The 144,179-nt window shown below is 41.4% G+C and overlaps 1 protein-coding gene across 1 annotated transcript; it reads left to right on the plus strand.

Moving 5' to 3' along the window:
• The first annotated feature begins 57,054 nt into the window (after nucleotides 1-57,054).
• On the plus strand, nucleotides 57,055-120,854 carry LOC139218726 (ephrin-A5b-like). The gene is made up of 5 exons (XM_070850396.1): nucleotides 57,055-57,769; nucleotides 110,630-110,922; nucleotides 117,826-117,891; nucleotides 118,027-118,107; nucleotides 118,952-120,854. The coding sequence occupies exons 1-5, from the start codon at nucleotides 57,645-57,647 to the stop codon at nucleotides 119,074-119,076; spliced, it is 690 nt and encodes a 229-aa protein (XP_070706497.1). The 5' UTR covers nucleotides 57,055-57,644; the 3' UTR covers nucleotides 119,077-120,854.
• Nucleotides 120,855-144,179: the final 23,325 nt, after the last annotated feature.

A 144,179-nucleotide genomic window follows, 5' to 3' on the forward strand; every position in this document is an offset into this window, starting at 1 on the left:
ACTGCTAAAGAGAACATCTGCATCGCGTTCCTGCTGCAATTCAGCTGATAGGGTTGATTGTGCCCACTCTTGTTGAAGCTTCAAATCTCGGCAGAAGAGCCTCAGAACCAGCTTGGTACTCTTCTCCGCTAAACGTATGTGCCAGGTCTATTTTGACGGAAGCTGCGACCATATCAAGCAGCACAGAGCATGAACTTATCCAGGGCCATGTTGATCGCACAGAAAAGGTTAAAAAAGTGCCCTCCCAGTTCTAGCACCCTGTGAGCTAGCTCGGTGCTCAATGCCACTGATGTGAGAGCGCCTGCATAAGTGAGTGAATCAGTGGCAAAACCTTGTAAACCACTTTCAATAATTGCGCTATAGAAAATGTAGCAATTTACCAGGGTATTAATATCCAGCAAAACACTTCCCAAACAGTACAGTATGTGAGCGAACCGGAAATAAATAAGTGCACCAACTTATCATTCAGTGCTTGTGCACTGAGGGGTATAATGCGAAACAGACGGTTAAATGTCTTGGAAGAAGAAAGTGATGTGAAAATGTATCTATAGTTACGTTGTTAGAAGCAGCGGGATGCTCACAATGATCATTAAAGCTTCACCAGCAAAGTACGTTTTGCCCTTTTAGAGAAACACTCGTCTTCCTCACTGTAGACTCTTTTCTGTTCTGACACTTTGACTTGTCACAGCAGGAACAGCACAGGTGTGAACAACAGTAAGAACGGCTCCATTCTATTAAGTGTTCCACTAAGCCAAGCCAATAAGTGAGCACACCCAACACCAGAGCTCTGGAACTGCCTAACCTAAATAGAATGCAGCCATCATTAATGTTATTCGCTCTGCTTTTACTGCTGTGTCAAGTTAAAAGATCTGCTGTGAAAAACTTCTATTGTAGCATAGTTAACTCACCACTGTCTCTTCCACCAGGTGCCAATTATTGTGCGACTAGCCACTTGGCTAATTCCATAGATGTGTTATGTCTCCATGACAAAATGCCATCAGTTTCATCAACAGTGTCACATATTCCATATCTTAAAAGGACTGTAGAATATGATGCAGTCACCACTGTACTTTTTTTCCCCAAGACCTCGCGGCCCGTTGATGCTCCAAAACAAGTCAGTCAGATCCCAGAAAACAATAACAATCTCCTCCACATATACAATATTTGTCTGCAACTGGTTTGCAGTGTTTTGGTATTATTACAAAGCTTCCAGGTGAATTTTGCTCACTTTTAGTCTTGTATACATATTTAAATTACTCTATTACACCACTGTTGACATGATCAGCACGATTTGCTAAATGTAAACTACAATGTTTGAGACAAACTCGCATCCTCGCACACTTTATTTCCAGCTCAAGGCATCAATTCTAACTCGATTAAGTCTTTTTCTTAGCTCACTCATTCCACCTCTGTGTTTCTCTCATGTAGAAGCAACAGCAGATATTCAGAGGGGTTATCTCAGTCCAACAGATGACTTTCATTAGCAGCCCAAATCTCTGCCAAAATTCCCCACACACTATGATCATCACCAGATTTTCAAACAAACAGATTTCTGTCCCTGTCAGATACAACATGTCAGTGCCGTCATAGATGGGAGGAGAGAACACATGGACAGAGTCCTGTCAGAGGAAAACAACCTCCCAGTGAATAACAATTTAAAAACCTATTACACCCAGTCCAGAATGGAAAGATTCTTTTTATTCCCACAAAGTCCAACAGAGTAAATTGAATGTATGTTAATTACATGTCTAAGTGTCTTTTGAGACAAAAAAAATCTCACACTGATAAATTTTATATTTGAAGGTCTCTCAAGAGAGTGCATCCTATCTATGTACATACCAGCCTACAGCACAAGAGCCACAGACTAGACTGCAGTACATATTACCATTATAGCTAATCTCCTCATCTACAGCTATGAAAGCATGTGCGATGTTGCCTGCTGGGTTGCTGAACAAGCACGCAAATAAACATTCAGCATATGTCAGATAAGACGAGCTCACTGGTGTCATCCTTTTTTACATAAATCCCACATATCAGGAAGCTTTTCCATGGAACTGTGACAGTTTCCTAATCCACAACAAAATTCTATGGTTACTTTTTTTAAAGGTGCTATACAAATAAAGTTATTATAAATAACTGTTTACATGCTAACACATTAAACAAGTTGGATGCGAACATGGTGAACCTGCTGCTCATCAGCATGTTAACATTATCACTGTGAGGATGACGTTAACAGACGCTGTCATTTTTACATTTATTTATAAAAAACAAACAAACTGGACAACTTTTGACTCCTCTCACAATTCAGATGTATTTATGACAAATGTTTGAATTTAGGCACACATAATTCTCTAAAATCAAACACTAGCAGAGAGGTTTATGTTTTCAGTTTTATTCCAGAATATATTAGTGTTAGCTTCTTCTGTTTTTTTTTTTTTAAAGGTGATTTAGCAGAATATTTATTTCACCCTTAACATCATGTTTTTGTTTTTATCGTTTCTTGCCTTGTGCTAGCCATACTTATTACAGGTAGTGGATCTGATCTGGTGCCGTTGAATAATTCAATTACACAAATAAGGGTGCAAGGCTTCCACAATCATGAGGCAGATACAGGTCAAAACTCAGAGGAAGGAAAGTACCCAAAACAAAGCAGAAAGTCCAATGAACGGGCCAAAAGGTCAAAGCAGGCAGGTTCAGGTTTTAGATTCCAGATAAACAGAGTGACAGAGACTAGAAAGCAGGATCATGATACAGATGGTAACATTGCACAGAGTAAATGGTAAAGGGCCAGTTAAGTACTGCTGAGGGAAACTGGAAGTGGGCGGAGTTGGCCACGTAACTGAAGGGCTGATGAGACGTGGGAACACGCTTGTAGATAGGTGAGTCATCAGGTGCAGGGGAAAAGAGGGAAAGTCCCACGGCATCTGGTGGACAGCTAGAAGAGGGAAAGTACATGGCCTGGAGGAAGGGACCGAGAGAGAGACAACAGAGGGGGACTGAAGAGCAGAGTGTGACACCCCTTAAAGTGTTGAACTGTGAACATTTTTCAAATCTGGTAAAATAATAAATAAAAACATACTCCAGAGGCTTAAAGGCTAAAACAGTATTAGTATATTATCATAATACTAATGTTTCTGATAAATGCTTATGTCCTTTTTAGTAATAAAATGTTATTATTACCAGCAGAGCTGGATGTAACAAATGGCATTTAGACTTTACAGTAACCTATAAAAATGTTCTGCAGAGCCAACAAAAACCCCATCAAATTTTCCTGAAACAGTGTCATGGCCAGACTCTGAGGCATGAACCCAAATACTTGACTCAAGTTCAAAAAGTATTTAATGAAATGCTCTCGTTAGGAGAGTACAACAGAAAATCCCTGTCACGAGGAGGAAACATGAATAACAAAAAAAAAGCACTCTTAAAAATGAAAAGCTTAACTAAAACACAAAAAAAAAAAAAAGAAGAAGAAGTAAATACAGCTTAGCCCTCACTCCGAAAAAAGGGCTTGAATTGAGTAAATGCTGGCTCTCTGACACAGAGGACAAGCCAAACTGGCACAGTACAGCGGGGGATGTGAATTATATACACACACACATGAGGTAAGTGTAGACAGGTGGAAACAATCAGGGCGGGGCAGACAATCACACAGGCGGGAGAACACACTAAGGCAGGAAGTGAAGCTAACGTATGAGAGGGACACAAGCTACAAAATAAAACAGGAAGTCGGGAGAGAACTTGGACACGACACGTGACACACAGGACGGAAGAAAACACATGGCCAGGGAGAAATTCACCCTCAAGTTGAACAAAAAGTAAAGTTATTTCATGCGGTGGCAACTCTGTTTGGGCAGAAATGTTCAGTGAGTGTTTGAGAAGTGTTTCAGTACTCTTCCCACCTCTGTTAGTAAGTTTGAATGACACTTTTTGACTGCAAAAAAGGAACAACTTTTGTAATTTCAGTTGAACTAAATCTTTTATCAGTCACTTGGCCTCGTTCTCCTGTGGTCTATCTTTTCCCACCTCCTGATGCTCCTCAGGGGTCCCCTGAAGTCTTTGATGGAAATACAAAGACACAGACCTGGTAGCTCACCTCGTCTACTGTCTGTCTTTGAGGACAGTCAGCCTCCGAGAAAAAATATAGTAGTAAAAAATCAATTTCCTATTGACTCCCTCCCGTCCACTGCACCTATTGATGCAGTGGACGGATACAAGAAGGAGATGTGCTATAATTCAAAGAGAGAGAGACTCCGAGGCTCAGATTTGATCCCATTAAAAACAAAAAACAAACTCATATGAATACATACAATACAAATGTGGGATTATTTTTAGATTTGAAGACGAATCATCAATAACGGCGGCCATCATTCATCCATCACCTTCTAAACTATCCTTTAAATAGGGCAGAATTTTGTGCTCCACCGTGCTCAAGTCATCATTATGCTTCATATTATGTGTTCCATGATTGAGCTGTCCTTCAGCTGTGATGTCTGATGGGCTTTTCTATACATTTCAATCACTCCTTCTGCCACCACTAAACCATAGACAGTAATTTTCCAAATAATAAGCACAATGTTGGAAGAAAACTAACATTTCAAATACTACACGAATTGTCAGAATTCAACTTGATCATCACAGTTTTCCCCCTCTGAACTCCGAACCACATCTCATGGTCTTCTCCAGTTGTCATGGAGAGAGCTCGGTTATGGAAGTTCCATACTTAAAGTGATGACAAAAAAGAAAATGTGCATCCATTGAGGAAGACTGTGAGATGTGTTTAGAAGAAGAAAAAAAAAACAAGACAGCAAATTAACTTTAATACAGCTGTCTGTCATGTGGCCAAGAAGAGCTGTAAGAGGATGGTGACAAAAAGAGAAATTATATGAAAATATCTTTCTATGGTCCCAAACTTCTTCTAAAATGTTATGTAATGTTAGTAAAGCTCTTATTAATCTGAAAGTTTGATAAATCATCAATAGGCTGAATCTTATTATGGTAAGAAATTTGCTAATGTTAGGATGACTCTGCAAACCCTCTGACATTTGCAATGTTAAACTGCTGTGAATCCTTTTGGCTGTAAATCAATTCAGTGAGTGTCTGTTGTTACAGTAGTGTGAGTGCAATCAAGTTTAGCATGGGTGGGCCCAAAAGGAAGAAAGGAAATAGAGCTTTAATCCTGACATTGTTTGAAACGCCATGATCAAGTCAGTGATTTAAATCAATCCGTTAGGCTTAACATCCACGATAAAGCTGTATCGATTCAAACTGCACCTGAATGAGGCCAAAGCTGCGAGAAATCGCAGGTGAAGTATTGATGCAGGTTTTGCTGAATCACAGATGTTTTATTTTAGCAGTAAATACGATTATTTGCAATCTTTCTTACCCCTGTGGACATTTACGTCATATTTCCCTTCACCACCACAGAAAATGAACTCCTTGTGGTACACAGTCCTCCTTTTGTTTTTATCAAGAATATCAATTAAGGGAGAGAGAACACATAAATATACTCAACAGTTGAAGAAGTGTTGACTTCATTTATGAATACTTTGTCAAACTGTGGTAAACTGTTTTAACATACCAATCACAAAAATGTGTCAGCACTGAAACTGATGACCAAAGCAATGAATGTATGAACATTTCTTCAAAGTATTATCAATAATCAGTTTCCTGTTTGAAGTTTTAAGTTGACTGATTTTCATTTTTATTGTCAACAGGAGTGAGTTATAATAGTGAAATATAACAGCAGAATTTCAATGTGTATATTTGCATTTTGCATATAAATAAATACATCTATTCTGTAAAGGTTTCATCATGTGCACGCTTTAACTGCACACACACACCGTTGTGTTTGACACAGATGGGGATTTACTGGTACTCGTTGGTTAAGATGCATCGAATTGTTGATTCCAGGTTGAGAAGCATATCGAATCAGTGTCAGGAAAAGAGAGATACGCCTCCCAGCAGTACTGCCTGGCCTCCTCAGGACCGTGGTAAGCATCCACCTGTATATCACGACCTTAATCTGTACCCCCTCCTCCCCCTTCACTTCCACAGATGTGTGTGTAATTGCTCTGGCTGCAGAAACAACTGACGAGCAAAACCTGAATGTTATCAGGTTGACCTTTCTGAGGGGGACATTATTCATGTGTACAATATGGAATAGAGGAAGGCAAGTTAACCTAACAACTGCACACTGAGAAGAAAGAAAATGAATCTCTGAGGGTTCTGTTCCCAATGAAAAGTACAAAAGGTTATAGGATACAGAGCAATGCAAATGCAGCAAGAAGCGTCCCTAATACCAATCCAAAGTAATGGGCAAACTTAACAATGATCTAATGGTGTTGCTGGAGGAAAAATTATGGAATCAGTAAAGTTATTACAATTCATCCTCTGGGGACATGACTCTGTGTGCCAAATTTAATGGAAATCCAATCAATAGTTGAGATATTTTACTCAAAATTACAAATGTGAACCTCATGGTGGTGCTATAGGAAAAATCAGGGGACCCCCAAAATCAGTAGGATTCATTCCTTGAGAGCTATGAATGAATGAACAAACTGTAAACTTATGAAGTTTGGGATGAGCTGGTTGGACTGCTTAGTCACAGCAGCCATGATTTTCCCCTGATTAAAGGCATTGTTCAAAATTATGAACATCAAGTTCACAATTATAATGTACAAGCAAAAAAAATAACTAGATGTGTTTTTGTTCTTTTTAGTCTCTTTTCAAAAAGCAAAAATCTTTTTTTCCATCTGCAAATCCAGAAATCCATCCATCTGTCCGTAATGAGACGCAACCATTTACTCATAATTAATTTTTTGAAGAAAGCGAGGAAAGAGAGGAAAAGTATCTTGTGCAAATTAATGTCCTCAAGAACCACCGCAGGATTATAATTTCTTTTTCCAAACAGCCTCTCAAGATGCAGCAAGCATCGCACTCAACAAAGAGTCCTCTTGAAACCTAATTTTGTCGTGCATTGTGGCGTCTGTAGAGGGGACGGACTCGCTCCTGGATTACCTGACAGATAATGACCCGTACCCGACCGTAATTAGATTGACATTTTGTGCTAATAGCCCAGACCTCTGCAACCGCTTGTTGTAGTAAATTCTAATATTCAGGGTGAGATCATTTAGTGTGGAGCCGGCCTACAGGTGGTGTTATATTAATCTGCCCTGAGAAGATTATGCACCGATGTTGTTTTAATGTGTCGCTGACCGCACAAATAGCTCATTTTTCATGTTGTGCTCAAGTGAATTAAGGTCGCTGGGCATGAGAGGGGCTTGTAACAGGCATCAACAATAGTCTGTGGAGTATGTATGAGGCCAGCAGACAATGATCCTCATCATCATCTCCTTTTCTCTAATGAATTTGGAGGTTGTTTTTTAGCATCTCTGTCTTTGCTTGACACTCCCTCTCACTTTTTCTCCATTTCACACCCCGGCATCTTCCTGTCTCTTCTCTCCACCGGATACAAACTGTCCTCTCCAGATTTTGTTTAATCACGGTGCTATGAGGACACTAATAAAGAAAATCAAAAAAGAGGTCCGTGCTTGAGTTGGTGCTAGTTCTCTTAACCAGCAGCTGTGCCTTTTACTTAAAAATACCCTGTGTGACTATTGCACATCCGATGTGAAATCTATTTTTGTATAAAAAAAATATGCAATTCATGAGGAGCATATGTGCAAGTAATTGTTTTTGAAATACTATTCATTTCCCTCACAGTTGGAAATGCAATAGAAAAGGACAAAATCTTCATATGTATGCAGTCCAGTGTTCACACATATAATTTTCAAGTTAGCTTCAAGAAAAACAACTGAAAGTCAGGGCACGAGCTGTGAAAAAAATGATTACATGGAGAGAGGTTTGCACAGCAGCGAGCATGTGAAGTTTGCAACAGGGGAAGTAGCAGCAACTGAATTCAATGAAGATCACTGATCAGATGGAGTTTCCATTTCTCCAAAGACATTTTTAGTGCTGTTTTCATTTTGGCTTGATTACATTTTTTCAGCATGAATAAATAAAGGACAGTCCCAAATAATAGCTGAGGAGGGGTGGAAATACCTATTCTCTAACAGCTCATGTAATAAATTCAGCATAATGCTTACAATCGAAGGACTAATTCATCCTGTAATTTCCTTACAGTTATAATAGCAGCTGTCTGAGGCTGTACTTTGGCATGGTGACGCTTTGAGCTAATGTCAGCTGGGCTGGAGACAATCCCAGCTGACATTGGGCGAGAGGCGCGGTGCAACCTGGACTGGTCGTCAGTCAATCACAGGGCCGACACATAGAGACAGACAACCACTCATGCTCACACTCACACCTACGGGCAATTTAGAGCAAACAGTTATCCTTACATGCATATCTTTGGACTGAGTACCCGGAGAAAACCCACACAAGCATGGGAGAACATGCTAAGTCCACACAGAAAGGTCCAAGGTTCAAACTGCAAATCAGCCGGCTAGTAGTTTTGAATTTGGAACCTGTAAGGCAACAGTGCTAACCACCGCACCACCGCGTTGCCCTCGATAAATATGAAAAAACCAAAAATGTCAACCTCACAAAACCTTTGGAATTCATAACCATAAATGTCTGGACAAAAATCCCATGGAAATCAATCAGCAGTTAGGACCAAAGTAGAGCAGCAACAATCATAACGCAGACACCTTAAAGTAAATGCTTCTTACAAATATTTCAAAATATAAACCTGAGCGCTCATGCCCTTTGCTTCTGGGCTGCTTTTAATATGAAACATTTGTGAAAGAAGTGTTAACTTTCATTCACAGTAACTGATCGGCAATCTTACTGAAATACTGAAAAAACATGTGTGTTAGGGAGGACACACTGAGAGCAGCAACACGGGGAACATGCCGTGTTGTTTTTGTTGTGTTGATGGGAATAAGCGTTGTACAAATGTACATTACTCAGAATTTATCAAAAGGAGGACTTTTTGAGTTATTGCAGCAATAATGGCATCAACAGAAGCAGATCAGAAAACATGTTTACCAAAATGTGCAACAACATACTAATAAAAGGGGGAATCAGTAATAATTGGTAGTTAATTCTTTGTCTATCTTGTTCTTTATGAGTTTCCTGAAAATCCATTTCGATAACTTAAGAATGCTTCCTCACTGAGTTGCATTTGTTTTGTTTCCTGGTTGGGGAATGTGCATCACTCCTGTTGATGTAGCTAAATGCACCACTGACTAACTCCGTAGAGATTTGGACAGGATGATCACATCTTTACTGCGTGTTGTAAAAACGTACATCTGGATTTTATGTGCTATTCAACTGCAATCAGATCAACCAGTCAAGGTTTTTTCTTATCATTTAAGTAAAGTAATGCACCTAATTCCAAGCCACTCTCATGCAGAGCAAAGTGATTTTCAATTTGATGAGAGAAACTGAATTTATGACGTGAAGATTATAAGACTTGTTAAGAAGGATTGCTGCTCTGGAAGAGTGGTGGAATGTGAAAAAGGTTCAGGAACTGGAAATGAGGGGAAAAGAGAAGAGGTGTGAACCTCTGGTGTCAGCGGGGGAAGTGTTTTATTCATATAGTCTCATGCTGCTTGTCCAAGTGTGGAATAATGGGTCCTACCCACAGTACATGTATTCAGAGGAGAGCCATAACTTCCACATGGCAGGACACAATGAATGAGCCAGGGAGACAGTGTGATATAGGTGGAGGGACAGTGGGGGGAAAAAAGACAAGGGCCAGGCAAGTAGGTATACAGGGGCCCATTAGTTTAAGTGTTATCTTTCAGAAACATTATAACATATGTAATTTGAAAAAACACCTAGAAATAATATAAAACAAAATATGAAATAATTAATACAAAATTTGCTATGTAAAAATCCAGCAGTTTATAATGGGTTTAAAATTGAATACTGATTTAAACAAATATTCTAATCCCAATTGATCAAATGAATATTCAAAACTAAAAATGTTAACCTCATGGTGGTGCTGGAGGAAACATCAATGGACCTCTCAAGTCAGCTGTTTTCCTTTTCTGGGGGAACATGAAAGTCTGAACCAAATTTCATGGCAATTCAGCCAATAATTGCTGAGATGTTTCAATCTGGGCCAAAGGGGCGGACCAACCAGCAGCCCAGTGTTGCCAATCACAGAGCCATGTCACTAATGTGCCCAAAAATTAATGATGATGAGTATTAGGCATTTTTTAAAATACTGTAGATTTGATGGATGGATCAAGTAAAAATGAAAAAAGAGCAGTCATAAGCAGGTACACCATGAACAAACTAGAATAGTACATATCTGTATAGGGCATGCTTCACATTTTCGTGCTGGAAACAATTTATTGAGAATGAGATTTTCTATAAAAGCAGCCCACATACACTCTAATATCAAACTTACCTGATGATAATTAATGCAGCTATTTTACATTGAGCTGGGGATTCATATAATGCAGTAAAAGTCAGAATAATACAATCAAACTGCTGCCTAATCCTTTCTTCCTGTAGGACTGAACGCTGTTGTGCTGAGAGACGAGGAGGACGAGAACAGGAGAGAGAATTGTTCACGCTGAGAGTGACCAGGCAGTTTCTCTCCATCCCTGGTTATGCATCAATAGTGTACTTCACAACCATAATGCACTGCAAGTCTGCAAACACACACCTCTCCGGGTGATGATGCTATACTTCTTCACTGAGTCACGCACAGGACATCCTGATTGTACCTTCTGGACAACGCCAAAGGCCTTACACACACACACAACACACGCACACACACCACGTTGCTTCTCTGATTTCGAACTTGCCATCAGACACCCTGTCACCCTTTCTGCTGTGTCCTGCTGAGGCCTCTGTCAGCCGTGACTGACAGGATGACAGGGGGACGCTGTTATGAGTCATGCCTGGGCTGGTGGCCTCACAGCTGGGTACCTCCAGCATCACACCTGGGTACCCCGGCTGCTAGCCACGTCAGTCAGTGACAAGAGAGACGGAGAGATGAGCATCACTCACATGGAGAGACTGAGATTCAAAAGAGATTATTCAAGACGGAAGAAGGACGTTGAATATGGAAGTGTGACAGATGGACTTAAGCAGCTTGTAAGGTGAAACCTGTGCAATAAGGAGCGATCTGCTATGCGATGCACGTTGAGTAACAAATCAAAGACAGTAAAAGGACACAAGTAAAAAGCTTGTCTGAGGAGGGAATTTGGTCAGAAGCTGCACAGCTTTTTGGTGAAGATTGTAGGATTAAAGAAGTGTTCAGTAAATCTAGTCGCTAAGCCTTTTAGATTGGTAAAAAAACAGACAGCTCTACTAGAAACAGCTTTCAAACAAAGTGACCAGTAAAGGGTGTATGGTCTGACTTCTTTCAACCGTCACAGTCACACAAATGGACTATATTTTCAGAGCAACGAGGCTCATTTGTGGGAAAAAGTCTTTCTGAAGACCTGAAGCTTTTAGAGCTTTTCTGGGAGCTCAGGAACAGAAACAAATAAACAGCTAAAACCTACAGCCTCGCATCAAGCTGCCACCTACACTCCTACTGCTGCCCACTGACTGGTGGTTTACACCCTCAGCCTCACCTCACTGGAACCTACCTTGTGCTCAGCGGGCCAGATAGACAAATACACAGCATTCAAATAACAAAAATGCACAAACTAACACCCATAAATTCACAGCTGTTTCATTTACCTGAGAAAAGTTTTAACACTGCCTTCACAGCCCTGTTCTTTGGTCCACATTGCCAAGGCGACCTGATGATGCACACCTGTTTTCACTTTCTCTCATTGTGCAATGACCAACAGCAAAAACACACCACAGTAGAGCTGAGCCATAAAACAGATCAGAGCCTATTCGACGGGAAATTGTGAGTAACAACATAATGACAAAGCTGTTGTCTAGTCCCATGAAAACATTATGCATGTGATCCCTAATCATCCTAATTTGTCTAATCTTCACAGTTCTAAAGATACTGTGAAAACACTCTGAGTTTCAGTTTTAGTTGCACACTCGTGAGCCCAGGTAAGGACATGTTGGAAGTGCACTGCTGGTTCAAACAAATCACGGCAGGGTGGGAACAAAATTTGGCCATGGCCCTCTGGAATTTGCCAGATTTGCCAGTCCAAGCCCGGACCGTAGTAGGTGCCTGTTTATCTAACAGCTCACTGTGGCTATTTAGCATGTGAAGCTGCAAGACTTCTTTTCAAACCAAGCCAGAGTCTTTTTGGTTGTTGAGTTTATTAGTCCATTTTGCCCAACTTTGCTTAAGTTTCACAGGTTGTCAGATGCAGTAAAAAGACCAAAACAAATCTGTTGCTGTGTGTATTTGGTGAAAAATGCTGCACAAAATAAAAGCAGCCTGCGAGACGAGCAGAGCAATCAAAGCTAATTGCCAGCTGACCATCCCAGTCCTTCTGTATGTACACATAACGATATATCACCGTCAGCCAAGGCTCGAAGCTGTGAGCTCATTAATTTTCGATGAGCACAGACATGTTGGCAAATGTGAAACACGGTCACCTTGTTTACTTGTTTAGAAGAAGAAAAGTTGGCTCTAGTGTAAGTTTTAGGTGACTTCACCCATCAGCAGCTAATCACAGAGCAGCTGAATGTACAGTGAGAGACAAGACCTGACCCCCTGACAGACACCCGGCCAAGCACCCAAGCCTCAGATGCTGCTAATCTAATCACCTCGTCCACATGGCAGCTCACCTCTCCTCACCTCTCACACAAGCGCACTCGCACACACAGACACACACACCTACTCTAGAGCTTGTTGTGCCCCAGCTGGGAGTGGAGCCACCCAGACACCCAGACACAGCTCACTGGAGCAGGGACCAAACCAGCACCTGCTCCCTGGCTGGGAGAACCACACACACACACACACACACACACACACACACACACACACACACACACACACACACACACATTTTTAAATGCTTTGTTATAAAGGCCTTGTTATAAAGTGAATTTCCAGTCCTACCTTAAGAGCTGACCTTCACTGGTTTATTTATCCCCTTCTCTCCTTACCCTTCATCCCTTCATCCTTTATTCCTCCATTTTGTCCCTTTCCACTATAACTTCTATCTCATTTCCTGTCTGTTTTCCTTTAGTCGTCCTCATGCTCTTCTATTAAATTTTTACTGTTGAAATACGAGCACACTATTATGTTACTGCTCTTATTCCAGGGAAATTTAATATAGTCATATGCCCCCACTGTTGAAGGGGCATATTTAATCAGCCTTGTACACATGGGAATAGTGTTTTTGAAACTTGCAGTGACTGTAGCCACTGTGGGTACTCATAGTAATTACACCACACATGGTCTGGATGTTTTTGCCAGCATGTGTTTCTTTCATAGAGTATTTCATTTTTGCTCAATTTCTCCCTTTTAAGTGGATTTGTCATGAGTTGCATGAATCATCTCAAGATTTCTTCCTTTCCCCTCCAAATGGGGTTGTTAAAGATCCATCAGACATTTTCCTGTGTCATATAAGCAGGGCTTAAATTTCTGAGACACCATGGCTGCTTTCAGATATAGAGCAGTTTTAAATTTATACAATACTCAATTCAATGTATTGTACACATGTCCTCCTGGGTGACTTTTAAGGCTCATAAATATGTCTTGCTTTAACTTCTGTAAGATAAGATAATAATAAGAAAAAGCACAGGTGTAAGTAATAACACTAATGATGGCTCTGCTTTATCCAAGTGTCCCAATTAGTCATGATAAAGTGGCACTGAGTCAGTCAGTATGCGCAATAACAGGACCCTGAAACTGAAGCAGCTAAAAGAAATAATTAATTAATTAAAATTAATTTTAGTATATACAACTGTGCTTTTCCTGTTTTGACATGGCATAACATCTGCTAAGAAAAAGGCCAATTGTAGTCTTGCCTCGATAGGCCTGCCTAGATAGTTGGATTTGGACTACAGCTGTGGTCAAAACTCCAGTGTTAGATATATATATATATATATATATATATATCTATATAAAAAAAATCAAGGTCCGCTTACTTGTTTCGCCTGACTTTCAATCTCATTTCACAGTCGTCAATGGAACTGGCTCCAGCCCATAGATGTACAGCACTTATCCTGTGACTGATGCAGACTGTGAAATGAAGACCATGAGATGCAGTTGAAAGCTCTGACAAAGCTAGTCAAATGGACCCAGACTGCAGATCAGTTTTTCATACATGTTGTTCCTAAGGTCAAGAATGAACTTTCATGGCCAAGTCTTGTCCAGACAGTTTAAAATATTTTGAGAATGATTTGCTTTTAAGTTATGATCCTTAAGTAAAAATACAAATTAAAATACATTGTCCAAGCTTTAATCAATGTCCCTCAGGTGTCTCCTCTATCTATATAGCATCATTTTCAGTCAAAAATCCCTCTTTTGTCTTCCTGTAAAACATTACAATATTTGACTCGAGGCAGCTGATTAATCTCACTCATTACATTACACCACTCTTGATCGTTTGTGGGTCTCAGAAGCTAACAGAGGAATATTGTGGTTCAGGGGCGTGTTTGGATATGCATTGATAAAGATTTTTACATTTTCAAAGAGCGTCATGAGGTCTAATTTATTCATTTCTCCTTCACCATCCTCCAAATCCCTTTACAGGTCCAGTGAAGGTGGTGTGGATGGAGGCCAACAGTCCTCTACAGCCCTGAATCTCATGTCAGCTCCATGTTGCTTCGCATTTGCTAAGCCATAACCACTTTGGAGTGATCCAGTCAAATCCATCATGCATTTCAATAATACATGTTTCAGAGTTTCATTCAAAATACATGTAGTGATTATTAGGGGCAGCAAACACACGTTGAGCAGATACTCTGGGAGAAATGCCACAAAAGTACAACTGCTGGAACTGTTTACAGTGCAGCCAAACAAACCGTGGGTTAGGGAATTTATCATGTCACATTGTTTTAGTTAAAAACTAAAACACTAAAAAAAGACAGTCAGCACTGTTGTTAGACATGTTAACACTGAACTCATAATGGAACGCTGTCCTCTGCATTATGTTCAGTGTGTACGTGGATCCCTTCCTGTGAAGATCTTGTGGATCAATATGCAATTTATGGCGAAAGGCAAACTCTTCCAGTAACAATGACAACTGCCATACAACTATATAAAAAGGTAATTACAAAATACAAATACAGCTGCTGAAAGCATGCCTGCTATGTGTAGTATCAAAAATCATTTTCTTGCGCATATTTTGGAAAAATGTCATCCATCTATGCAATTAAGATGACAAGCACATGATCATTTGCATTCTGAACTCATATCTTATTAGATTGATGCTTTGTATTTCAGTCATTGTGCAGCTGTGGCACCTGAGCCCCCAAATCCTTTTCATTATTAACTAGAGAGAAGACCACTTCCACTAAAGGAAAAGAAAAATAAAGAATATAGGACCGATGCGTCAAGTATTGCTGTGTTGGACGATGTAACTCAAACCAATAAATATTTTTAAATTTTTATTTTTAATGGCTTTTTTGACGTAAGTGAGAGTGGTGGTCCACAGTGGTTATAAATAACCTGCTTAGTAGCCTAAGATGCCATAGTTGTAACTGGGGGATTTGAAATGGAGATTGAGCTGGAACCATGGTGGTACCACATCTGCTGCCTCCTCTCTTTTTGTTTTTTAGCTCATTGTCGGGCTGAAGATTTTCTGGCCACGATGACAGTCACAGTCAGTGGCCTGAGGAAAAGGCTGAAGAGGTCCTGCTGAGCACATTTATGGCACACAGCCTCTCTGAGCATCATGCACTGACACACTACTGCAGACCAATGTATAAATCACTAAAATACACAAGAAACATCAGCACAGCCCATTAAATGTTATTACAGTGTAATTGGAATGTCATTAAAAAGCACTGTAATTCGACAATGGAAACAATATCAACAAGCATCCATAAATCGATTTGTCAATGTTTCAGCAACCCATAGACTAAAATGACACCACACTGCACAACAGCAGATTCTTCTTTACGGTTTTAAAAGAACAACTAAAAGTCAATTAAGCACACCTGACAAGTAATTTGACCCTAAAGAAGGAACGAGGTAAACGCTTCTCCCACAGCCAGCTGGCCTCATAACAGGACCAGAGATCACTGATCATTCTCACACAGAGGCAGGCCTGGCAGTTTAATTAGAAACCTCCTGTAAATCACAGCAGCGTCTGTATGAGGATCTCACTGTAACAGTAGACTATCCTGCTGGTCATATTCTAATAATAGAAGTAATACAATAAATCTGAGTGTCCAGTATAGATAGGACCACTATCCAGATCCAACATGCCAAGGCCTAATTGTAAATGGAGAACAAGTTCTACATCTTTCACTAAAGCATGAAAAGAAGTGAATATTACAATTTTAAAATTGTGAAGTGCTGCTGCTCTTGCCATGTTCATGTCGTATGGGAGATGACATAATTAATGTACCAGCTTCTGACTTGTAAATACTTTCAAAATCCAAGTAATAATTACTCTGACTTTTCATGAAGCTCTGGTGTATCCAACTTGCCTCTTAGTTCTATGGAGGTCCCATATTGAACAAACAACATGGGTCCGCTGTTCAAGGTAATATTAATCCATATTTATTGGATATATGTTCTAGTGTCAATGCACAGTATTTTCTGACCCTTACACAACCACCTCTGTAATTACACAGCTGTCTTGAATCTGTCCCGCTTTCCTCTTCTTCACTTCATGTATGTTTTGCACAAAAGAAACACAAAGGTTGGCTGCACTGTGTCTGTATTAATAAGCCTCCACTTTCAAAGAGTGGACAGAGCAGCCATTTTAATGCATGGATCTGCAAAAATTACATTTACATTGCTAATTATTTTCCAGGTTTCTTTTGACAACATAGGTTTTGAATGCAAAACCATTCAGCAGCTGTCTATTTTTTAGATTTTCAGACTAAAGATATCCATTGGAGATTCTGACTACTAGTAGCGTGATGGAGCAATGCATCTTTATGTAGGAGAACAAAAGAAAATTGTACATTTAATGTTTCCGTATCTTTCTTTGCAAAGCAGAATGTCAGTTCTGCCTGAACAGGTAATTCTGTGTTTAGCATTGTAAAAAAAAGTAAAACACACGAACACAAAGTAAGATGTAGTTCCATAATGGAAATAAGTGGCGCTGCTGCTTTTAGTTAAATGTTTACAAAATGGAGGCGAATACAAATTTCAGTTGACTTTAAATTCATCACTTGGCTATAAACATGGATGCAGAGGTGTCATGTGCCCCCTTACATTTTCGAAATTTGATGGTTTTAGAAATAATGTCTGACACTTATTAGCTGCTGTAAACACTGCAAGCAAGCAGTCGAACAGAGAAAAGCCCACTACAAAACCTGTTCAATCTGTATTCCTTTGCCCTCATTTTAATTGAGTCGAGTGTAATTCATACAGAGTAAAGAACCTCTGCCTCCCAGAGTGCCATTATTATAATTTATAAAAAATTAAATGACTATCTTCATAAGAAGGTAGAAGTGTTGTTGAATTTTGAAACCGTGCCCCTTCTATGGAATTGAATACATGGTGCTCCTGACTGCGTTTTGCTAACATGTCAGTTATAAGACACAATTATGATAAAATGTGAGGGAAGTGCACCTATGACTTGTTTTTTGTCTCTTTAAACAACCTAAATATACCATGTCTATTCAATAAAGCAGAAATGCAATCGACTGCTAGAAGCCGTTGGAACCAGACAGACCATTATGTTGTATGTCATGCCTGTATGTTGCACAGGGACTCATATAGGTTCAATAGAGTTAATTCAGAATATGGCTTTTAATGAGGCATTACTGCCAGTTAGATGCACTGCAAAAGAACCAGTCATTATAGAACAATAGAGCTAATGGAACCTCGCGGGGCTGCTATTGATCAGCGACCTGCCACTCTTTTAGACTAATGTGATCAATAATTCAGCCATAGCCTGAAAAAAAATCATAATCGTGCCAGTGGCAAGGCAGATACTTCTCTGACTCCTTTTGTGAGAAATATGAGATGTACACTTTCCTACAAAACATTTCCATTTGTGAAACTGCAGTGAAAGCTACATGCCAGGTAGACGCTATTAATACTACGTATTCATGGCGGAAAGAGCACTTTTCTATGAAAGGCAGGCTCCTCGTCTCAGGGAGGAAGCAGCAAGCCGCTCCTGCATGGTAAAATGATTTTGATAATGGGATAGAGGGAATGCAACTGAACTTTGGAGAGGGTGTGGAGAAGGTAAAAGGGGAACATGAATAGAGACTGGAGGGGAGGACAAAGAGCCATGGTGTGAATCAGTCAGACAAAAAAATAAAGCTGTTAAAAGTGATTTCATTTTGGTGAGGGGGAAGGGGAGAGATGAACAAGAACTGGAGAAACTTGAACCTTTTTGGGTTGTAAGCAAGGTTTGATCATTATGTACAGGAGACATGGAGCAGAATACACTTGACATTGAAATATCCAGTACATTGAGGTTTTTTTTTTAGAATAAAGAGAGATTGAGGGCAAGCATCCCTTAATGCACAGGACCCTGGATAGCTATGTTTTACCCTTGATAACTTGATGTTTACCCTCACAACACAATTGTGACACAATTTTGCACATCAACAATACCGGTCCTCTCTTTCGCTCTCTAAATTCATAGGCATTCAAAACTGTAATCCTGCCACCTCCGCTTTCTTCCCAGGTGTCCTCCAGGGATCCATGCTTGGTCTGCTTTTGTTTATATTCTACAGGTGTTCCCTTGCTGATATCAACTTCAATGTTGATAACTTCCACCTGCTCTGTATCTCTTGGCAATTACATGCTTTGGCCTTAAGTCCAGTTGGTTTTAATTCAATTATGTTTCTTGTAGTTTTAAATATGATGGATTGCTTTGAGTAACTGTTTAGGTAGCATAACTCACCTGCCAAAATAAAAAACTAAAAGGATGCATTGAGATAAAATCCTCATTCGTGCCATTGGGCTATTGCTATTGGTCGCCAGCCTGTCACAGGGCCAACATACAGAGACAGACAACCATTTACACTCACATCTATGAGCAAATTAGAGTCACCAATTAACCTGCATGTCTTTGGACTGTAGGAGGAAGCCGGAGAATCCAGAGAGAACCCACACAAGCGCAGGGAGAACATACAAACTCCACACGGAAAGGGTTAAGGTTCAAACCACAAACCTGCCTGATCATCATGTTGAAAGCTATAATTCACAGAATCTTGCAAAAGAAAATACAGGACACAACTAAATGTTAATGAGAATATGTGAAAACCAAAAAAATGTTAAAACTAGTTTTTATGTCTGGGGTTGGACTAATGGCCTTGTTCTTACTTACAAACCCTGGCACGTAACATGTTATCTTAACATTTCACATTTTAATGTAACCTGTGACCTTTTTTTTCCTGCATATTTACAAAGAAAAGGAACATCAGGAAGAATAGGTGAAAACATGAGTCTATAACTTTTACCTGATAGTGTTTCTGCCTAAATTAACTAATTAACTCAAGTCATTAACTCACTCTCTTCATGTTACAATTCATATTTAACTGTCATGGAGCTGTTATGATGTTTTATACCTAATAATCATGTGGCTGACGGTGCTTTAGGAAAACGTGGCTCTCATTGTGCACCTTCACATTTACTGAGAGGGTGAGTAAGAGATGTATTAGATCACATGTCTGTACTTGTTCTTTTACCCCTGGCTATGAGGAGATTAGATTAGGATCATATCCTATCACGGATAAAAATAATAGTCACATTCATCCTGCCCTGTTTTTCCTTTAACTGTGACATGACTGAGAGATAATGCAAAGTCAGTCATCATCGATCAGGCTGCCTGTCTATCTCTTGGTCTATTTGTCTGCATATATCTTGTTTTTCTGTCACATTTTGGTGACAGTTTTCCCACTTCACCATCACAAATGATCAAACAATGTAGGTGTTGCTCTGCATTTCTCTCTGCTAGTTCCATTTGATTGGATTTATCTGAAAATCTCACGACTACCTCACAGATTTATCTTAGTTGTGGTTCTCGTGAAGCAAAGATGGCAAGACATAGAGGGGGAGATACATTCCACATTAGCAGTAATGCAATAAAATGGTCTATTTGTCCTTTTATTTGTCCAGCTGGTCCATGAGAGCCACTGCCAGCCACGCCAACCAGTGACACAGATTCTCCTCACCTAGTCATTATCTGGACAGATATGCATTAGGCGAGGACTCTTCTGTCTTCCTCCAGTTCCCTTTTTTCCTCTCTCTTTCTAGCTCTCTCCTTCTTTTTCTTTACTATGTTCTCCTCTCCTCCTCCCTTTTTTTTCTTTTGTCACCCAGACAAGTCATTGTATTTTTCCTTCATTCTAGATAGATGTATAGATAGATAGATGCACAAATAGACAATTTTTATATGAACTTACAGAGTGAATAATTTAACATGACATGTGAAATTAATATGTGCACATGTGGTCTCTAGTGATTTGAAATATAATACTCCAGTGTGAAAATATCAATTTCCAATTAGCCTTTTATGTGACAAAAATGTTATGGGAATTTCTGACATGTGAAACATAACATGATGAATTTACAGATGTGGTTTTAGGACATTTCATACATAAAAATCGTAACCAGGCACGGACAGGGAGAAATGGGATCATTATCAGTCGCCCAGCTGGTTGTTTGTTTGCAAGGACCAGTGATAGGGTTGCTAAACAAAATAATTTTATAAGTGGATAATTTAGACAGTCATGGCAGGTTGCAGTGAGCCCTGCAACCTGTGTGCCTGACCTGGGTGGCAATATTTTGTTGGTCTCACAAAACTTAATATGTTGTAGAGTTTACTGTTATTAACTTTTTAATACTGCCTCATTATGTATCAAAATGTACTGTATATACACTGTTTGTGAATTTACTTTGTCTTACAATTGGCACATCTATGTGCTGTTTTTAGCTCAGAGAAATAGTCCATGAAGTTAACAGCAACACGTCCTAGCCATAATTATACAGTAAATCTCCAGTATAACAGACTGTGAACTTGTGAACTAAAGTGGGCTGGTTCGAGGTTTGAAACTCCCTGGCTGAAAATGAATCCCACTCTGGCCCTGACCATATCTGCAGGTTTGAGGCTCCAGATTTGGACAAGCTACATGTAACACGGGTGTATCATTAACCATGTATATTTAATATGGTGAATGATGTTAATGTTATGAGAAACTCCTGTGCTTGTCTTACTATGCCAAGTCATTTTTTTTGCTGTGGTAATGGGCCAGTGCTTGTGCACATAATCACAATTATGTACTCTGGCATAGATTATTGTACTTTACACAGCCTTTGATTTTATATTATTGTTTTATCGTAAAGTCTTGGCTACTTAAATGTGCCTACCTTTGATGCTTGTGATGTTTCCTTCTCAGACATAGAGTGTATAGTTCTAACACCTCCTATACAATACTGTACGTTTATATGATATTATATTTTATTAATATTTTGTGTTTAAAAGGTTTCAATGTAACATTTCAGCTTCCTGTCCTTGTATCTATCAGTTCATCTCCTTTCTCGCCTCCTTTCTTTCTCTCTACCTCTTGCTCTCCTTTTTGCTTTCACTGACAAAATTACACAGATAAAAGTACTCAAGAGGGTGCTCATTCACACACAGATGAACAGGCAGGCAAATTAGCAACATATTCGATACCTCATGTTCCTACTTCAGTGTAAACAATAACAGAAAAGCCTCTCAGTGTCTCAGTGCAGGTTTGATCAAGGCTGCTCTTGGCATTATCAGCCCCATGGGTGCTGTTACTTTTCTCTGCTCCATATACCTCCTCTTCAAACTGCATGCTCCTGAAAGAATTAGCAACCTGCAATAACAAAGTGCCAGGCTAAAAGCTACGGTCTGCTACACAGCGTCAGTCACAGACCACAGCTCAGCTGCTTATAAACCTTCTAATAAACATCTGGGCTTTCTATAAAAGGGAGGAGGGCTGAGCATGTGCAGCGTACCTGATACCAGATACTCCCTGTGACACTGGGCCTTAAGGACAAAACAGCTTTGGGCTTTTTTCATTGGCTGAGACGGGCATAAGTGCCCTGGTTTTAATGCAGCTGAGGGTTTATGAGGGAATCATTCATTGCGCCTTTGTCCCTGCTCCTGAGCAAAATAGTCTATGTGCGAGCAAAACTGAAAACATATAAAGCCTCCACCCTTTATCAATCACACTGCGTAACACAATATTTGTATGCTTCTGGGGATTCTCCGATAGGCTGGCCTCACACTGAACTGGGGGTCTGGCTGTCTCTGCAAAAAAGCGCGACTTTCTCAAGGGTCTGCCAGAGCTGACTGGCTTGAGTGTTTTCCCTCGTGTTAAGTGTGGGATTAAAAAAACCATGACTGACATATTAGCTGGTGACAGGATCCATGTCGGGGCGTTGGGTTTATGCTTCCAAGGCCGCTGATCTCTGCACCCAGCTGAAACTGGGTTTATAGGACCCAGGGACCTGCAAAGTTCCAACATGACACGCTAATGGCTTTATGTGTTTAAACGGTGTGCACTGTACCATTTCATTGCACAAGCACTGTCTGCGAGATCTGACAAGTTGATTCCTCAGAGGAGAGATAAGAGCCAATTTGTTAGCCCAGTAGGATTAACTACACCCCAGCTCTGGATTTTGGCCTTTGCTTTGGAAGTGACGGACAGAATCCAGCTGTCAGTTCCAGCCTGGGAGACTGATGACGTGGTGCAGTCGGGTGAGGATGCGTCACAGATTGACTGATGATTCATTAATCAAGCTTTACTCTACCATGATTTTATTCTGCTGTTGCTCTGTGTAGCTGTGACACCCCAGAATTCACAGGTTTGATTCCACCAACAACCAGTGTTTCTGTGCTCTAAAAGCTGAATCCCAAGCCTCCTTTGGGAATGTTGCTCCTGGCTGCCTTTTCAGTCCAGACTGTCTGTTGAAATGTGATTATGTACACTATGTAAGGCTCACAAGGGGGATTTACACAGAAACACATTAGTTATGCACTATGTCATATGACAACCGAAATGCTAGAAAATCCCCCAAATAAATGAATAGATAGAATTATTTCCAAGCAAAACCCTTTTTCTTTTTAACCTGACATATACTTAGATATTATGTAGAACAGTGACACAGTTTAGGTAAAGTAAGCTGTCTGTAAATCTACAACAATGTCATGATGGAAAACTGTTGTCATTCATTATCCTTGGAACTTAAAGTAAATGTGATTCTAATTAGACTAAATCAAGAACAGAACATCTTTATTTTCATTTCCCTCGCATAGGAAAGTTCTAAATTTCTCTCTCCTCATTTATCTATGTTGCGGCTCAATTTCATTGTTGGCATTACTGATCCCTTATTCTTTGCCAATCTGCTCAACTATTTACCTTTTCTTCCTGTCAAAGGATGTTTGTGGTTTTTTTTAACAGTGGGCAAAGTCTAGTATTGCCCTTCTGCACCCCTGATTTATGTGGTCCGAGGGGTTTGGTGAATAAATATTAAAACACAGCCGCTCCATTGGCTGCCAGCAATAACAGGCTGACTGGTTTCCTGTGCAGGGTTAGATTGCCTTCCTCGCATGGGATTCTGGGACGTAACAATTCAGGGGAGGGGCACCTGAAGGAGAATGCGGGCCAATGGAGATGGAGGGCCAAAGAGAATAACCATCTGAAGGTCGTTTCACATGTGAATTTAACAGTATTCGCCCGAAAAAAAAAAGACCAAATACAGCTCATTCATACTGAGCATCAACAAGGACATGACCATAGGGTCAAGAACACAGTGGCAGAAGTGGTGAATTGAGACTTGGCTGACTGAATGTGCGGGAAGGTGTCCTGGTAGTTTGAGAGAGCGTCCCATCGCTCCAAAATCACAGTGTAGACTTTGTCTTTGTCAGTGTCATTGAGCAAGATGCCAAAACCGACAGGTTCCTGTGGCTTTGCAGAATAACCAACCATGTGAGCTGACCCCTCTGGAGAATACCACAGTAGATGTATTGAAGGGATGGATACATGGGGATGCAACATTTCTCACTTGTCACATTTTTGTCTCCCATGGTGAAGTCTGATGTTTTTTTGACCTAACTTCTAATCACCTCACTTCCTTTTTTGCTCCCATCATAATCACGTGAACCTAAACAGTATTTTTTGGGCACTTGCGTACCAATGAAAAGCAATTGGGTTGGACTTTTCATATATATATATAATACCTACAGTGAATACCTACAGATGGGCTGTTATCCAAGCCTATACACATCCATCAGATTTTTTTATCCTTTACCTCTAAACTGAATGCAGAGACGAGAAAAGGCAGTCAGGAGTTTGTTTGGCTCTGGATCTCTGGGACAAAAGTAATATTCCATCACCAACATCTCTCTCAGCACACATTGTGTGTTTTAATAGGCAGCCCCTCTAAAAATGAACAGAGTCCCTCATGATAAAACAGAGACCAAAAGTGATGGATCAAATTCTCTTTGTTTTCCCTCAGGGAACATGATATTATGATGATTAGAATCGCTGCAGCCACCAATAACTGCCTAAGAGTTTGTATTGGCAGAGACCTGAAACCAAATAGGGCTTCACAGAATGTAATAATGACACACAATGTAGAAGGACAACAGGATCTCATGGTGCAAAAGGGCAGTGCGGTTTATATTTATGAACCAGAGACTGTAGATATTAGTCTAAATATATACATTTGTACAGTATCTATGTATCTATATGTTTGTGTTGGTTGGTGAGCTGTGCATTTGCAGCTGTGGAGGAAATTGTGGTGAGTGCCTGATAGTGAGCTACTTCCACAGAACAAGGCAGGTAGAATGAAGACACTGTATTTAAATGTGAATTCTCTTATTTTTTGGCCACTAAGGACCAAAAGAACTCCACAATAATCTGATAGACCTTTACCTTATGACATTGTCATGGCTAACATGTTATAAAACAATAGTCTATTAAGAAAGATTTTGAGCAGCGTTAGCATTCATTCATTGTTCCTGGCCACCTGACAATGTAAGTCCTATATCATGAGCAGGGCTGCCAGATGTTTGGTTGTACTTGTTGACTTGTGTGACGTACAACTAATGCGGTCTAATAAAACAGTCCTGCATTAAATCCTGCCTTCATGAAGGTCATAACGTTCAGTTTTTGTTGTTTTAGTGAGGTACTGATTCAACGGTACTCAGTTTTGAGGCTGTAGAATGTGGTGCTGTTGAACTATATTGAACTGCGTGGATATAAATGGGGTGGACAAAATAATAGAGACATCTATCAAAATATATTCATCAGCTAAGTCACTCACTCCCTGTCTTGTTACTTACAATAAACCTTTATAAAGGTACGTTTCAGTCTCTAGACATTCATCAGGTAAGTCCCTTCCACACACCTGTCTACAAAAAAACTGATTTTGCATAAACCTTTTAGTCAACTTCTGTTCACCTAAAAACAGTAAAATATCACAATACATAAAAATAAAGAAAGCAAGGAAGAAAGAAAAATCTGAATTTGTTGAATTTGTCAAGTTGTTCACACCCCCAATTTCCAAGAAACAAGATGAGGTAATGACCTGTGTCATTGCTACCATTGCTGAATTAGCTAGTGAATGAGTTAGCTAAAGCTAAGGTGAAAAGCAAAAAAAGTTTGGCCACTAAGAGACAGACAAACACAAGAAACAGCTAATGAATTCAGAGCCACCAAACAGCTGTCATCCACTTTGAGTCTTGATTGTCTCCATCTGTTGAATGTGTATTCCATCAACTCCTAAAAATATCTAGCTCTTCAGCTGATTGATGCTCCATTTTGGTCACCAGCTAGTCTCTGGGTTTGTCTGTCTGCCATTTGGTGCTGGACAGGTAGCGTACAGTGGGTGCATGCTGAAAATAGCTGCCTGAGATTAATGAGAACATTGAGACTAAATCATACAGTAAGTTTCCCTTAAAACAAAAATATGAGCTAGAAGAGGCTAAAAAGCTCACCAGAGCTGTGTAACAATTCACCTTCACACAGCCTTTTGATCCACTGTAAGAATAAAAATACTGTTTAGCAGAGCTTTAAATAAATGATAAGCAAATGAAAACCTACAGTCCTGAAGCTGAAATGTGAGGTTGCACTGGTATGTACCAAGGGTGGGTGCACTGTAGGGATTATGAGGTGTAAACACATTCCCACCCTGGTTTAAATGCAAGCTAGCCTGAGGATACTCCCAGGCACGAGGCATGAGAGCAACATTGAAACAGACTTAACAAAGACTGCTCCAAATCCCCATGCACCTGCACACAGGGGCCTGTGGAGAAACAGCAGGACTATCAGAAAGAAAAATATGCTGACAGCCATGAGGTGGAGGTCATTCATTACACATGTGCAGACACACTCGGGCCTACACAGAAGGTACATGTATGCATAAAGTATCACTGCAGCCAGAGGGGATTATGATGTACCTGTACCTCTCTGCTCATTATCTTACGTACATCATGTGGATTTATTAACACACGTGAAATAACTCACCAAGTTACAGAGTAATGATGCTGCTTTGTAAAGGCATATGAGCAAACATACAACAGTGCACGCATGGAATAAACAACCACATGCAGGTATACACACATTTTCTATTATCATCCATCTCTATTGTGCTTTGTTATGTTATACTCATTTGCCAGATGTTTAACAGTTATATTCTTGTCTATGTTGCACCTTGCAACCTTCTAAACTTTAGTTTATGCTGCACCAACACCTGCGGCACTCAGTACACAGTATATGGCTTTTCTTCATCAAACAGACAGTGATGAAGCTATAAGAACAAGAGGTGGTTTTGGAAGGCCAATGAAGTGGTTTTGCACAGGTTCCATTAAGTAAAAATAGATGAAAATCTCAATCCCAAATGTCTTTATTTTACTTGACGCATGCATGTTAATTCAGTTTTGCAGTTGTACAGATTTTACTCATCGTTTTCAAAGATTTCAGTCCAGTTTGTATGCATGTATTCCAGTGCAACAGTGCAGTTTTGGATCTCTATAATAACCTTGATACATGACACACAGAACTGTCCAAATGAGCAGATGCTCTGTTTGATTTACAGTAGATTGATCAATAATGTTTAATTAGTTGAGTGTGCCTGTTCATGTGCCTGCATGTCTGTGTGTCTGCACGCAGGTCGTAAATATGTGTCAGACTTGGTCTGTCGACTTTCCAAAGCCTCTGCGGTGTTAAAATATAATTCAATTTGTGGTAGAAGAAAATAAAATGATCTAATGTCATTGCCATTCTTCCATTTAATGGTTTGACCAAAAGCTATGTTAATACCCTGTAAAGAAGAACATATTTGCAGTGGTGTTTTACGCCCACAGTTAGTCACAAATCCTTTGTTCTACTTCTGAAAGAATTCCTGAGCTCATGTGCTTTTCTTTGCTTGGGTATTTCACTGTAGCACGGCTGTAATCAGTTATATGATGTTACTACTTCATTTAAAGACCACAGTCACATTATTTTGCATAATGGTTGGAAATACTTACAAAGAGGGGAGAAAAAAAAAGTTTTTATTGTGTTACCAGTAGACACAGGGTAATTTAAATCATTACAACACAAGGGAGGGTAAATGAAAGCTCTCATTGGTCTCAGATGGAAATAATTTTTTTTCCATCATTAATGTTTTGGACTTTTTCCCAATGTGCGTTTATCATTTAGTAGTAGTAGTTAAGTCAGAGTTTACATGTCATTTCAACCATCAAACATAAAGCTGAAGGACATGTGATTTGTCTCAGGGTACCAAACTACCCATCAAATGATCTAAAGTGTATGGGTGCATCAGCAGCAACCTGACTCTGATAGAAGAAGACTAAATAAAGAGACTGAGCCATAAAACTATCTGTTGTTGCAGTCTTGCCAGAAAGGGTTCTCAGGGTGCTACAGAAAGTTCATGATTTCATTAAATCTATAACATAACATGAACATTTTAGTATAAGCCCCATACATATTTATGATTTTATTGTTTTTGCATTACTTGGCCTCGTAGGAGCATGCAAATGTTAAACAAAACAGATCAAACTGTCCAGATATCTTGCATGTTGGATAAATACACAGGCAGATTCGTTGGCCTGTTTTCGAGGCAATAAACTGTTCCTGGGTTAAACACAAAGGAAAAGTACGTAGATGGTTTTCGAAACATGAATCATTAATTTGATCCAAAAGATTAACATCAGCTATGGCCATGGCAGCTCTCATTCTTAATTCTAAACAGTGCATGATAAAAAAAGCTGCAGTCTTCACCCTTCCCTGTCTATTTGTTATCTGTTACAAGCTAATTATTTCTATCAGCCTGATATCACCACCTCCATATATTTAACTGCTATTGCCATCTCATTAATTACAAATCATTGGATCCTATTATCTTTCTCATCCCTAAAACAGTTTGAAACGAAAACAATTCCTACAAAAAATATCAATCTAATGCATACACATTAAATATAACAAACATTGTTTGTCACAATATTTAATGATTTTACTACATGCATTTGCAAAAATCATTAGTGATGTGATTCGCCTGCTGTGTTGAGGTGTTAGCAGGCGCTGGCTAATATTAGCAGTGAGTATGCAAAACCATGCTCTCTATCAGTCTTTTAACAGTGTGTTGTCTCTCCCCACACCTCCAGCTGAGATGCACATCCACTGTCAGGAGCAATTCCCAGTCTGATGAAGTCTCAGCGTGTTTATGTGTGTGTGTGTGTGTGTGTGTGTGTAAGCATTTGTTTATCATTAGGCCTTGGAAGACAACTCAATATGTTTGCTTTGGTTGACATCTTTGCTGATGGGCCTTGAGATGATCACGTGATGTTGTTTAAGTAGTTGTGTGCATTTGAAGTGAGACACCATCTACCCACACCCACCCCACCCCACCCCACCCACTCAGTCTCCTTTTCAGTATTTGTTTCCTGTTTTATTAGCAAAACAGAGCTTAATTTAAACCGGAACTGGTGGGTTCTGTTCCACAAGTAAGAAAACCTCATTCTAAATCAAAATAACATTTGTAATAACGTAAATATAATGAAATAAAATAATGTGGCCTTACAAAATACCTTTGGTCAATAGTATGTTCTATGATCCAGTCCATAGGTTTAGAAAGGGACACCACATATTATCTTTTCATTACAAAAAAGGTTCCAGATATGGATAAATACAACCAAAATGGTCTGCCCTTCCTCTGTTATCCCCCCCCCCCAGATAGTCACCCCATCCTCATTGCCAACATTATCCACATCCCCAGAACAAGTTTCAAATCCATTTGATCCAAATTGAGGGCAGAGTCTGCAACATTGTAGAAACTAGCAGGATTGGATAGATTTGGGTAGAAGTCATTTGAAAGTAATAAAATTTATATTATCATATATTTATTGTTTTTTACCTGTTTCAGTTTGTTTTTACTGCCATTGCGTATCTTTACTGCCATCTGTTTTACTATCATATGAGTTTGTTTTACTGTGCAGCAAGCCAAATTTCCCAAGTGGGACAACTTAGCTTTTACAAGCTGATCATATGTTTTGTGTTTAAAATCCTAATTGCAAAGTAACTACCAACTGTAGCTGTAAAATAAAAGTAGTGTGGTTAGGTTTTGTTGTGTTCCTGTCTAACTCGCTCTGTTAAAGGGTCAGTCAAGTTTGACTCAACTTGACTTTCATCATTCTCCTCTTCTCTCTCTCTCCCGGCTGAATTTAATCTGCCATTTATTTGATCAAATCACAGCAGAAAGATTAATAAATTCCAGGGAAAGATTTATTTTACAAAACCTTGCGCCCTGCTGCTTGCTTGTTTTCAGTAACTCAATCTTCATATTTACATTCCTTGTACTATTTGAATGTGAAAGGCTCTGTTTGGCCTGATCTCCACTTTTGCAGATTCTGCTGTTACACCCACGAGCCTTGTGATGACATTATGTGGAAAAATCCCAACTAGCTTTCCAAATAACCGTATCATCCAGTGGTTAATCTCTCCGGATGTTCTTCAAAGTCCACGACACACAAACAAGACCTCAGACCTTATACTGTACTCGACTCATTAGTTTTGGTGAAGAAATGTTCACCTCAGGAGTTTCATCCATTCTTGTCAGTTATGGTGGGTTAGGGTCAGCACTTTGTTAGCCAACTGGTGTATTTTTGTTTTCTCTATGCCAAATATATGATCTCTCTTTGGGAAAAAAGAAAGTCAAATAAAAGTTTTGTTGTAACTGTATTGACTCAAGTATGACAAAATATGTGCTTTTAAGAACTGTTTAATCTCTCAAAACAAAACTACAAGAAAAACACTTACACTTGTGTCACTTACTGAATTGACAAAGGAGAGGCATGGATGCGTGTGTGTGTGTGTGTGTGTGTGTGTGTGTGTATGTATGTGTGTGTGTGTGTGTGTGTGTGTGTGTGTGTGTGTGTGCGCGCGCTTGTGAACATGCATTACAATAGTCAGTAAGCACAGGGGGGGTGTTTGCCTTCCTCTAGGGACAAAGTTGATTTGTACTTCATGGCTAACCCTCTTCACTTTTCCAGTCTTGACATAATAACACCTATGCAAAACTTTTATGGACTGGAAACCAAAGTACTGAACGAGGTGAAATTTTGACCTGTTGCCAAGGAAACACCAAAGTTATTGAAAGCCACTCTGAGGGGTACATGAATGTCTGAATGAATCAAGACGCTACGTTCTGAATAAAAAATGTCATCAGCTGGTGGCACTAGATAAAAAATTAGGGGCTCTCCAAAGTCCTTAGGATTCATCCTCAGTGGAGCATGAATTTCTGTCCAACCAGAAAGCAACCATGCCATCCCTGCAGCTTGAACAGCAAGTGTAGCTTAAGTATAATTTCTCCAAGGGGGTGGGTGTTAAAGGGTTAATAAAGGGAATAAATGAATTAGTTGGGGGGAAAAAAAGCAGTGCCTCATCTTCTCTAAAATGCCCAGCTGAGGAGTGGGGTCACGTCCCTTTCTTTGAAAGCTCTTTGGCTCTAAACAGAGCTGAGTGTTAGGGTTGGGTAAACTCTCAGGGAGAAAAGACCCTTTTGAAATTGGGACAAGCCACAGCTTCGGGTTCAATCACCGGGGTATAAAATATAGCCAGTGTCCTCTCACGGAGCTAACGAGAGACAGGCCACGACCTCCAACCCTAGTGTGCTAGAGGTCACCACGCTCATGTGAAATTAAGAGCTATTAACAGGGAGGTCACTGCTAATGAGCACCCCTGTCTTGGTGTCCAAGGAAAACTTGGCCTGAGGAATGTGGACTCCTCATTTGCTCTGGGAGAAGTTAGCACCACAGGCTCTTGTGATGCGGGATAAGGTGACATTACATTACATTAGGAATTTAACCGGCACTGTGGGATTAGCAGTGAATGTAGTAGAAGATTTAGCTCAATACAAACAGCAGTAATGCGTGTGAGGAGTAATACCATCATGTTAAGACAAAAATGACACCAAATGTGCATTTGCTATGTTTGAGATTAAGTATAATTTCTTTCGCTTTACGTCTGTAGGTGTCAAAACATTTGGGGAAATCTTAACAAGATTTCTATGAAATCAGGTGTGGTTATTCATGTTTCCCAGAAGATGACCCTTTAACCTTTCCTGTATTGATATCCTTGGGTCAAAATATGTCTTCTACCAACATTTTGCCCTATGACAAGTGAGCTCAAAAACTAATTTTGGTAATTTGGTAGTGAGAGTCATATCTTCCAGAGGTTGACAAATGATCTTGGTGACCACAGGGCCACTCAGTTCATATCATATTTAGGTCAAGTAGGCTTCTGTTCTATCACCACTGGTCTTGGGTCTGCTTATCAATATGTCTAATTCCTGAGTAGATCCAAACTGAGTCTCACTCACAAGGTGCGTTGTAATCATCACAGGAGATAAAATGCTTGACTGCAACTGAAAAGTGCAGGAAAAATTATGTACTGCTGCTCTGTTCATTGATTATTGGACTAATATGCTGCCACCAGTGTTGGTGTTCTCTCTCTCTTTTAGGGTTTGTTTGGGTCCACTGCTTTTTGGATCTGGTCTGGTCTAGCTTTTACTTTATTTCATGCATGTCTAATTTGGGTGGGTTTTCCACATGTCAGTGGTCTTTCCTGTGCACAAGACATCTTAAAAGCTAAGGTAAAATGGTGGCATAGAGGTTTAAGATGGTGCTCATGGACTGCAATGACACTAGATCAATTGTGGCCCATCTCTTTCCTCCAGTTTTCCATCATCTCCATCTCTAAGCATAAAATGCCCCCTAAAAAATACAAAAAAAAAGAAAAACATATCAAAACCTGTATAAAAACATGCATAAACTTTACTTCTGTGTCATCCTTGATCCAAAAATGTAAACTTAATGCTCAAGAAATTTAATAGTCCAACAGGAAAATTGCCATGAAATTTCTGACTCAAACACTATTTTGATTTAGAAAAGTCCCATAGCTTTTTCTGCGGTGCCACCCTATACAAATAGTAAAATCACCATGTTGATTATTCCCTACAAAAATGTTTGTATTGTGAGGCGTAATGCAGGAAGTTGATTCCATGGTTTAAAGTTTTTTTCCAATCAGGATCACACAGCTGGTGCCAAAGTGAACTCTATTCATACATGTGTCTGAGTTCCATGTGTGTGAATCTTCTTTTTTCGGGGGGTTTTGTTCCGTGTGTGTATTTGTGGATGGGAGTGTATGCATGGCTAAATGCATCCACATGTGCTGTACCGGACCTCTTGTGGTTATGATTAAATTTTCTCAATTATCTGACTGTGGCTACTGTCTGTGCTGATATGAACTAACTGGATTCTACTTATCTCATCGCGATTATTCGATTACAGTTCTGTGACCTCACACATTCTGTGCTGCTGAAATTCAGGCAACAGGAGGCGCTGCTGGTCATGTGGGGCTCTATAGGAGGAGGAAAACGATGTCATCTCTCCATAAGCCTGTAGATCTCTGTTCTTATTCGAGAACTCACACAGCGAATAGGGAGATAAAGGATAGAAAACTGAGAACAATACAATACTGGGATTAAAAATCCCGACGTCAATTGTATACTATGCATAACAAGTGTCATATGTGGAGGATTTTATTAAGCATCTAACAGAGCTGTGAAGCATCAGTGTGTTGGACGGTCACCTTGTGACATCCGTATGTCCCTGATTTTCCCTGACACAGAAATATACTTGCTATGAATGTCACTGTTGTAGCAATAAATAAGATTCTCCCAGTCACTGCAAACAATAATACTGGTGACAGAAACTCAGAGGACAACAACAATACCATGGCTTCTGAGACAGAGGAACTGAATATGAAAACTTGACAAGCTCAGCTTTGTGTTGATATGTAAACAACTGCAATGAGCCAAAAAGATGACAACAACACCGTTCGCCCTCAGGCAAAACAAACCACCACATGACAATTACTACAGAAGGTCAAGCAGGATCTGGCTCTTGTGCCCGAAGCCTGACCCGGTTGGCCATTGCAAGACAAAAACAAAAAAAAAAAAGAAAATTCCTTTCACCTGTTGGTGAAAATAAATAGATGAAGATTGACATAATACTGTCACTCTTCAAAACTAACTTATCATACACAATCCTACACAGACTGCTCTAATAATGAGCTAAAAAAGCTTTTTAAAAAATACCTGCACCCTAACAACAGGTAAAAAAAATAGAGGACAATGAGGATGTGTAGGACATATACTGTAGGGATTATGGAAAATCCTGCAAACTGGCGTGAAACCTTATATGACCTTTTGTACGTATCAGTGTTAGCAGTGAGGATTCATTTCAAAGTCACAAACTTTATAGGCTTCACCAAGAGTAACTGATCCAACTGTCCAACCGTTTTTGATGCCGAACCTGCTGTATGGTCCAAAACGCCCGGTTGTACATCAGGATCAAGGTACAATATCTGACACGGCCGGCTCAGGCCAGACTTTCTGAGGTCAACGAAGCCTTAAGCCATATGCAGTAAGAGGAACTGTAATTTACTGAACACCAGCATGTATTTATCCAGAAAACCACTACATTGTTTGCACAAAAGCTTTTTGTAATATTCAAATACAAAGAACAAGTAAAGGTAAAAAAAATTTGTTAAAGTAGGTGGCAAATGGTTACAGTCAGAGCGCAGCTGTGCTTTGAGCTGTATGCTAACATGCACACAATTACAATGCTAACTTGCTGAGATTTATATGTGTATAATCTTTACTGTGCTCACCATGTTAGTTTGGCATGTTAGCAGTCAAGCAAGTCAGAAGATCGCCAAATTTATTAGAATTCATCCTTAAGGGACCATGAATGCCTGCACCTAACACCATGTGGCACAGCACCTGATATTCAAATGTGTGGGTCACATGAATGCAATCTACTGTGGCACCATTTCAAAATAAATACAGTAAAATGATCCATGGCACAAAATGAATATCTTAATCCCTCCATAATCCCTGAGGGAAACCACTGATGGGTGAAACATGATTACCAACATCTTCATTATTCTGTTGTGTAAAAGGTAAAGCGTGTTTACTGACGACAGCAGGGACTCAGTCTGAAAGCAAAACCGCCTCCCCTTCAGCCAGGAGATAAGTGAATGTTTGCATTCTCCAGTTTTCAGATAATTAAGTTGATCAGTGTGTGTGGTTGTCTCATCTAAACTTCCACAGACGGACCAGCAGAGACATCGAGAGGTCTGTCACTTGTCAGGCTGAAGTCCTTCACATACAGTAACATGTGCACACAACAGCACACATTCATGTGCACTCATATATGACATATAAACACAGAACAAGCTCACAGAACCAGTGGAACATACTCAGGTAGGGACATTTTCTCCCTGAGAAGACCCATTAGTATATTATGCTGTAAATTGCTCTTTTTCTATTCTATTTTCTTCATTATAATTAATCTTATTATTCTAGCAGGGACATTTGGTTCTGTGGAACATTTTTTTGAGTAGCTATTTTTATGATTACGTTTGACATCTCAAAGCACTGTGTTAAGATTAAAGATAATATTGTCATTGTTTTACCAAACCATCATCTTTCCCTAATTATCTTTCCCTTTTTGTAGCCTGAACCTAGTCACAAAGGATGCGGATTCCAGTCTGGTGTCAAAGTCTTGGGCTTTGTAAGCTTGCCATGCACCCTTGGGCACTTCTTAGCACTGGGTTTGCAGAGTGGAAAAAAAAACACTGCCAATGAACATAATCAACACAGCAATTATGTTCCCTGAAAAACATATTTGGCCAAACCCATTTAGAATGTCAGATGACCTCCCATCCAACTCGTAATGCAATTTCTAAAAGCAAACAGCGATCAATTAGTTGTGCTTAGCTGAACTGAACTTTGACATGACAGTGGATTTTATTTTTCTCTTTATCTCTGTCAAGATGCAGATGTGCACACGCGGTTTTTGGTCCTCAGCTACTTAGAGAGAGGATCATGATGTTCACTTTCTCTGCGTGTATGTGTTTTTCTGTTTGCATGCACGTTTGATTTTTCCCGGATTTCCAGGTTACCGACACATAAAGCAGTCCATCTCCGCTCTCAGGCCGACTCTAACCAGTGTATCATCAGTATATCTGCTGCTGTTGTGTCTGACAGTTGCCACATAATGGATAGCCAGCCCCGCAGAGTAAACAGTTCGGGGCGTGAGCTGTGTGCAGGGGAGGTCAGACACGCTGATTTATGGCCTCTGTGATAAATCACCTCCTCTTTCAGAGAGGAGGTCACCGTCAGATCCTCCTGACTGAGGAACATCTGTGGATTCAGCTGTGGCCTCCATGACCTGCAGGCATGGCTGGCGATGCAGCCTCAGACCCAATCGAATACGCCTCCTACTCCTTGTCACTCGTCTCATCCTTCTTTTCTTCCCTCCTTCGCCTCCTCCAAGTTCAGCCCTTTCCTTTTGCCATTTATCTCTTGCTCTTCACTCTCGTGTTCCTTGCTCTCCTCTTACTCTAACATATCTTTTTCCTGCTTTTATTTCTCCTCCACTTTCTGTCTCAAATTTCACAAAACCTCTTTCTTTTTTAATCTTTTGCTCTGTCTCATCTTACACCACTTAATCTTCCTCCTTCTTGTCCTTTTTCTATACCCATTTCCCTCCTACTCCCTCCCTCTCAGCCTCTTCTACCCCCCCCCCACTTGCTGCTCCCTCTCCTTTCATTTCTCATCCTCTCTCACCAGTCTGAACTGCTCTCCTCTATCTCCGGCTTCCCTTCTCCCTCCCTCCCTTTCTCCTACAAGATAACATGCATTAATGCTCACTCCATCATCATTTAAGTGTCTGTTGCAAACACCTACTTAAAAACAGACAGGGGGAGAACATGCAGAGGGGATATTTACTAATCTGTTATGACACTGCAATTTTTCTGTAGATGTAAATGAGCCCAGACGCAGATTTGCATAAAGCACCCTTAAGTAAGTCCTGCTGCCAGGAAGTTTTGACACTTGTTGCATATGAAATTATAAATCCTGCAGATTGATATTGTCTCAATAAAGAGAGTGAATGACTCGGTAAAACTTTTAAACTTTGAGAGGGTCCTTTCTGTAATCCATTCTGTTATATAATACAACAACAGTCAACATCTTAATTACTGGCTGCTTCAATCATCACTGGAACTGCTGTGAACTGTTAAAAGTCAGGAAAAAACAAGCAGGAGACCACTGCAACGCATAAAAAGAAGAAGAACACCAGGTTGCTGCATTGCTGAAATTTTATCTTGTTATCTTTATCTCGGGTGGTGAGCTTCGGTGGAGTAACTTTATAATTAAATTTTTTTCATTTACGTCTCTGTCTGTCTCTCTCACAGTGGTTTGGCCTGCTGCAGCAGTCAGTCTACGGTGATAAATCAGCCCCTGAGGGTATTTGTATAAATTTCCATTTCTTCCCCCCATATTTTGCACCTTTGAACAGGAAAGCCTTAAAATACCCATTGCAAAACATGCAATTTTCAATGGTGCCACATGTTCTTCAGTAAATATGGACAAACTATTTTTGACTGTTTAGCACCCTAAAAAGGGATAAAAATCCTCAGTAAATATCGCTCACAGTGTCTCATTGTCCATGGTAAGAACATTTGTTTTTATACACGAGGAACAATATCTAAACAGTCACTTCTTGTGGTGGGACTTCGATTCCAGAGAAAAGACAACTGAAACAGCCCTCGTGGTGAGACTTCGATTCCAGAGAAAAGACAACTGAAACAGCCCTCGTGGTGAGCTGAGACATTTTCTGGATCTGTCATGGACCAATCAGATAAGGGAATTGGCATGTACCCATTATGCATTTGGCTCTCCTGCATTCATGCAGAGCTACTTGTCACTTAAGTCAACTCCCAAAAGACTGACAATAAAATGGAAAGATCAAGAACACTTATGGGCAGTTAGATTATTTTGCCAAAACGTGGACCTTGAATTGAGACAGTACCAATGTTTCACAAGTCACGTACAGACAAGGATGTAGGTTGAGAATCCCCTGTATATCAAGCCGAGTCAGCAACAGTGCTGCCCATGTTTCATTTCTGTAATCTTACTATGATACCATGATGAAGTGGTATGATGACTCTGTATCAGAGTTAGTTTTCTTTTGTTATGCACTGTTTTGTGGATACTAATTGAGATCCAAACCAAGAATAAGGGAAAAAAGCAGTTTTTTAAAGCATGGTCTGTTCAGTCCCAGCCAGTCGGCCACAAACAGTCTGAAGCTAGCATTCTGCGATCAATGTCCCTCATCAGTATGGAGCAGGTAATCTCTGCCTCTGTCTCATTCTCCACTTTCCTCATTATCTCACATTCCAGCAAACACATACAGACACGGTGATGGGAAGGATTCACTTGGGAGATACATGTTTGTGTTCATGCTGTGTGTTGGTATGTGCATGTGATGTTGTGATATGGAGAGATGGGCCAAAATCACCCACTGCTGTGTGTTTGTTTCTGTGTGTGACACAGGAGCCTTGTCATTCGATTACAGGTCACACTAATCTAATCATCCAGCTGTGAGCTCAGTGTGCAGGCATTTATGAAAGGGACTGTAGAGCTGGGGAACACAGACCTCAGTCTGTCACCATGTTACCTTTTGCACAATGACAAACTGTGTCTGGGCCGACTCTGATATCCCGCGGCAGTTTCCCAGACTGATTACTGTGGGAGTGAGTGGCCTTTACTTCAATTTAGATGCCTCACCAGCTCCAGTTAGACATGTAATTGTAAATAAGGGGTCATGTCTGGCTTCCCGAACACATGCAGGTCCGACTGAAACCTGAGGGACGTCCAGGTGTGATGGAGGACAGAGGCTACACAGAGATAAAGCTGTTATCAGTATGACTTACAGAACTGGACAGGCCATGCGACTCAGCTCTCCTCCCTGAAATTATATTGACAGGAAATGCGGCTCCCTCAGATGAACTCTGAGGCGTTTCATCTGGTTTATCATTCTCAGGCCCGCTTTGGAGGGTTGGCAGCTGATACAGATTTTCTCAGGCTCAATCAGCTGAGCGGCTTGAGGTAAAAGAGATCAATACTTTTCATTTTTAACACAGAGGCAGTATCGACCGTCTGAAACAGCCTCTTCAGCGGGCTAGGAGAGGCTTTCTATGCCATGATAAGAGGCGTATTATTTTAATCATCATCATCTTTCATCCGCTCCCCTCTTATCTGTCGCCCTGACACAGGAAGATGGTTGAGAAGAAGGTGGCAATATAAAAAACTTTAGAGTGCTGCACAGTCACAGAGGCAAAAACAGATTGGTTGACTCATCTCTCAACCAGTGACTTCTTATTTTTTAAACTCCTATATTAAAGGACAGTTCTGGTGTTTTTAAACCTGGACCCTATTTGTACACATTGTGGTGCTTAACTGGTTAATAAATTCAAAAGTTTTGGAATTGGCCCTGTGGATTGTCTCAGCTGATAGAAGTGAAACTGGCTGCAATGTAATCGTTAGGGGAAACTGTGCCCTTCAAAGTACTTCCTCTAAAAATGCTTGTTTTTTCCGCTGACAGGCTCAGATTGTTATCCTAAGCGTCTGAAAACATTACGTTAAGAATCCCGACAGAGATAGAACGTTTTGTTAAAAATATAGATTCCTTTTGTTTAACAAGAAGCAGCCGTTATGTCGCTCTCCTCAAAGGCAAAAACAGTCATTTCACCCCACCGATCATGGGACGCTGAGTGACTCCGGTGTTTAAAAGGGTCCACACTAACCCTATAAAACACCAAAGTCACACAATAACAAACAACAGCAGTCGACCAGCAACTCCCGTGTTGTGTGGTGAAATCATTGTTTCTGTCAATGGAGTCTAGTGGCTTTGAAGAGTGCTAGTGCCTTGCATGGTAGCTCATGTGTGTGTGTGCAAGTGTGTGTGCGGATGGGTCAATGTGATGCACATTGTTAAGTTCTTTATAAGCGACTGTTGTCCAGTCCATATTACCACTGACATCTACTATAACAATTACACATGGTGTTTTGATCACTTTAGTTCCTTAGAATTCTTATTTTATTTTAGTGCTGTGTGATTGGATGCTGCAGCTGATCAGACAGCTCTGTAACCATATCACAACTGTTTTATACTGACATGGACAGAAAAATGTTAAGACCAAGTCAAGTGTAATACACCTGGGTTAGACTTTATGTTTTCTAATGTAGTTGAAAATAATGGATTTTACTTGAAAGCAATAATGCACAACTAGGTTTCCTGCCTTCGTATTTAAGGCCCCTGCAGGAGCCCACCCTGCCAAAGTGAGTTGGTGCTGATGATGAGGGCAAGTGAAGAATAAATGCAGCGTCAGTACCATCAGCTGTAATAACAGAGAGATGTGCAAGCACTCAGAGGAGCCACAAGGCAATGTAACAGCCATATTATCATAAGAAAACAATAAATGTATGTATTCATGACCACATCCACATACGTACACACACTATGATGAAGCCATAATGTAAGAGAATAAATCATGTGATCATGTTCCATCACCCAGCCCGATGGAGATCAGAACATTTGAGTTCCATCACAGTTTGTCACGAAGCAAAGAAACAATATATTGTAATTTCATTCATTGACCAAATTGGCAGATGAAATACAAACCATATTCGTAAAGTGGCAATAAGACGCAGAGGCAATACAAAGCTAATGGCTCTGCTAGGCAGGGTTTATTGTTTCACTGCAGTAATAGACTCTCAAGGACACACTATTGTTTAGAACTGGCCTTAATGTTTGCAGTAAATTGCAAAATTATTCAGGGAGATGAAATACTACAATATCCCGCCAGGGTTTTTATTTATTTTTTTGCATTTTTCTTCCATTTAAAGTTTTCTTGGTCTTAAAAGTACTGGATAAAAACCACAAGTCCATTAAACCACTTGTCCTTCTATGTGAGATTATTTTTCAACTTTACCTCCTGAAAAGTTGCTGAACTCCTCATACTTGCCATTCAATACCGTCCATGTGATAAAAAAAAAACTACTTATGCTACTTACGCCTTTGCTTATGAGAGACAACACTTACTATTTGCATTTTTCTTGTCCGTAAAATGCCAACATTGGTTGTTAAATATAATGTCGATGCTATTATGTCTGTGTCTCCAAGGGTGACAGCTCTTAAACATGAAGTTTTATTGCGAAACATTGAAAGTGAACTACTAGTGAACTGGTTTATTACGTTCTCTGGCTCCTGCTTCTCAAATGTGCAGATTTGCTGCTTGCATGTCTGTTTTATATCATCGTTTAAATGCAGCTGTAAGAAGACGTCATTTTGGGTTCAGTAAAAGACTTGATATTGAAAATTGCAATAAATAGATATCGCACTGCAGCACATGGCTGAATGTCGCTATGAAAAGTGATGCTATACAATAAAACTGTTATTATTCAAATTAATGATGAAATAAGTCATAATAATGAGTTGAGATTTTTTTGGTAATTTCACAAATTGTTGGTTCATTTGTGCAATTTATACAATTTATTTCTACTGTTTTTTGATATGTATTTCAAAATGTCTTTTCATTTATTATTGAGCACTTTGGAGTCTATATATAGTTGGCTAGTTACGGTAATGACAGACTTCTGGTAAGTCAGGCCTGACATTGTTTTGATATTAGACTGACTGTGGTGCAGTTGATGGTGCTGCACTTTTGCTGCTTGGGCGCTTTTTGAAATTGTAATTTTGATATAAAGACAAACAGCCGTTCAGCCCTACTGCAGCTTCTATACTGTAAAAATAGCTATAATGGAGACACAGGTGAGTCCTCTCGCATTATTGACTGACAAAGGAGCTTTCACGCTGGAGGCACAAACATTTTAAAATGCAGCTGCTTGTTTTCACACAACCAGGCTTCCTTTGGAGGTGTCACAGATTGAGTTCTGTTCTCTGTAAACCTGCTCAGTTCAGGCCATTATGAGAATCTTTTGTTTTTTCATGACAAGCTTACAATAACCAGGCACCTCAGCGCTGTGAAACACTGATTACCTTGAGCTATCACTGTCAGCTTCCATTCAACCTTTCTATGAATCACTTACGCCGCATCCCTTGTGTGACACAAACCAGGGACTGAAAGGAATTTACTCATTTTGTATATTCCTGCTGTCAGGTGAATGTCAATGTCAAAGTGTCAGTTTCATTTTTAGATAGACGACTCGCTTTCTTCGGGTCAAAGGTGGTTAAAATTGCTTTAACTTTTGACTGTAGTCATCTGATTCAAACATGGAGGATAAAGTTTCAAACCTCTCCTCCTCCTCCTCCTCCTCCTCCTCCTCCTTCTCCTCGAGAGATGTGACCCCTGCTTCCACTCCAAGCAGCCCCTAGCAGATTTACTCAATAATCCTTGCTGACAATTCACCAGCAAGGGCTTTCGGGATTGTAAAGAAGATTAACTAAACAAATACATCACCTTTAGAGGCTAAATCTGTCTTCAAGGAGAGCGGTGAGGGATGAGCCTCTGTGCAGGAAAACAAAGACAATGAATGAGACCAAGATGTCCATTTGTGACAGCAGGGTGATCTGATAGGTACTGAGGCATCCTGTGTCTTGGAAATCACACATTTCATCTTTACAGCAATCAATGTGTCACTCACTGTTGAAGTGTCCTTGAGCAAAAGCTGAAAAACAAGTGTGATTTGTTGCCAGGAGCCGTCAATCCCCTGATATCTATGACCTTTTTTGAGTAATACATTACAATAAAGTCTTTATTTTGCTTTGCAATGTGCTCTAAAACCAACATAGAATAAATGAAAGAAATGCTGGTAGAAAATCCAGGCAATTACTCCAAAATTAATATTTTAAATGGACTTTGATGTGTAAAAGTGGTGAATTTTATAAAGATATATTTACATGTCCAGTAGTTGAAATATAACCAGTGATGCATGTTGTACATTTCAGTGGACATGTGATTAATCATAATTTCCTCCCAATATAAAATCAGTACAGAAAATGTAGCAATTGCATGACTCCTTAGATGTTACTTGATGTCACCATATTTTTCTTACCTGCATGGTTTCTTTTTATAGAAGGTTTGAACAGAAAATTGAGCAACTTGGTGTTTCTGGCTGTCTGTCGACCATCTTGGTTTCACTCTTCACTGGGTAGCAGAGTATGAAATGATGCAGTAGCATCCACTGTAGTGGCTGATGTGCAACTATGCCATCAAACCTCATGCATATACAAGAAAACAGCTTTTGAATAGCTGCACACTGTAGTGACCTCTATGCATGAAAAGGTTAAAGAGATTCATAAATCGGAAGAACCAGAGCTAAACACAAAAACAACAGTTAGCTGGTCTTGCTTCCCTTCTATTGTCCCTGTTTTCTATCCTTATTTCTTTTCACAGGCACACCTCTTTGTATCATTTCTTTTCACAGGCGGTTGCTTTTTTGTTGTTGTTTTTTTTTTCCAGCAGAGTTGACTGTAAAGAAAATGTTCCTGCGGGATGTTAACAATTTGCTTTGTGATTTCCCTCTCCTTAATCTTTTCTCTGCCTTACTCAGATAAATATGTTTCATTTTTGCCGTGGAAACTGTGACAAGAATCTCTGCTGTCTATCCCATTGAGCAGCCTTAAATAGTCCCTCACCGGTGCACAGTGAGCTGGAATCATCTGATTTTTCCTTAGTGAGGCAATTTAGCTCGTGAAAGATTTAGAGGTATATTTTTTGGGGCTCTTTTGAGGGCCCTTCACTGGTAGTGGCACTGGGTGACTGCCAGTGTAGCAGCGGTAAATTTTGTGAGTGCGTCTACTGCCTGCTGATGGCAAGCTTCAGAAAACTATGTTCTGCTTGGCAGCTGCACCGATGAGCAGGTGATTACAGACATTTAAAGACTACAAGAATAAAAGTCTGATAATACTTGGATTTGATTTCATTCATTTATGGGGGTAATTAAAAATGAGTGCTATTAGGGTTCTAATTGCGGCACTTAGTGTACTACATTGTATAATAGAAAATTACCAGAGGAGCCGACATGCATAATTTGTTCTGAAGCTTCTAGTTGTACAAGAACAATATTGAGATTTTATATTTCAAAGCCTTCCTCAAAACAAGTCCACGATTAAGGCATGTTTTGCATAGTCTCTCATAGAGATGGGCACTCGAGTTGGCGACTCATACTTGAGAGGCACTCAAGACCTATCTAACAGTTTTTCCCTCCCTGTCTCCAGTTCACCCTGCGGGTACACACTCACTGTATTTGGATTGAGACTCCATATTTATCTGCAGGTTCAACAAGAAAAACATTAAAGTGATCTGTGGCATCGCAGAGGGACACAGCTTGACAGCTTTACAGCTTGAATAATCCAAGGCAGAAAGCCGTGACAGAGCCAACAATAAAAAGACCTGATCGTTTCTTGCAACCTTCTCCTGTCTTTGGTTGAGAATCCCAGCTTCACAGCTTTCATGTCAGCTGTGAATGTGAGATCCTGCCTGGTCAGAGGGAGCACAGTGATTAGGAGCATCAGTAAAGTTGAGTTTACAGAAGGCAGCTACTATCTGTGTCACAGAAGACATTTGGACTGACAGGAGCATGTGTGGATGTTTAGGGGTGACAGCTCATTTCATGAAGATAGAAGAAAAGCTCCAAGATTACAGTCTGCTCTTTTAAACTGTGACAAGCTCACAGGGTCTCACAGTGGAGAGGGAATAAGTGACACGTTTGAACACGGCTGCGATACCTATGAAACAGAGCATGAAAAGCCCACTGGCTAAGGTGACTACATTTTACAGCCTGCTTCACTCCACCATTGGGTAGCTTTTAAGGCAAAATATGGCATGGCACCCAATGATGTCAAGCAGGGAGTGAAGGAGGAACTACTGAGTGGGTATATGTACTTCACCACTCATCACTACTTAATGTCTCTGAAAAACAAAAAAAAACATTGGGCGTATTTTTACAGGCGACTGTTCTAAGGTATAATGCTCCTGTTTGTGTTTTAGTCATAGTAAGAATGTCATGATAATTTAATTCATTTTGAATCTAACTATATGTGTGTGATCTATAATCAAGTCTGCAAGCTATCTATTTAACTGTAATTTAATCCGCTTTCAGATCTTCAAAAGCAAGACATCATAGTAAGAGTGCTGCCCAGAAATAAATGCATTAACATCAAAGCATTTTTGTTTTAGTTTTTAGTCATTTGAAGAAATCTTCTCATGTCAGGTGGTCATGAGAGGTCATTATTATTATCATGCCTCCTCATTGTGCAAGACTGAGCATGAGATTGTTCAGATTGAAAGCTCTTAAAATACAACACTGAATAAAAGTACACAACTACCAAAAGATCTCTATGAACTTATATCCAAACCTTTGTAATGCGTCTCTAAATCGTACCTTTAACTGCATTACTTTTAATTATTGTTCCTCATTCTTACACAGGAAATCAGGCCAACGAGCTAATGTGTCTACATGCTGTGCAAGATTAGCACATTTTAGATGTATTTTCAACTGTTGGCTTTAATAGAGAGAAAGTACTCACAAAGTGCTCATTAGGTCGTTTTCTCAAATTTGTGTTTGGCTTCAAGCCTTCACCTTTTACATAAGGAGGTGTTTCAGTTCATCCTAATAAGCCTTTGAGTTTAGATTGGACCTTTTGAAAAACATATATATGCCTGTATCAGATTATTCTTTGTTTGTAGATGAATGCAGTGTCTTTCTCTTCTAAACTAAGACCAAAACAGTTTATGTGTTTATTTTCCTTCTTTTGCACATTTTGTTTTTTTACATGATGATAAACCTGCATACAGACAGTTTAACTTAACTTAATGGGCTTGTATTTTGCAACTCATGAAAAGCTCTCCAATAAACTGTGCTAACTAATTTTTCAGGTAGCGACTATGCATGCCATAAAAGCCTTTATTATTTCATCTCATGTTGTTGTGTGGTTAATGTCTTTCTGAGAAATCTAAGACGACAACAGAAATTCCTCGACTCACGACAAGATTAAATCCGTGGCTAACATGCAGATATTTCGCAGCTCTCGTTCCACTGAGTCCTGGCTGTGCCGCTCTGCTGGGCTGGCACAGGCGCCTGTGATCCATCATTACCAGCCACAGCCAATGCAGAGCTACCTCAGCCCCACACTTCTCCACAGGCTGTCTGCTAATTAGGAGAAGCAGAGAGTTGTGAAGTAGCTGCAGTGTAATAACATCTACAAGTTAATGCAAAGCGTGCCCAACATAGAGCAATGATATTTTAAATTTAGCTCGGTGAGGGGATGTTTAAATATGCCGTTATATCAAAAGTTTTGTCCTAAAATGAGATAACTTCCAAAGGAAATGCCACAAAATTAAAATGAAATGTAAAAAGTTGAGTCCAGGAGATAACTTAAGCTGAAAGCTGAAGACACAATGATACATAATGCTCATTTCTAGTGGCCCAAGCACCAGTAGGTATAAGACAGCACCTCATATGTAAAACTGCACAGATCAACACTATGAGGCCGTGATTTTGGATGATGTCTGGGTACAGGCTTCATCTCAACAAACTCCCTGCCAGACAGCCATTTATTTTCTTCACTGAGCTGAGAAATGCCAGTAAATGTTGATAACTGCTTTCAGGTGATCTTTGGAGTGACATCTGTATCGCCCACATGCTGGTGTTACCACGTCTCACCAATCGCTAAAATGCCACTGGTGCTACGCCTGGCAGCTGCTTCCTGTTGGCTGTTTGACAGCTTCATGATGATTTGGTTGTGCACAGGATGCTGTTCAGGAAGTTTTGGTCCTCTGCCAAATTTTGAAAGCCACAGATATACAAATGAGGAAGAATAGGGCTGACAACTCATATTTGGTGCTGCTTGGATTTTATTAAATCATGTTTCAATACACATAACAGCCTTTGTCAGGTCTAAATGTTGTAATTCAGTAAATCCTTGGGGGAAAATACAAGCTGCAAGCATTTCTATTCTTCCTTTATTTAGCACTCAGAGGTAGCTCAATGATGTATTTATATATGATACTGCCAGCCGCTGTGTCGGGCAGTCAGGTTTTCCCACACCAAACTGGAAAAACATTTCTGCAGGGAGCTGGCTTTGTGCTGGTGGACATAATCATGTTGAAATGGTTGAACAAAGCTGAGGGCTCCAGCCCAAATTACGCTTTTATGTTGTGAATGTTTGCCAGGAAAAACGAAATATAGAAGTCAAGGTTTCAAGGTTTCTGTGCTCAGTGAGTTGCTTTGTAAAATACTTTAAAGCAGCAACAATGTGTTTCAAACTGGTTATGAAGTCTCAAGTCTCAGTCTCTGTGAGTTTAAAATTTAAAAAAGTTGAGGATGTGCAATAGGCCAGAGGTGGGATGGTTCATTGATCGTGTATCAAACTGTCAAAACCCTGAAAAACATTTTGGGAAGATTACAGTTGTGTGCTCCTAACTTGGAACAGAAGTAAGGCAGAAGGGAGTACTAAGTGGCGTGCCACGGTCAGCCCAGGTAGTCATTTCTGGATATTGAAGGTGTGCATGACGCAAGAAGACTGATAAGATTCTGAGAAGCAGAGAAAGTTGGTGTGTTTGAGTTTTGAAAGAGAAAGAGTGTATCTGGAGTATGTGTGCTACAGGGTGAGGCCATATGATAGAGCTCCTCTCAGATGCTTCTTCTGTCAGGAATATGGACATATGGCTGCAGTATGTAGAGGAGTCAGGAGATGTGGGAGATGTGGGAAGAAAAACTGCAAAGATAAGGAGTGCGTAGAAGAGAAAGAGCAAGCAATGTGCCTGCACTGTAAGGGAAATCATCATGCAGGGTTTGCACAGTGGCCAAAAAAGAATTGAGGAAGTGAAAGTGAATAAGATCAAAGCAGAGAACTGTCATATGCTGAAGCTGTTAAGAGAATGGAAAGAACTAAGGAAGTTGGTGGCTTTGCAAAAGGAAGAGGACTGGAGCTGATCAGCATATCCGCATGGTCCTTTTTTTTTTGGTATTTACTGCCAAGGCCATAATTTGTGCAGTTGAAATACAGGGGAAGTCACAAAAGATTATGTTGGCGCAGGATGCTGCAAGAAGAGTCCTAAATGTGGACATGACTGGAGAGGAGCCAGTGAATGATTTGCACCAAGTCAGACACCCGAGGTTGAGATACAGAATGGACAATATCATGAATGGGATCACTCTGGGTGCTGTCACAAAATGTGGGCTGTTATTTGGATGTGGTTAAATGAAGGTGGCAAACTAATGAGGTGAATATTACCATGTGTGGTTGGGGCCATCAGTGTATAACCCAGTGTGTAACATGCAAAAAATGAGCTCTAAATCATTGTTTCATAATCTGCACATTCTATATTATTCTTTTATGTCTTAGTACGAGTTAGAGCTAAACCAGTTAGTTGATTGACCAATCTGTCACTGGTAGCAACTGAACTGATTGAAGAGTCATTTAAAGGTCCCATATTCTGCTCATTTTAAAGTTCATACTTATATTTAGAGGTCCAACTAGAACATGTTCAAAAAACACATTACGTTTCTCTCTTTCTCTGCTGAGGGGCTGGAGGGGGTCACAGATCCCCTTATGACATCACAAGGGGAGCCAAATCAGTCAACGGTGTGTTTTCACAAGCATTTACTGAAGGATAGAGTGGGAGAAAAAGAGGGAGGATGGTCTTTCCTCATAGTTTGGTGGTCTGTGGGCACACTGGGGACACATAAAAAGTGCATTTAGCATAATATGGGACCTCTAAGTAAGTTTTAAATTCCAGGTTCCAGGTTATAGCCTGTCATGCCTTAAAGAATATTTCATTTTCTTAGTCTGTCATGATAGCAGACTATTTAATCTTTAGGTTTTAGACAGTTGGTCAAACAAAACAAGCTGTTTTAATGTGTCACTTTAGACTAGAACTTGTTATGGGTGTCACAATTTTCTGAAATTTTGTAGAATACTATTAATGTGTGTGCGCGCTTTACCCTAAAATCCCTCTTCAAATTATTAATTGTTTCCAATATACATTTTGGGAGCTCTTCCTCAGGCTGACTGCAGCACAAGTCATTTATTTTCAAAACCTGTAGTAAAGGCCACCAGCTTTATTGAAAAGAGTCTGTTTCATTTTCACACAGATCTTCCCAAAGGGGGATCAGATATCTTTCGGAAGCAGAGCCAGACATTGTATTCCCTCCTGCCCCTGCCCCCGCCCCGCTCCCTTCCATGACCTCGTCAGGTCGAGATCTTAACCCACCAACCATCAGCCAATGATCAGTGATCCCTCTGCAGTGACACATGAGCTGAAGAATCCATTCGATTATTTGCTTCAGATCAATTTCACTGTGCTCTGATTTTGTTTTACTACTCTGATTCACAGCTCCCTGGTCTCCTGTTATGATTAAGTGCCCACTTCAGCCTGAACTGTCTCAGATCAACGGCTAATGAATAAAAGCTGGCTGAGCTAATTTACAGACATTTTCATTTGTTGGACTAAAAAGTGTAAGGGTTTGTGGACATTTAATCTCTTTGATAGAGATTAACTCAAACTACCTCAAAACATAATTTCTTACCAAGCAGATTTCTGCTTTTCTTTACAGGCCCCACGTATTGTACAGGATGTTTTTCTGTTTTTCAAGAGGGGGCTAAAACCTGGGCACTGGCTGCAAAATACGACTCAATATATGTAAATTTCTCCTGCAATTTTCCATTCTGTCTTTAGTCCCCTTGCAAATCTAATTTTGACTCCTACGGTTTTAGAAATAACATAATTTCAGACTGACAAAATTGTGTTATGAGAATGGGAGTGAGTGGATTGATTGAAAGGGCAATAAGGGCCGATCAATGAGCAGATGAGCAGTGGACCTTCAGCTCCACAGCGTTATGACTCCCTGAGGCAGGTTTGGCTTCGATTTGGATGACACCCTCTCATTTTGTCTTTGGGATGGTTACCCACAGCTGTGACTCTTCCTAGCTCTCAGTTTAGGCTGTGATCTGATCCTGGGTCGGCAACTGGCGGCCTTCACATAATTGTATGAATCAATGCTGTGCACAGATTCTGTGAATAGCATAACTGGGCTAAGGGATGAAAAAGGGACACCTATTCCACCTCGCACAGGTTTGGGATTTTTATTTATCAGGGTCACACAAATAAGGCATTTAAGATAAATACAGAGGCACATGGGCTCTAAAAAAGGCCATTTGGCATGACTACAGTGACACTGACAAGGGGCTCCGGTCAACCGGGGCTGACCAGAGAGCACTCAGGTTTACCAAAGAGACATTTGAGGGAAATGTTGGTCAACCAAAGGGGTACTTTAGCCGACTAAAAGGGACACTGGGGCTGGCCAGAGGAACACTTACATTGATCAGAAGGCATCCAGGCAAACGAGAAGGGTGTTTTGGTCGACCGGAAGAAGTACAGAGGGGCACTAAATTCAACCAGAGGAGCATTTCGGGCCATGGTAGTTGATTGGAGGGGCATTTGGCACTTTAGTTCACCATATGAGGTTTTTGGTGGACATGTTGGTCTGGCCAGCATGTCACTTGGGTTGACCAGAAGATCACAGCTCCACCACAAGGGCACCTTCCAACCAGATGGGCAACTGGACTGACCAGTGGGCACTTGTTGGCTAACCAGAGAGGCATTTGGTGGCAGTTTAATTAATCATAGACTCGCTATAGTTGACCATAGGGGTCACTTGATCACACAGGAAGAAAACTTAGGCCTAACAGAGGGGTACTTGGGGGCAAGTTGGTTCATCAGTGTTGCATTTTATTTAACTGAAAGAGCATTTGGGACAAGCAGGTCACTTTTGGTGTGAGAACAGAGGGAAAATACAGCATGTGCCATTATGACAAAGACACATGTCAGGTATGTAAAGGCTACAAAAATGGGGCACTTCATCCCACCATCACCCTCTGTGCACGCCACTAGAATAATTGTACAAATCTGATGAGCACCTCCCCCCACCAACATAGCTGGCATTCCAGTGTCAGCAGCCCTCAGTTTGAGTGACTTTAAGCAGGGCAGGCTCCACGGGTCACAGACATTACTTACCTACATGCAAGGAAACATCACTATGAAAACATAGATGGAGAGATGTTTTTTCTCCATAAAAACGTGAGGCGTTTATGTGTGTGTGTGTGTGTGTGTGTGTGTGTGTCTCTGTGTGTGTCTTTGTGTGGGCTTACACACACACTCTCAGGCTTTTGTGTGCAAGTGTGAGTTTGTGTATTTGTGTTTGAAGAGGTCATGTATACAAAAAGAGTTCAACCAGGTGCCACACACAGACCTACAAGTGCAGATCCAACAGGAATAACTCAGACCTCCCACGTCTTTCTGGGTCTAAGTCAGCCTGTCATCGTGCATCTTCCTCACACCCCTCCTCTCTCAACTCCTATTTCACCTTAATTTGTATATTTTTCACTATGGCCAAATCTTTTATTAGAGGTTATTCCACATCTAACCTCAACACATACGCCATGTGCTGCAGGCAAGGCCAGCTGGGAAGGTTCATGCTGAAGTTTTCGACAGAGCGATGAAGAGGGAGAGACAGAGGAATAAACCGCTCCCTTGGGGGAGAGATAAACATTTACTTTTCCATGAGGAGATGGCGATAGCATTACAAGCGGTATGAAAACGAAAGAAAGAGAAAAGAGGTGAAAGTAAAAGGAAGTCAAATGGACAGTGAGAGCAGAAGAGGTAGATAGATACAGATTGAGGGCTCAAATACTTCCCCTCCTATCTCAGAATGTATTCCACTAACAATGGCTGACCTGTATACTTTTTCTTCTAAACACCTTTTGAAAACTAGCAGAGAAGGGCTTGAAGAATGTTAACTGACCATAACCACAACCAGGCATTAATCTGCAATGCAGACAAGTTACCAGAGTACACTGTGGGTTTTGAATGGAGGATGGAGAGGCACAGCAATATTTTATTTGTTTTAAATGGAAAAGTGATATAGCAATCCAGCTCGATCTCCCAGAAATTGCATTTGTTGGTAAATGATTGCAATGTTGCATCTGATATATAACAGAAACTTTGGCCAGTAGAACTATATGGTAATGTAGCATGACACTTTGTATGGGGTAAGTTGTGAAAAACTGTTACTTTTTTATAGCCTATATACAAGCAGCAACATAGCCAATGAGTCAATGAGCTGTCACTAATGTTACATTTATAAATGTATTAATAGATCAATATTTAGTGGCTGCTCATTATTGTTGTATACTGAATGTGATTTCATAATGGAAGGAAGTAATCAACACATCGCTTTACTCACTAAGTACTTCCAACTGCAAGACCCATAAAAACAAGTGGTGATATCAGCCACTAGTAGTTTATGGATACAGTTCAGTGGAAAAAAACAAAGCCAGTAAACATTATCCAGACAGGAATTCTGTTCTCTGGATGGTGGGTGTTTTAAGCACAGCGCTTTGGCAGATACTGGGGATAGTGTCCCATATCCCGCACGTGGTGAGGTTTAGGCAACTAAAACAGACTAAGATGGAGGTAATACTAAAAAGGTAGACTAAAAGGTAGACTAAAAACTAGGAAGTAGAGACATTTTCGTCAAAGACAAATTTAGTGCCAGTTTTGTCATGCATTTTCAATTTTTAGGTCTTCTAAGCATTCTAAAGTTACAAGTTTTGCCATCTTTGTTGTGTACAGTTACCATGGTTACGCTAGTTGTCTATGGTGAGGTTAGTGGAAAGTGCACCGTTTACTTTTTTGCATATTAATTAAAAGGCTTGTGTTGGAGACGGGGTTAAATATGCTGTTAAAATGTGACTGAAGGTAACAGTGTGCTTCATTGGAACATCTGGTCTTCATGTGGTCATGTGACTAAGACGCCAGTATACTTCATCTGGAACCCCTTCCCTCCACAACTTTTCGGCCATATTTGACTCTTTCTGTCACATTTCTCACACAACCACTTCTGACACTTTTGTTTCTAGGAAGCAGTCTAATACCATGAATGCCCTCCAGAAGGGATTTTCTGAAAGAGTGCTCTCTCCCTCACCATTTATGATTATTGCATCTTTTGTTGCAATAATCAGATATTACCTTTTCCTTCAGATGTGGTTGGACAGCACAAGCTGGTATGAACTAGTTTGTTTCAGGCACACCCCCACCTTTAGTCCTCCACATATGTCTTCTTTCAGTTAGATCAGTATTTGGTATTCTGTGGGGCCAAATTTGATAAAACATATGTCAAGTTAATCCAATGGACTATGACTAGAGGAGTATGTTGTTAATACTCAGCTTCAGCACACTTACTCTAAATGTACTGAATAGCTATGTTTTGGGAAGGTTAATTCACATAAAGTGAGGTGTCCTCATACAGTTCATATACAGCACATGTGTCCAAAACATGATAACCCTAACCCTAACCCTAAGTCCAAGGGACCATTACAAAAAAAGAACGTTTTAAGGCCCGTCCATGTCCCTACTCCTGTAGCACACCTAATACAAATACTAAACTTACTTAGAGTTCAATTTTGTTTTGTTTTTTTGCCACATGGCTCTAATCATCCTCTGTACTCTTACCTATACTGTAAATACCTTTAAATCACCTGCCACTGGTTCATATAGGTCATGTAGATCTATGGTGAAATATTGAATCTTGATCAAAATATAAACAAGTGGTTACAGCAGATATTTAACTTGTATTAACACGTATAAACAATGTATTTACTTCTCAGTACAAGACAGAAATATTGAAATGGATTTTTCTTCGCAGACCTGAACGCTGTTTACGAGGTGCTAATGGAAGAGGACCGAGAGGTTGTAATGCCTCTGTCAGAACATAAACACTCAGTGGCACTTTGATGGCGCTGGTTTATTACAGATTGCATTCATAAACAACAGAAGAAAGGAAGATTCTGAACAAACTGCAGCCTCATCACAGCAGCGACTCTGCTCACCATGAAGCACATCAGTGATTCAGTGTCCTGTGGTAAACAGTGTGTTATATATATATATATATATATATATATATATATATATATATATATATATATATATATATACATAAACAGAGATCTCGTTCCTCCATGTATGTGACGGTTGACTCATAAGGCCATGAGAAACATTAGGATGCACCGCTGTGTGTTGTGCTGGCAGCCCCACTGACCCTAATTTATAATGACTCCATTGTCTTGGGGAACACAGACGTATATCAGGCATAAATGAAGTAGGACAGGCACTTTGGCTGGGGAGATGAGGTGATTATAGCTCATGGATTAGTCTGGGTGAGGTGGATGATCAGTCTGATGTGCACACACACACACACACAAATGTGTAAAAGGAGTGTGCACTCAAGCTCACAAGCACACACGCCAGGCATTAACACAGGTTCTTGCATACGGGTTCATGCATTTACAGGACACACACTTGTGCATGCACCCACAGCCGCAGTGACCTCACCACGACACCCAAACACACACAGCGTGAGGTGGGTTTACTGTAAACAAAGCCCACAGGAAAATGATCATGATGCTGTCAAGTTTGGGTTCAACTTGCTCACCAGTGAAGTGAGGTTTCGTGGTGGGCAGCAGGCGTCTGTCACTGTGGCTTACATGGTTTGTAGGTGGGCTCAGGTGAGGACAGATGGTCCCGGGGCAGTTGCAGGAATAGAGAGGTGTTTCATAGAGCCAAATTACAAGTGAAACCAGGGTAATTTCAGTAAATCAGGCTTTGTTGCAGGTTTAAATAAGTCTGACCTTGGAAAATGATCCCTCCAGACTAGTTCGGTCCAGGTCAGGTTAGTTTTCAGGCTTATCTTCACCTCACGATTACCTAGTGTTTCAATAAATCTGTCAGACTGAGGCATAGTATTTTCCCCAAATTTTTTCCTTGATGGTTCCTCTTCACTGCTGTATTGTGAATGTGAGTGCCTGTGCAGTACTCCAGTTAAATATGTGATTTGAAATACCCTGAAATTAAATATCAAAGGTGGTATAAAACCCAGGGCTGTAGGCTCATAGTAAGAAAAGGGGGCACAGCCAATTTGAAGTTATTTAATCCTTCATTTGAGGCTGTTATGCCACCATATGAGCAGCGCAATCCAACTGATGGAGAACATTCTGATTATCTAATTTTCTTTTTATAAAATAAAACACTTGAATGGGGTCTTATTACATACATCCAAGATGTTTAATGTCATTTTGCATCTACATTCATTTTCAATACATTTCTGGCAGTTGTTTTACAAAGAAGCTCACATCGCTCATGCAAGATTTGGACCCCCAATGCCATGCTGTTTCTAATTGTGTCTTTGTCAGCGGCATGTGGGTCTACAAAATGTTCTTTGTGGCTGCAAACATCACAGTTTTATCTTTACCTTTGCCTGTGAATTGATATGATTTGTGCTTTATGTGTTTCAGAGTTATGAAATGAACCAGACTTGACTCAGTCTGATCCTATCAGCTCTGACTTATCAGAGAGTTCAGTCCTGGGTCAGTTTCTATCACAATTTAAAATTCTGAGCCTCCTATATGAAACACCCCTCAGATTTTATTGCAAACAAACATTTTGTAACTCCAAGGTTTTGTGTATCAATTCAGCCCTATGAAGCTTGATAGATACATAAGTTCTATCTCTTTTTCATATCAATTAAGAATGGAGCTCTGATAACCCACTGCACACAGCCTTCCCGGCACCAAACTACAGACAGTCAGCAGGTAAAGGGCCTGAACATGCAGCAGAAGCACTTACACTAACGCGCACATTTTATCTAAAAAGGTCCCTGTTGGATACATATTGAAGTTATCTTGCTCTGAGGCATCAGTGTGAACCACTTTCCCACCGTGCCATTCAGTCACATGCAATAGAGTATTTCATATGATTTATAGTGTAGAGTATCTGGAGCGATATCTAGCCAAAGCCCTCTCTGTAACCCTTTCATCGTGCAGGTGATCGTCTCAGAGCTTGTGTCCTGGTAAAATAGAAAACCTCATCATTTATTTCCATCACGTGTTGCTTCTATAGAATCTGGTTCATTTTGCGTTCAGAAAAAAAGTGTACACACCGAGGCATCAGGGGATAAACGTGTGGAGAGGAGCTCTGAACTGGGTGAGATGGAGTTTAATAGGCCTGTTTAAGAACAGAAGCCACAGTTTGCAGAGCAGCGGCGACTGTTCAATGTCTCTGTAAAGTTTACAATCCTCCTGTTGAGCCCTGTGGCCCTCAGACGAGCTTCCTCAGTGGTACTGTTGTTATGAAGAGGATTAGTTCAGCTACCAGGCTGAAGTCTGTCTGTATCTGTGCTGACTCACTAATGGAGAGTCTCCAAACTCCACCTGGAGATGTTTATATAGTCTAAATACTTTTACTAATTCCATCTGAACACAGGGGCAGTTAAAATGCCCTCGTCTTTAATGAGCAGTGTATTGAATTCCTGTGAAGGAGAAACGGACCATTGTGGTTTTTCCCCTGACCACCACTACGTGGCGCACTGAGTCTTGAACCCAACCGGCTGCATGGCACACTGTAGATGAACAGCAAGAAACCAGGGGAAGGCTAAGTCTTAAAATGTATGTGAGACAAACGTGTGGCCAATAAAAAATGAAGCAAACAAGAAGAAATAAAAGCAGCATTTGCTTTGGTGCTGACAATAAAATATGTGGATATATTTTGTTGTCGTGAAAACCCTCCCAGCTGAGATATTATGATACTTTTATTGGTTTCAAGGCCATTTGTCTTAAGACAGAACAGTGGGAGAGCGCTGCAACTGCTGACAGGATTATTAATGTCAGTAGATTCTGAGTTAATTTGCGCTGAAAACAGCACACACGAATAGAAGCTACTTCACAGCATTTTGTCTGAACAAATGTTAGACAGAGTGAGATCATGACTAAGTGAAAATAAGGCTCGGTCCGTGAAAGGGGCTTGTTGTGCAGCAGCTTTATGAAATGATCTGGGGTCTGTCTGCCGGCCTGGGAAGCACAAATACCCCCCAGGAGGAGGAACGTTGTTTTTGTAAGCGAGACGCCCGTCATTCAAAATCCAAGCCAATGAGACCGTGAGCAACCGTGAAACTGTACACTGCAAGAAATATCTGCAATAACAAACACTTCTGCGGCGGCTGCACTTAGGATCCAATATGAGAAGTTGATTCTGACAGTTGTGAACAAATATGTCAGTTTCTACACAGATTGGTGAGATTCTGCTGCCTGGATTGTGGAGTGGATCGATCTGCTCCCGGGGGTGGGGAGCAGGGGTGCAGCAGCCTGTGAGGACTGTGAAGCATCTCAAAGTGGGAGCAAAGCAGTGATGATTAATGAGTTTGCAAAACTGCATTTAACTCGAGAACGCCAGGATTCAACAGCCGCGGACACCTCACATGCATAGACGAGCATTTTTTGCAGCGTGGCTCGGTTGGCACAGTGGGAGGGAGGAAGAGAGAGAGAGAGAGAGGGGGGGGGGGGGGAGGGAGAGAGGGGGGGAGGCATTGGGGGTGTGGGGATTGGAGGAGGGGGGGTTGGTCTGGGAGAGCATGGCCGCAGGAGCCGAAGCGCTGCTGACTTGGTTTGGTTCCTCCACATTGGTAACACCGCTCCTGGTGCCGCTCGTCAGGGGACATTTAACCCGGAGATTGTGTGCGTTTGCGCGCGGCGCACAGGTTTGATTTACTGCGTGCTTCGCTGTTAGGCAGAAGCGTCCGTGCAGCTGCGGCTTCAGCCGGAGTCGAGGCTGCTGGTTTGAGTCTTCTTGGCGATTCACAGCGGACTGGAGGAGAGCTCCTTCGCCGGAGAGAGCGACTGCACGAGCGGCTGCGTTTCTGCTCTCTTCATCTGCGCGTCGTGGAACATTTATTCTTTGTGTTTTTTTTATATTTTCCCACTGCGCACTCAGCGTTGCCTCTTCTCTGGGAAATTCAATGCGAGTTGGAGAAACTGTTGGCTGCGCTGCGCGGAGTTGAGCCGGAGAGCCGCGGCTCAGGCACTGTGGATTTTCACCGTCTGCTCGCTACTTTCAGTAGAACTGGTTTCCACTCAAGCGAGTGAAGAGTGATCGTTTGGTGCAAAGTCATTGATCTGACTGTCAACACGCAGACTGAACAAGAAGTTGCTGTTCTACAGGAGGAGAAAGACATTTGAGCTTTAATTAGCTATAAAGGGAGTTGCATCTGTGCGGGAATAAAACGCGTGAAGTGGACTCTCTCGTCACTCTGCTCCCCACAACACTGCATCACCACATCCATCAGAATTTTGAAACCCCAACCTGAGGAGGGACTGTAATCATTTTGGCTTCATCGGAGTTCCACAGCAAATATGCCGCAGGTGGAGATGATCCTCTTCCTCATCCTCATCATTGGGATGTGTGTGTACGGCCAGGACCCGGCTTCCAAGGTGGTGTCCGACCGATACGCCGTCTTCTGGAACCGCACCAACCCCAAGTAAGTATCCCGCTCTCCCGCAGGGACGCTCCGGCGCACAAGGGCTTCCTCCGCCCGCTGGAGGGTCTCTGCTCCTGGCGTCACTCTTCACGCCGCCCGGTGAAGCTGCACTCTAACTTACAGTAGTTTAATCGCTGAGTGGATGGATGTACAGTCAGTGCCCTCTAACCCCCATTTGGTGTCATCACAAATGCTACAGATCAAGTTGATCCGTTCAGAGGAGCAAAACAGAACACCACTGTGTATATTTACAATTTAAAAACGAATCCGTTTTTGCATCAATTTGTAAGAATGATTATCAGCATGTAAGATTTGGTTTGAGTCACTGCCACTATGAAGCCTTCTTCGGCACACATACGGTTGATGAATTGAGCGTTTGTTGGGTTCAGTCTTGACTACAACCTTCATCCGTTATCTTCTTTGACGGATTCTTGTGAAGATTACAGTTTAATAATCCTCCATATCTGAATCATCTTTGTAATCGAATGTGCACACTGAGCGGCATAAATCATACTTGACAGAGGAACAACGAGCATTTTCACACAGGCTGTCCGCTATTAAGCACCATTACGCGCTATTACGCATTAATGTTAAGGGTTTGCTCCGCGTTCAGGTCAAAAATGAAGCACATGAGTGTTAACAGGCGCAGGGAATAATGTACTCAGCTGAGCTGCTGCGTTGAAATAATGCTGAGTCGCGTTCAGTCTGCTGCCATCAATGAGAATTGGCGGAATTGATTTTGCGCCAAATGGAGACTTATCCTATGAGACTTTGGAGAGAATTTTATCAAGTTTGAATTCAAGTGGATTATTACTCATCTGTCACACTGCTTTGCACAGAACGTGCTGATAAAGTTTATTTTGTCGTGTTGGGGGACTAAAAACCAGCATTAAAACTTTAGGTTGCTTCCTGGTTTTAATTATTACAAGTTTGTCCTAAAAAGTTTTTTCATGTGAGCCCAGATCCTTCTCGTTTGGATCCTTAAGTGACATGATCCCTCCTGTGTGTGTCAGGGCACCTCCCTTGGTGACTCAGTGCTTCACTCTTGGCACTTGTACACATAGTGATATAATGAGTGCGTGCCACTTTGTTTCAGTCAGACAGGAATACTTTCCTCTCTGTCTCCTATTAGTGGGCCTCAGTTTCGGCTTGTGTCAAAAAAAAAAAAAGGAGAATTCAAATTAACATTTGTTCAGGAACTGGTTTGTTGGGTTTCTGATGAGTCAAACTGAATGGATGTAAATTATACTAATGCAAATGTTGTGGCTCTGACATCAAAGGCTGATGTTCCTCCTCCGCTAACTGACAGATATCTGAGTCTGATAAGAGCTTTATGTCCCACTCACAAACTGCAGGCTGCTTTTTTCAAATTTCTTGGCCTTCAAACAGTTCCCAAGTCTGGTTTCTTGGTTGCCATGCTCCACCGTCCAAGTGCCTCCCCAGCCCCCCCGCACCACCCCCTCTGCCCCCCCTCCGAGCCCACGCTGGGGCAGACAATAAGGGGGTACACAGGGGTATTTCAGCTGCGGCCAAGGCACAGCGTGGTGCTCGGTCTTGTGAGAGATCCACACATGCTGAGGTCACACACTTGGTAGTAACCAGGCAAGTCGTGGGTTAAGCAGCACTGAGGGGACCGTTGTCAGGGTCAAAACCGGGGCAGTACCGCCGGCCATGGGGCCCGGTGACGGCCCCGGCACGGCCCCCCGCCTGGGCTTTGTCTCTGCAGAATGGAGGCTATATAAATGAGTAACTCTAAATGACTGTCTCCTTTTCTCATTCATGACTTTAATCTAAACCTGACCCGGGCTGTATAATGTTAGAGAGGTCCGTGCTTAAAGCCGGGGGCCCCCTGACCTGCAGCAGAACCTAACAGTATTCCATACAAGCTCACGAGCCCCGAATCCCTGCTGTTTAATGTAACCATACTCAGTATTGGAGCTCTGGGAACCTGCTGTGGTACAGTCCCAACTTCCAGATGAGCTTTCTTACCCCCCTCTTCTGCTTTCTCTGCTGCATATTTGACCAAAGTGGGGAAAAATGGCATCCGGAGCAGCAGTCCATACTCAGCCATTCATGAAATCCCCTACAGGAGCTCTGGAATTGAAATGGGAAGTGAGTCGTGAAAAATGGAAATGCAATGACATTTTCAGGTTTTTCTATTGTTTCAATGGGGCTGAAAGGAGCCTTTTTTGTAATTTAGATAAACGTGCGTCCATGTTTGCTATGCTTTCATCTCAGGAAAACATCTCCCTGTGCTGATGCGTGGTGCTGATTAGGCTGAGGCAAGCAGGAGTCTGAGAGCTGGATTTACAGCCCCGAGGATGGTTTAGCTTCGCCTGGAGTTTGAAAAGGTTCCACAGTGACAGCGAGTAGCTGTGCTCCTATATGCTGCTTAATGAAATTAAATAAAACTCCAGTATCTGGTAGCCTTGTCTGAAAGACCGCTGAGACGCAATTGATGTAATGACTCTTGGACATTTTTTTGATTTCAAATCTCCCCAAAAAGAACCAAACAGGCTTCAGATACTTATATTATTTTGGTATTTATCAGTAAAATGTAATTGGCTGCAGTGAAATCTTTTGCATTTAGTCTGCTCAGAGTCAGTCCATTAGTCAAGGGATGTAATATGGGTTTGCTGTACATATAGGTGCAACACATGTTTGGAAAGTGTCCTTATTTGGATATAATCCTAAAACAATGTGGAAATTTAAAAGTTTGTAAATAGTATGTGGCAAAACACTGGTGTGAAGCCTTTTGGTGTAGTTTCAAATACTGTCATAGAAGAATAATGAAGCGGAGCATTTAGCTTTTCCTGGTATATTGACATGGAATGTCTAGTAGTATCTACAAGTTTAAAAGTTGCATTTTATTCATGTTTGCAGATCAGTAAGGAGCCATTTGTCAGAACAACTTTTGTGTAGCCAGGTAGTGAGAACCCTCCAATGTGCAGTTCCACCTCCTAGCTTGTGAAAAAGGGCTGCGTAACATGAAGACTAAAACCCATTTATTAACAACTTATTGTCATAACTCCAGAGTTGAAGGATTATTGTAGTGGAAGAACCCTCTATTAATGACTCACTAGCTTTAAAACTACACATCTGATGGGTTATTACAAAGTGAACATCGTATTATCAAAAAGTGCAGGAATTTAATAGAAAATTTCGATGTAGCAGAAGACAAATGTAGTTGTAGATAAGGTGTCTAAGATGTTGTGATTAAAGAATAATGAAGAATAATGTGTGTCTGCTGTTATACTGTAGTCCCTTTGGTTTTGACAAGGCACTATTAACAAGATAAAGATCAGAGGTTATGGTGGCGTTAGCTCAGTGTAAATGTCTGATCTATACAGCATTACTAATAGATTTATTAACCATTGTTAAACATTACTTCCAACTCCAAGTATGCCTTATTAGAACAGATTAAAAGAATCCAAACATTTGTTCTTTTTGTGTGATAAATTGTTTTATTACTACGTGTATTTACCATGAATAAAGTAATTAGGTATAGCTTATGAAGATATAAGAATAAGAAAGTGTCACCAAGACAATAACATCCCAATAAAGACGAGAACGCAAAATCTAGAAAATAAAAAGTGTAGCATTTTGTGGGGGGAGAGCTCATGTAAGAAAAATGAGCCACAGATGTTCCTTGTCAGCTTCGCCGTCTGTGTCGGTAACCAAAAGATGGAATAAAGTGTATGACTGGGGTATTTACTGCTGCTCTGACAAGGAGCTATTAGTGAATTCCCTGCTCACCAGCTATTTAGCTGCTTCATTAAAACCCACCCGGGTCCATATGGTCCACACGCGGGCGTTGCCGTGGCCCAAGGTGTTTATTTGTTGCTGATAGGTGGGATCAACGGAGAATCAGGGCCGAGTTCCGTCCCTAATCTCCCAAGCTGTTTGTGTCTCGGACGCCATGGAAACTGATACCCCTCGTCATCAAAGAACCTCATTGGGTGGGACTAACGACCTGACAGCTGGGGAGAGAGGGATTCCAGCATTCAGGGAGAGCACTGTCACCCCAGGGGTTTCCTTTAATCCCTGATAATGCCCATCCAAAGCGTTCCCCAGCAGATGCAACATATTTCTCCATAAGACAATCGAATAATCTTTTCAGTGGCCTGTTTTCATGTTGGGTATATGTGTGGTTTTTGACTTCAAGGACCTCTCTGAGGATCCCAATAGAATTTTCCCTCTCAGAGTCTGGACATACTTGATTTTTTTAGCTTGAGGTAATACCTCAGAAATGGGAGAAAGCTCCTCAACTTGACACTTTCATTTCTTCTCTTAGCAGAATAACCTCCGCTATTTGCTTTTCTTACACTGCTCTCTTTTTAATCTCCACTTAAAGAAACAATACTCCATTTTTCACTTGGTGGCCAGCTGATGTTGTGATAGTTTCCCAGTGGCATTGTGAGTTGCCCCGTTTGCATTGTTCCCAGTGTTTACCCTCGCTTTCCCCTCTCAGCCTTTTCCCGGCTCCCTGCAGCTCGGTTCCGCTTGGATTAAAAACGGACACAAAAAGGCAACCACGTCCAAATATTGACTGGGTCTCAGGACCGCAGCCCTCTCCCAGCGCCGGCACGGAGCGCCTGAAAGGCCGCTATTGTTCCGCTCGTACTCAGCGGCCCATAGCTGGCTTTTAACAGTGCAGAGAGACAGACTGAGAGAAGGAGGAGACGGGAGAGGTGGCTGTGGAGAGCGTGCATGTGTTATCAGAGGTGGGGCTGGGGGATTATAACAGGAGGGACGACATAGGGTGAGAGAAACTTCCGCATAAGAGACCAGACGCTTTGACAGGGGAACAGTGTCCAGGCCATGGAGTCCCGGGTGGGGTCAGAACCAGTGCTTTCACCCTGAGGAAGTTTCAATCTCAAAAGGCAGTAGAGAGAGCTGACTGAATGTGATTTCCTGGAGAGAAGGTTCAGAAACTATCAATGAACTGAGGATGAGAGGCTTCTTATCTGAGGTTTACCTTCCATTTTATTACAAAGTGCAGGAGCATTAAGCCTCCTCACAGCACTTCAGGCTCTCAGCGCATGAAATGAAAGAGCGTCACATCACTTGATAGGAAATCTCCCTTATTCAGATTCTCATGTCATGTCAGTTTCTTCCCCCTTGATACTTTAATCAGTCGTACCTTACAGAATGTACCTACTAATACTGAACCTTCAGGTCAATTAAGCTGTGAGTTTCGTATACTAAGCTTTCTGCAGAGGGTAACAGTTGTCCTGTGGAGACGCCCGTCATTCCTCATGCTCTCTATGACCCTGCCTGCAGAGAGAAGCTGCCCCAGCACCCCCTTTACGCTCTGACTAATAAGTAGAGGCCCTCAGGCTGCTGGGCGTGATTGACAGGAACTAGTGACGAGGGGTTACTAATAAGTGTGACAGGTTTATTGGCAATACTTCTCTCGGGCTGTGGCACAGCAAATGTACTGTGCTTACAATAACTGTGCTGCAAGTTCCAAGTTTTATTGTCAATTTTTGAGCACTTTTTGTTTTCCTAAAAGAAGAAACAATGCAGCACAATTACTTCAACCAGATTTCAATAGACAACAACAATAGTTTCATGTCAGTATCTTGAAGACAGAATAAGATAAATCACTGCACTAGAATCAGGAAAAATCACGCTTGAATTTAGAAAATTTAACTTCCCAGTAATGAAAAAATCTTCTCACGCTGCTTGATAACATAAACCAGTTTCCAGGACAAATCAACTGGTTTGATGTCAAATTTAGTATCATTATCTTCAAAGAAGAAAGAATATGGCAGATCACAGCACTGGGATCGCACACAAATCTAGAACATTCTGCTTAACATGTGTGAAAAAATGATCAGTGACTGCTTCAAACATATTCCAACAGAAGTGAGCTTCCTAAAAGAAGGCAGAATAAGGTCAATTGCTGCACTAGAATCAGGAAAAATCTGACTTGAATCTAAAAAATTCTACTCATTAGAGAAAACAATCTGCCCCCTCAGCACAATAACACGAAAGGATTCGACTACAAAGAAACCTGTTTGAAGGAATTTCCTGAAGTGCATGTCCTCTCGAATAAGTTGAAAAAAAAATGTCATTGCATTGTCATTTCAGCCAGTTTCTGATACAGAGCAACTTGTTTCAAGAGTTTTCTGGAGTTTAGCATGTAACTTAAATTGCAGCATTAGAGTCGATCTAGAAAACCTGATTATTTTAACATGTTTTCAAAACGACAGTAAACCTGTTTACGTTTTTTTTCTTTTCTAGAATTGTTCCTGAGTTATTATCTTGAAATAAGGTGCAATTAAATATGGAAATTTCACAATCTTGAAATTTAACAAGACGTGTTGGCATTTTGGAAAAAGGTTGAAATCATGTGTCTCTACTGGCGGATTGTTGCGAGAGAACATCATGAGAACATGAAACTTATATGACTCACGGTAGACAAAAATAAGTCAGTAGACCTGATAAGATTCATTGTGTCCAGATCAGATACTGTGTGAGTTTGGCATCCTGTGTTTGATATGCGCGGCAGTCAATGGATTAGCGGGGGACTCTTCGAGCCTAATCTCACAGTCTCACTCCACTGCACAGAGGTTCACTTTTCTGCCGTTTTAATCTTGGTGAGGCTTTTTTTGTGTATGCTGTTTGAATGTGAGTGGTGAAATGGCATCCCCTGTGTCTTTGTAGGCACCGGTGAGGGTATTAGCAAAGAGGCTCTAAGGGGCTTAAGAGGTCAGCCCTCCCTTTGTGTGGAGACACAAAACACTTCCTGTGGGACCCTTCACCCCTCTCTGTTCTACCCTCAGAAAGCCAGGCCCTGCCTGACCATTCACATTAATCAGCCTTAGCTCCTAATGACTGCAGTAAAGCTTCTAAAAAGTGTTTCCAAAAAGGTCCTGAAGAGCCACTAAGCTGCTAACAGACTGAGCAAGGCTGCTGCTGTCTGTGGGGCATCGCGCAGTATCAAAGATGGCAGGGTGGGTGCTTGGGCATCCTAGCATCCCTTTATAGTTTCCTCAACACCAAATGAAATGAAATGTGCATTTATCTAGATTGTCCAGATTTGCTGTGCAAGAACACAGTGAAAGTTTTGTCAGAGAATGCTGCAGCTGCAAGAATGTGCCTCTGTCTCACGCCCTCAAGTTTAAAAAAGAAATTTTTATACGTATTCTTGAATCCTAAAGTCCGTATTTTCTTTTTTTTTTTCGTGTAGTAAGATTATTTCAACCTGTTGCCAACACAAATCGACTAATTTCAATCACTTTCTACAACCACATGGCATTTTTCTTGATTGCAGTTGGACTATTGGTCTTTTTCTATGGTGTTCTCGCTAGAAAATTCTTGAAATAATTAGATTTGTGATGGAAACACATTGAAACAATGTTACATCCCCGATATATTTTTGGTATTCTTGATGGTTAGGAGTCACAGTAACACAAAATGACTTGATAATATGGGAATTATTTGCAGGTGCATTCACCTTCCTCCATTCTTCAAAGTAGAGTAAATGCAAAGGATTGAACAGGAATGAGTGAAAGCTGGGAGAGAACAGAATCAGCCACGTTTTCTCTTACATGTTTGGATTATTTAGAGGTGAATAAGTCTCTGATAGTTTGGATGTTGAGTTAAAAGTCTGTGGACGGCTTCACTGACTATTCTGGTTTAAGACAAATGGAGTCAATGAGAAATATGGTGCATCAGTAGATTAAAATCATATATGATCACAGCTGAAATGAAAATTAGCTTTAAACATATGTTTGATAAAAAGCAAATGTGATCATTCTGACAGCAGGGGCCAAGTCTCCAAATAAATGTTTCTGGAACTGTATTTGGGTCAGTGCGGCTTTGGAGGGAGGCCTGAAACAAAAACTATATATCCTGATTTTAAATGGCTGCTGACTTTTAGCTTTTTGTGTATCTTGGAAGAAATTAGATGAAGCTGATGTGTGTCACTTTCCCAGTCAAGGTTTTGTGAATCACAGGGGATTCACAAAACAGGACGCATATGGTAAGAAATAGAGTCGACACAAAGACAAACCAAAATATGTCTGATGGCGCAAACTATGCTTTTGTCGGAGACGCTGCTGCTGTCTGATTGCTTTTGTGTCTTTGGTTCACATGCCACATGTAATCATTTAGGTATGAGGGTTTATCTGATAATGGTTTAGATCTGTGTTGTTCGTACCACAACAGAGAAGAAATTTCTGGTTGTTTAGCCGTTCTCAGACTCCCGTGGTGAAAAATATTGAAAGGACAAATGTTATTTATCTGCGCGTGAAGAACAGCTGTTGTTTGATGAACTTGGTGTGACTTTGCGGGACCTTTCGTGTGGCTCTCTGGTCCGCTGAGACTCAAAGTGTTTCCTCCTGTTGGATTTCAGCATACTTGGAGCTTTGGGACCTATGAAATATTAAAAAAGCTGTTTGTGATCTCACGATAGAGGCCGGACAAACCTTCACACGCAACCAGGAGAAATCCAGGTCAGGACCGCCATGACTTTAATAGAGGGGTCGAGATTATGTCGACTGTTAATTTTTTTTTAACACAAATTCTTTCCTGGCCTGTGTTTCTTTGCTGATGAATGACAGCGATTAAATTGTTTTCGGTATTTCATCCTCGCACAACTTGAGTTGCAGGGTCATTAATTGAAATCTCAGACTGCCAAGATCTGTACACTTTCCATAGACGTGGCTGACTTCTCCTCCTGTTCGCCTTTTCTCTGTGATGTGTGGCGGAGCGGGGAGCACAGGCAGCCATTTTCCAAATTCGACTCCATTTTGTTTCAAGGAATAAAAGTAGGTTACGAATCCTGGGACGTCACTGGAGCATTTTCTAATCTTTTCTGATCCGACACGCAACCACAAAAAAAAAAAAAAATCTCATTCTCATGAAGTCGTTTATGTCTGTAAAAGAAGTTGTTTTGTCTGTTTGATTTTCCTCAAACATGAAAAATCTGCATGTAAAGTTTAAGTATTGCAATACTGATCAGTTTATTTGAAGTCATTTCTAATATCATCTCTTCCTTGATTCTAGGGCAGCGACCCGTTTTATTATTTTCTAGTTTCAAGATACACCCATTCACTTTTAGAAAATCTCGACTTGTTTGAAGAAAATTTGGATTTGTAAAATTCATTAATTGCAGGAGATTATATAATTTTACTGCAGATTAACATCCTTAGGCAAGCAACACTACAAAAAAATCTTGTCCAAAAAAGCTAAATATTCTGTTTTCTACAGAATTTTTGTTGGTATCAAAGAAAAAATTTCCTAGTGGAGTAGACAAGATGACTTCCCTGAAACTATCATAAAAATAAGACAAGATATGAGCTATCAAACTTCAGAGATTCAAGATAAAGGTTCTTGAAGCTGCTGTCTTTTCTTGCCTTCAGATTGGTCCGATCCTTGAAGGAGTGCGACAATGACACAATTTGCTTTTCAGACTTGTTTCAAGGTAATCGGTCTTGATTTTTTTGCACAAGAAAGTTTAATGATTGAATGACGAGGTCTTTTATCTTAGATAAGAAACACTAAGATCGTAGAGGAGGGTTTTATGACTTTGTTTAACCGGCGTGACCTACTAACACAATGATGATTGTGCAAGGTGAGATGTGTTTATTTATGCACAAACCCGTTTGTGTGTGCCGGCAGTGCTCTCCTATATGAGTTGGTACCTTGGTGCTCATATCACCGGTTGCAGCAGCAGCATGGTGGGAACACGCAGGCAGACGCTGCGAGCGCTCGCGCTGATGATCCCCTTTTATGTCTTGGCTCCATCAGGGCCCTGAGTTATTCTAGTGCATAATTGATGGAGGAGTTAGAATAGCAGAAGTAATGCGATGAGAGGGTGCAGCCAAGCGGAGCGAGGGATCGCGTGCGTGGGGCTGCAAACATTGCAGGGGACGAGAGGAGGGCATCTGGCGTAACAGGTCCCAGCGCTGAGTCGACACAGAATATGCCACCGTCCCGCCAATCGCAGCCCTCCTCTTCTCCGCCAATCAGATGTCTCCACTTGAGCAGAGTACTACGTTCCCATGAATCGGACAAGAGACTCTTTGGTTATCAGTGCCTCTCAGAGCTCTTGTCGGCTTCTATTCCTTCATATTTGTGGTATTAAAGCTTGAAGTCGATTCTGATGTATAATTGAGATAATTAAATTTTTACTGGAGATTCCCCTTTGACTGAAAAAGAATGTTTTAAACCACCTCAGGGTATTTTTGACCACATAAGTCTTTCTTTGTCCCTGTAGTGGATCCAGTGGTCGACAGTGACAGGGTGGATATCACACCTAGACGAGCACCTACAAAGACAAACTAATGGCCCAACAAGCCTGTATTGTCCTTTTAACAAAAGGGACAAGGTAATAGATCACCCATCCTGTCCTGCTTCAAAGAGAATCTGAGGGAACAAATAAAAACTAGGAGACACCCCGTAACCTCGCTCAAAGTTTCACTCTGATTTAATGTCATGAAAAATACTGAATCACTGCAGAACATATCCAATTGTAAAATGACTTTATCTGAGAATGACAAGTTATGAGTTCAAAGAAATTAAAAATATATATTTTCAGAAGAAACAAACACGCTCATTAGTGAGTTTTATTGCACCAAATAATCTCATTTTGCTTTAATAGTGAATTTATCACTTTTCAGAAGTAATAATTTGTTAAAACAAAAACTAAAAAAATAAAACAAAAACACACTTTAACCAGTCTTTTACTCTAATACTGAACTAGATTCCTAAAAATATGAAGAAAATCCACCATCGGTGGTAAGATAATGGCACAAATTTTGAAAATTTCGAGGAAAAATAGTCTGAGAATCAAGTCAAGAGAAGTAAAAGAAATTACTTTACAGTCTTTAAATCTTAATTTGTGCTGGAATGTGAAAAATTTTTACTTCATTAGCAGGCCATTTTCACTTTTCTTTCGGAAAATATTGTTTTGAAATTAAGTGAATTGCAAAATATGGAGTATTTCTGCACTGCAAAAAAACAAAAACCTTACAGAAATGCATTTTGTCTCCTGTTACACTGACCATATGACTCCTACGGACAGGGCTTGTTGTGTATCAATTAGTTTTATATTCTGTGTCTTGATAAGGAAAGTGTACATTAGACCCAGCTAATGGGAATTTATTATAATTTCACGGGCAGTGAAAGCGTCATTTTAATTATCCACCAGCACCCGCCAGCGTCATGAAGACAGTGAGTTGTGCAGAGTTCAGTGTGCGGCGGTGCAGACAGTAGCCGGTGTCTGAAGTCGGCTCTGAAACACAGTCCTGTCCAGCAGAGCACTTAGAGGCCACTGGACCGGGACTGTGCCCATTAACATCATAAAATCCTGCTCATAAAGATGTTTTATTTGTTTCCTGAGTACGCCGGCTGCTTAGGTTAAGTCTTTATTGCCCAATGCTCATATTTCGGTCTCTGGACGGAGGTGACTATTAAGTTTTAGTGGAATTTTGTAAGTAGCAAAAAGCCTGGTCACCAAAAGTTCACTAATTATTTTGTTTTTGTTTTAAAAAATTATATATTTCTGTGAGTGGGTGTGATTTTATGGCAGATGTTCCAATGTCACAAGGAGAACAACAATAAGACTTTATTATAATTTATAACTAAATATTTTAAAAATGTAAAGTAAATCCTCCGAAAATAGGCTTTTTTTTAAATCAATATTATCAGATTACGTTTGACTGCATCTACATACATATTCTATTATTATTCATATGTCATTGCCTATTACTTATTTTTATTCATCGAGACATTTTGAAATACAAATCATTCTACATTTTTTTTAAAGTAAATTTTGTTTCAATTAAATTTTTTTTTCAATTTCATAATTTTAAATCACACTTTTCTTTGGAATTTAAATACACCCCATTCAAAACCATAGTTTTTATTTATCATAAAATACAGTTATATACAGTACATATACTGTATGTATGCTTTGTACAGGCATGTGTTTGTTGTCATGAATATGTGGTGTTTCCCAGTGTGTAATATGATGTGTAAGTTACACTTGGTTCAATCTAAAATGAAATAATCTTGAAGATTGTGTTAGATTGTATTCGTTGACATTTTCACATAAAGAATTACATATTTTAGAATAAAAAAATCACAGTAAATTCATTAATTTTGCATCCAATCGTAATTTTGGCCATTCATTTTTTCATTTCTAGTCAAATTGGCATGGCTGTAGCCATAATTTTGACAATAAGTTTGGTATCAAGTCTTATGACTGTTCTTATACCTAAATAACAGAAAAAAAATCTTTTCAAAAGCGAGCTGGTATTTGCACGGCTGAACCTCGCTTAGATGCAGCCATGTGTCGTTGGCACCGGGTTCCACTTCTGTCACTTTACCTCAGTTTCACTTATTTGAGCCTGTTTGATTATAGGCTGCTTTGAGAGGGAAGAATTGATCGAAGCAGAAAAAATGGGCCTTAAGTGTGGACGTTGAAGTCCTGTGACTGGGTCACATGGTCCTTCCAGAAGTAGTGCTGGTGAGGTCTAGACACGCGATACACAGGGGGGTTAGAGAAACACGCCGGCTAAGACGTCACACGCATTTACCATCCACCAAGCCACTCCTGTATGGAGGCAGGCCTGTTCTAAATTTTGCCCAGCAACCCAGCAGTGCAGTGGGAGATGTGGTGCTTTGGTGCAGCACCAATGATTGACACTTCATGACTTTTTCAGAAATCAGAAATCACATTATTTTCTGATTATTTCCAAGTACAGTAAAGAGATGAGAGACAATAAAGTTCGTGCTGAGGTGATTAAAATAGCATTTATGGTCTTTAACATTATTCCAGTGTTGAATTGGGAGTTTAAAAAGCAACTCTGGAGGCCGAAACAACAGCTGAGAGGCCTTTTTATCATTTGATGATATCAAATTTTTGTTATTGGGAGCCCAAAATGTTCAGAAATTAGGTTACAAATCCTTCACAGTACAGTGAAAATGGATAAATATGCAAATTTGTTCCAAGACCAAAAAAAAAAAAAAAGACAGGGGTGTGTCCTCTCAAAAAGTCACCAATCAGGATTAACCCATAACCCCACAGCAGCCAATGAGCCGTGGAGCAGCTGTGCTTTCATTGGGCCGTTGAGCACAGATAACCAAAACTGTGCCAGATACACCAGGGTAGAAATAACCCAGAATTCCAGTTGCCTGAAGGGAGCAAAGCTCTTAATGCAGCATGTTGAATTCATGCTGCAGCAGCCTGCTGCTTTCTGGGGGCTGTAAACTGAAATGCCAACAACTATCTGAATAAATCACTATCTATATGGTCTCTATTCATCATGGCATGGACACACGACACACACACAAAGTCCACCACAGTATAAATGCTTCTTACAGTGCTTCTTGTTTCTTGTCTTTTGTTTGTCTGTCTTTCCTTTCAAGGAAGCTCTAGTCTTTTTAATTCCCATCAATTACCTAAAAAAAGACAATCAAAATCCCAGAGTAAAACATCAACCTTTTAAGTTTGAACTTCTGTAGTTTCTTTACCATAGAAGCTAGTAATATTCAACAACTCAACAACAGCATACAAAATTTAGAATGTCATACTTGCTGATGTTCTTTTAGAATAGAGAAACCCCAATAATAGGTGTTTGTGAGCATCCCATCCCATCAACCATCCCGTGTGTGTAAAAAATATACACCCACAGACGTTTCTTGTCAGGATCGAAATCCCTCAAATTTGGCGTAGCGTCCCAAAAATGTGATATTTGTGGTACTCTCCAAACTTGTTCAAGCAGCACAAAATCAAAAAAGTTGGTCAAAATGTATTTGTTATAATAAAGAAAGAAATGTGGTAGGCCCCCCAGAAATTCTTAGAATTTGGATAATAATTCCATTTGTTAGCAACACACTGTTATAAAACACTAGATGATCCCAAAACGTCGACGAGCACACGTAACATTAGTTAATTTACAAATTTTCTGCCAAAGTAGTACCATAGCACCAAATATGTTATCAATGGCAAACAATTAGCAGGGAAGCCTAGAAGCAGGTCACACTTTTGTACAATCAGGGACGCTCTGGTACCCTGAGCTGCGTCCTGCTTCGGCTCTTCTAACCCTGGTTTCCAGATGTTTTTCATCTGGCTGCTGACTCCTGCTGCTCTGCCATCAGATATGAGAAGGGCGATTAAAGCTTCTCAGACTCCAACTCTTTGTTCTACACACTAAAGAACCTCACTCCTGACCACTCAGCTGACTCTGTCACTCTCTCCCAGGTTTAAGCTGAAGTCAGTTCCTTCATGTGTACAACACACTGAGCATTCATTGTAGGCTGACTTTAGTGTAATCCCACTTTTCTAGGCTTGTTTATGGATTGCGTGTTCGATCACCCTCCAGACAACAGAACTGTCCCAAGTCTTCCCCAGACCTGTTTTGTGAGCGTGGAACCCCCAACTCTTTTTTTTTCATTTTGGTCGCGATCCTGTACGTAAAAAGGTTCAGATGCTGCACAGATGAATTGGTGACTTTAAGTTAGCGGTGTGCTGTGTGGGTGCAGACACACATAAAATCTGCTGTGGAAAATGAGTCTGCAGACTTTGGGGAGACAGTGTGATCGCATGCACACGTACTTTTCTACAAACACACACACACACACACACACACACACACACAGACAGACCATGCATTCCTTTGCACACAGGCAAACGCAGACAGATGCAGATGCAGACTCGGGAGCAGGGTGTCATATGTTTATCTTGTAAGTCAGCTGTTTGATCATAATTTGTGATTAATCAGCCATGAGAGCTTTTGAATTAAGTGCAGCTTTTCATGTCAGAGTAACTGCAGCCTAATCCGCCTGGCCTTTCCCAAAAGCTTTATAGTTTAGCAGCACAGATGACACAGAGCAGGGTAGCTGGTGCTGGTTATAGAGTTTCTTATGGCTGGAAAGTCGCAGGTTTTAGTTGCAGTCTTGAGCACCATAAATTCTTGCCCCGCTATTTAAGGGTGTATCTAGGAGGATATTTCATTTATCTTCTTAGGTGTGTACGGTCAACAATTTGCAGCTGGAAACTGAAACTCTAAAGGAAATTATACTGTAAAGAGGCTAAAGTCCGCGAAACATATTTTAATGCAGGAACCGAAAGTGACAAAAAAAGCACAAGCGCCAAAGATCCACTCATATTCATATTTAGTCACTCCATAAACACGCATAAGCATATTTCCTGTTTCTAGCTTTGATTTTTACTTTAAAGCCCTCATTAAGAGCAGGTGGATGTGTCACAATAGCTAACAAATACCAGGTGTGCCAGCTGATTGGTCAACATCGGCAATTATGACGATGATGTCACAGGACTGAACTGTTTGGATCTTGTTGCTATAACCTTGATGCTGCTGTTTTCCTCCATATAAACAGCATTAGTCTGCCATGAAGCAAACACGTCGCTAACAAGAGCTTGTCAGTTTACAGATGCTATGACGGCTTTAATCGCTACAGTCCAGATTGTCAACATTTTCTTCCCTTTTTTTCAGTTGATAAATACTTGCAGTTGGGTAATCATCGTCACTTTCTTCTTATTCATCCTTCAGGTAGAGCTCATTATTTTTGGCACTTATATCTAAAGATAAATCGGGGAATTTATTGATGAATTTTAAAAGATGGGCGAAAAAAAAATCTGTATTGCAAAAATACGACCGAGCGTGGAATCCTGCAACACGGGCATATTCAGAACCTTTCTGCAAGGGGATGTTGTTTATTGTAAACAGTGTCACATTGAAGTAGAAGACGGCTGGGTGCGGCAGGATATAATGTAAGATCTTCAAGTTAAAATCAGCGAAACTGGATCTGTTCCGATTAAAAATCTCTCTGTTTTGCGGTGAAAAATCAGTAAAATTTAGCGATAATTTCAAGCCGTGTTTCTTTTTTTTCTGATAAATTGTTTCTTTTTCTTTCATAGCTCCCATGATGAGTCAGTTTGAATCATTATGATAAAGGATAGCCTTCTTCTGTCCAGTGATTTTAAAGCTCCTATCTGGCATCAAATCACAGTTAGGTTCCAGATATTTTCTTAGAGTGACATGCTGAACAAATGATTCTTGCCTGTTTGATTTTGTTCACACTTTATTGCTTCCCTCAGTTGCAGATTCAGCATCACCATCACACATGTCTACATATATTTCAATAGTGCATGTTTCTCTGTATGTCTGAAAGAGACAATTTCCTACTAATCTCATGATTATCATTGCCATTAAAATGCCTTAAAATGCATCAAACTCACCCTGCATGCCATGCCCTGGGCACGCCGTTCCCTCCCCACAAATGTTTCTTCTACTGCCCTTTTGTTCCGCTCCAGAATGGAGTTGACGCGTGTGAAACCGAACGTGATACCAGGGGCCCGAGAGTTCATTATTTGCCGCTGTTCTCACGGGGCGAGTGAAAAATCACTCCTTTGTGTCTTGGAAGAAAGAGCCTTCCTCTGACCTCATGGTTGCGCAGTGTAATGTCAAAAGGCCCCGAGGTTTGTGCGGTGTAGCCACACCCACTCTGTTGTGGAGCCGCCGTGGAATCCGACCAGGGTTCCCTTCCCTGAGACAGAGCTGAGGGAAAAAAACAGCCTCTTGTAAACAAATGTTTGGATCCCACATTGTACACCACACTAATTGGATCTTGGCTGCTCGGAGGATCTTTTTTTTCCACATCCAAATAGTGCATTTTCTGCATTCTCTGTATACTGTCCATGTCAGACCACACTCAGTCTCCAATTAGGCTTTCTCTTTTAACGGATATGTTAAAGATTTCTCCCATGCCACGATGCCTCTGATGCAGTGCTGTGCAGTATCAGACAAGTCTGAATTATAGGTTTCCTGACATCAGCTCAGTCAGGGCCTCTCCTGCGCTCGTCACCTCTCTTTAAGAGGTGACCCACATCAAACACATTTCTGCGTTCATCAAAGCGGTTATAGGAAGCCGTTTCTTAAGTGCAGATCATGCACAGTGCTGGATCTGAGGGGGCGTTCTCAAAGCTTCAATCTGAACGCTAACAGATGACATAATGACCCAGAGGAGCCTGCTGCCTTTCAGGTGTTAATTGAAGCTGTGTGTGGTATGTTTATACGTGTGTGTGTGTGTGTGTGTGTGTGTCTGTGTGTGCAGCTGAGAGCGTATTTTTGCCCTACATTCACCCCTACACACATGCGATATCTGCTTTTTATGTCTTCTTAAGAAATTCTTTATTTTGTTAAAATATGTAAACACATTTCAACTGGTTTCTTGTACATGTCACGCAAATTCTTGTCAAATCTATCTTGTTCTAAGATACTGATATTCCACAAACTATTCTTTTCACTTCTCAAGCTTTCAGGCCTTCAACAACCTTGAAAAGATGGAGATTTTTTGCAGCAGCTGCAAAATCCTTTGATGCAGTCTGTCTGGAAACAGCCTTTTTTTGTCTTGTATCTAGAACTTGACTTGGTCTCGAAACAACTTTAAATTTTTTTTTCTTGTTTCGATAAGACTTTAAGGGGTCGATAATAGACAGAAATTATTGCAAAATCCTTTGATTCATTGCCTCTTTATATTCTAACTTGCAGCAGCTGCTAAAACCTTCGGTACATTCCCCCGCCGCTGACAAATCCAGACCCAAACGGGACCACAGGCTATAATGGAGTTTTCATAGTAAATCCTGGTAACTGTGATATATGATCTTCTGCTTTAATCACTCATAATCATGACACGACTCCCGACCAAACTGGCGCTCTCCATGAGGTTGATTTTGGATGCAGCTCTGATGTTCCATCCAGTTCCTCCATCTTTCCGTCGTCTCCACCTCCCCAGATAGCGCCGCCTTGTTAGCCAGGAATGTGGAAACAGCACATTTCTGCTAAACTAAACCTTCATGGGAAAATGTTGCTTCTTCTGTGGAGGAAGAACTGCTAATGGATTAAGTGGCTGCTGTTTCCCACCCGGGGGCCAAGCCTAGATCGTACCCTGGTTTATTCAAGCTAGATGTCCCCCTTCCATCTGTGTGCAGGCTAATAGGCATGGTTAGCGTAGCTCAGCTTTAGACCCTGGTCCTCCGCCATGAACTTGGCTTTCCTGCCCCTCTTCACCCCATTCATGTCAGCAGGTCCTGGCAATCTTGTTGGGCTTTTTGAGTGCGTTCACTTTGGACAGCGATGAAAGAAGTCGGGGGAACACGGGATCTTAAATCACTTAATGAGGGGAGACAGGCAACGCTTTTGTCCAGCTTGTTCTGGAGCTGCGTCCAGCCAAAGGCCTCTAACGGGCTCTGACACCTCGCTCTGCTGCAGACCCGAGTGTGTGTGTGTGTGAGTGTGTGTGTGTGTGTGTGTGTTGGTGCGTCGCCAGCATTGCTTCAGTCTGCCTGGCTTCGGCATTTGCACAATTTTTGTCGTACATCTCAGCATTTATCCGCATTTCCTCACCAGCTCGGCATGTTTATTTGGTCTCGGCATATTTTTTGTGTCTTTGGGCAGCAGGACGCATATTTGTGTGTGTGGTGAGGGTTAAGTGGGAGGCAGAAAGTAGCCGCATGATGTGTTAGGCAGCGGTGTCGAGGACAGGGTCGCTCCCCGCGGGTGTTTGGCCTTGGCCTACAGTTAGCATTTGCTGACTGAGCCGGAGCATGAAGGGAAAACCCAGAGAAGGAAATAAATAAACAAGTGGCAGCAGCGTTTCACATGTTTGTGTTAGGTCATTACCTCCTTCAAGTTTTTAACACACACTGCTGCTGATTTAATGAACCAAACACACAAATATGTTAATGATGGATGTATAATATTATTAAACTATTTAATGAGCCTTATAAGTGCCTGAGCCTGTTCTAAGTTTTTTTCCTTTAGAGTTTTGCTTGGTGGTTCCACCTTTCCTCTTTGTTGCTCCATGAAAATGGTCAAACATTACTCTTTAACTAGTTAAACTAGATATAAACAGAATCTGACATATAGCTATCTCCTTTTGTCTAAACAGTGCGTTAAAGTAAAGGTGCTGCACATGCAAGTATTGGTATTAAATTTCATCTATTTATCCAACAGGTTTTTTTGCCAAATACAAAATACCACATCTCACATCTCCGAATCTTAATTACAACTTGGAGACTAACATGTTTTTTTTATCACTCAGCTGCTCATATTTATGGTCTGCTCGAAACTGCATGATCAAAAACTGGGTTACCTCTGTATCAGGTATTCCTGTTATAAGTAAATAAAGCCACTGTTGATGTTGTCAGCTCAGACTGTATGAGACACAGTCTGGATCAGAGCACCACTGGCATGATAAGGATCAGGAAGGCCTGGCCAGTCAGGGGTCAGCTTTGTAGTGGAGGCCTCCACCCTGTGACATCACAATTCAGGAAATCCCCTCTTCTTCCCCCCTCCACCTCCTCCGTCCTCACATCAGCCGCCGGCTCTCTCTCACCTCCTCGACACCCACTGCTCCACACTCCTCCAGCCGTGAGATGAGCTCTGCTCTCTGCTGTCTCCTCCACTGCTAGTTAAGCCTATTCACCTCACTCGTGCGCTGTTCTTAACACTCTCCCACAGTCTTCACCCGTACTCCTTCCTCCCCCATTTTCCTCTGACATTTCTGCCCAAGGTGCGTATTAGAGCTAGAATGGCTGTTTGGCTTTGACACTTGTGCCTCTCTCTCTCTCTCTCTCTCTCTCTCTCTGTCTACCACCACCTCCCTCTTCTCTCTGTTTTGCACATGCTGCACACACATTTCACACATGCTCACACACATACTGACTAGCTGGCAGTGTTCAGTTACAGGGCACCCTTCAGTCTTTCTCCTCTGTCCTCGATGCGTAAATGAGTTTTGTGAACTGGGCTTCATTAGAACCCGAGCTTTTCAGAGGCCAGTGTGGTCACCCGGGCACTAAAACCAACCTTGAACCATTAACATATCAGCTGCAAACAGTTGTCGCTGCAGGGCTGCTGTGCATGTGTGTATCTGCCTATGTGTGTGTGTGATTGCGTGTTAATGTTGCTCTCTAAAAAGCCAAGATTTATATGGCGTTCTCAATTTAGCTTCACTGCAGCCGCTTCTTGGCTGTTAGACCTCACTGTTCTTTTCAGCTGGCTCAAGTCCGGTTCCTTTCACAGTCCTCCAAAACAAGAAGAATGCCATGAAGTTCCCATGGTAAATCACATTCGCATTTACATTTTAGGCCTCATCCAGAAAGCAACGAATAGTATGGGAGAGCCTGTGTTCAGAACCACAATGGCACGACATTATAAAAAAGACAACAGCCTGCACTAGGAAGTACAGTCTAGAAGTATATCAAACACCAACACATTTTATAGCTGATTAAACTCCTTTGGAGTTTGAGTTTACAGCTGCAAAGTTATGGAAACACTCTTAGTATTCGTGAGATTAATAGTAGAACTTCATTATTCAAGAGAGCTCCACTGTCTGAAGCACTAGAATTACATTAACAAATCTGACAAAAGATAAGACAACAGCAAATATATGAACAAATGCAAGAAATTAAGAATATGCCAATTAAAGGAAAAAGAAGCACCAGTAAATAATAAATTTATCAAGAGTCTGAAAATAAAAAAGCTACGCTGTGCAGTGTTGTGCTGACAACACTGCACAGTTTTGCAGCAAAAGTTAAGCCAGGTCCAATTTTTTCGCAGATGATGATGCTGCGTTTTTTTCTGTCGGCACCCAGCTGCGCCAAACACACTGGTCTCATTTAAATGAATGAAGAAGCTAAGAAGGTTTCTTTTTGATGCTGTCTGATCACAGCTTTATGTTTCTGGATTGCATATGAGTAGAAAAATACTTAAATTACAAATGTTGGTGCAGTATGGATTATAGACGTTAACACATTCAGTATCAATGTTGGCCAAATCGAAGATGTCTAGGTTAAAGGGTAACATCCTGACCTGATCTGACTGGCTTTAGTTTAGATCTCACTTCAAGAACCAGAATACAGAATACATACAGAGTGGGCATCCTTATTTTAATCCTTTTAATACAGACTTAGAGACATCGCCATTTTTTGATAATTCTGCAGCTAGTGCTGTTCTATAGAACTCTAACCCAAATAATCAAGGAGTTGCCATTATTTCAATAATTTGTAAAACCTCTCTAATTTTATTTGAAATAAAACAACCCCACAAAAAACCTGATTGAGATTGTCAACAAATGAAATTTGTGAATTCTTTATTTGGTGATTATATTAACATCATAACAGACTGAAATACACTGATACACTGGTAAATGAAAAACTCTCGAAACAATTACAGTGATTTAATGACAAGAAGGAGGTGGAGACAAGAAGGATACTGAGACCATTCTCTAGGCCTACCACTGGTCTTTTGAGGATGTTTCCTGCACTAAATGACAAGTTTTTGCAAAAAGAAAGTACATACCAACCAAAACCACCCAAGTGGTGGCTGAAGAACAAATTTCATTTCCAGAGACTGTGCGTCAGTGCCAAACAGCATTGTGCCAGTTCTGCCACATCTGTGCCTACTCAAAGTTTTTCTTTTACATTCCTCACCCTCAAGATATGCAGATATGTTTTCAATCAGAAGATCTTGAGCTCAAAGACAATATGATCTTGATTTTATAATTTTTCTTTGCAATCTATTCAAGCTAAGATTTTTTCAGGCTCTTAAATTCAGTTTTAAGTTATGCGACTACTGTATGTGGAAAAAACACCTTCACAGTTTTGACTTTTCATGCCCCTCAGAAACTTAAATTTATGAAAGGCAAAAAAAAGAAAATAGCCTTTCCTCATTGCCAACTGACATCAAGTGCAGGAGTGAATGTCATTGTGCTCAGATAAATATGGATCCACGCTTGTGTGACCAGACTACAAACAGACATTGTGTACAGCCGCTTTGCATGGTGTTTGAATGGGCGGCCCGATAGGCCATGAGACCATGAGAAACCCACGACATGAAAGCCGTCGTCTGCACACCAAGGAAATTCTGCTGACACCTAATCACAAAAAGAGAAGAGTGAAAAAAAATCAACCGGAGCCCACAGCAATCTCTGCGGGTTATCTTGAGGGAGCGTAACCTTTGTGACATTGATAGGATTGTACACAAAGGAAGGCGCTTTGCTTGTGCACACACCAACACACGCACAAATACACCAACTTTCTTTCATTAGCTTTCTTTGGGGTGTGCATTGCCGGGCTCTGAAGCAGCAGAGGTGATGGTTGTCAGGGTGCCCTCTGTCGCTGTCGCTACTCCACTCGCCATAATGGACCTTGTAGAGACTTGAGAGAAATTGATGGGGAAACTAACCCCCAAAATAAAACCAAGGCTCTTTTCTATCCTGCTCTGTTCTCAGGCCTGCAGCCGCACAGCCCTTATCAACACCCAATATTTTACTCACAGTAAAAACCCCCATAAAGATCTGTTTCTCTTTACCTCACGTAGCGGGTCAGAGCTTAGTGAGAGGGAAGCTGAAGTTGGGCTGGAAAGAAACCAGTGCAACCAGTCACTCCTCTTCTCTCTCACTTATTTCTCAATGTCTTTATTTCTCCTCATCTGACAGAGCTTTCTTATGTCAGGCCAAACATGTGATTCCCTTTAACCGCTGCCCTGGAGCAGCTGATAGCTCAGAAATCTTCACTTCAGCCAGGCGGCAGTGCAGGCAGACAGACAGACACAACTGTTTATTTTATTTACTATCTATAGAGAGTGTCTATTTCTGGGGGAGGTGTAAGGCCGGCTTGATGAGGTGTTTAAATCAGGGGGGATAAAGGCCAAGCTTAGGGCTCTGTGATGGCCTCTCTGTACAGTTGATGGACTGGGTTTAACTTCTCTCCATTTGGGAGAATGAAAGAAAGAAGAGAGGGTTCAGAGCAATTGAAAAGCAGTCACATTTTTGATGAAAAAGAGGTTTCTGGTCAGAATTTTACAGGCATCCAGACCAGGACTTAGGACACGGTTGTTTCAGGAAGAATGGACAAGATAGTGGTACAATCATGTATCCATAATAAATAATAAAATCCCTGATGTAGGCCTACAACTGATGATTATTTTAATTATTGGTTAATTCTGCAATTATTTCTTTAATTAATTTGTCTGTCAGTGGAAAAATTCACATTGTAATTTTATGCGGCCCACAGTGACACTGCCTCTTTTGTCAGCACACTCCTAAACATCCAATTTACTATAATTTTGGGCTACAAAAAGCAGCAAATTATCACATTTGACAAAGGAGAACCATCAAAAATAACATTGTTGCTTCAAAATGGTTTAAACGTTAATCCATAATCAAAATATTGAACAATTGCTTTAAAAACGTTGTGCATGAGGAAACAAAGAAGTGCACGGAGAAGGAAAGGGGAGAGGGGATATTGGGGGAAGAGGAAGGGGGGACTCAGGTAGAGCAACACCTGGGGATAGCAGAGCAGAGTGAAGCCACTCTGATCTTCATCTCTGTCTCTGTGACAACATTTCAATACTGAGTCACCCTCAGCGGTGAGAGTCTGAGGTCCCGCCATGTGCACCGAATCAAGACCTAATCTCACGTCTGCCGCCACTTCACCCATACTGTTCACTGTGTGCGCTTGTATTTGTTGGATGGTCTCACTCTGAAGTGCGTTTGTTGATATCAGCGGCGGTCCTACCTGAGTCACCACCTGTGTTGAATAACTGAGACACAACAAAACTGGCCTGATTGCCTAGCTGAATGTTTGCACGTGTGTGTGTGTGTGTGTGTGTGTGTGTGTGTGTGTGTGTGTAATGACCCTGTGTGTGTTTATCACAGTGATCAGCCTCTGGTTCAGAGATAAGAGGACAAACAGCTGGCAGGATGTCACTCAACACACACAGCCGGAGTCTGACTTCTGTGCACACACACGAGGAAAGGAAGCTGGAGTTATCTGTAACAACAATAAAAACTGGGAATGAATACACCACTTGATGAAAATAAGTAAGGCAATGATTACAACAAATTAAAGGGATAGTCACATATTTTATCTGCTCAAGGTGTGGAACAAGGGGAAACAGCTAACCTGGAACATCTGTTTTTTTTACATGGCGTTATATGCTGGCTATTTCATCGCCAGGTGTAGGGCAAAACCTTAACCCTAAGCATTATTTTGCAAAATGTAGAACATGTCCTTTTGATAAGCTCATACAAAAATGAAACTTGAAAAACAGATTTGATACATTGGGTGGCTTTTTTGACCACCCATAGCTGCTATTTCCAAAGCATTCTGGTTTGTAAAATCTAATGGAAACACAAAAAAAAAGTTACAGTGGAAGTTTGTTGTTATGGTGATGTTAATTCAACAAATGTATGATATGGGAACGATGGCAAACCACCAGTTTATTGGAATGTTTCAACCCCAGTTTGGCTTTTGTCAGGTCATTTTTGTATAAAACTGGCCCCCCTTTTTCTGTTAAGTGGAACATTTTCCAACAAAAACCACTCTTTGATTCATATTTGAGGCATGTAGCTCGTGCTCACAGTGGAGAAACAGTCAACTCTAAAGGAGCAGTATGCTTTCTTACAATTAACTCACCGGTAGTGAGTCTTCCGTGCATCAGAGCGGCAGTGACAGAAGGAAATGTGGCTGATTGATGGCAAAACAATGTGTATGTTAAATTAGGAGGCATTAGCTGGAAAACCAACATGAAGGCATTATTGGTTCCCATCTCCTCGTGTTATTTTGTGCCTCGCTGTCAGCAGAGGTCACTCGGTCTTGACCCGCTGACCCTCTGTTCTTCAGTCGTCCACAAAAGCTTCAGACGTCGCTCATATGATCGCCGCCGACAACACCCCCGCTCTCCCTCTCCTCCCTCCCTCCTCCCACCCGTCCTGCAGCCATTGTCTAAATGTCATCTGGCAAACAAAACGCCTGTTCATACAGAGCCGGAACAAAACACAGCATCCTCCATTCACACTGTGACTGTCAAACACTCCAACAAACGCTGCCACCTTCTCAAAAACTCGCCTGTCTCGTTTCTTTTTTGTTTTTTTTATTAGCGGGGGCAGAGAACTTCTCACCCCTGATCAAAGAGGGTATCATAGCAAACATGGCAGAGATCCTGACCCTGATACCCATCCTGGGTGTGTGTGTGTTTGTGTGTGCGTGTGTGATTCGTGCATGCAGGCTATGAAAAAGCCCATTGTGGTCGTGCAAGTGTGCCTAATTAGTGTGTACACAACTATGTCAGTCGTCCTGTGATCTCCTCTTGTTCGACTGTTTGTGGGGCTCTATTGTGAGCCGAGTGGGAACGCTGAGGGGAATGCAGAGGTGTGTGTGGGTGTGTGTGTGTGCGTGTCCTCAGTATTAGTGTGTTATCAGAGACACACATCAGCGTTCCTGCCTGTCTGGTTGAGGTCTCGTCTTCGTCTCACCCGCGAGCTCAGCGTCTCGGATGCCTCTTGATTTACGTTGGCGAGGCCCCGCGGCTCCAGGATCGGGTGGCGTTGCTGCCCAGTTTGCCAGCCAGAGGCCAGAGTCAAGTTCAGCCCAGTGGTTTACTTCATGCCCTTCAATAACTCAAGTTTATGTCCTTATCAACTGTTCCAAGGCCTTTTTTTTTATCAGGGTAAGGTTTCCCAAAGGTGCCCGAGGGTCTCTCTTGATTTTTATTCAAGAAAGTGCTTGAGTTACTCAGATAACGGTTGTATTACCCAAAAGACTTCACATTTTTTCCAATGCAATTTTCACTGATTAGTCCTTCTTTTTCCATCGAAGTGGGGTTAGGTATAATCTTTGCTAAGTCAAGGGTGATAAGGAAAGTGTAAAAACAAGTTTGAGGAATGTTGATTTCACAGGTATAAACTTGATATTCAGAATGACACATTTGAACTGTCATTAAGAGGAACTTGAGACGAGAGGAGATTTGTTTTCCTGTTGTTACAGAGTTGTGTTGACAACTTAACAGCGGACTGCAAGGCCTCACATATGTCGAGTGTAGTTGGAGGAGAATGTGTGGGCTCCATACATACTGTACATGTGTGACTACAGCAAAAATAAACTCTTTGCATCTTCTTGTAAATGTGGTTGGTTGGCAATTGTAAACTTATTGTGAAATTCAAAGACAGACAGACAGACAGAGGTTGGTTAGATTACTCCAAAATCTATTATGTGATTTAATAAGTGGAATTTTCCTACAATCCCCCAAGTGCCAGATGTGTCTGTCGGTAGGGAAAGAAAGAGAAGAAGAGAAAATGATGATGAGACTTGGATATGAAACTGCACAAAAATGCATTAAACAACAAAGAGGAACACCAGCTAAAAACATAGAAAAGATATTTTTCTTTTCACAAGACTTTCAAGCAAAAACCCTCAGATGGGTCCCACTGTAACAAAGCATGGTGAGTTCAAACTGTTGGAAGATTAACTTTGACTTGATCAAATGTTTTCTGTTCTCCCCTCTGCCCTGTTTGAGCAGATGAAAGAGCTGACTGAATGGGCTTTGCACTGGATGAGGGATAAGACTATTGTCTGGACTGAGCTTTTGTCACAATGCCTAAGGATTTTCAGTTTACCTTGTTGCTGTTTCAGTTGCTGGGTTTCCACCATGGAGACAGTCTGACTGTGCTCTTTTATCAGCAGTGGTTGTTGATTACAAGGATGCGGTTTAAGAGTTCATTTGCACACACGATGTCCAATATGAAAATTAAGAAAAAACATATTTCCAACGTATCGCGGCATCCCATTGCCACATGAAGCATCGTGGTTGGGTACAGGCCACATATCTCAGAGTATTGCATTGCTTACAGCTAAATTGATGGATTAGATGCTCCAAAAACCCTTAAAATGTTACATTTTGGTGACATATCTGACAGCAGATAAGGAGTTAAATGCGAGTTCAAATTCTTTGAAAAGCACCATTATCGTTATTGTCTGCTACTGATATCAGTAATCCGTATAATTCTGCTTTTTTCAGTTGATAAAAATCTTGTTTATGAGCAAAACTTCAGAATAAAGCATGTGTTTGATCCCCTGTAAACACTTTGGGGTGATTCGCCTTGTTGAAGCCCCACACTGCTCTGCTCTGGTGGAAAAAAAAAAAAAAAGGAGTGTGGTGTTGTAGCTGGAGACAAAGCCGCAGGAAGATAACGCAGAGGTGTGTTATCAGTCTTTGATGCTTTGGTATGGCTGTGTGAGTGTGTGTGAGTGTGTGCCCTGCTCTATCAGCACACAGAGATGTAAAGGGGCCTGACCTTATCATGGTGTCTCTGCCTCCTCCTGCATCCCATCCTCCCTTTCTGCTCTTGAGATCGCCAATACAAACACACACACACACACACACACACACACACACACACACACAACCCAAACAAAGCAGATCAGAGGAAGTTCTCCAAAACAGTTCAATACATCAGTCAGTGACGCTCTTTGAGAGGACAGGATTCCTGCCAGCGTGTGGCGACCCGTCCAGACAGCTGATATCGATAAAACACTGGACGTCAATATGGTGGAGGGAGTGGGACGGTCCCATCATTGACCTGTGGTCACACAGGAAGGACAGCACACTGTGGTGGTGGGTCTGTATGTGCTAAGAGTCTCGTGGTCCTGCACAGGTCGGTGCTGTACTGCAGATGTGGTTAGAGTTACGGTAAACATCCACTTTGTAATTTATTCACCTGAGGCCGTATTTCATTTACTGAACATCTTTTACATCTACTATAAAAACAGAGAGCATACTGGAAGATCAGTTAATATCACAGGGTTGAACATTAGGCTGAATCTTGACTACAATTAGGCAGTGAGGGATTATATACTGTGAGGTGATATACATTTTCTCCCTTTAATATCTCTGGTTATGTAAGAATGTTGTGGGTAACGTTGCATATCAATCAGGAGGACTAAATTATAGTAATATTGGATTTATAGTGATTCCAAATGTTTGACTTACTAAATCAAACTTTTGATTTAAGTCAAACGTGACCAATAGTTAAAGTACTAGTGTTTTACCATTGTGGATAACAGTGGATTGATGTATGTGTGTATTCATCTTCAGTTTCACTCGATGTTGGCGCTTTGCAATAGTTCCAATTTTCATCACAGTTACTTATTAATTTACATATTCAAATGTTCTTAATTGAACCGTTTTAGCTGCTGTTTGCACTTTACATATTACGTGTTAAGCATTTTTGTTGAAATATCAAAATATTCTATCCAATTAAACTGAATCACACTGTGACTAGAGTTTCACTAGACATTTGCAGAGAGATTTAAAATGAAATCACTGTTTAATGGTTAAATGGTTACACTGAATCATCACATCTCTGCTTGCAGCACTCATCTGACGATTCCTGACTGATTAGATGGATATAATATTACTGCGCATACGCACAGAAGTCAAAGTCGGAGCACATGTTGTCAGCACACTCTCTTTTCCCCCCTGAAACCCTTTTAAATCTACATCTTTTTTTAAAGAAACTGATCCGGCTCATGTCGTCACTCTGCAGGGATGTGCTGTCCGTGAACTTCCAGCTCATGTCTTTGGTATGAATCTCTGTACCATTACTTGAGGATTTTTGAGGTCTAGCCTCCCAGATCTGGACTAGGCCTGCTGGAGCATTTGATTTAAGGCCGTTATTTTCGCCCAACACTTCTCCACCAGCAGAGGAGGAAAAGGCTTTGATTTACGTCCTCTTTTTTACTGTGCGACTGTGCAGCCGCAGCCCTCATCTGCTTCAAAGCACGGAGGGGAAGTCATTCTATAACCTCTACGCACGTGTGACTCGTTAGCTAACATGGCTATTAGCCACAGTTAATTCCTCTCTCTCTCTCTCTTTGCTGAAGGCCTACTGAGAGACACATAAATATCCTGAGTGGGAAGCTAAAAGCGAGGGTGCGTGACTCCGGTCGCTTCCTGACCACGAGGTGCCCAGCTAAGCACTTTTTGGTCATGACAAAGTCCTTGGCATACCTTGTGACCACTGACTCTGCATTGCCATGGAGAAAAGGGACGTTCCCGGGTGTCACTCGGTCTTGATGAGCCTGAGATTTACAGTGACCTGACCCATGAAAGGCCATTGTAGGGGTGTCTGGAATTATCCTAGGTTGACTCCTCCAGGGAGCGACTGCTAGAGGTCAGGGCGACGGATGCAGATTTATATAGCCGGAGCTACATGCTGCACATGCTCTTTCTCCATTTAGCTAATGGGCCTGCTGTCATAATAACCATCCTTTTAGGGAGGAAGAGTTATTGTCTCATTGTCTTCCTGCTTAAGTTGTTTGTGTTTTCTTCTTGGAGAGCTATGAGAGCTGCAGGTTTGGCACTTATGGTCATGATTTAAGAACACTGGTATCCACTCCAGCACTGGGTAGAAACAAATTACACACCTTGTCATTTTAACCAACAAAAAAAAAAAAAAAAAACGAATATTTTGTCAGCATTCAACAACTGCAGCTCCCATAAGGCTTTCACAACATGCCAGTATCCAAAGGGCAACACACACCAGCTGTGTCACGCTGTGTCATGCTTTCTGACGCCCACAGCGCACACCAGATGTGCCACACAGACAGAGGACAGAGTCATGGTACAACAGCATGTGCCGATTGAGATAAAATTGTTGCTTTTTCAAATTAACTTATGACTGAGTGACATTGTCGCATGACAGTGTGATGACAGCTGAGGGTGAGTGAGCTTGCATAGGAAACTATAGGTGTTCTGGTTCATGTCATACACGTGTTTGTTAAGTCACGGTGTGTAGTGTGGATGAATGCCAGCAAAACAATCTAATTCAAGCTAGAAAAAAACATGGTAGCTGTTGTAGAAACATCTAATTTCTGCTAAACTACTGAGCAAAGTAAATATTTCAATAAACTGAAAGAAGGCGAAGAACCGATCACGTAGTGTCAGTTACCTTCAAGAGATCCAGGAATTTGGAAAGCTGGGCTTGCAGAATGTAAAACCGTAAAACGCAATTAACCAGTACACCGTGGCTTCATACACAGCACAAATGGACAGTGTAACAACAATACCATGCCAAAATTCATTACTCTTTAATATGTTGACACACGGTGGTACACTGACAGTCCATGTCTGAGCCAAGTGTTCATGCAAGTCAACAGTCAGGTCCACGCAGCGAACATCTGTCCCACATTCCTCTCCCATTCACACAAGTGTAAAGACAGCAGCGTGGCAGCCCCCAGCCGACCCGAACACTACGGATTAGCAACGCCACACTGGCTAACGGCACAATGCACAGTGTTGAGAGGAGCTAATAGGCCGGGCGCTGGTTGTATCTGGAGCAGGTGTGCCGGAAAGACATTAAACACACACACTCACACACATTCATTCAAACATTCCTTATGTGCACCTTCACATTCATCATAAGCTCATCAAAAACCAACACATACAGGCTCGCTGGATGGTTATAGATCAACGTGGGCGATTTGCCAGCAAGCAGCACGGTCATTAGGACGACAGTGAGGAGAGAAGACGAAGGAGGAAGAAGGAACTAAAACTGCGAAGGAAACCTAAACCTCTTGGGAGCCATTCGTCTCTCCGTCTCTGTGTATCACATTAGCAGGAACATAAAACTTTATATTGTCTTAGATGAGATTTTAACTTTGTTTTGTCCAGGCCTTGGCCCAGAATTAATGCTGGCCTCTGGACAAGCATTGAGCTGATGCACCACTAAAAATCTCCACTGAGACCAATGCTAATTAAATTCTTTCAGGCACTGTGACATCTCAGGTGCAGACTGCTAAACGCTGAGGGATGCTGAAGTGAATGCAGGTTTTCTGCCAACAGCTGTTTTGTCTGTAAGAATAATGGACAGTACTTTTTTGGTTCAGAAAAATGGGCCTGTGGCACAGATGAGTACAAAACGCTGGTATGGAACATTTAGTCAGATTTGTGAACTCTATTCTTCGCAGGACTGGGGTTTGGTTTTATTCAATCCAGTATCAATGTCCACTCACTGATCCTCTTATCAAATCTAAATATGTTTAGCCTTTAACATTTGCAAAGAACTATAGATAACTTAAACTTGAGACAGTTTTGACCGGTAGCCTAACTCATGTTCACAACCTGCAGCTACGACCTGAAAAGATACAGTTGAAGAAGGTATGAAATCCTACTTGTTCCAAATATCGGACATCTAATTAAGTTAATTAACGTTAATAATCCGCTGACGTGGATATTTAGCATTTTAATCTACAACAGTGTTGCCAGCGTTAAAAATGAGAATCCAGCTAATGTTAATGTTTTGTTAGTTAAGAGGAAAAAGAGGTTTGTGGAAAAACAAGCTTATATCCCATCAAGTAAGGAGTCACAGAAGGTATTGTCTTTCCATCAGTGCAGATTCTCAAGCATCACATCAGGTCTACAGTCAGAAAATACAACAGCCCTAGTAACAGATGACAGTGTGAATTTATTACTTCAATTTATTTTTTATGCGTGTGAGTTTGTGTGTGTGTGTGGAGTGTTTATTTAGGTAGTAAATCCCCAGCAGCAGGCACTGTGGCTGTGTGTCAGGACTTACTCATCAGTGTTTGGGGAAGGGATTATGAAGGATGAGAGACCTACATCCACACAAAACAGGATGAAGGGAAGAACACGGAGAGAAAAAGAGAGCGAGTGAGTCCATTTACAAACAGCAGGCGTGTTCTCCTCCTGTCTCCTCTTTTCTTTTGTTCTCCAGCCCCGTTTAGCGAGCGCCTCTATCCAAAGTGCCTCACCGAATTGCGTGTGCATACATTTATAGCATTGATGGCTCCACTGGGAACGCAGCCCCAGCCCCCTCTCGCCATCGCCACCCTGGCGAAGGCGGCGCCACGCTCTGCCAATTGAGCTCTGCAGGACCACACACTTCTTTGCCTCTTGTTAGCTCTTCGTCTCTGCAGGCGACCATGTAAAGTCTTACAGTGGCGTCCCGCTTTTTTGCCACTGGTGCCTCAGTTAAGGCTGCACCGCATGTCACACTGTGGAAGGTTGTTGTCAGAAACCCTGTGTTTTCAGAATGAATGTCCATGCACGAGAGTGAGAATACATGTGCTGGACCGACAAAAAGACTCTTCCAACACGCCAAACAACAAGCTATGAGAAATGAAAGACAAGTTCCTGCTTTTCTCCTCCTCCGACTCCCCCCAATCTTCTCCTCCATCACTCTGCCGCAGGTCCTCCACAGCTCACCCCGAGCTGTCAGGCCCAAATCAGGGGAACAGATGAGAAACAAATGGGTTTTGTCTGGCACACATGAGGGAGGGAGATACGCTTATCAGGGCTTCAGTGGTGGGCTTTACCCAACGCACCTCCGCTGCCCTGAGCCACAGCTGTCCCCTCAGCTTCATCCTTTCCTCCTCCTCCTCCTCCTCCTCCTCTCTACCTGCCGTTTTATCTGAGGAATGTGGGAACGCAGCGAGGCCAGGGATGGAGGGGAAGAGAAAGAGGGATGACGGGTGGAGAAGGATAAAGGGGATGGAGTCCCTGGGTGCTGACAGGCTTGCTCTCCACGCCGACACCTTCTCCTGAGCCCAGGCGGATTAGAGCCTCAGTGAAGGGCAGGGAGCCCCCCAAACTCCCCCCACCAAGACTCCCAATCACCCATTATCCCTCACCAGTTCGCCCTGTTCTTCTGTCTCAAACCAGCCCTTCCTTTCCTCTTAGGGGTACAGTGGGAGGTATTGCAGCTGTCACACTAAAAAAAAACTTGTCTTGGTGATTTTCAGCTGATTGGAAACGGAAGCTGGCACTTCATGGCTTAAATTAAAGATGGTCCAACATGTTTCCTGCCCTTTGGGCTGGTCAAAAATGCACACTATAGATTCTAGAAAGGGTTTTGGGCTCATCAGATTATTCCATAATGGAAATATTGACAATATTGAGTGGTGTTACAGTGGAAAGTTGATGAAACGTGAGGAGAGACAGCTTCATCCTTCAGCAGCATTTTAAAAGCTCTAACTGTAAAGCTCTGACCACAAGGCTCTTGTTCCATATTACCCTCTCTTTAAGTTTGATCATACTTTTCACTAAGTCTTTATGTGTTTACATCAGCGCAGTGTGGGAATTCACAGGGTGCTGAATCATTGCTTTTCATTGCTTCAGTCCCTTCCTTCCACTGAGGCACATGTGCGTTTTTCTCTTACCACCGTCGGACAAACACCGACGGTCTGTGCTGAGAAATCCACTCGGGGCCATTTAGAAACTCATCGACTGTAATATCATCCTATTGTGCAGCGTTCACTGTCAACACCATCCACTTAACGCGGCCACAGATGCGCATATCGGGCCGTTGCTGGCACCAAATCTGTGCCATGTCATTTGCGCTGACCGCCGGGCCACCCCGATGCTCTCATCCATTTACGGCGGAGCAGTGAGTGCCTCAGTCATGACGAGAGGCCCAGAGGCAGAGCTGGCAGAGCCCAGGAGTGTTTGTGAGAGTGGGTTAGTGAGAGATTGAACGCAGCCCTCTGTGATGTGTGTGTCAGAAGCAGAGAATTGTGTCAAATATCGGGCGACGCGCGCTGAAAGACAACTCTTTCGCGACTTGCGCGCGTTCAGTGCGTGTGCGCGCATGCTGTGCGCCTTTGTATGCACACATCTGTGAGCTTCGCTGCAGTGTTAATGAGAAGCAGAACCGCCTGGAGGTGTGTGTGTGTGTGTGTGTGTGTGTGTGAGAGAGAGAGAGCTGTTCATCTCCGGTGTCAGATCATTGCCGCAAAGAGAGGAAGCAGAGAGGTGAATATTTATTCCAAACAGGGGAAATTCCTCTTTATGAAGACAAATACAGGATGAGACGACGCCGGAAAGAATTTCAGAATTAAAGGCCGTCTCGGAGATTCATTAGCAGTTATTAAGATGCACCAGATTCCCAGTTTTTAATAACCCGTGTCGCGGTCTCCTCATCTTATTTGATCTGCGTCACGTTTGAGAACGATGACATGCACACAAACTGTTTGACAAGCGAGCAATTTATGATTCAAGCATGAATTCATCACCAGAAAACATTAAATAGGCGAGAATTTGCCTTGATGGCGCTGCCACAGGGACTTTCTGACAACAGTTTATACTGAAACACATGGTAAAGTCTAAACAGGACCCGGCATGTGATATACAAAGACATGACAAGACATACTGTACCATGCAGAGTAGACTATACATACACTGCTACATGTAAATATTCAATATTCTGCAACAGAATGGATTTTGTGCTTATTATAGATTGCATAAACATTTTAGTTGTGCGTTTGCAACCAGCAAAGAGTCAATTATTTCTGTTCCTTCTATTATGTTCCATAATGTTTCTCCCTCTGTTCTCCTCCTGAGTGATGAAGCCAAGTGAGCACAGCTGGTTTGTGACCCATCAGAGAGGTTTCTGTCTCCTCCTGGAGTCCCCCAAACCCCGCTCTCCCCCCCGTTTCTGCCTCAGCCAGGCTGGGGACGCCATCTGAGGGCTTGTACAGTACTCGGATACGAATGCAGTGGCAGAATACTGACGTTCAAGAGGAAGTTTGATCTCTTACATTTGTGATATGACTTTGATGCTATGGAAAAGGATTCTGGATAGAAAACTAGGGCTTGGTGTTTCCTGAAAGTCAGCACTGAGACCCAAACAGGTGGTATGTGGTACATAACCATTTTTTGATTCTTTTCAAAAATGATCCACCATGAAGAAAGAGGAGCCCGAGATCTTGGTCTGATAGGTGAAAAGGTCAGAAAGGTCATTTGCATTCCTCTCATGTGCCGTCTGCCTGAAACCTGCTCCACATCTGCAGCTGAGCTGAAAAGAGCAATGTTGTTCCTTCCAATTAAAACCGTCCCAACACACACATCACCGCCAGTGCAGCCACTGACCGTTGTGTGTGCGCCTGTGTGTCTGTCGGCCTTGATGTCGCCATTTGTCTGTCTATACTGCAGTGTAAAGAGAGCATTTATTATTTCTGCCTGATCGAATCCTGAATTGTCCCATTACGGACTTTATTATCACCGTAAAGCCTTAAATATTTGAAATTGCTTTCTCATTTTTGTGTTTGAAGGTACAAAACTCTACAAAATGTTATTCTTCGCCACAAAATGTCCAACATTGGCACACAACAAAAGTTCAATTAACATGAAAAACTATTGGTTTCACATATAAAAATCATGTTTACGAAAATGATTTATTCATGTTCAATGTTCTGACTTCTTACTTGTTAAACTAAAATGACTTAAATCAACTTAATCTGCCCAAGTAGATCTCATACTATTGAGTCATATAGTTGGCAGAAGCATGTTATAAAATGAGCCATGAGCCATAAGTCAGCATATCAAAAAGGAACAGGTATAATAAAACAAAAGCACAAATATTATCATTTTTCCTCACATAGCTCCAATTGAGAGTGAGCATCACCCAATACAAAGCAGAAATCAATCCAGCCCATGTGGGATGTTAACATTGGAAAAGTGATTGTGACTTTATGAATATTTCATCAGACGGTTTTACCAAAGCTAATCCTGTCTCACTGGAGTAAAAAAACATGTATGAAATAATTCCATGAACTCCAAAAGCACATCTTTTCCATATATTTTGTCCAAAAGTAACATAACAGAAAAGGTTTTCAAATGTGCTGAGGGCTTTTTCTAGCAAGCAAATGAATGGTAGCTATCATGTGCATTAACATCGACTAGGTCAAGTTTCTTACACACAAATAAACTGGATAATAGCTTATAAAAAGCAATGTCCTCACCATGTAGAGAGTTCTGAAGTTAACAATTTATCTGATACGAGAGAATATACCTGTGTATTGGTCCTTGGCTTTTGTTGAGGCTGCTTTCGGGAAGCAGCCTACCATTTTTAACAAAGCACAACTGCTTTCATTCATCGCTTCAATATGACTGAAACCAGTGGACTTTACATCCCTGAACATTGAGAGAGTTCTCCAAGATCAAAAGAGAAATATATCTAAATGAATTGTAGAGTGTGCGCTAACTGCACTTTAGTAAGTTAGTTTTTCAACACATCCCTACTGGTGGTATCAAGAAAGACGCAAAAATATTTATTTGTTATGTTCTTTCCATCTCTGGCCATAATAATTTCATATTCAATTGCTTAAAATTTTTTTTAAATAATATTAAAGTAAAAAACAAAAGCTCAATTTAGCTTTTGTTGTCTATTTTAAAATAATTAGAAAGCAGATGGCGATCTTGGATGTTATACATTGAGTGTAAGTGACTAAGCTTTCCCCTCAAGATGTTTGTGTAGCATTTTGGAAACAAACTCAAGTCTTCAGGCTGCGCCAGCCACCAGCCTCCATCTGCGTCCTGCAGCTCCGGCTCTTGTCACCTGACACCATCTGCATGCTAACAGGCCTGTGAGAGCCTCTTCAGGCTGGCCGGCTAACACTGCAGGGCCCTGCTGCGCTGTCCGGTGACAAGTGTGGAGGGACGAGAGCCAGAAGGCACGCAGGAATGCCGCAGACACACTCTGTATGTGTGTGTGTGTGTGTGTGTGTGTGTGTGTGTATGTCTGTGTGTCTCCCTCTCCCTGTATGGGTTAAGACTGGCAGAATTGCTCTCACTAGCTTGTTGAAGGCTATACATGTTGTTTTCTTGGTTTGTTCGCCTCTGGCTAACCTGTGTCTCTTTGAGAATCTCAACCAGCCTGCTCAACAAAAACCCTTTCACTTCCTTTTAGTGTCACACCAGTTGCCATGTTGCCTTCTTTTCCTGTGGTGTCCTAATGATTATTTATTAAGGAAGGACTTTATTATTGTCTAGTTGTTTAGTGTCAGTGATCATTTCAACAGCACTAGATGTTTCAATAAGTATGTTTTTAAAGGTAAAGCTGTGAAAGCAGAAGCTAATAATTATACAAAGCAAATACATTTAATTAAAGTAAGAGATCAAGCGCAGAAAGGTGACACACACTGTGATTCATTTTGACTCAGTCCCACATACAGGCGCACCTTCCTGCTGCCAAAATGTGAATTAATCCGCCAATGAAAATAGCCCTGAACAAAGGCACTATTTACTTCAGTTGGAATAAAGTTTGCTAAAAACTACAGTGTCCAGCGGTTCTACAAAATTTCTGAGCCTTTTAAAAAAAAGACAGGAAATTATATATTTGTGAACTGTTCATAAAGATTTAAGTCGGTGCGACATCTACACCTAGTTGGTGGAGCTTTCTGTGGGATTTGTTTCCAATAAGTATTGTCAGTTTAAGTTTAAAAGTTGTAAATAAGTAGCTTGAAACATATCGTGAATCATTTTTGCTTATCTGTAGTTTAACATCCCCCTTAGTTTTGTGTATTCAGAAAACTTTTATATATTTATAAGATTAAACATATCACACTTTGCCAGGGAAAAAATAAAGTCTCCACAACTCTTGCAGCAATGACAGATGCAGACAATCAGTACTTTTTCAAAAGGCAGATAAAACAGGTTTCTTTCCAGCATTACTTAGAATAACAATCACACTACTGATCAATAGGCCCATACAGTTTTGATGCACATCTGCCATCCAATCAGAAACAATGTTCCTAAACGCTAAGATAAAAGCTAATTCATTTCCATCTCTAGTACTTATTATTTGAATGAGCTGTCAAGCTTCGCTGAAATAGTTGTTTTTTGTGGAGTTTTGTGCCTGTGTGTGTGCTGTCACTCCTGACCTGAGCTTAATCGTTTGAGGGATTATGGGGATTTGAGTCTTTACCTGCCGTGAGAAAAGGCGACCTAATCAGTCTGTCTGCCTGTGACGGCTGCAGCCTCAGTTTCAGCGTCGGACCGTCTCATGTCGTATGAAACCTAACAGGTCCAGACATGTCACACACTTTGAACGAATCAAACACACACACACACGTCCAATGATTCAGTCAGACAGGAACACACCGTTTGTCATGTGTTACCTGCGACCTCACAGCACCCCAACACTCTAGCAAATACACACCTAGTCAAACACACAGAGGGGTCAGTAAGCCACCTGTGTGTATAGTGGTCAGGCTGAAGTGGTTTGCTTTACCTGACTGATGATCGCTCAGGCTGTCAGAGCAGCAGAAAGTCTTTGTTGAGGTGGATTAGCCGCCTGCAGGGCAGGGCTCACATTACTCCGTGGGTTAGGCTCAGCCAGCGCCTAATGACAGAGGAAAGGTGCACTCTGTGACCTGTAGGTGTTAAACTGAGACCTCTTCTCGACTGCGATGACCTGCCTCTGCAATCGGACAGGTTGAATGTGCGAGTTGACATCTTAACAGCACATAACTGATTTCCCATGTGAGTGGCCTCGAACAACAGCAGTAATACCAAAGTTGATGTAAAAGCAGTGATGGAAAGACTCAGAATTGTTCTATTGTGATACTTTGCTCAATAGAATAGCGGGCAAAAAATAAAGAGGTTCATTTAAGCTGAACTCGAGGTCTCGATTAATCAAGTAATTGGTCATTAGGATCTTTGCTTGGCCAAGAAACCTCTGGACTTTTTTATGGAGAACAGCCTATTAGTCAGTAGTCATCACAGGAAAAATAGATTTAATGAGATTAATCAAGTGAAAGGGACCAAAAGATATCACTTTTCTTTTAGTTTAAAAGTCTAAAAGGAAGTCTCCAGAAGTAAAAGATCACAATAAAGTTATATTGTTGCAGTAACAAGAGCAAATGTAATTTGTACCATCTACCCAAGACTATATTACCAACTAAACAAAGCAGGCAAATAGTGTCCCAGCAGCTCATTTTTGTCCTGGGCTCGCCAGCAGGTTACTTCTGCTGTTCTTTCAGTTTTGTTTGTATGATAGTTTTCACCGGAGTGCCTTACAAATACTGTCAAAATAAGAGAAAATTATAGATGTGATAAATACTAACACTGACAGAGTTCAGGATGTTTAAGCCTCAGTTCAATGTGTATTTATATCTACAGTGAGTCATGTTGTAAACTTTGATTTTATTTAATTTAACCAGACAGTCTTGTGTGCAAAATAACATGAAATATGTCCAAATGTTTGTGTCTCTGTGATAATAATGGCTCCGGTTTAACTGCTCAAAGCCCCCTCGTCCTCCTTGTAATTGGCTGTTGTTCAGCGGGTAAACACTATCTGAGAAGTGTTGAGCCTGTGAAGTGTTCGGTGTGTGTATGTTAATGTGGTGACTGCTGAGTGCAGTGTGTGTACTGTGTTCTCAATAGTGTGTGTGTGTGTGTGTGTGTGTGTGCTGACTGATGCAGACTCAGTCATTTTAAACTCTGGCCCTCTTACCTAAACTTTTGGTTTTATGCAAACAGACGTTTTCTTTCAATGCCAACCAGTCAGTAGAAACATTTAGAGCCAGTTGCTCTGGCACATGGCTGCATTTATATATCCGCCTGGAAAAGTGACAGATGTCCTTGACTTTTAAGGATTATTAACGATTTTTGACATATTTTTCTTTTTTTTTTCTCTCACATTTAGTGAATGCTGTGCAACTGCGTAAACTTCTGTGTTATGAATGAATGAACCAGCACTACATCATGATAGGATTCTACAGAAACACAGAATCACCAGCTTATTGAACTGTTGCCACACCCTGCTCAAATGACATCGGCATTGATTCAGCTCAAAAATACAGCCTTGCTAATTAGTGCACAGATTGAACCTGTGGCTGTTTTGATCAGCCCTAATCAGCCCTACCTCTTCGGCTTCAAACACAGATGAACAGGAAGGATGTACATTAAGGGCCAAAGTACTCAAAGTCGTAAAAAGTAATGACAGCGTCTGCTGATGTTGGCGAACAGTTACAGTCCAACCGTGTGCCTACAATCCATTATTTGAAGATGCTGTGTGAGTGGTCGTATCTTTTTACAACATTCCTAATGGTTATGGATGAAAATGATGGCGCACATGATGACGCCGCTCTTTCCATAAGGCGATAATGGTGGTCACATTCCATTTAGGACAGGAGAGAGAGAGGGGGTTAGTCGTGGCGATGAAAGGACAGAGAGAGAAAGAGACAGAGGGCGAGGGGTTGTATTAAAACAATTAGAGATGCTGGGTCAAGATGGCAGCCATGAGAGCGAGTGGAAGAGGAGCAGGCAGAGAGATGAAGAGGGGGATAGTAGTGTAAAATGAGCAGAGAGGAAGGGTTAAGATGGCAGGTCCAGCCCTGCTCCGCTCTTTCTGGCTCCCCAGGGGGTAGATGAGAGATGAGCATGCCTGTCATTCAGTGAAGGGGAGTATATTTATCCAACCCTCCACCCCACTGTCTCCACTGACTCCCACTGAATATATTTCTATCCCTGTTTGAGCCCTTTCCTTTCCTCTCTGTCCTCTTTTAAATCTTTTATTTTCAATTTTCTCCCTTCATTTTTTTTTCTCTTTTTCCATCCTCATATGTCCCTTTGTCTCTTTGTCTTTGAGCCCCCCCCCACTCGCCGTCCCATCCCAGGAAGCACTGATGTGGTGATTTACAAGTGTAATGAATGATTCAATATTGCGCTATTAATATGAGATTGTCATATATGTTGCAATATTGCAATGGTTTGCAGAATCAGAAATAAAACAATCACGTGTTCAAAACAGTGACCCACCACCCAGTGTTTTGTCAGTTTTTAATCTTCGCTTGCACAAAATCATTAATCATTAACCTCAGAAATTTGTAAAGTGGCAACATAATATTGTATGTGATTACAGTGCAGCCAAACAAACCGTGGGCTGATAGGATTCCCTCTCCTGTTTTTGGCTCAGCAAATTGTCTCTTTAACTGAATTATTGGCTTCTATTCATACATTTTATACGCTGTTTGAGCTGCGTTGCCTTTGCCAAATCTTTATTTTCGTTTTTTTCCTTCTGTCTCACAAACAAGGGCAGGCAGTGACGGTGTTGCCAGCTACTGTCAGACTGAGACAGAGGAGAGAAGTGTCGTTGCGTGTTGCAGTCTTAACAGCGGGCTAGTATCTCCACTCCAATAACAATTACATCAAGTGGTGTGTTAAATGAGGTGGCCCACGGTTCAGCGGCTGGGGCTAATCACTGCAGTCTGCTCCCTAAAACGCAGCGATAATGATGGGCAGAGGGGAGGATTTGGTTGCCGCGAAATGCTTAATTTAACCCAGACACATAGTGAACATGTGAAAACTCACACTGTGGTAGATGGTGAATGGAAAGAACAGGACGTTTCAGACACTGGGGTTGTCAGAAGATAGATGGACATCTGTCTTGTGTCTCCTTCCCTTCGGTGAGGTGTGGAGGCAAAGAAGCTGCCTGCTTGTGTTCTCAGAGGGATGGAAACCGGCCCGTGGTGAAGTGATCAATCAACAGCGGCTCTCTTTCTCTCTCTACGTTATGACCCTCCCCATCATCACACTGAAGCAGTAAATCCTTCCACAAACTGACACGCAGCTGCTGACATGTGGTTTCTATCTACTGATTTCACAACTGGCCTGCATTCGGCCGAGGAGACTCTGGCGAGGAATGGTCTGAGCACTGATCTGGGGTCAGGTGTGAGGTTCAGAGAGCAGCGGATAGAGACTGGATATGCGTCAGGTGTTGCAAAACATATGAGGAGGAGGACTATGATGTTTCTTGGATGTAATGCGGATGTGAGTCGATTCAAACATTTAAGAGGCGTGTTTCTGAATGTGAGTGGGCTCAGTTTGATTTAATGCTGATCAGCTGCTGGACAGCAGCTGGTGATATTTCTTTTGGCCAGTCCACCCTGTCGGACCGGCCTGCTTTGTCCAGGGCCAGATTTCTGTTGCTCTCCATGGCCTTTTGCTCAGAATAATATGAACTGTGTGCATGTTCATGTGGGTGGATGGAGTTTTTTTTGTTGGCAACGCCCTGCTGTAGGCTCTCAAAGTTAGCCACATTACCGTCTTCTACACTACAGTCTGTCATACATAGTGTTTGCTTCTGAGAAGGGAATTTGTTTAGTTTTGTTCCAAATTGTTGAAACAAGCCACTTAAAGGCCAAGACACTCAAAAAACTAAATATTTAAGATTTATCCCCATTATTTGCGATACCTGGCTCTGAGATGTCCACCTCCACCCCAATACAAAGAAGATGGATGAAATGAAATTTTGTGGGGCTCAAAACATTTTAATTGAAAATGTCAAAAGCCAGGGACAATATCAGAGTTGCTCTGGGTAACCCACAAAGCACTGTGAGCAGATTTTACTGGAATTACTTTGTTACAAAGAAATACTTCTTTTGAATACTGTTGAGAGACAGAGATGTACCTGGAGAAACTTGGGTGAAACTGAAGGGGTGAAATTACCCTTTAAAGTCCTTCAAATTCAGTATTTTTCATGAAGTATTTTTTCACTTTGAATATTTGATAAGTGAAATCCTCCTGGATCAGATGAGGGATTCAGGGGTTCAGGAGGATTCAAATTTGATTTGATATGGGATTCACATGCAATGAAATGAATTAAGTGTCTGGCTGAAGGTGCTAGTCTGTTGAAGGAGAGTGTTTGTTATTCTTTCATTCATATTCCTTCAGATCACATAATGTTCCATTCAGCCAGGGATTCAAACTAGAAATCTCTGAGTCATAAATCCACTCTCCTAAACTTTTAGTCCCTGCAGCCTGTGTGTGTGTGTGTGTGTCTGCAGGTACTGTAAATATTCCCATGTGCTTGAAATTTTGGAGCACCTCAGGTCCATTTATGCACTGTAGCAGTGGGAACCCGTTTTATATGCATTGAAATTTGCCCACTGGAAGTCCCAAAAGACGGGCCATTACCTGACTGAATATGTGAATGAGGAACATGGCCTCCGCCGGCACTGACACCGGAATGCTACAGGGGGTGTGAATGTGAAATACAGCCTCTTAAGGTGGAGCGCGCTGATCTGAGCCCAGGACTTCTAAAGGCGGCGTGTGTGAATCTGAGCCGAGCCTCTCTCAAGGCAGTATGTGCAGATCCGAGATGGTCTCCAGTTTGCGGGCTGATTGACGAGACTTTGACAGACTTTCTGTGTCAAGGGGAAGGGGAGAGAGGGAGGGAGGGTGTGATAGGGCCCTACAGGGGCAGATTGAACGGACCAGGTGGTTTGGCTTGGCGCTGGCATGCAGGGCACTCGGACGGTGCTTCTATGTTTAGCCCTTACATGATGTTACATGTGCTGTTTTTTCGGGGCCTGCCGTGGTATGTAAAGGGGACCGGGCTGTGCCCCCTAAATTGTTCTCTCTCTCTCTTCCCGACTATCAAAGGACTGCTTTTATTAGATTTGTAACATTAGTATTAGTATCAGTTTTAATTATTGGTATTACCATCCCACGCTGTAAAACATCATACAGATTATATTATCAGTTTCATGCAAATATAGTATAAGTAAGTAAGTATTGTTAATTTCAAGTCAATTTAATTTGAAGTTGTATGAATGCACTGTTGAGAGTTCAGTGAACTCTCATTAAGCAGCATATTAACAGCCTTCCCAGCATGCATTGTTTAAGAGTTAAAACTATCCAGAGACCTTTTTTTTGTTGGAAAAACAGACATCATGGAAACATGCTGTGCGTCTTTAATAAATATTAAGCCAAGTTGTGGTTGTTTCCTCTGATAGTGATTATATACAGTGTGAACCTGGATGGAGGTTTGTATCCACTTCAGGCTACATAAACACCTGTGATTAAACAAAATGCCCTCATTCATTTGAATGGAATCATTGAGTTGGCACAGGTCATCCTCTCACCTGTGCTTAGCAATGTGCCCACACCACCATATTAGTGAAGCCTGAAGCTTTAGAAGAGTGGGGACCCACACCTCTCCACTCCGCACCTCTAAAAAAACTGTAAGTGTTTTTCACCAGGAGAGTATTGAGAGACCACCATGTCACAGGAGTCATTAAAATATTATAGAGATAATGGAACAGGTTGTTTGAATTTCTCTCACTTATTGTTCCTTTGCTATGAGATGTATTTAGTGTTCTACTAAAGATGAATTTCAAGGATAGTGTGCATATCCACTTCTCCACTTATCACCCTTATATATCGCAAGCAGCCTGCTGATACCTTCAGCTGCCTACTTTAGGTACGTGACCCTTGCCCTGCATGTCGTAGTGACCTCCTGAGAGACGCGTGAGGCTCCCTGTTGCTAACCCCAACCCGGCATGAGCTGCATTTTTCCATTGCAACAGATAGTATTGCTCTTGGGTGACACATCTATGTGCGAATGGACACCAGGTTTTCTGTTATTTGTCTTTATTTTTGGTAAGACTTTGTCTTCTTTAAGAGGTTGTACAGCTCTGGGAGCCGTTAATGTTACAGGCCTTTAGGAGCCGCTGAGACTTAGAGTTTATTTGTATGGCCCAGTATCACACACCGTCTCTGAGCCAAGCATATACACACTTACACACACACACACACACACACACACACACACACAGACCTCCTAGCTCTTATACAGGACCACTGGGAGTTTTAAATCAAGGATGTTCTCTCTCTCCCACTCCCCTCTTTCACTTCCCTCAATTTTCTCACATCATTTTGGTTTGTTCTTTCACATTTCTCTCACTCGTCAATCTTTCACTCTGCCACCCCTCACCCCCTCTCATTCAGCCCCTTGGATATAATCCTCTCTCACCCTTTCTGTCTCCCCCTCTCTTCTCAGAACCATGAACACAACAAATTTTCCAAGCCAGAGTTTTTAGCATTTCACCATCTCCCCACAGAACACCCATTACTCAACCCAGTCAGTCCCACCACACTTTGATGTGCGTGAGACCTCACTGGTGGATAAGTGCTGGTGTTGGTGTGTGTGCGTATGTGTGCATGCAGTGGTGGTGTGTGTGAGAGGTTTGCAGGCTTGTCATGGGCGGGTGATTGAGTCCAGACGTTGTGGGTTCCTCTCTTCACCGCCGTCCCCTCCCCCCTGATTGTGGGTTCAGAGTGCGTCAGGTCTGGGGCGGGCGGGGCCGCGGCTCCCTGGGGTGCAGTAAAGTGATAGGGCAGTGCAGGGGGCTCAGATCCCCTCTGGGGAGGGAGGTCAGAGGTTGGAGTCTCGGCCCTGCTGAGCGAGAATCAGGGCCATGTTAGTCAAGCACGCTTCAGGTGGGGCCGTCATGTAGAAGTCACTGCTGCTTAGGCTAGTTTGCATCTGGGTAACTGTGTGTGGTGGTGGTAGTGGTGGGAGCCCTGTGTTTTGCTCCTTGTAATCTTTTTTGTTACTCTTTTTTCTTATCCTTTTCATAAAATGTTTTAAAAATCAAAGAAAATCCATGCTATCTGTATTTATTGATCCTGTGAAATAAAAATACCCATACTGTAAAGAATTCCATTCCTAAGGGAAATTAAAATTTAAAGCATTCTTATTTTTAAAAAATCTGGACAGGTTCCTGTTCAAAGAAACAAAAATCACAAACAAAACCCCTAAAGCAGTTAACTTTGTAAATACGGTACAGCTTGTGAAGAACTTCCAGTAAATAGGCAATAAGAAGATGAGATGCAGGAAGACAGGGAAGGAATCCTGTTTACAGGAAGAAAACAGAGATGAATGAAGCATGAAGCATTTCATGGGGAAGTGACTTTTTTAAACTTCACCTTCCATCCCTCAGCAGCTCCCAAGATGGACGACAGCGAGGTCGCTCTGTCACCTGGGCTCAGACACTGACCAAACACTGGCTCTCAGGCTGAATAATGGGCTGTCACTAACCCCTGACCTCAGCTCAGAGTCTAAGGTGTCAGATCGATATCAGCCGAGCACGGCGAGCAGCTCGTCTGATGGGAGGCATCCTGGGATGTTCGGCCGCTCTCAGAGGTTACACCGGCTGTGTGCTCTGCAGGAGCGTCAACATTAAGTTGAATTAAATTTTCTTTCATTCGCTATTCTCTATAACCATCACTATATGTGTCTGTAGTGATCTATAGCATCCTGCAGATTGTTCCTCAGCATATATGTCCAGCAGGTGCTTATGGGATATATCTTAGTGGGGTTATTCTAACAGGATGTGCTCTGGGCCTCCTGGAGTTATGTGGCATTCAATTTGGTAGATTAGGTGGGTGTATGTGTGTTCTTGTGTCTGGGCCCATGTATGTGTGTACCTGCATGTAAACATCTGCAGGTATGAACACTAGGTGTTTGTCAAAATGATGCTGATTTGTGGTAGGAACATTGTGTTATTGTAAACTGGTGTCATGGCAACCTGAACAACCATCTAAGGCACAGAGGGGGTTTATGACTTGCTCTGTCGGCCCCTATGGGTTTTACAGTGACTGAATGACTGAGCCCTGCTGTGTGTGTGTGTGTGTTGACTGACACTAGCCCCATGCTGCTGTTGGTGCCTTGACCTGCTTGACACCAGAATAGCGTTGTCAGTAATTAACCTGCCCCATCCATGTAAGACAGGAGGAGAATTTCTTGTCTCACTCAGTCCGAACACAGTCAGAAATCTTAAAGGGACAGGCCACACAAGTAGCTCAGATCTGATTGCCTGCAATGTTTTTGTGGAAGTACCAAGAATCAGCGGATAACATTAATCCACTATGAAATAATATCTGTTACTTCATTTCATTTCATTTTTTCATTGAAAGTGAAAGATCAGGACAGTTATTTAGTTCTCAGCCTGAAGCTGTAGTTTTATTCAGCGATCACTGGGTCAGCTGGATGTGCAAAAATGTGTCTACATGTTTGCATATAATTGAATATATATGACAAATAATTGGCAAAATTTTGCACACGGGGATCAGTTCACTTGTCATGGTTAGTAGCAGTTGTATTGGCTTTCATGGCTCTGGAGGAGGTTGAAAAGTCTGGGGAAAATAACTCTGATGATGTCATAGTGATGTCACGAGGGTCATTGTGGGCTGGTCTTGGGTCTCTAGGAAAATGTTTACTGTAAGGAAAGTAGGATTTGGTCTGAAAAATGTGGGTATTGATCAGGCAAAATGAGTCTGATTGAAGACTTCATCTGCTGTCTGCATTGTGGGAAATGTAGAAGCTTTAGTCACGTATGGACGAAAAAGTCAGGCTCTCTCAGCCGCTTATGGGCATTTCTTTTTCTCTCTCTTCTGAGCTTCGTTACTTTATAAACTATAATGAACGTAACACTAAATTTGAATTACATAGTTCACTCCAGGAAACTTAAGTTATGGACCTGAAAAAGTCTTACCAAGAGAACTTAGACAGCATGTAACATTTGAGAACTTTGGCCCTTCATTTTAAATGAGAAAAGGAGGAAAATGTTATATTTCTCAAAAGTAGGGTATTGGGGAAAGAAAGCATTGTTTTGGTTTCAGCATCAGTTTCCAGTTTTCTCCCAATACGTGCTCGCACACAAGGTACAAAGACAACAGGGCCCTATTTGCAAACAGACAACGATTAGAATATACATGAAGCTTTACATAACACTTTCTCTGTCTGTACAAACTCACTTACTGGCACACAGTGAAGCTGCAGCTGCATTGAAGGACAAGTTAGCGATTGGCACAGTCAGGACCACCAGGATCCATAAACAGACCGTCCGCTCTCATTCTCCCTGTCTTTGCTTCCCCTCTCTCTTTCTCTCTACAGCCTCTGTTTTACTTTTTAACTACCCGAGGTGCCTTCCCATAAGCAGCAATGTGTTTTCAATCTGAGGCCAATTATTCACCTCCCCTGGTTTTGTTCCCAGCAGGAAAAAAACAGAAACAGAGAACTGTCTATACTTTACAGGCACCATTTTTCCCATCTTTGTGCTGTCGACGCCCAGTCAGACCGAGCCCCCCGGCAGACACATTATGTGTTTAAATACATTCTGTGTGTGCGTTTGTAAGTCCTCGGACAGATGTGTGTATATAATTAGCCAACTAAGTAATAATGGTTTTAACTTCCCAGCGGCGAAAAGCTATGAATGATGGGACAGGTGGAGGGAGGGTGATCGAGACCTCCCAACCCCGAGGGCAACGGGACGGACAGACCCCATCTGGTGACATCACATCACATGACCAGGGCCTGATTACCCCTTTTTGGCCCCATAAAGAGTTCCCCCTAGAGGCTGTTATCAGGAACTACAGATTTGTGTTGTACTGTGTTAGTTGCACGGTGGTTTTCTGGAGGAGTAAATTGAGGGACTTGATATAGAAGTAGCATGAGGTCTGCAGTGTTTGGTTTGTGTGCTCTCTTGCCTTTTAGTGCAGACATTATCAATGTGTGTGTGTGTGTGTGTGTGTGTGTGTGTGTGTGTGTGTGTGTGTGTGTGAGGACAGGAGCTTCATGTGTTTTTGTGGGCTGAAAGCATCTCCTCTTTTCTTTCATTGTGGTATAACCCTGGGAAGCTGCCCCTTGTCTGACCCAACTGTGTTCATGAGGAAAACAACAGGAGGGCTTTATCCTCCTCTCCTCCTCCCTACATTCTTCTCCCATACATCTTTTTTTTGCTACTTTCTCACTTCTCCTCTCTTCTTTCCCCTTCCTCTCCATTCCTCTCCACACCGTGTCTTCTCTCTCTTTAACCCATCCTCTAGTCTGCTGTTTATGCAATCATTTTCAACCCTTTTCTCTTCTCGCCCTCTCTTCTTTTTGCTCCTCTTTTCTCTTGTCCCCTGTGCCTCTCATTCTCTCTTCACCACCTCTCTCAGCTGTCAGAACAATGATGCCGTGTGCTCTGTATATTTTCTGGTAATTTTAGGGTTTTAGCAAAACTTTGGTGATTTTCAATGCAAAACATTGATATTTCTACACTCATAGTTGAAAAAGTGTCCACACACGAGAGTATGAAACATCAACTACCCGATAAGTTGAGTAGAAAAATGTTATAAACATAAGAATATACCAATAGTTAGCGAGATGGTGTGTGGTGTGGTTTTTTTCATTTTTATTCATGCCAACAAAATAAAACAAGAAATTCAGAATTCAGGGAATAGAATTCAGTGTATGGATATCACAGTTTAATTTTCAATGTGAACAGACCTTCATGTTAGGAAATAAAGCTGGATTTGTTCTCCTGCAGTTATTTTAGTTAGAGTTCATGTAGTTTATGAGCACTTGTTGATCCCCAAATTTGAATTTGGTGAAACATTTCCTCCATCTCCCTCCTTGTTTTCTACATTTTAACTTCTCTCCTCTTCTGTTCTGTCTTCTCCCATCTTTTCTTCTACTTGCCTCCACTCTCTCCTTCACACCCTCACTCTCCTGTCTTCTCTCCTCCCATTATCTTTTTTTTTTCCCTCTCTACATTGGCTCTGCTATACCTTACCTGTGCCAGGCCACAGAGTGACAATAACACAACAGAAGGGGATAAAGAAAGCAAACAAGCAGGGGAGCCCACTGAAAAGAGGGATTATCCATAGTTGTGTGCTTTGTTAAGAGCTCCAGTTACTGATTCATTGATAAGCCCCTCCAACTGGCCGTGAGTAATTCAGCCAATCAGGGATCATTAATCCCCAAGACAAATGGATTTAGGATTTAGGTGCTTTTATTTTGTTAATGGCTCATAATGACACATTTACAGCTGACACTGAACTGCTGAACTGTGCTGTTTTTGTTTTTTGTGTTTTTCTTCTTTTTTTTTTTGCCATGGCGTGATCGTTCTGCCTCCTGCTATCAAACCGTCCTGCTGCTCGGAACAACGCCGAAAGGAAAACACAACTGTTGAAATTGCCTCGATCAAGCCTGTGAAGGCTTAATGACTCCCTAAATAGCCTATAACAACAAAGCCATTTAGAAACAGATGAATAAATCTTGCTGGTAATGAAAATGCTTAAGATTACAGATACTGCTGAAGGTTTGTAGCTCTATAAATTAATAAAAGGTTTCTCATACATAAGTTCAGCCCGTTGCTGTAGGGGGGGGAAGCTGTCTCTGGTCACCCAACCAAAAAAACCCAGAAGAGTTGCAATGTCATCTATTCAACCACATCTTGAGCCAGGCTGTGCGTTTATGGCTCTGTGTTTTATCAATATTTCATTTCTGCCACTTAAAATCCTTCTTACAGCCTCCATCTGGCAAACATCTGGATCATCTGTGGTGTTCTTGGTCCTCTCACTCTGCATTTTATCATCTTTTTTAATAAACACCTATGGTCCATATTTTAGATTTGAGATTTTTGGGTATGTTTGGCGACATTTGTCCTTCCACACACATCTGTGGTGATCTGATCAGGAATGGAAAATAAAAAAATATGCTCTCAAGACAGGGATGCTCATTGTTCCCAGCCATGATGCTAAGCAGGGGCATTGGGTTGCAATGTCCATCTGTGGCACATCATTTTTGCCTTCACTCCTATCTAATGGAGGGTAAAGGACTGAAAATTTCAAATTTCACAATCAAGAGCAACTCAACAACTCAAGAACCTTTCATTAAGACGCTTCCCCCACTTCTCTGGATAATCCCCACAACTCACTGCCAACTATTATATATACTATATGGGAACTATGTCTTTGGCAGAAAGTAGTTTCAATGAGTGAACAAGCCCTTGTCTGCTGGAGGCCAACATGAGTGTGGTGATGAATGTATTGATTTGTGCTGAGTGCAGAAGTGAAATCCAATTAGAAGTAGTCACTGGAGACGGATTTTGAGGTGCTTGTTTAGGTCAGTAGACGCTGTCCCCACTCCACACACAATCAGGATGTATCTGAATACAAGTGTCCAGGTCTGAGCAGGATCATCATCACTTTCACAAACTTAGGCAACTAACTAAGTCCTTAGTTAGAAACTCTTCTTAATCCTGACTAATCTTAGCTGGTACTCCTGGGTCATGTTTGATTGACAGCCGCTGACACTTGCAAGGCTGAAGCCAACATTGAAGGCTTTGTAAAGACATGGGAGGGGGCAAAGCAGGCTGTCCCACAGTGCCTCTGGCTGAAGACATGATACTATGGAGCCAGTTGACCCCTGGTAGTCATAATATCAGGGAGCAGCTCTGCAACCGAGGCTAAAGGAGGCCATGCTGTGCCTGCCTGGAGCCAAAGCACTCAGCTGGTGCTGAGGGGGAAAAGTTGGAGAGAAAACATGGGCTTTGGTTTCACATTTGATCAGACTATAATTAGACAGAGAAAAAGATTAGAATATGGCTGCTGATGCTATAAGACACTCACATGTCACGCAGACACGCACACATCCGCTCATTTGTGGGCCCTGCAAACCCAGTAGGACAGCCACTAATCCTGCAGCACATTTACAATCTGTGTAACGACAACCTGATACCCCCAGCAGGCCGCAGCGAGCACACACCTCCCTTTATGCTACTCACGTCTCTGAAAGCCCCGACATGTACATGTCAGCGGCAACAGCTGCGTCTCAGCCCCTTTCTCCCCATCTCACCTGGCCTCAGATCAGCTGACTGGTACTCCCATTCCCTCAGTGACTATCAGGAGCAGGCATAATATCTGATCCATGGGCAGTGAAGCCAAGTGAAACGTCTGGGTAAAACCCCCCGTGGTGCTCTGGGCGAGTTCACCCGTATCGGATCATCAGGCTGCTGCATGCTCCAACACGGTCTCTGGCCTTTCTCCCCCGACAGCCCTCACTGTGTCAATGAACAGAGGTGGAGTATTGAAGACATCCGCAGTATGTCAGTGATACTGAACTGCAGGCCATTAGCAGCTATAGAGACACAACCAGCCGGCTGTCCAAGACTAATCTGTCTCTGCTAAAAGCCTCAGAAATGCAACCTTATACAGCGCCTATGGGAATATGTGTTTCCAATCACCCTCGTCAGGAATGAATACCTGGCATATCTCGCCGCTGCACTATTTTTTCCCTCTTGTCCTGTCCACTCGGTTTACAATAAACAACAGACAAAAAATCTTGGGGCTGTTTCAAGGCGAGGCTTGAAAACAGGCCTCATTTTCCCAGACCTGGAGATTCCACAAGGGGCTCCTATATCAAGCTGTCATATTGGGCTAATGAAAATCTCATTCTACAGAGGGATCCTCTTAAAGCTGCTAAAGTCACATGCTAACCAGGGGATTAGCCCTGTAACGCTAGGGGACTTTAATTTCAGCACCGGCATAAGTCATCGCTGCTGAGCACTAACATTGATATATGGCTTAGGACTGACTAGTGTGTGTCGTACGAGGTTTCTGCTGAAGGCGGATGTGTTGCAGAGGGATTCGGCTGACTCTCACGAGATGCTCGGGATGATTGAGACTGACATGATGAGATCCTGTAAACAAAACCAGAGGAGACTGGATGTGTCTCTCACAGGCAGGCCTCAGGTTCCGAGCACATGTGGTAACTTTTTCTTCAGCTGTGGCCTCGCTAAGACACCCAAACTATCATCTCTTGTCATCAGGTGTTGGAGTACTCATAACTCTTTTGAGAACAAATCATCGAGGCGCATGATGGCAAGAGACTCCCCAAACAAATCAAGGAGAAACTATCTCCCCATTAAAACAGCTGCTACCAATGTACCCTTCAGCAAGGTGCTGCTTCAAGGGATCTGAATGTGAAGTGTGTACAAAACAAAAAGCAGGCTGCTGCAGGGAGAGCACGCATCCTCAGCATATTTTCTATTGGGTACATAAAGGTCAAGATCCTGTATAATACACTTGAGGGAATTATCCTTGCATTTAAACATGCAGAACAATCACCTTACCAATAATCGATTAATCATTAGTTTTGTTGCTGTCATACAGAAAATGTATGAAAATGTGTGAAACCATTGTAAGGAATGTGTATCGCATCACCCACAAGCTTGTGTGTACCAGGACGGGGATACATACATAAAGACATTGTTCCATAGCGCTGCTAATGGGCAAAAACTCCATTGTGCTCCATTAAGTGACAAATATAAAGACTTAAGACTTCTCTTACTTGAGACCCCTTAAAGATTTGACTCGGGACATGAAAAAATGATCTCAAATTGAAAGCTTTGACCAGATAAAACCCCAGAAAAATTGAAAAAAATAGTTGAAGGAAGAGGCAGAATATTTGATTATAAGGTCTGTGCATTGAAGTAACTTGGTGTCAGATGTGTTGAAAAGAAAAAAGAAAAAAGCACAGCTTTAAAACCAAATACTTTAAATGTTATTCCAACAGCCAGCATTCACAGACCTGAACCACTTGCAACTGAGAGATTTAATGCTTTTCTGTACCAACAACTCTGGATATATTCACATTTCCTCTCTTTTCTCTCTCCTCCAGGTTTTACCGGGGTGATTATCACATCGATGTTTGCATCAATGACTACCTTGACGTCTACTGTCCACACTACATCAGCCCCGTCTCTGACGAGCGGGCTGAGCGCTACATCCTCTACATGGTGAACTATGATGGCTATAGCTCCTGCGACCACACGGCCAAGGGCTTCAAACGATGGGAGTGCAACAGGCCTGTCTCGCCAAATGGACCACTAAAGTTCTCAGAGAAGTTCCAGCTCTTTACTCCATTCTCTTTAGGCTTCGAGTTTCGCCCTGGCAGAGAGTATTATTATATCTGTGAGTATGTGCTTACATCCCTGTATTATTTACAGACGTATTTGTAATTCTGATATCAACAGGAATGTGTCCATATTGCTTTGAAGGCTATCAAACTGTCAAGGACTGAAAGCTGTCAATGAATATTTGCTCAGACTCTCTTTTTTTTTTTTTTTACTTTTTGTTTGATAAGATAATTACTAATTTAAGTTAAAACAAATGTTACACCTCATTCTCTTTCAAAGTTCTTGTACAGCTGCTTTTGTTTAAACCACATTTATCATTATTTCAATGAAAAAACGAAAACTGTTCACATCATGAACTCAAAAAATTCATCTTCATCATCATACAGTCATATCAGCACCAGTATAGAAAGATTTGCAATGATACCCAGCTTTAATTGGCAGTTATATAAGAAGATCAATACCATTTTCATGTTGGCATGTTGCAATAAGACAGCAGCAATGTTCAGGTTTTGCTTTGCAAGTCCTTGGAATGAGGGCCAAGCCAAAACACGAGCCAGAGGTCTCATCTGAAGTGTCTTTTGCTGCTGACTGGCTGAGCTCAGCTTTCTCCTCCTCGTGAGAAGACGCGTGAAAACAAACAACTGGGAAGTTGTGTTTTCATAAGTGAAGTCAGTGCCCTGCAGAAGGAGCAGAGGAGAGGACCAAATGAGATACACTGCGCTCCATGTTAGGTCTTTTGGTATTTAGCCGACATCAATCAGTCTGAGGTACTTCATAGTTAACAGAAACCAGTAGTAAGTGAATAAGTCAGTGAAAAGACAGCACAGACTTGGAATTGCAACAAAGTACATAATAAAGATATCAAATCCAAGTACACTGGTGACTGGATTGGAGAAGTATATTTTCTCCATATTTCAACGTTGCCTCCAGACTCAGAGCAGGTGTTTCAGAAAGCTGCCTGAGACTCTCAATTCACTAAGAAATAGACAGTTTGGCTCATCTGACCAATCTCAGAGGACATTTCTATTAAATTGCAAATCAGGTATCTGTCAGCTGGCCACAGTTTTAAGCCTTTGAACCCCAATTGCCCCCTTAAATTCCATCTTGAAACATTTTGGACTAGAATTACCGTCTCGTAGTTGTATGACCCCGTCGCCCCCAGTCAAGGGGTCAGGTGATACAGTGACGCCTTAAGCGTGGTTCAGAGCGGGGCACAGCACTACTCATAGCACTGAACAGAGCGGAGATGTACAGCGTGAACACAGCTATGGTGAAGTGTTTTTTTCCCAGCTGAAAACGCCAGGCGCTCCCCCGAAAATGCACAGCGGAGAGTGATGATTCAAATGTGGCGACTTGAATGTGAGATTGGCAGTCAAATCAGGCTCCTTAGATCAAATCGTCAAATAGTCGACCATTTGAATTCTTGAGCTATGTCCAAAAAGGAGTTGACCTTTGACCACCAAAATGAATATCAGTGGAATTCAGTAGATTCAAGGAAGATTCTTCATAATTAAGAAGCTTGGATAGTGACAAGATTTTTGTCTTTGCTTCACTGATCTTGGACGGTGCTACAGGTGAGCATCAGGGAACGCAAGATCATCAAGACTGACCTCATCTGAGTTCAACCAAATGTGAATTAGCTTTTTTGTTGCAGTATTTTGCATTGTGATGTATTACCCATCACTAGATGTTTCTGTTGGATTTCTGTGTCCATTGGCTAGTCTGCTTAACTCTGATGAATAAATCTGACTGTATTGTTTGGGGAAGTTGTGGTGTGTTAGTCGTGCCAGAGAACTGTTGATGTTGTTGCAATTCCTTGGATGTCGATAAGAAAAATCATAGACTGCCTGATTCTGCTTTTTTTGTTCAGTTGGCTCTGGTTGATGTGAAATTTAGTGAAGTTCTTGTAGACTTTGATGATGATTGATCATCCAGAGAGAAAGAGAAAGGCAGATAGACAGTCCATATGGCTTTGAGCATTTCCAGGCCATATGGACATATCTCTGGCTGACTCAAATTCGTGACTCATCCATCAGATCCTTGTTCAGTAAGGACACTTTTTCCCCCTCTGAGAACACGGGATCTGAGCACGGGATGAAATAACAAAAGACAAAGACACCTCTGGGAAAATACCAAGGCATTATAGTCAGAACTTTCCACATAATACTGATATTTTCATTCACATTGTATAGAAGGAAAGAAGAGCTTTATGGACACTAATACATTTCCATTTGAATGGTAACCTCTGTATTCTGTAACCCTATAGATTTATGCTGTTGCCATTAGCAATACAATTATTTCAACGTCATTTTTGACAAAAGCTACATTATTAACTAAAAGAGGCTAAAATACTCTACAGAGCTAAGGAGAACTGCACATTAGGTGATAATTACAAGTGACCCCTTTCACTTTACATATAGTAACTTGATCCACTGTTATACAGAAGTATTGATTAGTGCAGCAATAAGTTGCTGAATGTTTTATTAAGCCTCTATACAGTGTAATCCTTTACTTTATCTCACTGTTAACAGAATTTTAGGCACGGTGAATGATAAAAAAAGTCAAAAGGTATAGTTAGGGCGAAAGAAAACTTGTTTGGTAGAAAAAACATTCAAAGAACAAGATTTTCTAATGCAGTTGTTTGTCTTTTGTAGTTTCATGTTCTTGCAAGCCTCGTGGTGTTCACACTGCCAGTCAGCTAACACTGTCTCTACCAAAAAAAACAGGGCTAAGTTTTCTTTATCTTAATTTAATGCTTAGAATATATCATTATTTACTAAAATACTATACCATACTATAATCTCAATGACTCTCTTGGAGCCTTGAAACTTAAGTTGACGTCAGTAAGAAAAGAAACTTTGCCATCATACCTGAAAAACACATTTTTCCAGACGGATCCTTGTTTTTTCCCAGCAGCATTATCCAAATCAAGAATTGCTGTTGCGGTACAGTAAACTATGCTTTATCAGTTGCTGTTGTAGGTGTCATATTGCATGTTGACAGTGTCATGCTCTAACAAAGCCTAACAATAGCTGATAGCTAATACCAGTGTAGTACATATAATATGGTTTGGGAATCTGCTAAATGGCCATGTAAATGACACATTGAAGGGGGGGGTTCATGTCTGCTTGTCTCAGTGAAGACAGGCACTCCTTTGTCCTCCTCTGTGGTGATGATCATTCGCCCCAGGCAGGGTGGAAGCGGGGTGGGGCCAAATCATATAGATGACACCTGCAGTTGGCTAAGGGCCTGCCCGTCTGGCAGACAGACAAACACCCAAAGGAAAGCCGCCCTGGTGTGGGTTCAGTATTGTGGCTGGTCCTAGAAGGTCAAAGGTCATAGAGATGACGACGAGGTCTGCACTGCAAGCTTCTCTTGGCCTCAGAGGGCGGCATGTTTTTCTAATAGAGCCTCAGTGGAGCGGGGAAAGCCTGATCTTAATCTCAGGGGATAGAAATCCAATTTTCAGAGGAGACAGTTGAGAGTCTGGCTCTCTCCGTGTGAGAGAGATGACTGTCTCCCTGTAAAGCCCTCTCGCTTCAAACGCCCGGGTCCCGCTCTGTACAGCCAGCGCAGATCTACATTGATAATGACATGAATCCTGCCAACACAGAGCCCCAACAGTTTCCCTTTAGCTTCTCATGGCTGAAGCAAAGACAAAGGGCTTTGTTCCCCAAGATAAACTGATCATCACAAGAAAAACATCTGATCCTGCAGTATTTATTTCAGGATCTGTCTAATTCACCTGACAGTCGCACCAAAGCCTGGCCTTACAAGGCACCCCAGCCGGTTTAGTGATCTGTGATATGTGTTGCCAGTCCCAAATGTGCGATCGTGTCGATCACGAGTCCCACCGCACATGACTGAATGTGTAACATGTGCCTGAGCGTGTGACTGGGAGCTTTACCATCGTACTGTTGTCATGGTGAGGCGGCAGCCGAATGACCCGACTAACTCTGGGTCTAGAGTTGCAGGCAGAGCTGGAGTTACAACCGCGGTGAAGCACGGCTGTGTTGCTCGAGGATAGAAAACCCAGACTCTGACCTCTGAGTGGTAGACATGAGAGAGAGGGAGAGAGACAGTTAGGTAATTATGTGTGTGTTGGAATCTGTGAAGGAATGGTAGTATGGGGAGAAATAGAGGGTGAGGAAGTGAGACGAGAGAAAGACAATGTGACTGAGAAAGATAAGGAGCGAGAGCGAGAAATGGTAGAAAAATGGAGAGAGAAGGAAGAAAAGATTCTGTACACTGTTCACATCTGCAGCTTGAAGACAAGACAGAGGATAAAGGATCTTCCTCAGATCTAAAAAGCATTTCATGCAGGAGTGGTTTTATACTTTTAATTTGGCCTTTTACCTCAAACACTGCATTTTTCCTTTCTGTGGATATCCACTGCTGATTGGCCAACAGATTTGCTTGCTACACCTATGGAAAGTCTAGAATCTGGACAACTTATGACATTGTTTTTGTAAATTATAACTTCATCATGCACAGCAACATTTTACACTGATCGGTCACAAAACTTTCAGAGGTAACTCCATCTCTACACGGTTTTGATTTTCTCTACTTGTTTTTGAATATTAAGAGCAAATAGCTATATAAACATAATGAGAACAGCTTGTTTGTTAAGCCAGCAGATAACTGCGACGTCATTACATTGCCATCTAGCATATTCAGTCAGATGAGGCTGTCTGTTTCAGCTGTGAGCTAATTGCAGTGTAGAGCGAGGCATCTGTATTGTTGCTATGGTTACCTACAGTTTAATATATCTTGCTCACTAATATGGTGACTGTGGTAAAAATGTTCCCTGGCTGGTACAGTAATATAGTCCTTGAAAAACATCCAAATAGAAATGTTCATCACAAAAAGTAGAGAAAACAAGAAAGTTAATCAGCTATTTAGTCATTTTGTATTGAGCCAAAATTCTGAATTCCCCAAATTTTGTGTTTTTATCTAAATATGTTTAGCTTAGAGGCAATTGGTCAGATAAAATATGCAATTTAAGGACATCACCTTGGATTTTTTACTACTTTCTGACATTTAATAGACTAAATCAAAATAGTTGTTAGTTACAGCCCTAATTTGAATAAATTGATAAAGGTTAATAAACCATCTGAAATAGGAGCGTGGAACAATGGTTTCTTTCTTTTGACCTATAATGGGTCTTTATATGTGTCCCACAAGACGTTCGTGCAAGAGTGCAGTACAAAGTACACTTTTTATAGGAGTTAAACAACGTAGAGAGAGATACAGACAGTCAGGGAAATATAGAAAAAGGCTTTGGCCAGTCTAGTTCAAAGACAGAAACTGAGACAGTGAGTTCCCCCGTCTGTTCCAGCCACCGTCCGAGTGTGAGGTAAGTTACTCGATACCCGCTGACACAGACAGAAGCAGCATGATTGACACCGTTTCTCTCTCGTTTATTTCCTCCCTCTGCTGCTTGACTTCCAATATTCCTCTCATTGTGAAATTTTAAAGATGATTTTTATCTCCTCTCCCAGCCGCACGGTATCTGATAAAATGCCTTTTGAAATAAGAGCCTGAGTCATCTGCGACAGTGGAAACACTGACTTGGTTTACTTTTATCAGGAATTCACCGCTGAGACAGAATCCATCACGCAGAGCGTCTGGGTGAAAGGATAGACGAGGGTCTGTGGACAAACTATGGACACGTTTAGGCACAGATGCACATACCCGCGAAACCACAACTACATACGTGCATGCATACATACCCAACACACGTCACAAATATTCAAAGACACTCAAGGTTGAGTGTGTGTTTGAGAGACTTGGCAGCAAATGAACAGAGAAAAGCTATTGTGGGATGAACATGAGACCAGACAAAACATGAAAATATTCATGATAAAAGTGCAGACAGAAGTTAAAGTCATTCGTCTCAGCTGGAGACACCCTCAGCGCTCTATTAGAGACTTGGTCTCCAGCAGCACTACTTGAAAACTAATTAGTTTTGTTGTCTCTGCAAAACAATCACAGCAAACACCCAAAAAAAGTTTTTTATGATTGCCTTTCACAATCTGGAAAGAGAGGAAATGAGGTTTTGTAGGTGAGCGTAACAGCGCGCCACACATCTGCAGGAATGAGTGCCCCTGGCCAAATTGGACTTTAAAATATGAGGGTGACATTGAGTTGTTTCGTATAATAGAACATGGAGCATCAGGATGAGAGGGAAGCTAAGAAGGCAAATAAAGCTCTTCAGACGGTATTTAAAGGAGAGAAGTGTTGAGTTCGTCTGATGAAAACCTCGTCAGATTGTTCGTTTCTCCTGCTTAGCTGATGTTTATGGTTTTAGACAGTGAAGAGGTCTCAGGTGGAACTGTGGAGTGAATGTGAGGAGAGAATGTTGAGTGGGTTTGCAGAGCTAAGACCATTAAACGTATGCAGGAATCAGACGGCACTATCATTTTGCTTTTGGAGATGTGAGGTTAAGTGACCACAGAGTCATAGATTCTTGTCAGGACATTGCCAAGGGGACATCTATGACATCAGGTCCAACGTGTAGTGTTTCAAGATTTGGATTTTATTCATAATATAGTTAAACGGACAGGAGGTGACAGGGACAAGTAATGACATAACAATACCTGTGATTATAGATTATTGATACAACATATACAGCAGATTTTGGACACTTTTGACAATACTTGAGTTTTTACTGATTACTTTACTTTTTTCAATACATCACTTTGGGAAATATAAGATGAGATAATCACACTTTTTGTCCAGTGATGAGGTACATGTGTGTTTATAAAGTAAATATGGAGATACAGTGTGCTGATTCCACTTTTTCCGACAAAATAGTTTTGTTTCCAAAGATGGATTACTCATCATGATCTCATTATGACGACTGCCATTTTATACCATAATCACGCTGCCCAAATCAGATCAAGGAAGTGTACGTAAAAAGTGTTTTCTTCTCAACTCTTGTGCGATGTTTCCACAGCCTCCATCACTGACGACAAGGGAAGAAAGACCTGCCTTCGACTCAAAGTCTTCGTCAGGCCTCAGAGTGAGTCACACATTGTTGTGTCTACTCTGCCCAGTTTTCCATTCTGCTGTGCAGCAGCTTGTGATCAGGCTGAGGACGAGTGACGTTCAAGTTCTCTAATCTTCACATATCCTCTCTCCTCTTTGTTTCCCCAAGACAATTGTGTGAAAAACTCTGGGAGCGTGCAGGAAGGAGTCGATTTTGATGACAACAGTCACAACTCCTTAGAGCCCAGAGGTTGGTGTGAATACACAGTCCATAATGCTTGTGTATGTGTGTGTGTGTGTGTGTGCTTGTGTTAGAGAATTCAAACTAAATACAAATAAAAAATGTAATGAAATTTCATAGAACAATATTTTTTTTTGATGCAGACAACAGAGTTAAATACGGTGATGAACTTCCAGTCTTTGTAACCAGTATATAATCTGCAGATATTATCTGAAGATCGATGCCACTCTCGTGTGTGTGTGTGCTAAATGTAAAGCTATAGCTCTGTCCAATGGTAAAATAACCTGCCTAGCAGCAGCTCTTAATCTCTCTAATTAGCACGTTCACTGATTTTTTTTAAATCTCTGCATAAACTGAAGTTTCAAAGCGACAAATTGTGGTTTAAGCAGCATTATGAACGGGATTATTTCTTGGCAGGGTGCAGTGACTTCCCGGAGCTGCTGCTGGTCAGAGAGTCACTGCCAATAAGTAGACCCAGACATAACCCCACTGTAAATCCACAAATAGTCATTTCCAGTCTTCTTAGTCTGCTAAGCGAAGCTAACCATCACCTGGGTTGTAGCTTCATATTTATCAAAGAGATATAAAAGTTTCATCAATCACTACAAAAACTGAACTATAAATAACTCTCAGCAAGAAAGAGAAGAAGCATGTTTAAATATAAAAATGAAGTATCAAAATTGTATTCAGGAATAAGCACTGTGTATATTTGGACACACGGCCATGAGTTTGGATATAATTCCTGAATATGTGAAAGGGGGCGTGTGAACAGTCCTGCTCACACTGTCATTATGAGAAATCACTTTATGGTATTTGAGCTCTTTTACTCATTAATGTTCATCTTTGTCTTCAGACGGGATCGGTCCGGAGTCACCAGAGCCGGCTCGGAGGGACGTGAACTCCGTTGGTCAGCGCCAGACTTCAGTCCTCCTGCTCAGCTCCGCCCTCACACTCCTGGCTGCCATCTTGGCCTTATAGCGCCCAGTCTGAGGACTCCCCAGGAATGGACTGTCCTGATTGGACCACAGGCCGCCCTACCCTGCAACCCCTCCCCTTTAAGGAGCACTTTTTAAAACAAAACACTGACAATCTCTCTATGTGAAAAGAGAGGGGAAGGGACTTCGACACTGAAGCCTTAGTTGTTTTTTTGACTTGCCAACTAGTGTGATTCTTGACTTTCTGGTGGGTGCTCATGGTCGAGGCGCCCCGTGGTGGAAGAGCTGAAGTCTCTTAGCTGTTCACCTCGCTACCATTCACAGTATGCAGATATTTAAACATTTCTCTGTGTTAAAGACAAGCACACATACATGCTTCTAAACATATACACACACAGAATACAGACAATACAATCAGTACACTCTTTAGCTTGAATGGCGAAGAAGCACAGCAGGATCCCTCAAAAGTTTACAGACTTTTAACATTTTTTGTGTTCAGGAAAACATCACATAACCCCTGACATGTAACATGATTAAATCTCACGTCAAAGTGGAAGAGGTTTCGAAGCAAATCTTAGAGCGACACATCATATTCAGGCAAATGGAAAAAGAAAACAAGGAGGATGTTGTTGCTAGGAGACTGTTGCCAAGGGCGCGGTGGTAAGGGGCGGGCCTTTGATGACTTAACCTTCCTCTCAGGTTAAAAAGGAGTTGGATGCATCGTCCCAGACTGTGGAGGACCCTTGTTGAGAGTAAAAAAAGAAAATCTAAAGAAGCACTCATCTTTTAGTGTTTGGATAGGGGCGATTTAATGATCAATTAATGTGTTTGTTTTTGTTTTTTTATAAATCACGTAATTCAATTGTAGCAGCCAACACGGGTGTACAGTAAAATATTTGAACGGAGTGTAGAAGTTGATGCGGTATTTTGCCAGGCAAAATGTATTTTCCTATTTATTGTGAAGTCCTTGTGCTTTTATTCTGTTCTGGTTCAGTCTGTAAGTACAGTAGAAAGGCAATAAAAAACAACTACACTTCCGCATTAAGTTACTTCATATTACACGCAGTTTATTTGATACAATCATATGAAAACACTGAGTACAGGTTATGTATCTGCTTGGATTGATCGTTGATGGTTTTTTAATTGTTTTTAACAAAGTCCAGGAAGAAAAAAAAAGTCTGATGTGCTATCAGGGTGTAGAAATCGTAGAATACTTGTGTTTTTCGAACTTGTCATTAAAAATGTCACCAATGTAGTTTTACTATTACACTATTGCTTTTGTGATTCACTGTCATAACACAACAATTGTATATAGAGACAAAGTTCAGGGATGTGTCCATGCCTAACATGAGGTTTTAAAAAAAAAAAAAGTTTTTTTTAAATCGGGGAGAGTTACTCTTCCTCGAATAAAGCAGCACAAGTTTTCTGTGGCTAAAGATGTTTCAGTGAGACAGTGACTGAGTTGCAGAGCAGGTGGTAGTAGTGTGTGTGTGGGGCAGGGGGATGTGTATGATTCAGTTGCTCTCTTTGATGTCGTGTAAAGTGCCGTCTGTACAGAAAATACACCGGGGGCACCCTCGTACCGGTTATTTCTGGAATGAAAAATCGACCACCAGGAGAGATGGAATAAACAGGGCGAGGTGTTCTGTTACCACAGTAGACCTGAGAGGGGAAAGAGTAGGACAGCATCATCTGAAGCTTTGTAGTGCTCCTGCTGAGATCAATAGTCATGTTGTGAAGCAGGTACATGCGGTAAACATATCTTTTCCACTAGGCTTGGGCCGATTGGTTCAAATTTATACGCAGTATAGAAAGAGACTTTGGCCGTTATTCCCTGTAAGAATACGAATAAAATTGTTATAGAAGGTGAGACCTAAAATGCACCCTACTGTGCATCAACAGGAGGTGACCTGTTGGAGTGGCACGTCTGCGTGGTGATGATCATCACTGGTAATCAGCACAAGTGACCCTGCTCCTTAATTTGAAGTAACCCGTTTGCGATCCCATCTCCATTTGCCAAACAAGTGCACTGCGCAATCAGACACCCCCCTTTCCCTCCGCCACGTCCCCCATTCTCCACATGCCTGCTCACCAAAGCTTTGCACTGTGCACCAATGTCCATATCATTCCGGCTCGCATCTCTGAAGAGGGAAATTCACTTTTGAATGTATATAAATGCCTGTAATTCATTTTTAATGATCTAATTATTATGTTATTTGTCACTGTCTGAATAGCAAATACAGCAACACTAATTTGTCATGCTTGTAAATAGAGAGAGAGACCGAGACCCCCTCTCCCCCAACTACCACCAGAGGCCATCTAATCGACAATTTGACAATAAGAAAGTACAGATCAATCCTTGACCATAAAATCCCCCCCTGTCATAGCACCTGTAGTACGATGGAGTATTGGGGCCACTGTTAGGAGAAAATAAAAAAATCTGAGACTGACTTTTAAGTTGTTGTTTTCAGATAAAAGCCATAATGAGATGATAAGAATAAAATGATGTTGTGATGATGATTTCAAACACAAAGTCATATTAGTGGAATAGAATTGGATTTTATTAGGAAAAGTAATAAAGTAAGAAGAGTGAAGTACTAATTTCTTGAGAATAAAATCAGGCTTTGATAAGATTTAAATCAAAATTAATCATAGTAAAGTTTTACAACACTGATGATAAATGTAAATAAAATTGCTATTGTAAAGAAAATAGTCATGATATGGAAATAAAGCTGTAATTTCATTAGAAAAAAGGTAAAAACAGTGATGATAATAATAAGTTCTTATTTTCCTAGAAAAAGTAATTAGATAAGGAACAAATAATATTTTGAATATGTATTCTTTTTTTTAAATAAGCTTTTGTTTTTGAAATCTTACATACCTTTTATTTTCTCAACAGTGGCTGTAATACTCTGTTATCGTACAGTGACTGCTTGATGTCAGGGAGGATAATTGTTCATAACTTACTAACTTTAAAGGCCACTCCAACTCCCCAAACACTGGAGCCTACAAATACCATAATGCAACTCAGTAGTGTCTTTAGTTTGACTATTCCTGTCTGGTAAATGCATGTCTTTTAAACTTTCCGAGGTTTCCCCCCCCCAGAGCCTCAGAAGCCATTACACAACTTTTTCAAAGGCTGAATAAGCCCATTTGCCCTTTTCCCCTTTGTTTCAAAGGCAAAAGCCTAAAGAACATTTATGTATCTAAGAAAAAAGACCGAAATCTAAATAACAATTTGATTTCATCTGAGCTGAGAGTGCTGGAGAGAAAGGAACTGAAGGGGTTAACACAAAGGGGATTACATAATGTCAAATTTAAGCTTGTCATTTGAGGATAAGACTGGGTATATTGAGCACATTGATTAGTTTGAATGAATTTTGTTTTTTTAATTTGAAGGCACAACTTACTACTTTAAGTTGTTTCCTCGTCACACCTACCAGCCTGCATTTTAGTCCAACCAACAGTAAGAGTCCACCGTCACTGCACTCATTGCCTCTAGCCACACCATGATGAGAAAAACCAATCAGTTAGTTTTGTGGATACTGTGTATCCAACAATGAGTGTGTTGTAACATACAGTGTTAGATACTTTCTCTTTTTCCACACCTCTTTTGAAGGGCGATTTAACTGACACATTAACGTTCTTAGAAAGAAAACATGCTCAGTGTTTGATATAAAAAAAAAAAGCTTTGTTTCATTTTATATGTCTTTTATATGAAACAGGATCAGAATTACACCGTCTGTCCGTAAATGTGTGTGTGCAAACATACCACATATGAAACGTGCAGTGTGGTCGGGTTACAATCATGAATTGAAAGGGCCTGAAGAAAGAACAGATGGATCTCCAAGAGCAAGAATATCTGTTTTCCCTCCTTTACTGTCCAAAACCACTCTTGTTCATTGTATGTTGCATCAAAAGTGTCTTTAAAGGTGCAGGATGTCCCTTGTTTATGTTCGCTAATCTTAACCTCCTGCCGTTTCCGAGCCAAGCGGCGGTTAAGGTGGCCGTGACGACGGTGTTGCAGGATTCAGGAGATGCGATTGATTTTTATTGGTGTAGAAGCTCAGTGTGTTTGGTTGTGGCAGCAGGGGAAGGTCTGTTATCAACCTGGAGTTTTGATGTTTCATGTTTTATTGAGCAAACTGTGCCACAAGGAAGGCAGGTATTCTAAGGTTCTAACTTCTTCGCCTGATTTTTGTACCATTTCGCCTGAAGCTAACAGCACTGTGTCCCTGGTTTGCAGCGTCTGTTCTCCATCATCTGTATGTTGAAAAAAAGGATGTGTGCTTTTGTCAGTGCATCTAGTACTGGGAAGGTTTTTGTTACTTTAACCACAACTTTGCTTTTTGCCCCCCCCCCCAGCCAAACTAGACATGGATGCGCCATAAAACTGCACATTTCTTTTAACATTGTAGTAACTGTACCTTGTGCCTATATGACCCCATTCTCTCCTGTACTCACCTAAACTACTCTAATGTCTGTTTCCTGCTCAATCCCTCACTAGAATTTTCTACAAAAAGGCCATTTCTTTGTAAATACACATGTTGGAGCAGCTATGACTAACGAAAAACAAACAACAAAAAAAGATTTAATAAATATTTCTTTGTCGTTGTATTTATCGTGTCTGATTTGTTTTATTAATCATTATGCAAATGAGTGACAGTTTGTGAAATGGAAAGAACATCAAAAAGGCATGAAGGCTTCATTGGAGCAGCTTGACTTTTTGTCTTGGTTGTCACTCGATGCATAATCACACAGGCTGAGTCCGGGGGAAGCGGGTGAACAGCTGTTTCTCTATAATCTGGAGGTAATTCACAGGCAGAAAAAACAAAAACAGAAACAGCTTCAATTAATCTTGCAGGAATGTGCAGCGCTTCAGGGAGCTCTGCCAAGAAAACTCTGTCTCACACAGTCTTTTGCTTCCTCGCTTCGCACTGCCTCTCTCGCTGTCTGCCTCAATTTCTCACTCTGTGTCTTTCTCTCCCTTCCTCGTCCTTCATCTCTCCAGTGATTTTGCCACCTTTCGCCAACCTGCAGCAAAAACTTCAAGACGTGGCATTTAGACTGTGTTGTCAGGGGCACTATGTGAAATTTTCAGGAGAATGGTCACAGTTCTTTCTACGAATGAAACAATCTCTTCTATCAGTGCTGCTGGTAGAAATCTCAGATTTTTGTGCCTCGGATGGTTTGGAGCAGTGGAATCCCTCCCACTCTGAGGGGCTTCTCCAATGATGTGGCCAGTGTGCCTATGTTAAAGTGTAGAGAGTCACAGGAGACAGAACAATAAAATAATGGTAAAAAGTAATAAAGTAATGGTCAGCCTCTTAAAGGAAAAGATGCTGACATATCCATGGTTTTTTCCCCCACTTTTAGCTCTGAATCCTACATTTCCCATCATGCACCTTTTTCACAAGACCCTTCCTGACTGGGAAAATGTCTTTTCTAAATTCATGGCCTCAGTGTGTAACTTCAGTTATAAATCTGTAGTCTCCAAATCCAAACTGAGATTACTGCGATGATGTCACTATGACGTCATCAGGGTTCTTTTGTGGCAGAGCTATAGAAAATATCATACCACTACTTGCGATTGGTAAAATAACACATTGTAAAAACAATCAATTTCCAATCAGAGTTCTGTACTGGGAATTTTACACAAGTAAAAGAATAGAAGCATAAGCAGAAAATTGCACTTGAGTATCAAAAGTGAAAGTACCAGAGTACTAGTGAAAAAAAGACAAGACAAGATGTCAAAACCTGAAAACTGTATTCCAATCACAACACTTGAGAAAAGATACTTAAGTTACTTTCCACCTCTGCAGCTCTGGTGGTGGATGTTTTGATTAGTGTAGTGAAAAGTGCCTTTTTCCACTAAAAATAATGAGGAAGACAACATTCAGCAATATGAGGAGAGGCTGCTGGTGGGCAGACCTACAGGCAGAGACCTTCTCCTCCATAACTGCTGGTGACATCTGCTACCCTTAAGAATGGTTTAAAGTAAAGTAAAACAACACCCTGCTTTTTTTTTTAGGACCCAATGATCGGTTGATACCAAACATGCCATATATCACTCCAAAGTTGACAGCTTTTGAGTCTCGCACCCTGAACGTGACGTCAGAGGAAACTGACCATCATGTGAATACGGTTTATTGCTTCCACTGGGGAAAGGGGATTCAATTTTCACTAACCAATCATAAGAGACATTTGCCTGAATCTAATGTCATTACAGAACAAAGGAAAAACAAAGACATGCCGTCCATTTAGTCATATCAATCAGCTCAGAGGACTGGGCGGATTCAAAGTTCTAGATCCAGGCAAGATACTGACCTTCACTTCTAGCAAATTCTTTGAAACAACTCTTTGCCTTGGAAACAGGCTGAAATCATCTAATTACATTGGCAGATTGCGTTAAGTTGTTTGAAGAAAAGCATTTTAGGACCAGAGCCACAGCCACCACTAGGGACACTGAGACCAGCTTAGCCCTGCAGTACATATTGTATACCAGGCCCTTCCCATTCACTCTCTGCCAGATTGTCTCTTGTGCTCCTGCCTTAGCTTTCAGCCATCTGCTCTGCCTGATTGACTTTGCCTGCATGATCTGCTACCCACCTATTAAACTTTCCCCCCTTAGCCTGACCCCTGTTGGATAACTTGTTGCCTGTTAGCCTGTTCTAGGACCTTTTTCCACTTATCTGGCCTGTCTCTGAGTCGTGCATCTGGGCTCAAAGCTTTTTCTCTACTGAGTCATTTCAGTATCAACATTGTCATGACTCGCCGGATATGTTAATCAACATTTCCTCATTATGTTCAAATGTGTTCAGGCAGGCATTGCATTTCACTTAACACGTTAAAACTTATTTACTTACTCTGTCACTTTGTTGATTTTGCCAGTTGGTTAACACTGCACATTTGCAGAAATGTTAATTTATGGGCACTGGCCTTACAGATAAAAATATGAATGAATATATTGAACAGTTACATGAATGACTTAACATGAAAACGTCCACACATTTTTGGTACTGCGTGGGACAAAATGGACTCATTGATCTCTGTATTTCCAAAACCCTGTTTAGCACCCAAGGATGAGTAATTTTTTTCAAAGGAGATTTTTGCACACATAAAGCAAGCATTATCAGCTTCAGGCCTGCTATGCACAGGGAACTAGATGATGATTGATGGATAAATAATTTGAACACTGAAGGTGTTCGCTTTCATGCCAAGTAACAGTTAACCACCCGGAGGCCTGAAAATCCAGCACAAAAACAAACCAACCTGTAGCATTCAGGCCACATTAAACATGTTTTCGTACTGAAACAATTATTTAGTAGACGTAAAATTTGCCTTTACAATGCGTAGATGTGCAGAGAAAAGAAACTGTATGCATACGAGATGTTGCATTACAGAATTTAAGACTTTAGTTTAGTTTAAACTTAATCTGTTCTTCATTTTATGTTAAGTGCAGCCATGGAAACAACACAAAGCGTAACATTCTCTCTGACATTTTAAATGATTGAACCGACGTACCTGCAATTTAACATTTTTTTTTTATCTCTTGTCTCTTGTTGTTATGGAAACTCACATACAGTATTAAATTAACTGGTTCCAGTCTGTCAATCTACATAATTATTCTGATAATTGTTATTCAACCTGCCTTTAGAGATGGGCTTGTAACTGGCTGAAAGTTTCTTCACAATCAAAGTCCTTTCACCCTGGACTGATTCTAGTATTTTGACTACCTCCTGTTTCAAGTTGACAGATGATGGATTGTGGGAATGTCTCAAACTGGACTTCCCACTGATAACCAGTCCTGTTATCTGTGTTTTAGGTCTGAGGGAACTATATCTGTAGACGCTTCCACTTCCTGTTCTCTCTGCTTTACGCACCGATTTCATGGCCTCATCTGTGGTTAAGTGAGCTGTGATTCTCAGTAAACCTTTGAATGAATACAGTGTCAGCAGGTAAACATGTAATCAATGTTATTCTACCTCTTTGTGGGGAATACAATCAGTGTTTAAGACTGTGGGATTCATCTCATTGTAAGATTATGGAGGATAAATCCAGGAACCTGCTCAGAGAGGCAGGATTAGCTCCAGACAGACTCACTGTATCTAATTTAAGACTCCAAAAACTGCTGATTCCCATGAGGGATGTGTTCCTTACAACTCAAGAGTCTTTGAGTGGCTTTATTAGCTTATGAAACTATTTCCATACCAAGAAATTATGTACAATTTAGAGCAAAGATTTTCACTGGACAGTGATGTGACATCACGGGAGTGTTGTGCGTAAACTCCAGCTGATTATAGCTGATTATCTGTGTAATCCTTCATTAGACCACCTGAATGAATGGATGTAGGGGAGGGGGGTACTGTGACAGGAAGCATGCTCCATCACTTCCCTTAAAACAGTAAAAGCCTAGAAGCTGTTTTCTGTCACTTTCTCCATCTGCAGCGTGCCTCACGCAGCAGATGCCTCAGCGGGAGGCACAAGGCGCGTCACTTTCATTAACTCAGCTGTGAAGAAACCTGCCACCTTGAGAAAATGTCAGCTGCAGGATGTGGAGTCTGGTTGTTGTTGTTTGGTCTGAGAGAGCAGGAGATGAAGTGTAGACTGACCTAGTAGCTGTAATGGGTTTCTCCAAAAAGATGCAATACATGTCCAAAAGTATGAGGACACTGTCCGCTGTATTTTTGGTCCATAGGTTCATAGTTCCAGTGAAGGGAAATCTTAATGCTGTAACATACAATGCTATTTTAGACAAGAATTGTTTCCAACCTTGCATCAACAGTTTATGTTCACCCTTTCCTGTTTTCCCAGTATGGTGGAAGAACTTGACTAGCCAGCATGGAGCCCTGACCTTAGCTGTCTGAGAGGGAAAGATTCCTCTTTAAACTGTCCTTTAGTGATGTGTGTGCAACTGGTGACAAAGGGTCGCAAGTAGACATCGCTTTCATTTTAACTGCTCCACTTTGACTTTACCTTGTAATTTTGTCAGTACAGTTTCTAACCCTCATGCAAACAATTACACACATGACTGAGACAATCTGCAGGACAACCACTAAATGAGCATAAATAAATACATGATTAAAAACTTAGTATAAAATATGAAATATAAAAAAATTAATTTAATAAGAATATATATTATAATTAGATTACATTTTTACAAGTCGGTGTTGCGTCGATAAGTTGAACAAGGTAAAGCCAAGAGGCATGATTTCAATTTTTTTAACCCCTGTCCATTTCACTCATCCTCCGCTCAGAAGCTTTATACCAAATTAATTACATCTGTATGTGCAATGTCACCCTCTCCATACATGTATATCACACCCACACAGCTTGCCTTCTTTCTACTGACTTAGAGGGAAAAAAACAGAACCTGGTTTCACCAGTGAGTGATGAGTGGTTTGACCTTCACTTTCATTCATATAAAACCATTGGTGTTGGTGGTGTGACAAATGGGTGTGTATTTGGCTGCAGTATATCGCATTTTTATACAAAGTGGTTTACAATTTGTCTCTTGTTCACCGACTCTCTAACAAATACAGACACACCAATGACAGCGAGCTACCATGCAAAGCGCTGGCCTAGGGATTAGGAGCTCATGTCCACATGCCGTGAAAGATGGCAAAGTATGATTGGTTGGGGGCCAAAATGCAGTCTGCCAAGTCTCTCATCCAAGTCAAGAATTTATGGCTCTATGATGCCTGATCTGACACAGTGATCATCATGGAAGGCAAAAATATCATGTAGTCTGATCCCGGTATTATGTAGAGTAAGAATTAAAGGGTTAGCTGATAGATGAGGATTTTCAGGAAGTGCTTATGTGCTCTAACATAAAATCAGCGCTTAAAGGGATACATCAACAGCCACTGAAGTCAAACTAAAATTCAAGACTGAGCTGAAATCCCTGAATATTCAGCATACTTAACAGACTAGTATGTTACCAGCTTGACACCTTCTAATTCATAATCCTTCATTTTCCTGATTAATTTTGCTGTCAATTTGGTTTTAAGAACATCTCATGTGACTTATGATAATTTGATCTCATGGGGAGAGCCCCTCCGTAATATCTTTGCTTTAATTCTCAGGGCTTCCTCTTCAAACTTCAAACTCCTGTCCTCTTCAATTTAGCTGAAGGCTCAAGCAGATGGAATTGGGCGAGGGGCGAATGAAACATTTTAGGACAGTGAGGCGTAATATCAGCTAAACAATCACACCACCTCTTCAGAAGCGCTGACCTTCGACCACGGCGTGGCGCAGCCGCAAACCCCGAGGACAAACCCATTTCAGAAATCATCATGGAAAATCATGTTGGCCTTGTGCGCGGACAGCGAGGGACATGCTGTATTACTAAACTCCCCCATATTCCCATAATAGAGACCACACAATGGCACGCCAGCCAATTCTCTGCCCCGCTGTTAAAATGAAGCCCTATTCAGTTTTTATGTAGGCCATCTGTAAGTCTACTCAAACCTAAAAATAAAGACCGAGTGGAACAGAACATATTCATCGCTCTGTGCGCTCGCTGTAGATGGCTCCGAGCTGAATGGGATCTCTGAAAGGAGAGAGCTGAGCCAGAGAAAACACAGAGCACGGCACTATGATTGACTCAAGGCCGGTGAAATGGGCTAAATCTATTATTCAGACAAATACAGGACTGGAGGGTAAAGCCCATACCTTTGAAAAAATCAATATTTACAAAATGGCCTCTGTACTGGTGCCACACAGTACAGAGAATGAGGCCTGATCATTAGTTATTCCTTTCTACAACAGGGCCTCAAAATAATGTTACTTGGTCTGTTCTTGATCTCATCATTATGTATTCTGTCATGTTAGAATAATAACTTATATTAAATCATCGAGCCAGTTCTGTGTGGTTCTGCACAAGTGTTGCTGCAGTGGCTGCTGTATTTTGTAGTAGTTGATATTGGCTTTAGCAGAGCCAGCCAGAGACGTCTTGGGACCGAAAGCACCACACTGTTAGTGGAAATTACAGTATGTCTCAAGCTTTGCAGCAGACAACACTGCTCTACAAAAAGGTAGAAAAGTTGAGAGGCATGGAGTTTTGAGGCTGGTCAGCCAAACTATTTCAGTTTGTTTTACCCTCTAAAAAAATCATTTTGAAAGACCTTACAAGTCAGCTCAAAGATGCAGATAAAGCACCCTGACTTCAAGGGACTGCACAGCAAAATGTGCCATCTATTGACAAAATGTCCTCCCACCTGAACAACATCATTCTGTGGATTTCCAGTCCCCCAAACTTTTCCCAGAGTGTAAATTTCATGTGCATACGCCCTCATTGTCAACTTAAATAACTCAAAAGAAGTTAAAAGGAGCCTATCAAATATAAAAAACACAGGTCAAATTTATTCAAGAAGTATTAGTGGTAGAAACAGGTGTAATATTATCAAGGTAGGTGTAGTGGACTGGTTAAGTGTTGACTAGTTCGGATACATCTGATGCCTCCATGCAGCCTTTAGCTGTGAGTTACAGTAACTGTTACACAACAACAACATGTAGCTGAAACACATGGGACAATACGGAGCTGCAGGCAGCGCAGAGGCAGGTGTTCTCCCAGCCCGGTGCCTCAGGTGGCCACCTGGAACTCAGGTACACACACACACACACACACACACACACACTAACTGTACTTTCCAACAATGTAACTGCGCGAGATCCCAGGAGCCGTTTCACAGACAGGGCAGCTCTACAACACACACTTTTCACATACACACAACCAGTCGCTGAGGAGACGGCCTCTGCCCAGGTAGAATTAGCACAAAGTGGTGAAAAGTAACTGGAACAGTCACTGGAGTTCTGGGAATCAAATCTGGAGCGGCTGGTCGCAAACTGACTGTTGATACACTGATAACTTTGACGAACATAAAATATTTCTTATTTTAAGAAAATTATCTGCTACCTTTAAATTTAATTCATGAGGTTATGTTTCTGAAATTGGCAGTAAAGATTTTGGTTTGTGGTTCAAGTCCTGAACAAAAGGATAAACAACAAAAAAACTGCACCTCAGCAATGTCACAAATCATGACTTTTGAGCTTTCGGAGGCTTTCCACTCACATCGCTGGGACATCTAAAGAACACAATAAACACAACCCCACTAATAGCACTAATAAATACATGACAGAACAAATGGACACAGAGGAAACATACCACAATATAAAATGGAGGTCAGTCAGTTATTTTTATATCAGGACATTATGGATCTTATTCCAAGACCACTTAGACAAATGGGACAATAAGTTCATATAAATTAAGAGACCTATTTGTACCATTGACATCGTCTCATTCTTCATATATTAACCAATTTCAAGGTGAAATTTAAAATTTTGGTTTGACCAAATTCGTGGGGTTATGTAAGGTAAATCTGGAGAGCTCTTCCTATGGTTTCCTATTATGATACATGTTGCATGCTGAATTAGAGCAGTGGTTGGACTGTTGACTTGATCTCTATCCGAGGCGTCCTGGTATGACTTGAACAGACCCCAGACAATTAGAAAATAGTGCTCAAAAAAGTTATTATATGGAGAAATGTGAAGGGTGATTGTTTTTATCTACAGAAATAAAAACTGTTGCTCCGTAGAGGTAAAAAGAATATGCTTTGGGAACCGTATTAATCGTAAGACAAATGTAAATTTGGGATAAATTAAGTGTGCTGATGATGAACATTCATCATTTTTTTTACATGATCTTGACTGGTACTCCATCTCTGTCTATACTCTGAATAGCCTCTATGCATACACACACCTTTATATAAAATGTCATGATAAACTGTTGATGTATTATTTACCTTCTTCTGTGGGAACGTACTAACATGTTTGTGCTAAGCCTTCCTTCTTTTCAAAGAGAGCTAATGTTATTGAAATTGAGGTTTGACAATTGTCTGAAATGTCGACCTCTCAAAGTCAGACTGGATATGAACTGTTGCAGAGTGCTTGTGTTTAAATGTTTGGCGGTTTGGTCGCTGTTGAGGAGGCTGCAAATGTCAAGGATACCAAATGAAAAGGACCCAGGTACTGAAGGGGAATGTACAGACAGAGTTTTTGTTAATGTCTCTGCAGCTTGTGAATGCTAATTAAAGCCCTGAAGTATGGAAACATATTGGTATTAAGCATCCAGTCCTGTTTGTCAGAATGGACAAAACTAAGTTGGCTAAAGTAACAGAAGTGATGCTGGTGCAGCAATTGTTTGTCTGAAAGTCTGTTCTTAAAACAAGAGGAAAAAAGTGATGACACAATTTTAACATGTTTCCAAATAAACTTGCATCAAGTTCTGGACTGTGAATTACAGTGCATAGCTGGTGTAGTTTTAACAGAACACGAGACATCGCAGCTGTCTGGTGTCTGATCTGCGTGAATAAATGGCCTGATAATTATGGGATCACACTTGAGAAGGCATCTTGATATTTAATAGAAGCTGACCTGCTCAAGTGGTATATTTAACTGCTCTGCTGGCTGGTGGTGCTGCAGGTTTAAGCTAGAAATTCACTGCAACCCGTGCTCCACTTGTGACAGCTTTTGTTTGTCCTCTCTCTCTCTCTCTCTTTTTCAGCCTCATTAGGGCTAATGTTTGCTTATTATTGCCTATAATACAAAGACAAAACACAAAGAGCACTTCAGGCCATAAACAACTCCGACGGTTGTTCTGTGCTGAAGGAAATACAGGAAAAAGTCAACATGAAGAGGGGTGTGGTTCAGGGTGAAACGGATCTGCTCCTGTTTGCCGTGTTTTTCTGGTTAAATGACACGTTTCCTCACACTTGATCATGAAACATATTTAAACTTCACTTTCAATCCACCGCAGTTTAAATTAAAGAAAAGGATTTCCTACATTTAGCTCAACATGGCGCTTTTTTTATTACTATATAAATCTAGTACCAGACACATGTGTGAATTTATTAGACAGCTAAAAGAGGCCCTAAAAACCACCAACACGCTGTCTGGCTCTGGAACCACACAGCTCCTTATAAAGGCCACACCTGCAGGCAAACAAGTGCCATCATGATGACTGATTGCAGGTGTGTCTGGAGAGTTTCCCTGTTCACAGTTCATCACGAACAAATGCAAGGTGTTTTTCCTGAGACTGACTCACCTTGTCAGGTTAAACAATCAAGTTACACACCATCGCTAAAATGATGACGTTAGTGTAAAGAAGGGGAGGACAAGCCAACAGAGAGTGCAGAAGTAGGAAAATGTTTGTGAAAATAAACAGTTAGACCAGGAAAAGTAGTTAAAGAATATATCCAGAAAGACTCTCTAAATAATGTATAGTTAATTATATGTTTTGTTCATATCAACATAAATAACTAATTCTACTTATACAAAAATGTTGAAAGGCGGGGGGGAAAAGTTAACCAATTTTGAAACTTGAGAGGATATTTCAAATGTTTCTTAACTAAAAGGAAAACAAATATATCGTCTTTGATACATAAGAAATTAAATATATATGCAATATAATTTATATTACTTAATTTTATCTTACTTTCTGGTTACAACAGAAAGTGATCAAATTACGTTTATCCACTTTCTTGTGATCAGTGGGAAAAGCGCCTGTGTCCTAATCATCTGCTAACCATTCCTCTCTTTGCTGGCTAATTTATGTTCCGTCAGATGATGCAACACAGCCAAAGGCTACGATAGCTTCCTCTGATGTGGATTCTGTGGCTCTTTGTTTACTCAGAGATGACTTCTATTGGTCAGCAACATGATATTTGCATGTCAAACTCGATGCGAAAGACGGATTTATCTCACACAACATGACTACAGCAATTCCATTGAAGTGAATTGATTTCAGTGTGAAATATCACCGTGTTAAAGCCGGTGTGACCGGACTTTAAGAGTTTGGATTGGGATATATTTTTCCTCATGCTTCAGCCAGAACATGTTGGTGATGTTCAGTTCTTCACCCCTCGCTCTCGTAAAAATACTTACATGTGCAACACACGGATGTAGTGATCCAGAAGTTCTTCCTGTTTTTACTGTTTTACAGTCCGTTTTACTGCTTCACATTGTTGCAGCTGCGTTTGCTCTGCTTGAGATCTTCTTGCCTGCAGCTTCTATAACAGAAACATGCCACCGCCTAACATTTCCGTTTCTGTTTATGGTTTGTTAATCTGTCTAAATTTTCTAAAGAAAAAACCCCCCGTTAAAACCGACTTGGCAGAACTGTTCAGTAAAATAAAGGTGAATATGCATCTCGTTGTGACCTTTTATGTGACCAGAAATATATCATATTATTATTATTATATTATTAGTATAAATTGTATAAATAAGTATAAATGGCTGCTCTGGACTTACACTACACTTGTTGCATAGCACCATTTCATTTCCAATATTTCTGATAGCTTTTTGAACTTTGTACTATTTTTCTATTTGGTTTCTTTGAGCTTCAGACGCTCCAAATAGGAGCAAATAATGAATCCCTACTTTCTGATCATACATCTTTGCAATTTTTTTTTTTTGCAATAACGTTTGAGCTAGTTTAAATCAAAAATGGTTATGTGTTGCTGTTTCATGAGCTAAAAATTACATTTTCCATTTTCTTTTTGTCATATGAGCTCTGGACATTGTCTGAGTAAGTAATTTTCCATGTCAGACTTGATATCACCATACACTGCATATAATCTTACCTGACGTGTTTTATCCAACTGCTCCTGCTGCTTTTATCAGCCAGGAAGCCAAAGAAGCACAACCCTCTATCTGCTCCTGTTACTTTGTTACTTTCTGTTACTTGACTTTCTCATTAGGTGCTTTCAAAGTCTTATATTTCAACAGTTTTACAACTAACTTTGACTTTCTTGACTTCAAAATGTTCTTTTAAAGTGACAAACATCATATGTATGTTTCATGGTGCAATTCAAACAGGATCAAAAATTATTTGTCTGACTAGCGTGCATATCTTTTCTGAAGTAAGGTCCTAAGGTGGTCCACCAGAAGGTGCAGAACTTCACCTCTCTATAACACCTAACCCAGAAGCTACGAATGTCTTTGGCATATGCACAATCTGAGCAATTCTGAATAGGCGCCATCCTCAGGTCTGGTATCCAAGTTTTATCCATGGACCGGAGAAGCTGTTTAGCTAGCTAATGTTAGCCAGTCAGCTACTCCAATACATAGAATGTACAGTATATAAGGTGTGGACGAAGCCACTGTGAGTCAGAAGTGATGTTCTCTCCATGATGGCCGCCTTTGATTGGTTAGTCACAAAGTAGTCCTGCACTAAAGTATACCCTCCTTTATCGTCTACTTTACTCTAAATCAGAATTTACTAGATGAACATCCTGCTGTACTGAAGAAGACTTGAAACTAACAACTGAGACCATAAACTCATTAGGACAGTGTTTACTGAGGTAACAAATCAAGTGAGAAGCAAGCTCATTTTCTCATAGACTTTTTGCAACCAGCACAATCGTCTCCTGCTGGCCATTAGAGAGAATGCAGGTTTAAGGCACTTTCAATATTGGTTTCACTTTTCAGACCTGGAAGATAAATCCACTTCTTCTATACAGTCTATGCTCCAGTAACACAATATGTAGCCAGCAGACTTGGATCATATTTTCTCTCTTTTTCTGTCTCTACTTTTCACACAATTTGTTTCAGCGTGTGCCCTGCATTTAGCTCCGCCAGCTTGTCGGCTATTCTTCCATAGACTCTGTCGTTTCGAGTCGCAGACTCAGAAGTCCTGCTGAATTTCTTCCTCGGCAAATACGCTCAAAAGAGCCTGGACCTCGACGTCTGTCCACTTCTCGTGGCTTCTCTTCTTTTGCTCCATTTTCCAAATGATCAAAACACAAACAGAGTGAAGCTTGTAGAAATGAAATAAACAAGTTTGCAGCCACGCTGGAACGGAAGTGTGGAACGCTGCAAGTGTGTTCCACCAATCAGCGTTCATCAGCACACAGCCCCGCCCCTCAAGACTTCCGGGTAATCTGAAAAGTTCCACCTCGCTACTAGGAACTTTTCGGAGGAAAGTTTGGGATTGAGGGAAAGTTTTTTCCCCCGGGTAATTTCAGTGGAAACGCGCCGAGGTTTTTCAAATGAGAAAAGTTCCTGCGATGGAAAAGGGACTCATCTTTCTCTGGCTGTGTTCGTAATTGCATACGAACAAACTGGCTACTACTGTTATGATCCTGTTGTCTCTTCCCTGTCTCCCCTGTCTCTCTCCCTGTTGTGTGTTTTGTCTCCCCCTGTCTGTCTCCGGAGCGGAGTCAGGAGGGTTACTCCCGGTCATCTGCCCACACACCTGCAATAATCACACACCTGTTTCCTAATCAGCAATCCAGCCACCTCCTCCTCCCCTGTCTTTATTAACTCAGTTCACTCATTCACTCACTGCCGGATTGTCAGTTTCCTTATGGTTACTTCAGGCTCCTTGTTACCAGATTCCCTATTGCTATTGCTTGTATTTGTTCCTTGTTTCTGCTCCGGTCCTGTCCCCCTCTCCAGCCTGCTTCCCCCTGGTCTCCACTCCGGCCCAGTTCCCTCATCTCCAGCTTGCTTCCCCCTGGTCTCCACTCCGGCCTGCCTTCCCCGGTTTCCTCCCCAGCCTGGTTGTGAATAAACGTACTTGTCTCATAACCTTCGTCCCTGTGTCTGTGTCTGCATTGTGGGTTCAGCCAGTTCCGTTCCGCCTAACAACTACACACTTATACTCCTACTCAATATGAGTATATAGACAGCATGCTATCTACTGAATGAGTGATTACTGATGTTGTTACTAGCAGACTGCTCACACTGAAGTATACACTATAACAATACGTCATCTTTGCATCACATGACTGTATCGATGACAACAACACTAGACAAAGCCAGTGGTGATGCCTCTTACCAGCATATGCCTCGCAGTCTGTCATTGGACAGTCTGAGGAGATTCAGTGCCTTTTGGGGTGGTTGAGTATTTCCAGTAAGCTCACTCAAAAACTCTTGCTGAGATGGTATACATCTGGGCATTTCTCGCATTTGTAAAATCCACATAGGCCTTTACTGTGCAGCTGGAATACACTGCACCCTCAACGGGGCATCACACTTGAATGCATGCAATTACGAACACAGCTGCACTCGCTCACTCCCATCATCCAGTTCACTTTCTCCTTTGGAGTCTGGCATATGGGAGAACGTTGAGGATTTTTAGCCACCCTTATGGGCTACATCGATGCAATGGGAGTTCAACTCTGCTCTGTAACAAATAGCAAGTAGCAAATGTTGGAACTCTTTTTTTAAATTTTTTTTTTGTTATTCATCTTCCCCAGAGGATGAATAACGATCCTCTGACTTTTCAAACAACATCATCAGGTCAAAATTTCAATTTAGCCATAGCGTGACTGTAAACTGAGTACAGCACTTAGTTCTGTGTTCGAGAGAATAGGATGACGACTGAGTGAAATTAAACCAAAACACATGAGAAAAACAAAATGGAGATAAGGTGAGGTGCACGGTGACAGGTAGTCAATGACGGGATTCTTGAGTCATGTTTGTTTTTATATCTCAACATTTTAATTATTCTTTTTTGGTTAGTTTCCAAGATTTTTCCATTTATTTTTCTGTTGACTTTTTGCCTTCAATATGTCTTGTAGATTAATGAATGAAAGAAATGTTTAACAAATAATGTCAATGATGAAAACTAACAATCTGTCTGACATGGCAGAGGCTGTAAGAGACCAAGGCTGGATATTCTCAGACGTTATGACCTCTGCCTCCTATACAAACATCAAAACACACACACACACACACACGCACACAAATAAAACCCACAAAATGCAGAGCATGCTCAGCTCACCCTCAGCTGGTGTTTGGTCTCCTACATTCCTTCCTTTTGTGAGCCATAGTTTGAGTTTCCCTCCTCCTCCTCCTCCTCTTCTGTTTGACATTCCTTCCTTTTATATGCCTTTGCTTTGTTAATTAGCCTGAATGTTTTTATTGCTTGGCTAATTAGCATAGCTTTACAGTGAGGTGACACATGGTTCTGTTTCCCATGCTACAATACAGTGCCAGTAACCAGTCTGGGGATCACGAGTGTGTGCCGTATAGTTGTATGGTGGCCCACAGACGTCTGCTCTCATGGTTTGATGGATGAGTAACTGTGGTCCATTAGTCATGCAGTGCCACTAAAAGGCACCACTCACAGGGCTGCACAGGTCAGGTACATACAGGCGGCCAATTATCACCAATGAAAAATGAAACTGCACTTAAATTTTTTTGTAAACGTCACTTTGGATGTATGGCAGGGCCTTGTTCTCTCTTTTTGTTGTTACTGCATTGTTTGCAGAACATTATTGTTTCATTAGAATTGAATATTACAACAAAATGTTTTCAATGCTAATTAGAACTTTAAATCATAAAGTGTTTCATATGTCAGTCTGACCTGACTGGTGTCTCCTCTAGTGTTTTAAGAAGCAGATGTAATATCTTGATTGTAAGAAACAGAAAGTTCTTGCTTTGTAAACATATTCCTGCTAGATACATGCCTACGCAGACAACGCTGAAGGCTGGTGGAGACTGTGACGAACCCCCCGGACCAATCAAACCTGGTTGCGTGTGACCTTTAAAATCTGTTGGAAAACCCAGCTCAGGGCTCCTCTGGCCAGAACCTCCCCCCAAGGTCTGTCACGAGCCCAGCGCTGCCTGAACCCCAGCGTTGTATTGCATTGTATTATTCCACCTGTGAACCTGAATTAAAGGCGCTTCTGAGACCCGACCGTCGGGCTGTCCATTAAAAGAATGCGGGTCCTTACATTATGTTAAGAGAATAGCAGAGAAAGCAAAAACTAAAAAAGAAATCCACAAACTCAAATACCTGACAAGAACTAAAAGATGCAGTGTAATAAAGATGTTCTTTTCTCTCCTATACTACTAATTTGTTTTGCCAATTATATTTTTTTGGGGGGGAAGCATAATTTCTGTCTAGATTATTTTTCCGGGCAAACATTTTTATAGTGTAGGAAGTACTGAATTTATGAGCTAGTTGTGGGGAGGTGATCAGGGATGTAATTAATAAAAAATGTGTCCCGTATTTACACTAATTTCCTAAAACAGCAGGACGCACACGTAGTTTTTAACAAACATTACACAACAGGAGGAAATAGTGCATTTGTTGGGGACCATTCTCAGGGGCGGATTAACAGACATTTGGTGTCCTGAGATTGACTCAAAATAAACTATAGAGTGTGTTCATGGTAATGAAGGAACATGTCATTCAGTGCAACAGTGTGTTTCCAATAGTTTTTACCTGACTTGTGTTTTTATAGTGAGCCCACTATGTTATTTGTAACTTAAAGCCCTTACATGTAGAATTTGAAAATGTCCAACCTTTGCACCTTCCAGTGTGAAAAAAAGAGACAATAGCAGTCCTACACATACAGTAGCCCACACGCTAGTTGACCTTAGCTTTCTAAGTTAAATTGGATCATAACAACTGTCTCCTGCTGTCAGCAAAGGCAGAAGGAAAATGTTAAATAGCTGTCAGGAGTGATGGCTTCAGTGAGCCAGATGACTGTCTGAATAAAATGTTCTTTCTGATTACCTCACTGCTCTGCTGTCAGGCTGCTCGTCAAGATGGGATCCAATGAGATGGATGGACCGCAGACTGAGGTCTCCCTCTCACCCTCATTTGAGGAAGGTTGAGTCTGTCATGAATACTTTAAAGATAATTGAAGGAGAAAAATGATTTATATGAAATTACTCATGCTCACACTTCTCTCTGCCTCCCTATAAATTCTTAAATGGCATACAGAAAATAAGCATATTTCAATACATTTTTAAAAGCAGCTAAATAAACACTTAAATCAAACTCGAAATGAATTTGGCTAGGTCTGGTGGTCATAAGTTGAATCGGGAGGGGAGTGGGGTGTACAGATGTTGCTACGCCTTGATTCTCACAGTGCTGGAATGTTTTGGAATGTTTACTCTGGCTCCTGCTGTCTGAAGACACATCCACGTCCTCCATGTCAGAGGAAAGTGTACTTAATATCTAAAACAATGCCGTTTCTCTTTCTCAGATGAGTCTCAGCAGTCCACCATGGTGGCAAAATGTTCTCATCTGCTGTTTCCATACTGTGCCTGTCAAACCTCCGGTCTATAATCCAAACTCACACAGGAGAGTGAAAGTGAATATTTTTCTTGGCTTCTAATGTGTCAGGGAGAAAATTAGCCATGTGTTAGAATAACAGCACGTGTCAAAGTCCTGCAGTAATGTACTGGGGTGCTCCTCCGGTGGAGACAGCGTTTGGAAACACATTGTCAACCCTCTGGCTGTTAGTTAGTGTATAGCCAGGGTCAGAGTTCAACCATTTCCTCAAAGCAATACTTCCTCCTGCTGAACAGAGACCCCCCCTCTCCAGCTACCTGCCTGCCTGAGATTTACATGGGAAAAACATCTGAGGAAGAAGGTACTCTGATCCTTTTAGCTACAAGTGAAAGTATCTGAGCCTCAGTTTAAGAATATTTCATTACACTAAGCATTCTGCATTTAAATTTTAATCTGAAATAAAGCTGCAAGCAGCGTTGGAGGGCCCTCGCACCTTCGCGCACGTCGGGGTGTGCGGCGGCTTTGTCCTGTTGCTGGACTCTGACCCTTCCACGCGGCTCAGACACTTTCTGTGTCACCGATGTGGCGCTAGAGAACAGCCAGTAATCACATTCTATATTCCAGTATATGAAGTGTTGACTACACTGTGAAAATTTCATGCAAATGAAATGATTATTGGCACGGAGGTCTTACTTCCTGTTTCCACCAGGTGGCGCAATGAGTGTAGTTCAGAATGAGTCTGTAGACGTCTTCAGACTGGGACTGTGTTCAGACTGTTAGGACCTTGGACAGTCAAGTTACAGCACAAATTTCCATTTCTTCAACCAACTTCAAGCCCTTATACTTTTAGCTAGAAACCCCATGCAAGCTTTAAGACGTTCACCATCTTGTCCTCTTTCAGTCCATCATTCGTCAACCTCCTTTGTGCCATTCACCCTTTCATCACGGTTGCCTTTTGAAAATGAAAAGTTTTTCCCTCCTTTTTCACATTTTCAAACATGTCAAGTTTGGTGCTGATTGGATCATGTACAGTCAAATTATTAACAACTTCCTGTTTCATGGCGAGACACTGAAGTTTGACAGCTCACCACGCCCAAACCGTTAAAGTTTTGTAGAGACCTTTAATAACTTTTCATCGTTGATGCCTTTTCTACCAGCTGACCAAGTTTGAAGTCGATCGCTTCAACCCCCTCGGACTAGTTCGTCCTGTTGGGTTTAGGTCATTGCTCCAAGAGACTTTTTTGAGGAGATACATGAACCCACCGAATTTCGTACATGTACATAAAACGCAGTTCCTGGGCTGAGTTTAGGAGGCGCTATAGAGCCATTTTGCCACGCCCATTTGCGAAACCTATAAAATACGTAATTTTTCACCATGACTGATGCATGTGCAAAGTTTCGTGAGTTTCCATGCATATTCAGGCCCCCAAAAATGCAATTCATTTGGGAGAAAAACAAGAACGACAAGAAGAAGAATTCCTTGCATTTCAACTATGTTTTCGACCCCTTGGTCGAGTTCGACCCCTTGGTGCTCGATCCCCATGGGGTCCTCACACCTCTTGGTGCTTGTGCCCCTGATATTTTCTTACCCCCCTGACATTTTCTTGCATCCTCAATTTCAATAGGGTCCTCGCATCGCTTGGTGCTCGGGCCCTAACAAGTAGGTTTTTGCAGTAAAATGTAGTCAAAGTCGATGTAATTCTTTAAAATTAGTGAACACTGAAAGAGTGTTCACTAATTTTAAAGAATTACTGATACATTCACATCCACATTAATATAGGTAGAGACTTGCTATATGATTTAAACTTTTCTGCTTGATTTCAAATCAGGTGTAGAGGGAAAGATGGGGAAAATGAAGGTAGGAAGGAGGGATGGAAAAGGATTAAAAAAAAAAATAAGAAGAGAAAAGAAGGACAAGGGATGGAAGGAAGGGAAGCATGAGAGAAAGAATGCAAGAAGAAAAGCAAGGAAAGAGGGAAAGGTGGATGAGGGGGGGGAGTCAGGTGGAAAACACAGTCTCGTAAAGGTTCAGAAACATTCAACTCCTCTTGGAAAATGTCAAACCTTTTTTTTTAACTGCAAAATTATCTCAGGTTGAATGTAAAGAAAAATGCAGGTCTAAGTGTCTGTACATAACATGAGCAAGAGTATTTAGCTACTTCTCTGATTCTGATCACGACTGTTGTTTTCTAAAATAATTGATTTTGTTATTTCCATTCTAATTTACATGTAATGTTGTGGAACAAAATGTTTATGGTCTCTGCAGCCCAATGACTGACCATCTTGTCTCAGCTCCAGAAACGGTAAATTACTGGAGTAAATCACCGAGCCATGTGGATTTCCTCCGTCCAACATGTGTTGCTGTGAAAGATCCCAGTGATATCTCACTCTGATGCAGCTGCCGCAGTTCAACACCAGCTCCGAAAAAACACAACCGTGGTAAAGGTCGTGGTTTATTGTGAGTGAAATAGTGAATTCATCCCTTTTTAAATTGCATCCCCATTCTTTATTCCCATGTACACAAGAGGGAAATCAATGATCTGTGAAGTTGTTGAAAGGTGAAATGTTGGGAAAGGAAGTGGTGCTGAATCAGGGGAGTTCTATAAAAATCACATTTTTAGTCGTGATACCCAGAAAACTGTTTTCTTAACAGTCCATTACAGTTGAGCGTCTAGTTGTGTGTTTTGCAGTCGGGGCTCTATGCGTTTATATGCAGAAAGCAGCGTCATGTGTTGTGATGAGGATCCTCTTTCACAACAGTGAACATGTGCTGAGTGGCAAAAAGTAACTTAGTACATTTACTCAAGCACTGTGCTTAACCGTTTATAGGACACTGATTGAAATACTTAGAAATTCAAAATGTCAACCCTAGACCATTACTGGTGGTCATTACAAGACTTTTTCAAAGTTTTTCAAAAACTTTTTAAATTTTATGGTGAGAATCAAGGTCAATGAAGTTACCATATATGGTTTCTTGCTGGTCCGCCATGTAGCCTGATTGTTGCTGATTGGCTTGGAGAAATCCTGTAGTTCTACTGCCTCATGGTGAGGCAAGGGGAGGGCATTTTGAACTCCCACTTAAGTTACCAAATATGGTCCCTTGGCCCAACTGCAAGATGAATGCATCAATAATTAGCATACAGTGATATGAAATAATTATTGTGCACATACTTTCGCACAATTACATTTAATAATGCAGGACTTCGCAGGACTATACACATGCTTTTACTTCTTCCACCGCTGTGTGCTGAAACGCATATGTGTCACCATGGTTACCAAATGATCTTGCATGAACACATTGTCTCCACAGCTTGCTTCCTTGACTTCACTGAGTTTCCATTCTCCATTTCTTAGAGGTTTAGATTTTGAATTCATGATAAAGTCATACATCCAGCATGCTTTTCCATCGGATTTTGAGTTTTCACAATAACCCAAACTGGCAAAATGCACCGGGGTTCCTTTCTTCAGTCATTCGTAACAGTCATTTGCAGTACAGCACATCCTCTTGAAATGGATGAAAGACGGTTTTTCTCTCCAAAAGTGCTGAATCAAGACACCATTATATTTCTTCCAGAACAGAGCTGCTAATGGAAAACAGTTGCGTATGAATGTGATTTGCTGGAGACGCTCACTGTTGGTATTTTGACCTCTGGTTGTTGGTCTGGATTACAGACCTCTGTACAGACAGATAATTGATATGTTCATTGAGGTAGGAGGGACTCCCACCACCAGCATCAGAGACTCACCGCCAGATTTGGTGTCAGTCTCGGGTTGCTTTTATCCGGCCACACAGAACAGAGGCAGTGTGTATGAAAGCAGGTCTCCTGAGCAGTATCAAAGATGCTGCTGGCTCTCTGTCAAGACAGAGACGTAATGAGATCTTAGCTGTTCTGAGTCGGCCCCTGAGAGTTTCCCCCGCCAAACGTTCAGGGCCAGCCGCAGGTCGAGCCTCTCCTTGTGATTTATGTTCTTCTTTATCAAACATAATGAGTGTTCTCACAATTAGCTGGAGACACGCTATCAGAGTCCAGCTCTGTGTCAGCGCTGACCCTCGCACACACAGCTGCCTCTTAACGATGGCCGGGGTGAACTTAAAGTTTCTGTTTTAATGG

This window comes from Pempheris klunzingeri, chromosome 19 (genome assembly GCF_042242105.1).
Source record: "Pempheris klunzingeri isolate RE-2024b chromosome 19, fPemKlu1.hap1, whole genome shotgun sequence".
Lineage (NCBI taxonomy): Eukaryota > Metazoa > Chordata > Actinopteri > Acropomatiformes > Pempheridae > Pempheris > Pempheris klunzingeri.

Excerpts from the sequence above, each read along its gene's own strand:
- LOC139218726 (XM_070850396.1), top strand. The coding sequence starts at position 57,645 with ATGCCGCAGGTGGAGATGATCCTCTTCCTCATCCTCATCATTGGGATG. Across the intron at positions 57,770-110,629 it reads TGGAACCGCACCAACCCCAA|GTTTTACCGGGGTGATTATC; the intron begins GTAAGTATCCCG and ends TCTCTCCTCCAG. Across the intron at positions 117,892-118,026 it reads AGTCTTCGTCAGGCCTCAGA|ACAATTGTGTGAAAAACTCT; the intron begins GTGAGTCACACA and ends TGTTTCCCCAAG.